Source organism: Moschus berezovskii, chromosome 2 (assembly GCF_049115385.1).
Source record: "Moschus berezovskii isolate FMDL1 chromosome 2, NW_MosBer_1.0, whole genome shotgun sequence".
Taxonomy (NCBI): domain Eukaryota; kingdom Metazoa; phylum Chordata; class Mammalia; order Artiodactyla; family Moschidae; genus Moschus; species Moschus berezovskii.
This window is the reverse complement of record NC_142461.1, coordinates 607,189-717,035: the sequence shown is the minus strand read 5'-3', so window position 1 is coordinate 717,035 and position 109,847 is coordinate 607,189. Positions and strand designations below refer to the sequence as shown.

The 109,847-nt window shown below is 49.3% G+C and overlaps 3 protein-coding genes and 1 long non-coding RNA gene across 12 annotated transcripts in view; 2 read left to right on the top strand and 2 right to left on the bottom strand.

The window, feature by feature from the left end:
* NECAP2 (NECAP endocytosis associated 2) overlaps positions 1-13,556 on the bottom strand; it is a 14,264-nt gene extending 708 nt beyond the window's left edge. The window contains exons 1-8 of one of the 2 annotated variants that reach the window (XM_055397056.2): positions 13,398-13,556; positions 10,908-11,008; positions 8,243-8,347; positions 8,076-8,157; positions 7,019-7,127; positions 4,427-4,604; positions 1,349-1,433; positions 1-541 (exon numbers count right to left, since the gene is read on the bottom strand). The exon at positions 1-541 is cut by the window's left edge and continues 708 nt beyond it. In XM_055397056.2, coding sequence (XP_055253031.1) covers positions 493-541; positions 1,349-1,433; positions 4,427-4,604; positions 7,019-7,127; positions 8,076-8,157; positions 8,243-8,347; positions 10,908-11,008; positions 13,398-13,489 — 801 coding nt within the window. In that variant the 5' untranslated portion in view covers positions 13,490-13,556 and the 3' untranslated portion in view covers positions 1-492. The remainder of the gene's footprint in view (positions 542-1,348; positions 1,434-4,426; positions 4,605-7,018; positions 7,128-8,075; positions 8,158-8,242; positions 8,348-10,907; positions 11,009-13,397) is intronic. The other variant, XM_055397057.2, reaches the window with a different exon arrangement.
* Positions 13,557-23,508: 9,952 nt separating this feature from the next.
* Positions 23,509-64,676, top strand: SPATA21 (spermatogenesis associated 21). The gene is made up of 13 exons (XM_088842856.1): positions 23,509-23,625; positions 25,660-25,808; positions 27,071-27,260; positions 29,745-30,040; positions 30,406-30,454; positions 32,981-33,405; positions 33,787-33,875; positions 39,061-39,198; positions 44,798-44,869; positions 44,980-45,097; positions 62,957-63,132; positions 63,857-64,035; positions 64,626-64,676. Exons 1-13 carry the CDS (start codon positions 23,518-23,520, stop codon positions 64,674-64,676), a joined length of 2,040 nt encoding a protein of 679 aa, XP_088698982.1. The 5' UTR covers positions 23,509-23,517.
* Positions 64,677-65,256: 580 nt separating this feature from the next.
* On the bottom strand, positions 65,257-88,095 carry SZRD1 (SUZ RNA binding domain containing 1). Of its 5 annotated transcripts, none has more exons than XM_088842861.1 (4): positions 88,006-88,095; positions 71,097-71,146; positions 69,257-69,511; positions 65,257-68,306 (listed from the first exon to the last, which is right to left on the bottom strand). In XM_088842861.1, exons 1-4 carry the CDS (start codon positions 88,054-88,056, stop codon positions 68,204-68,206), a joined length of 459 nt encoding a protein of 152 aa, XP_088698987.1. In that variant the 5' UTR covers positions 88,057-88,095; the 3' UTR covers positions 65,257-68,203. The 5 variants fall into 5 exon arrangements, with proteins under 5 accessions (XP_088698987.1, XP_088698988.1, XP_088698984.1 ...); XM_088842862.1 differs by having other exon boundaries at positions 69,257-69,508; XM_088842858.1 differs by lacking the exon at positions 88,006-88,095 and adding an exon at positions 87,713-87,916.
* Positions 88,096-89,468: 1,373 nt separating this feature from the next.
* LOC129537563 (uncharacterized) lies at positions 89,469-106,612 on the top strand. 4 transcript variants are annotated; one of them, XR_016038944.1, is made up of 3 exons: positions 89,469-89,955; positions 91,303-91,371; positions 95,438-106,612. It is a non-coding gene; the product is annotated as an uncharacterized LOC129537563 (long non-coding RNA). The 4 variants fall into 4 exon arrangements; XR_016038943.1 differs by having other exon boundaries at positions 89,471-89,955; positions 91,303-91,409; positions 96,431-106,612; XR_016038941.1 differs by having other exon boundaries at positions 89,471-89,955; positions 91,303-91,409.
* Positions 106,613-109,847: the final 3,235 nt, after the last annotated feature.

Below are 109,847 nucleotides of genomic sequence, written 5' to 3'. Positions count from 1 at the left end.
TGTTCAGGCTGCAGTCTAAAAACATGCTAGAAATCAGGAAGGGATCCCTCCTCTTGAATGGGTACAGCCAACACGCGTGCGGAAAGGTCCCCTCCAGACAGCGATCATGTGACACCTAGGACCTCCCCAAATGGGCTGGTCTGAACCCAGGCAGCACACTCAAGCCCTTCTTTTGCTTTGGGGGCTTGTGTTTAATAAGAGTCATCATGATGGAAGAGTCTCAGAGTCTCTCTCATGTCAAGAGGACAGACGGGGACAGGGATCCAGGAGCTCTTCTTCCATGTTCTAGTTGCAAATTCGAATCCCAGGCAATAGTGTGACATGGGGCCAATGTACAGTCCAATATGCCCAGTCTGTCGAGAAAGCCAGGCAAGGAGGAGAGACTCATGCTCCCAACAGAGGCTAGCCAGGGAGCACCGCATTCTCCTTCCTTCAGCCCCGACGAGGCGGCTCCTTTCCAGAAGTCGTACGAGGAAGAAAGTTGCGTCCAGGTCAGAACTGGACCCAGCCTGCGCCTGGCTGAGTCTGGCTGGAGGTCGCCCTGGAAAGATAGGGAGGGGGCAGATTTCAATGTCTGGAAACACAGAGCACAAGAGATGGAGCTTCTGTCTTGGCAGAAAGAACTCCCAGCCAGCCCCTGAATGTTCCAGAGTGGGGGTCAGCAAACTGCCACCCAGGACTAGACCAAGTCTAGTTCCCTGCCTGTTTATGTAAACAAAGTTTCACTGGCACACAGCACACACACTCGCTTATACACTGTGGCTGTTCTGGGCTACAAGAGTGGTGATGAGGAGCTGGGATAGAGACCAGCTAGCCTGCACAGTTTAAACTGTTGCTTCCTGGTCCTTGAGAGAAATGTGTGCTGACTCCCAACCTATAGCCTGTCCACATAACAATGCTGTGTATTTAGCATCTTTTCACCCTGACCCCTACCTAGTAAAGGCTTGAAATTTTAAGGCAGCAGAAAAGGCAGAGGTCCCATGAGGATGGGCCAACACCAGAACCTTGATGAACTCTTGGCCCAGTGTCCTGGAGTAGCTAGTGGGAAGGAGGAGATTAGAGGTACTGGTGACAAGCCAGAGTACCTGGTGAGGTGGTTTAAAGACCAGAAGGAGCTGCAGAGGGTGGCTCTAGGCCATTCAGCAGCGGAAGGCAGCAAAAAGCCTTCTCAGAGAGTAACGTGCCACCCAGGATGGGCACTCTGGGGCTCCGTCCCCTCACTGGCCTGAAAGCGTCTGAATTGGTGCTTTTGCTCCCGATGTCAGAAGGCAGGCACTGGGGCAATCCCAGGTTTATAGAGTAACAGCCCTGGCCCCAGTCCCAGCACAGAGAACCTGATCCTCCTCACCCTGTGGATTTGGTGAAGTCTCCCCAGATGTCGGCGGTGGCAGTGGTGGCAGGCTTGGGCTGTGGCCAGGACACAGTGGCACCTCCTATAGACGTCCCCAAGTCCAATGGGAAGGGAGAGGAGAGAAGGAGACAGAGGCGTCAGAGACCTCCCCTTCTGGTTGCCTCAGTGACCCGGAAATCAGACTCGTGATTCCAAGGTGCTGAGAAAGACATGCAGAGATGTGCTTTTTGTCAACAAAACACCTACAGCCATTCACATTTCTGCTGTCTTCTGACGAGCCCTTGAGGGGTTCCTGGAGGCAGCGCAGAGGGCCACATGCCAGGCAGAGGGGAGGGTACCGGGGGGGTGGGGGTGGGTCACATGCCATCACTCAATCTGAGGCAGACCTTGCTCCAACCATTCATGCTGGAAATCTGTTTAAAATGTACTACCTCCTGACCTCTTGGATGAAGAATGCTCACCAACACTGCAACGCTGTCTTAACATAAAGTCCTCGGGCCAGTGTCTGGCTCAACTAGCTGAGAAAATTATGTGCCAGACATATGCCAAGTCCTAGAAGCCAAACCGTTAAGGGGCCGGGGAGTCTTCCAGAGGTACCAAGTGGGCATCTGTGTGGGTGCCGTCACTGGGCGGAGGGCATGACAGGGCGGCAGGGCCTGCTTTTCCAGCCCCTCCACCAGTGCTGCCAGCACCCCTCCTGAGGCCCTGTGCCCACCACCTGCCTTCCCAACAGCTACATCTAATGTCTAATGGGCCGGAAAACCACATAAAACTAGGGCCCTCCACAAGTTTAATAGTTCACCAAGTTAAATACTCGATGAACTACAAAACTTGGGCTTCCCTGGTGGCTCAGATGGTAAAGAATATGAGGTCAAGAATCTGCAGGTAAAATCCGCCTGCAATGCGGGAGAGCTGGGTGGGGAAGATCCCCTGGAGGAGGGCATGGCAACCCACTCCAGTATTCTTGCCTGGAGAATCCCATGGACAGAGGAGCCTGGCAGGCTATAGTTCATGGGGTCGCACAGAGTCGGACACGACTGATGCGACTTAGCAGCAGCAGCAGACATTATCTTGTTTGAACCTCACCACAGTCCCTGGGGGAAGACAGGCCAGCCTGTTTGACTTTATGCAGGTTACTTAAGCCTCAGTCTCCATATCTGTAAAATGGAGACAGCAGTGATGAATACTTTTCATAAGACTGACCAGTCTAAAGATCAAACATGTTAATACAAGTGGCAGGCTTCGAACAGGCCAGTCAACAGTGATGATGATGGTAACGATGACAGTGCCGCTCAAACGAGCGCTAATGCTCAGGGAGGGCTTACACTGTTCCAGGCGCCATGCTGTGCACTCTCCGTGGCCTGGCACGTTTGATCCTCACAAAAACCTGCACTGTAGGCATCATTACTACTCCTTTCCTACAGCTAAAAAACCCAAGGAACAAAGCAGCAGGCAAGCCTCTCAATATCAAACAACGGTAAGCCAGACTGTGAACTCAGTCTGGTCTGGGAACATGTAGCCAGTGCTCATAAATGCTGGCTAATCACGACCCCCAGCGGCCTGTCTGGAGCATCACATCACACGGCTTTGGGAGCAGAGGCCTGGGCTGCGCCTGCAGTGCTGTCACACACAGAGCAGGGGCTCCACGCCAGCACTGAGAGTGCATCGGCCACAGACAAAGCGCTGAGACTGCGGCCCTCAGACCTCAGTGAGCCCCCAACAGTGTGACGTGTGCAGGCTCCCGCCCCGGCCCCTGGACGCCAAGCCCAGTGGTCCTCCAGCAGGGACTGGGCAAGCGTACTCCCTGACTGCTGCTCCTGCCGTTCTTGTGCGGTGAGGGATTCCCCACAGGGCTGAGGTTTGAAGCCTCACCTCCAGGTAAGCCCGACCCTTAAAAGGGAAAGAAAGCAGGCTTCTTGTCGGGATCCTCCCCCAGCCCAATATGCTGGTGAGAGAAAGGGGTCTGGTGACAGTCACCCAGCCCAAGGAATGCCAAGAGCATCATACTGGCCGGGCAGGCAGGGTGGGGACACTAAGGGGCCGGGCTGGCCTCCCAGCACCTCTGCAGCTGGCACGAGGCACTCACATCCAGAACCCCAGGTCTCCAGAGGTGCTGCTCACGGCCTGGAGCGAGCGCCAGCACAGCCTCTGGGGGAGCTGCCTCACGGCGTCCAGTACCCAACAGCCTCGCTGAGGAGCCCGCTTCAAACGCAATCTCCAAGTTTACTTCCCACCACCTGCCGTGGAACACTTGTGCGGCCCCCATCTCCAAGTTTACTTCCCACCACCTGCCATGGAACACTCGGGCGGCCCCCATCTCCAAGTTTACTTCCCACCACCTGCCGTGGAACACTCGTGCGGCCTCCATCTCCAAGTTTACTTCCCACCACCTGCCATGGAACACTCGTGCGGCCCCCATCTCCAAGTTTACTTCCCACCACCTGCCGTGGAACACTCGTGCGGCCTCCATCTCCAAGTTTACTTCCCACCACCTGCCGTGGGACACTCATGCGGCCTCCATCTCCCTAACACGCCGACGTTTAAAGATTAAAAGTCTAAGTCCTGTTCATGCTCTTCTTCTGTCTGGAACGCCAGTGCCCCTGCCCAGATCTTTGTCCATCAAGGCCTGGTTCAGTGCCACCGCGCCCATGATGACAGCTCCCGGCTCATGCGCTGGCAGTGAGTCTGGTCCCTGTGCATTTGGCCTCTGTGCTCAGGACTCCTCTCTTCTGTTACGAACAGACTGAGCGTCCTGTAGCCAGAGACCATGTCGCCATCACTCACTCACTCAATGAGCAGCCTCTGAGAGCCAGGAACCCACGCGCTGATGATTTCATAGCCGCGAGTGAGCTGCAGCCCCTGCCCATCAGGGCGGGACAGACACCCTGAAGGAGAAGTGGTGGGAAGAGAGGAAGCCCTTACCCAGTGTGGGCAGGACCAGCTTTGTGGCACCTGCCCTCCAGCTCCTCACGACGGGCACTAGTGTGACCACCGTGGGCGACGGAGGGAAAGCCGCGGGCCGCTGCCGGGGGAAGAGGAGCCCGAGCTGCGGGGCCGTCACCCCCGTACACTGACCTGAGCTGGGGGAAACTGCTGGCTGGACGACAAAGCCCCCTGCAGGCAAATGCTCCCCGGAGAGAGGGGCCAGGGCAGCGTTTTTTGCCCCTGGGGGAGGGGGAAGCAGGCTCAGTCCTCCCATGCTGGTGGGCCGAGTGCGGGGCGTCCCGGCTGCGCCTTCCTTCTTCTTCATGCTCTAAAGAGAGGGGAGGAATGAGCACTGGTCAGTTCTGCTGGACCCCACTGCCATCAGAAAACTTCACAAGGTGACCCCGGGGCCCCAAACATCTGCATCACCAGGACGCTCAGCAGCCATCCACGCAGCACTTTGCCCTTGAAAAGCTGTTTGAAAGAATCTTTAAAGCTGAACATATGACCTGATGCCCCTGCCATTCCACTCCTACATGGATCCAACAGAAATACATACACGCGGGCGCCAAAGACACCATCTGCACACGGACAGCAGCACTCCTGTAACAGCCCCAAACTGGAGACTACCCCAATGCCCACCATCAGGTAACTGGATTCCTTCTCATAATGCAGCCTGCCACCATCACGAGGATGAACCGACTACACTCAACAGTACGGATGTGCTCACACACGCCAGGCTGAGTAAACGAAAGGAGTCATACACAAAGGAGTATGAAGTGTGTGAGTCAGTCAATAACACATTAAACAAAACACCAGGATCGTGCTCACGCTGTCCTGCGGAAGAGACCAGGACAGACTGCTGACAGCCATCCACGTCTGCATCTGGAGGCTAGCTTGTGTGAGCAAACTTGTGTTTTCAACATTTACTTCCTTATTTCCAGCTGCACTTGGTCCTCACGACTGTGTGTGGGCTTCCTCTCAGCGCGATGGATTCTCCTCTTGTGGAGCACGGGCTCTGCAGCACAGGCTCAGCAGTTGGGTGCACAGGCTTAGCTGCTCCACAGAATCTGGGATCTTCCCGGACCAGTGATAGAACCCACATCCCCTGCACTGGCAGGCAGATTCTGAACCACTAGACCACCAGGGAAGCCTGTATATTTGTTTTTAAAAAATTCACTGAGTTCTGCATTTAAAATGCATGTACTTTTCTGTGTGTTATTATACCTCAACAAAACATTTACTAAAGAAAAAGAGAAACGTTAACACCAAGGTGAACCAGAAGCCAGAGCATCTCAAAGATGAAGATGGCACAGTTCCCACCCTGCCAGGAGAGCAGCAGCTTAATCAAACGCTGAGACCAAAGACCAGAGTCAAGTGAACTGAAGCAAAAGGTGCTCAGCCGTGTCTGACTCTTTGCGACCCCTTGGACTATACAGTCCATGGAATTCTCCAGGCCAGAATACTGGAGTGGGTAGCCTCTCCCTTCTCCAGGGAATCTTGGATTGAATCCACGTCTTCCACATTGCAGGCGGATTCTTTACCAGCTGAGCCACCAGGGATGCCAGTGAATACTGGGGTGGGTAGCCTAAGTCCTGCAAGCCCTGGGTATGCGTACAGCTGTGCTAATTATTTCTAGCTCGACGACCCTGTGCAAGACCCTTAAGCTCTCCAAACCTCCATTTCCTGTCCTGTCAAAGGGGAGAATGTTTCATCCGCGTGAGAAGCACCCTAAGAATACTACCTGGCACACAGCTGATGCTCAGTAAATGTTAGTTTCCTCCCAGCAAGACAGAGAGTCACAGCCCAACCAGTCCACAGGACATGACCTGGAGTTTCTCTTTAGAGACAGCTGGCCAACTTCAAGGGTCCCAAGTCATCACCAGCAGGAAGCAGAAGAGAGGAGAAAGAGACAGGAAGTGAAGCGGCAGACTGTTATTTTAGGGTTAAAACTGTCTTCAGAGACAGATTCACTAGGTCCTCAGTTCCCCCAAATCATTCAGCTCCACCCCCACACCCAGGCAGAGGCCACGTCCCGTCAGGACCACGACAAGGGAGCCAGGACACCACTGCCAGCAGAGCTGCCCGTGACCCCCAGTGCCCCCAGCAGAGTGCTGCTGATCTTTTTTTTCAATTTGGCTGTGCCAGGTCTTGGCTGTGGCGCAAGGAATCTTTCAGTTGCAGCATGTGGGATCCAGTTCCCCAACCAGGGACTGGAACCGTGTCCCCTGCATCGGGAACATGGAGTCTTAGCCACTGGGCCACCAGGGACGTCCCCCAAACACAACCTGGGATGAGTGCATGGGCCCCCCGCCAACAGCCAAAACAGAAACATCAGCTGTGGCAGCAAGCAACTGACGCTCCTCAAGAGGTTTTGCACACGCCACTCCCTCTGAACCGCCCTCTGACCTCTCTCTCTTCCCTTGCTCATAGGTCGCTTATTCCAGGAAGGCGTCTCTGGTTCCCCCTAACTATTGGCTGCAGGGCTCCCCACCCCAGGAGTTCACGGCACTGAAGACATCCTGAGGTCACAGAACCTTCCCGCCACATGATCCCATCTCGAGTCCCTCATCTCAGCTCCACTCTGAGCTCTGTGACAGCAGAGCCCTCTTGCTCGCCCCCAGCCCAGTACCTGGCATTGGGCCACTGCTCAATAAACATGTGCTGAACCGTGAGAAGAGTGGTGGCTCTGGGCTGGGCTTGGTGTGGTGGCCAAGGCCGCCAGGCAGGGGCAGTACTTACCGCAATGTTGAGCTTGATGGTCTGGCCCTCCTTGAAACTTAGGTCCAATTTGGGACCTTGATCTGGGTCCTGGGCTTGTTTTGCAAATTCACACTGCTGTTTCACCCACCTGGGGGAGAAGAGGAAGGAGAGGTGAGGAAGGGCGAGCTGCCCTGTGTTCACGCCCTCGCTTCAACCCCACCTGCCATCAGCTCAGGATGAGGCTTTACTGCAGCCTTGGGGAAGAGACTGAGAACAGCTTGAGAATTAGGCTGAATTCAAATCCTGGCTGTGACACGGAAGCAGCTGCACGTTTGTCAGTTTCCTCACCAGCAAAGTGGGAGGACGATTCCCTGTGCCTTAAAGACTATGAAACTTTCATGAGGTCGTGTATACAGAAGATCCTAACACTGGTCTTCAGGAAAGCTGAGAACTGGGTCCTCTCCTCCTCAGCATGTGGTGTGAAGACTAAAACGCCATCCAGGGGCTTAAAAAGTCGACGGTGAGACAGGACAGAAGCCCAGCAAGAGGAAAGCAACAAAAAGGTCCCCCAGCCTCCAAGGAGAAGCGCTCCAGCAGCCACGCGGAGAGGAGAGGAGCTAGAAGCACTCACGTGAGCAGCTGCACACTCCCCACAGCCAGAGATGGAGGCCTCAGATAGCAGGGGAGCAGACTTTCCTGCCCTTTTAACTTCAGAAAGGACCAGAAGGGTGTGTGCTGAGTGGCCTGGGAATCAGAGCACTGCTTACTACAGCATGGAGGAACAGGTCTGGAAAGGCCAGGGGAGCCAGGAAAGGACTCCGGCTGCTCAAGGGCCTGACGGGGGCAGAGATGTGACCCCTCAAAGGCTAGGGCAGCTGACTGGGGGCCAGAGGTGGGCCTCAGGGAAAGGGGGCCGCAAGGCAGAGGTGAGGATGCGCAGAGCGCAGAGGGGACCTGTCTTAAAGGGGAAGTGAGTTCCCCTGAGCCTCTGCCAGCAGACACATCACACACAACCACCGGGGGATCCTAACCTGGGAGATCGTTCTGTCCCAGGAAAGAGGGAGGAGGCATGAGTGTGTCTCCTGGAACCACTCACTTGAAATGGTCCTGCAAGGCAACATTGAAGTCAAAGGCGTCACCTCGGTCCCCGAAGCCAATTCCAATAAACGCCCGTCGCCCTGGGGGACAACACACAATCAATCCTACTTTCCAAAGGCAGAGAAAACCCTTCTTGGAAGAGGAAGCCCCAAGTCCCAAGCTTACCGTTTCCATCTTCGATGCGGATAACGAAGTACCTGCTGGAATCCGTCACGCTCTCCACAGCTGTGCCGGGAAACTGATCAACGGGGGCCTGAGCAAAGAGCTCCCCTGAAAGCAGAAGTGAGGATGAGCCTTGAGTCCCTCACAGCCTATTTCCATCCCATGACTGGGGGCCCTTACCCTGTGAGGCAGATCGACAAACCTGACTCTGGAATTCAAGTCAAACTCATTCTGGCTAAAGGAATGTAACAGGAATATAACCAATGAAAGATTTAAGTCAGAGGTGGCTTACAGGTCAGATTCAGTTCTCAGTTTAATATTTTCAATATAACTGCCAAACACTTCAAAATCAAATTACACGTAAAATAATCCAGATTTCTGGCTTCTCTTAAAACCAAAAGCTCTAGCAACGTTGGGCCTGCACTTCCACATGAGAATGATGGGCTGGAGGCGGTCACCATTCCGTGTCTCACCCATTCACATCCACTGCCTGCATCCTGAGGACCCTGGTTCAGGGAGATCGCACCTTCCACATCAGTCTAGTACCTGAGGCAGGACTTGAGGGACAGGTGAACCAGTGAAGAGCAGGTGTCTGCTCTCTCAGAAGAGCCTGAAACAGGCTGATTTAATCTAATCACAGGCAAAGAGAGTGACTAATTTTAAAAACAGCTCTTCTTTGGAGGAGGAAGTGGCAACCCACTCCAGCATTCCTGCCTGGAAAATTCCATGGACAGAAGAGCCTGGCGGGCTATACAGTCCATGGGGTGGCATGATGGAGGGGGTTAGAGGGAGATGGGTTGGTAGCAATAAACAGGTAGAACTAAAAAGACAACAAAATACAGCTCTTGTAAAATGCATCCCCTTATCAACTACAGCTCTCCAGGGTGTAATGCAACACACACCTTCTGCGAGCATTCACAACTGGTATTGTTTTTGAGTGTATTGATCTCTGTTGATGAGTCAGATACTGACCTGCTGCTGCTGCTAAGTCACTTTAGTCGTGTCCGACTCTGTGTGACCCCATAGATGGAAGCCCACCAGGCTCCCCCATCCCTGGGATTCTCCAGACAAGAACACTGGAGTGGGTTGCCATTTCCTTCTCCAATGTGTGAAAGTGAAAAGTGAAAGTGAAGTAGATACTGACCAGTTTCTACTAAATCCTATGTTTCAGAGGTGACTGTGCGATCAAGGCTGAACCGAATCCAAATCGGTGGGCCAAGTTTATAGCTTCCTGTTAACTCCTCTGCCCTCCCTAGTTTGGTATCTGGGGATCTGGGATTCACCTGGATGCCTTCAGCCTAGAGCAGTGGTTCTCCATCACGGGTGATCTGGCCCTCCCTTATGCCAAGGGACATCTGGCAATGTCTGGTGACACTTGTGATTGCCACAACTTGGGGGTGCTACTGGCATCTAGTAGGTAGAAGTCAGAAATGTTGCTAAGTATCTTAAATATGACTTAGACCACAAAACTCAGCTGGCCCCAAATGTCACTACTGCTGAAGCTGAGACAGCCTGGCCTAGAGTGATTGGAAAGTGAGGGACAAACATGGCCCAGTGGGCAGGACCCCAAGCTGAGAGCGTCCTGGGGTGGCTCCTGCAGGTGTGGCTCAGCTCTGAGCAGTGGCTGGTGCACCAGGTGTGTACCTTAAAGGTGGTTCCCGAGGTCCCCAGAGAACAGGTGTTGCCATTCCCTTGTGACACCATCTGGGACATCCCAGCAAATCTCCCAGCCAGAGTTCTCTGGGCAGACCAGACAGCCGTCCCTTCAAACTCCTCTGCCATCAATGCTCAGTTATGCTTGAAACAAACTGGCGCTTTGGGTCACCTTGCAGTTCACAAAGCATTCAGATATCTACGTGCTCATTTCGTATTCCAACAACCCTGTGAAGCAGGAGCTAACGTGACCCCCATTTCACCAAAAAGGAGGCGTGTGGCTTGTTTAAGGCCCCACAGCTCAGACACAAGTGATGCAGATCTGAGAAGAGGCAGCCAGTTTTGCTCACGGATGTTTGCATTTTATTTGCCCCACAAAGGAAAACCTCTATGGTAGAAAAAGAAGACATTACAGAACGCTGGGGAATCTGACTGAGAAGCCCTGCATCTGATTCCAGCTCTGGGGGGTGGGCTGGGACTGCTCCAGGCCAGGTAGCCCTCCACAGCTCATCCAGAGGCGCTGGTGGCGCAGGACTGCCAGAGTTTTGCCAAGGGTGACAACTGTCAGCTGACTCCAAAACAGCCCAGCTTGGCTTGTCCTCTCACCACAGAAAGAGCTGAGAATGACAATTTCCAGTTGTTTCAGTTAATGGGTGTGGTCAGTCTGGGAAGTTACCATTTAGTCGATAAGCAGAATTCCTGATTAAGAAACCAAGCTCACAGCAGAAGTCAATGTGTGGCTTATCTTGCAGGCAACCTCTAGGGCTTCCTACTCGGGACCCACCTGTACTTCTTTTCTCTCTGGGACACCCAAAAGAACAGATGCTTGACAGGAAATACTTCCTTTTAAACTAAAGGTTGGGGAATGGAGTCAGTGCACAAGTGTACCCGGGCTCTGATCTCCAGGACAGATCCCCCGCTTCCCTGAGTGGCTTGGCCAGGCCCCGGCCACCCCTCCCTTCTCTAAGTGGGAGGCACGGTACCTCAGCCCCATGCAGCCCTCCCTGGCCTTTACCTGAGGTCCTGTCCTCCAACTTGATGTAGGCCACCTGGCCTTTTGCAGTGATCCGCAGCCGGCCACTCCATGATGGCTGGTCCAGCTGCCACTCCGCAGCCCTGAAGGGACAAAAACCGTTGTGCCGCTGCCAGAGGCTCCCGCTCCCCTTCTCCAATGTCGGGGGTGGGGATGGGGCTGGGAAGGGCATGTGGGCTGCACGCTCCATACTGAGGGTTGGCAAACGTCTCAGGAAAAGGACCACAGGGTCTCTGCACACGCCTCACTCTGCAGCTGCAGAGGGAGAGCAGTCATGCTGTGTCACACGTTGGTGCTTCAGGGGCTCTAAGTATTTTCTACTGAGCAGGGCTGCATTTCAGTGAAACTTTACGGACAACCTGATTTTCATATAATTTTCACATTCTGGAAAATTCTTCTTTAAAATGTCCCCCAACCATTTAAAAACGTAAAAACCATTCTTAGCTTCAGTTCAGTTGCTCAGTCGTGTCCGACTCTTTGCGACCCCATGAATCACAGCACGCCGGGCCTCCCTGTCCATCACCAACTCCCAGAGTTCACTCAAACTCATGTCCATCGAGTCGGTGATGCCATCCAGCCATCTCATTCTCTGTCGTCCCCATCTCCTCCCACCCCCAATCCCTCCTAGCATCAGACTCTTTTCCAGTGAGTCAACTCGTCGCATGAGGTGGCCAAAGCCAAACAAAAACACATGGGTCATAGCTGGCCAACCCCAGTTCCAGATTATAGAGACCTTCTCTGAAGTAGAATTCTAGGTTTTTTTCTGTAGAGAAAGCAACTACTAGGGCCCATGGTTTGCTGAAGACACTGCTAGGCTGTGGCCGTCAGCGCAATCATTTGGGACCACTGAGACCATCTTGGAGGAAAAGGAGAAGGGGAGCAAGCGTTAGTAGAAGAGCAAAGGAGAGCAGCAGGACATGTGGGAAAAGTGAATGAGTGTTCAAGAAATCTATTCTCAAAGGTAGCCTGAGAAGAAATAAACCCAGGAAACCACAGACCTATCACAACGGCCTCTTTTGGCCCTTTTAAAGCATTAACTTTACATTTTAGTTCTAAGAAGCATCTCAGTAAACCCCCCAAAAGCAAAAACCTTGGGTGTTTCCAAGAAGCTTTTCTTAGAAGTCCCTAAGCATATGCCAGGTCTTGGAGAGACATCATAACTGTGAATGCAGGTTGTTTTGAAGGCCACATAAATGCAGACTTTCGATTCACAGGTCAGCAGACTCAGTTTCAGTTCCTCTTACTGGAACAAGAGGCTTTTAACTTAAGTTAAGCAGAGTTCTGAGGCTGAAGTGCAGGGGCTGGCAGTTTCCTTTTTGTCAACCTAGCCAGCCTTAACACTTGGTAACCTCAATCTCTGGGGGGCCAGACTAATCCTACTGAAGGGGATGGAGGCAGATGACCATCCCTGGTTTGGTGACCCATCCTGTTTGACCACAGAAAGCAAATGAGTTTTTGTTCTCACTGTTGTTGCTTTTATTTTTTAAACTATGTCATGGATATACTAGGTGTTCAATAAAGTATTTGTTCACTAGAAAATCAGCTACAAGACCATGTTAACACAACTGAAAATTAACAAGAGGCCTGAGACGTTGACACTCCGTCATTCTTGGGGTGCAGGCCAACCCTGTATCTCCAAATAACTTGGACAAACATTGCCTTCAAGACCGCACACCCCCCCCCTCCGCCCCCAATCCCGTGTGGCACAAAATATCCATAGGCTAGGTTATCCGTATGAGACATGATCTTATTTTCTTTTGATATTTTTCCTCGATTGACAATGAAGACAAAATGCAACGGTGACAAAATGCAAACTGTACAAAGATACGATACAAGGAAGTATCCTCCCAACCCCCCTTTCCTCTGGCAGGGCCGTTTCCTGTGTTCACTTCCACACGGTCTGCTTTTACAAACACGCCTATTGGTTCGTCTCCGATGAACATTTCACCAGACAAGAGCGGATGGATGCCTCTCAACAGCCAGAGGCTGTGTTCAGGGCCGAGGTTCGTGCCAAGAAAGCTGGGCAAGGAAGGGCCCCGGGCTTTCAACATCAGCTTAAAGCTTCCCAGGACGGGTCCTCTGGACCGGCTCTGGGCTCCCCTCCTTCCCTCGGGGATTTCTGCCAGTGACAGGGCTCCTCCCCCCAAGTTTTCCAAGGATCCCTTCAAGGCCGTCAGCTAGCGCTGAAAAAAAGGTCCATGACACCACCACTCCCGACCACGTTTAGGGTCCCTAAGCGCTGTGTACCGCTTTCAAGCCCTCCCCGCCGCCGGGACCCCATTCGTCGAACTGAGACAAGAGAAAGTCTGGGTCCCCCTCGCTGCTCCGGCCTCGACCTGGAGAACCGGCAGCATTACCAGCGCCCGCCCCTCGCCCGTCAGCGGGCCGGGCGTCCTCTCCCACAGTGGGCGTGCGGGGGTGGCCGCGGAGGGGCTAGGCCGTGACTGGCCCAGGCGGGCAGCAGGTGCTCACCTGTAACCACGGTTGGTGGCCCGCGGCGGGATGCGGTAGACGTGGACATCCGGCTTCACACAGAGAACCGACTCGTACTCCGCTGCCTCCATCTCGACGCCCCGAGCCCGGCGGACTTCCGGCTCGCTGCCCGCCCGGCGGAAGTCGCGACTCGATGACCCACGTCGGGCTAGAGCGGCAGGTCGCGGGCGTCAGCCGCCTTCGCCGCGCGCGCTCCACCGGAGGCCTCGCCTCGCGACCTGAGGCGGAAGGAGCCGGGAGCCACCCGGCGAGCTGTGGGAAGTTCTCAAAGAGATGGGAACACCAGACCGCCTGACCTGCCTCCTGAGAAATCTGTATGCAGATCAGGAAGCAACAGAACTGGACACGGAACAATGGTCTGATTGCCAATCGGGAGAGGAATAGTCAAGGCTGTATGTATATTGTCACTCTGCTTATTTAACTTATATGCAGAGTTGCTGCTAAGTCACTTCAGTCGTCTCCGACTCTGTGCGACCCCATAGACGGCAGCCCACCAGGCTCCCCCGTCCCTGGGATTCTCCAGGCAAGAACACTGGAGTGGGCTGCCATTGCCTTCTCCAATGCATGAAAGTGAAAGTGAAGTCGCTCAGTCGTGTCTGACCCTCAGCGACCTCATGGACTGCAGCCCTCCAGGCTCCTCCGTCCATGGGCTTCTCCAGCCAAGAGTACTGGAGTGGGTTGCCATTGCCTTCTCCTATACGCAGACTACCTCATGCGAAATGCCGGGCTGGATGAAACACAAGCTGGAATCAAGATTGCCGGGAGAAACATCAATGACCTCAGATACGGGGATGACACCACCCTTACAACAGAAAGCGAAGAAGAACTAAAGAGCCTCTTGAGAAAGTGAAAGAGGAGAGTGAAAAAGTTGACTTAAAACAAACGTTCAGAAAACAAAGATCATGGCCTCCAGTCCCATCACTTCATGGAAAATAGATGGGGAAACAATGAGCTTTATTTTCTTGGGCTCCAAAATCACTGCAGGTAGTGGTCTCAGCCATGAAATTAAAAGATACTTGCTCCTTGGAAGAAAAGCTATGACAAACCTAGACAGCATATTGAAAAACAGAGACATTACTTTGCCAACAAAGGTCCATCTAGTCAAAGCTATGGTTTTTCCAGTAGTCATGTATTGATGAACACTGAAGAATTGATGCTTTTGAACTGTGGTGTTGGAGAAGATGTTTGAGGGTCCCTTGGGCTGCACAGAGATCAAATCAATTAATCCTAAAGGAACTCAATCCTGAATGTTCATAGAAAGGACTGATGCTGAAGTTGAAGCTCCAGTACTTTGGCCTCCTGATTCGAAGAACTGACTCGTTAGAAAAGACCCTGATGCTGGGAAAGACTGAAGGTGGGAGGAGAAGGGGACGACAGGGGATGAGATAGATAGTTGGATGGCATTACCAACTCAATGGACATGAGTTTGAGCAAGCTCTGGGAGTTGTAATGGAAAAGCCTGTCGTGCTGCAGTCCATGGGGTCTCAAAGAGTTGGACATGACTCAGCCACTGAACTGACTGAGGGTTGTCTGAAGGGCTTCTCAGGTGTCACTAGTGGTAAAGAACCAGCCTGCCAGTTCAGGAGACATAAGAGACATGGGTTCTATCCCTATATTGGGAAGATCCCCTGGATGGCAAGCCATTCTTGTCAGGAGAATCCCGTGGACAGAGGAGCCTGGCAGGGTAAAGTCCATTGGGTCAGAAAGAGTTGGACATGACTGAAGTGGCTTAGCATACACTCAGGTTATCTGATGTCTGAAGCTCCAGTACTTTGGCCACCTGATGTGAAGAACCCACTCATTGGAAAAAGACCCTGATGCTGGGAAACACTGATGGTGGGAAAGATTGAAGGCAAAGGGAGAAGAGGGCAGCAGAGGATGATATGGTTAGTTAGCATCATTGATTCAATGGACCTGAATTTGAGCAAACTCCAGGAGATGGTGAAGGACAGGGAAGACTGGTGTGCTGCAATCCATGGGGTCACAAAGAGTCAGACATGACTTAGCGACAACAACAACAACAATGGTTGTCTGGGCGCTTCCCCTTTCATAACATCTCAGGAGCCGCAGAGAAAACTTTAATACACATCACACTGCAATCTATTGTCTGGTTGTGGGTCATCCCTGTTGCCTCGACACTTAGACCTGATGTCCAGTTGGCTGAGATTCAAAGCTGTAGCTGCCTAGACAGCTCTCTCTGATGCCTCTGTCTCTTCCAGCCTTTGCTTCCTTCTGCTCTTCCTGAAGGTCCTGCCATCAGCCGACTCTAAGATGCAACCGAGCCTTTTCCTTCTAGAGAAAGCTTTACCTTTCCCACCAGCTAAATGTGATTTCCCTACTGTGCCACCCTTATCCTAACCCACTGTGTGCCCTGGGCCCCTGTAGTCTAGATTCAACAAAAGGATGTATTAAAAGGAACCAAGTTTACTAATATAAGTACTTTTTAAAGGATCCCAGTCTTAACTTGGATTCCTTAGAATGTTATGGGAGTTACAACGTTTGCGTGCACGCTCAGTTGTGTCCGATTCTTTGTGACCCCATAGACTGTAGCCAGGTTCCTCTGTCCTAGGGATTTTCCAGGCAAGAATACTGGAGTGGGTTGCCATTTCCTCCTCCAGGGGATCTTCCTGACACAGGGATCAAAACCGAGTCTCCCAAGTCTCCTGCACTGCAGGCAGATTCTTTACCACCGTGCCACCCTGAGTCAAATTGTCAAAATCCCTTCTCCTTCTCTACCATTCTCTCTGCTTATTTCTTTTTTTAAAATATTAATTTATTTTTGAGTGTTCTGAGTCTCCATTGCTGCACGGGTTTTTATCTAGTCGCAGTGAGCAGGGGCTACTGTCTAGTTGCGATGTGTACCTTCTCATTGCGGTGGCTTCTCTTGTTACGGAGCACAAGGAGTGGGTTCCAGAGCTCAGGCTCTACATCTCAGGCTCAGTAGTGGTGGCCCGGGGGCTTAGGAGCTCCGAGGCATGAGCAATCTTCCCGGAACCCGCGTCTCCTGCATTGGCAGGTGAATTGTTTACTGCTGAGCCTCCAAGGAAGCCCTACCATTCTCTTCTTCATTACGCAAACGTTTCCGTGCTTATGATGAGCCAGGTCCTCTGTGCGCCACAGCTGATCCCGAACCTCCGATTCGCTGGACGCTCCTAAACTTTCTCCCCTCCTGCTTCCCTCTCTCTCCTTCTGTTCACTCTGTATAAACTCTCTGTTACAGGGTTGATCTTCCTTCTTGAAATATATACAAGGTGGTAAAATATACATAACATAAACTTTACCATTTTAAGTGTACAATTCAGTGAAGTTAAGTACATTCACCACTGTCTATTTCCAGACTTTTTCATCATCCAAAATCCTATACTCATTAAGTGATAACACCCCACTCCCTGCTACCCCCAGCCCCTGGTAATCTTTGTTCTACTGTCTGTATATGAATTTGTCTCTTCCAGGTATCTCATATAAATAGAATCATACAATATTTGTTTTTATTTCACTTATTTCATGTTTTCAAGGTTCATTCATGTCATAGCCTATATCAGAATTTCATTCATTTTAATGACAATGATATTCCACTGTATGGTATAAAAAATTAATAAACAGAAAGTTCGGTTAAATAAGAGTCAAGCGCCCAGGACGGGGAGCTCCCAGGCCCTGCAACGCTAGCCCAAGAGGAGGAAGCAAGACTGTCTTCTTTCCTGGCAAGGACTCAGCCAATGGAAAGCCATGGACTCTGGTTACTCTATCCCTCCTTTCCCCAGCTTCCTTTTCCCCTCAATAAAAGAGTTCTGCTCCCTCGCCCTGAGGGAACGTGCATGCGGTTGGCCTTGTTGCAGACCCTGAGTTGCAGTTCTCTGCTGACCTCATGCAAACCCACTTTTGCTGGAGCAGTTCTGGTAGCGTCATTATTTCAGGTGAGCAACGGAGAGAGTACATGTTGTTTATCCGTCCATCTACTGAGGGACATTTGGGTTGTTTCCACCTTCTGGCTATTGTGCATAATGCCGTCTGATTTATTGGTGAAGAATACCTGTTCAAGTCCTTGTGTTCGGTTCTTTTGGGCATATATCTAGAAGTGGGACTTGCTGGCCCATACAGTAATTCTACGTGTAGCTTTTTAAGCTCTAAACTTTTCCACAGAAGCTGCATTCTACATTTCTACCGGCAAAGGTTCCAATTTTCCACATCCTTGCCAATACTTATTTTTCACTTCCTTTGATATTCACCATCCTGGTGGGTATGAAGTTAACCTCTCTTTATGTGAATTGATTTAACATTTAATTTCAACTTCACCCTGTTTCTGCACAACAAAGAAGAGATTGAGAAATGAGATTTCTTTCTCCTGGTTCTATTTCTTTTCCCTAAAGTCCTGGAGTGACAAAGACAGAAGTGCCCTTAGAAGCTAGAGGGGAGAGATGCTGAGAGGTGAGGGAGGGCACTTCTCACTCTGACAGTCTTATCCCTCACATTCTCATCATTCTATTTCCACGTCCACTCTCCCACTAGACTGCAAACTTCTTGAATGCAGGACCCTGTCCCTGCTACAGACTAAGTGCTCAGGGAATGAAAGTACATGACTCTGTGTGTGTGTGTGTGTGTGGGTATCCAATTGGCTACATCCCAAAGCCAAGGGGTGATTTGGGGATGAGCCACTGTTTCCTTTTTCACAATCTGACTCTTTGCATCAGTATGTGCTGAACAACACCTGGGGAAAATAGGGTGTCCCGGGAATAAGGTACCTAAAGAAACTTCCACCTGGGAGAGCATCTGGGGCTAGCTCTTAAGAGCTAAACTTTCGGACAGCGTCTACCATCAGCACCAAGTTCTATCACTTCATCTCTGGAAGCCAGGCAGTGTGAAGGCGGCCCACAGTGGCCCCATGTGGCTGCCCCAAGTAGGACACCTTCCTCTCAATCTCATAGGGAATGCTTGCTCCACGTAGCCAGGTCTTATAACATATTCAGAGCACTTGCCCTTCAGTTCAGCCTAACAGAGATGGGCACTGAACTACTATAGGCCAGGTGCTGGGTGCTGGAGCCACAGAGATGAAGCCCAGCCAGCTCCTACCTTCATGGAGCTAACAGAGAGGAGAAGACAGAGAAAAAAATGAATCATTTGCATTGCGGAGTGAAAAGTGTTATGATGGAAGAAACTCACAGAGAAGTGTGGGAGCTAAGAAAAGAGGCCTCACCCAGCCTGGGGGCAGTCAGGGAAGGCTCCCTGGAAGAGGTTACCTTGACACAATAATCCTTGTGAGGTAGGCGGGGAGAGGATTGTTATCCTCATTGTGTAGTGGAGCCACTGAAGCAGTGACCAGCCCAGGGAAGCTACACTGTCCTCTGGCTGTTGGGAGGTCAGACTGTCCCTTGCCTTATTCTCAAATCCCAGTCACATGGCTAGACACGCCTGAAAGGCATTTCTAAACGTCTATTGCCAAGAATAAGAGGGCCTACTGGATACTCCGAGGTTAACCCCGTTATTTAACAAAATCAGTTCAACCCAACAGGCTGAGTGCAGGCTCACACAGAGCCCATCTCATACGGGAGGAGGGGACAGCGGTGTACAACCTTGCTGTGTTTCATCCAGCGGCTTTCTGGTAGGTCCAGGGCCAAGGTGGGGGCTTGAGGTGAGCAGTGTTCCTGTGTGACTTCCAGAACTATGATAGGTCGCTTATCTTTACCTGCTGTGTTTTTCTGCCATCATAAACATTTCCAAGATAAATTTCCCCGTTTCTCAGATGTGGAGTGTTAGTCGCTCAGTTGTGTCCGACTCTTTGCGACCCCATGGACAGACCCTGTCAAACCTCCCTGTCCGTGGGATTCTCCAGGCAAGAATACTGGAGTGGGTTGCCGTTCCCTTCTCAAGGGGATCTTCCTGATCTGCAGATCAAAGCTGGGTCTCCTGCATTGCAGGCAGATTGTTTACCATCTGAGCCATGGGGAAACCACTTTAAAAGGGCACTTGGTAACAAGACAGTCTTATAAAAGAATAAAGTTGGTGACCTCATGCTTTCCAATTTCAATACTTAATATGACAGGACAGGAATCAAGACAGTACAGTGCTGGTATAAGGATAGACCATGGAACAATGAAACAGAATGGAAAATTCAGAAATAAACCCTCACATTTACAGTCACTTGATTTTCCCAAAGTGTGCCAAGACAATTTGATAAAGAATAATCTTTTCAAAAAACAGTGCGGGAATGAGTTATCTACATTGCACACGCAAAAGAATGAAATTGGACCCATATCTCACACCATATACAAAAATTAATTCAAAATGGCTCATAGACCTAAATGTGTGAGCTAAACCATACAACTCTTAGAAGAAAACATAGGCAGAAATCTTTGTGATCTTGGATTCATGTTATAATAAAAAGAATCTAATAGATTCTTAGATATGACACTAAGAGCACAGGCAACAAAAGAGAGAAGTAGGTAAGTGAAACTTAAACAAAATTAAGAATGCTTGTTCTTCAAAGGACAACAAAAGTGAAAGCACAATTCACATAATTTGAGGAAAATTTTGCAAATTATATATCTGACAAAGGACTTGCACCTAGATTATATAGAGAGTCCTTACCATTCAATAATAAAAAGACAAATAACCCAATTTATAAATGGACAATGAACCTGAATAGACATTTTCCCAAAGAATAAACACAAATAACCAATAAGCACACAAAAAGGTGACCAACATCACTAGCCATCAGGGAAATGCAAATCAAAACCACAATAAGATACTGCTTTTTACCTGCACCCACTAGAGTGGCCAGAATAAAGCACACGCACAGCAAGTGTTGATGAGGGTGTGGGAGACTGGAGCCCTCATACATCTTACATTTTGGGGGATGTAAGATGATGCGGCATGGCAATTACTCCAGGGGCTAAACACAGAGTTACCACATGACCCAGCAATTCCATTCCTAGGTATGCACCCAAGAGAAATGAAAACATATTTTCACACAAAAAATTGTACACAAATGTTCATGGCAGCATTATTCATAATAGCTAAAAAGGGGAAGGAACTCAAATGTCTGTCAACTAATAAATGTAGACAGATAAAAGGGGAAATTCCTTGGTGGCCTAGGGGTTAGGATTCCCAGCTTTCTTTCACTGCTGCGGCCCAGGTCCAGTCCCTGGTTGGGGAACTAAGACCCTGCAAGCTGCATGACACCACCAAAAAAATGTAGTGTATTGGCCAAAAAAAGGAGTGAACAACTCACAAATCAGATGAACCCTGGAAACATCTGCTAAGCCAACGAAGCCAGTCACTTAGGACCACATTTTATATATATGTTAGTCGCTCAGTCACATCCGACTCCTTGCAACCCCATGGACTACAGCCTGTCAGGCTTCTCTATCAAAGGAAGTCTCCAGGTAAGAATACTGGAGTGGGTTGCCATTCCCTTCTCCATGGGATCCTCCTCACCCAGAGATCGAACCCAGGCCTCCTGCATTGCAGGCAGATTCTTCACCTTCTGAGCCACCATGGAAGGATGATTCTGTTTAAATGAAATGTCCAGAATAGCCAAGACTATAGAGACAGAAAGTAGATTAGTGATTGTCTAGGGCTGGGGGTGTGTTGGGGGGATTGAGGTGATGACTAAGGGGTGTGGACTTTCTTTTGGCGGTGATGAATGATGTTCTAAAATTGGAACGAGGATTGTCCAATTCTGTGAATATACTAAAAGCCATTGAGTTGTACACTTTAAGTGGGTGAGTGGTGCGATGTGTGAATTAAATCTCAATAAAAGTGAGCAAGAAAGTGCCCCTAAAGTGGGGCAGAGTGTACTGGGCACCCCCCGATCCTATCCTCAGATCCATGCTCTCCTGCTGGGGGCGGGGGCTTCCCCTTCTCGTCCAGATTCTCAGGGAAGTTGTAAGCCCCAGATGGGGACAGAGAGGGGGCTGGATTCCCTCTGGAGCCTCTGCCCCCTCGAAACTCAGCCTGTGGAATATAGGGGCCTGAGGATTCTGAGGCTGAGCCTGCGCTTTCTGAGTGGAGACAGTGGACAATGCGGGGTGTGTGTGAGGGTATGGAGGGGGCAAGGTTTCTCCCAGATGGGTCATCTACGTCTGGGGCAGGAAGGCTCAGAGGAAAGGGGACGGCCTAGGGAACCTAAGGGGAGAGAAGGGAGGGACCCCAGGGGAAGGGAGAGGTGCTCGCACGGTGCTGACCCCTCCGTGCCCAGTGAGAGTCCAGGTCCTCGGGGAGACTGGAGCTGCTCCCGTGGTGGGGTCCCCTGGTGCGGGGGTCTTGTTTGCATTGTGCGGATGGTGGAACTGGAGGGGAGACATGGTGGGGAGGAAAGGAGAAGAGAGGGGCATTCAGTTCAGCTGCTGTGAGGGGCACGTCCCCGGAGCCCCTGGTGAGAGCCACTGGGACCCCCAGTGTGCTCCCAAAGCCTGATGATGTGCCAGGCATGGGTACGTCTGGCACACAGTTGATGGCTGTGCGGGTGAGGGAGGGATTGAATTGAGCTTCTTTGGAGGCAAGATGATACGGTGAGATAAGCAGTCTTAGGAGTCACACAGGCCTGGGTTTGAAACCAGTTCCTCTGCAGATTTGCTGTGTAGTATTGGACAAAGCACTGGGCCACCCTGAACCTCAGTTTAAAACAGGGCTGAAGCCGCTGACCTCGAGGATGGAGTGGTTAGAATATCGTTGACAAACATGCCCAGCAAACAGAAGGTTCCTCTGTGGGTGCTGGTGGTCTGTCAGGATTTAAAGTGGGAGAAGCACCGTCAAGATCCTCAAGGTGTCTCTGGGCGGGTAGGATTTACCCCTAGAAATAAGTGAACAGTGAGAAGAGGTTTCCGTGGCATTTCCATAGAAACGGTACTGATGCTGCAGCAAAGGAATTCAAAGGCCAGAGACAGGACTGAGGTGGTTGGAAGCTTGGAGAAGAGGCAGGAGCCTGATGGATGGAATTGGGGGCAGGGGTTGTTGGAGAGACAGAGAAGTCGGAAACGGGCTGGCTTGGGGGGGGGCGGGGGGGCGGGGGGGCGGTGCGGTGGGGGGGAGTCTGTGGGATTAGGAATGCAGGAGATTACCCAGATCAAAAGAGAATGCTTGTGTAGGGGATGGTGGTACAGCCAAACAGGAGGTTGGATGGGAAAGGCAGAAGGGGAGACACGAAAGAAAGCTGTAGAAAAGGATATGTCCAGGGCAGGGAAGGGGAGATTTGGCAAACCCCCTAGTGCCACTGAAGACTTAAGGGCCCCACACAAGTGTTCTCCACTCCTTATTCCTTAGCCCCGGGAGGAACAGATTTTTCCTCTACAGCAGTAGCAGCAACCGTGACACTCTCGGGCTCTCTTTAAAGTGCACATTTAGTATATTAAAGACTCTGAGAAATCCTGAAAAAGGGGTCTATTTCATTAAAAAATATATTTACTTATTTGACTGCCTGGGGTCTTAGTGGGATCCTCACTGTGGCCCATGGACTCTCTAGTTGCAGCAAAAACGGGATCAGTAGTCCTGGTTCGCAGACTTAGCTGCTCTGCAGCACGTGGGATCTTAATTCGCCAGTCAGGGGTCGAACCTGCGTCCCTTGCACTACAAGGTGGATTCCTAACCGCTGGACCACCAGGGAAGTCCCAGTCTCTGTCATTTAACTCAGAACTTCCCAGACACATTTGGCCTCAGAACCTTTTTGTGGTGCCCCTCACGGAGCCAGTATTCTGGAGAACACCTGTTAGGAAATGCTGCTCTAGAGAAAAGTGTGTGGGTTTGGGGACCCAGCAGGCCACGGTTCAGTTCCTGCTCTGTGACCCATCTGGTGTTAGACCTCAGGCAAGTCACTTTGTTTCCCGGAGCCTCCTTTTCTCGTCATTGTGAGGACTGGGGAAACTGTGGGTAAAACATGCGAGGAGATCCCTGGTTGGGCTGTGTGCCCCTCCTGGGCCAGGCCTGGCCCTACTTCTTCCCCTAAGCCAGGCTCTCTCCACTACAGACTCTGCCTCTGCAGAAGAGGCAGTTAGGTAATGTGCTTGGTGGAACTTTGACTGGATTTCTTTTCTGGGAACACAGCGTTTGATGCTCCTCACTTGGTACCCTCATCAGCCCTGGCACGACGGGCAACGGGAACGCCCAGATGTACACGGAGGATAGGATCAAGGTGCCAGGGGCCCAGCCAAGTCTTGGCCTGAGGCCTGCCAGCAACAGGGCTGATGAGGAGCCCACTATATCAGAAGTCAGCCAGGTAGGGACCTGCCTCTCCACCCACAGCAGGCACCTTTCCCTTCTCTTGCCCAGGTTTTCTCTCCAACTGCTTTAATTAAGCCTCTATAACAACTGGCACAAAACTCAGTTCAGATTGGACTAGGCAGGAATGAGAACACATCAGCTGGGTATCTGACAGACCTGCCCATAGGCTTCAGGTATGGCTGGTTAAGGTGCTAGATGAGTGTCTCGGCTCTGCCTGCCTCTGTGGCATTCCTAGGCATCCTCTCCCTGCCAAACGGCAAGAATTGCCCTGGCCGCTCCAGGCTTACATCTTCCCATCGTACTTCCTCCAGTTTAACATCCCAAACAAGAGGAGAGCCCCTTTGCAAGTCTCCGGTATCAGGGTCACTGGCCTGGGTTGTAGTCACATATTTATCCCCGAATCAGTCACCACGGCAGGGCAGAGTGGCCTGGATCTCTTTGTATAATGAAGTCAGCGGGGGTACTCTCGAAAGGAGGCACGAAGTTTCCCATAAAAGAATGTTGGCTTCTGTTACCAAAAGAGATGTTGGCTGGATGAGGAAAACAAGAATTGTTTACTTACTCTACTAAGTAGAAAGCCGTCCATGGCCCTTACCCTCCCCCTCCCCCATAACCTTTATTCCCCTGACAGCGACTCAGAGTTTCCATCTATGATCTCTGCGCCTTCTTTACTGTGTCCCCAAGCTAAAAATGTCACCATAAAAAAGGCAACATTTCTTTGGATTAAGTATAGCCCTCTAGCTGTAGCGTCTGTTATAAATTATGGCTTTTTGTGGGCCCACAAAGAGGGCCTAAATGAGGGGTCTTGGAAGGAGCCTGGGGCAAACATTCAGGGCTTCCGTTACCTGCACATTTGTTTTTCGAAAGAGCACAGTCATGGGGTCTCAGTGCCGCCACTTAACCAGCTGTATGATCTTGGGCTTGGCACTGTAGCCCTTGAGTTTCACGGACTCACGTGTGTCATGCTGAGCATTAACTGGGTTAAGTCCCTGGGGGCACCTGGCCCTGGCCCGGCCCTGCCCCTTGGTAGATGCCCTTAGTGTTGACTCCTAGAGGAATCTTGTGTTATAACAACTACTATCAGTTGATTGAGCCAAGTTGCCTGGAGTTTGTTGACTCAGGTAAAGCTTGGAGCTCCCTCGGAATCGCCGGCTCAAGGCCACCCAACCAGGGAGAGATCAACATCAAAACCCAGCGGAAACTGAGGAAGCCTCCCTTGGACCTTGCCAGGGTCTCTCTTTTTTTGGCTGCGCCTTGCGGCTTTCGGGATCTTAGTTCCCTGAGCAGGGATTGAACCCGTGGCCTTGCCGTGGAAGCTCGGAGTCTTAACCAGTGGACCGCCGGGGAAGTCCCCCTGGGTGCTCCCTCGAGCTCTCCTTGTCAGGATCCCGGTGGTCAAGGTACCGCTTGGGCTCCAGGTTCCTGCAGTGCCCTTGGGGCTAAATGGGTCCCTCCCAGTCTCCTGTCTCCTCCCCGAGTCTTCTCAACGCCTCACTTGTGAGGCGCGGGGTCTCCCCTCCCCTGAGCCGCGGGGTCTCCCCTCTTGAGGGGCGGGGTCTCCCCTGAGGCGCGGGGTCTCCCCTCCTGAGGCGCGGGGTCTCCCCTCTTGAGGCGCGGGGTCTCCCCTCTTGAGGCGCGGGGTCTCCTCTCCCCTGAGGCGCGGGGTCTCCCCTCTTGAGGGGCGGGGTCTCCCGTCTTGAGGCGCGGGGTCTCCCCTCCTGAGGCGCGGGGTCTCCTCTCCCCTGAGCCGCGGGGTCTCCCCTCTTGAGGGGCGGGGTCTCCCCTCTTGAGGCGCGGGTCTCCCCTCCCCTGAGCCGCGGGGTCTCCCCTCCTGAGGCGCGGGGTCTCCGCTGAGGCGCGGGTCTCCCCTCCCCTGAGCCGCGGGGTCTCCCCTCCCCTGAGCCGCGGGGTCTCCCCTCCTGAGGCGCGGGGTCTCCGCTGAGGCGCGGGCTCTCCCCTCCTGAGGCGCGGGCTCTCCCGTCCGGATGGCCCGTTCCTTGAGCCGGGGCCGTGGGCATCTTTGTTCTAGGCTGCGTTTCCAGATGCGGACGCGATGGACAGCGGCCCGCGGCCCTCACCAGCCCTGGGAGCCCCGGAGGCCGGGCCCGGACACAGAGACGCGTCAGAGGGGTTTCCGCAGCTCGGGCCCCAGGAGCAGAGGCTCCCGGCAGGACCAGGGTGAGTGGGGGCTTCCCAGAGAGCAGGTCCAGGAGAGAAGCCCCCTGTGGCTCACCCGGTGGGGAGGAGACCCCGGACTAAGGTGGGTCTGCCCACTCACTGCCCCTGTACTCTTTTTCGTAGCGCGACTCACACTGAATAATTATGTGTGCGGGTCTTTTGTCTGAGCTCCCCACTAGGCCACAAGTTTCTGTGACGTGTCGTGTTCAAGGGGCATTTTCGTGTCTTGTTTAACCTCAAAAATCCCTCAGAGAATACGCATTGCTCCTCTACTACGTACCTTGGACTCTGTTTAAAACACTGCTTTTAACCTCATGTATTTCTAGAAATATACCCTAAGGAAAGAAGTGAAGATTCAGGCAAAGTTTTATGTGCAAAGATTTCTCCTGGCACCTTATTTTAAAGGCTAAAAAAATTTAAAATGTCAGTGCGCGCGCTGTTGTTGTTTAGTCACTCATTCCTGCCTGACCGTTTGTGACCCCATAGACTGTAGCTTGCCAGGCTCCTTCGTCCATGGAATTCTCTAAGCAAGGATACTGGAGTGGTTTGCCATTGCCTTCTCCAGGGAATCTTCCCAACCCAGGGATAGAACCTGCACTGGCAGGTGGATTCTACTGCTGAGCCACCGGGAAGCCCCCAGTATGTGCTAAATGCCCACAATAGGGGGATGGTTAAGCAAATTATGATTATCTATAAAATAGAGAATTTTATGCTTTCATTAAAAAACATGTTTATGAAAGATTTTAGGCATCAGAAAAAATTAGATTATACTGTTAATTGAAAAAAAATTGCAAAATTGTATTTGCAATATAACTGAAAGTATGCAATTATTTGAAGATGATATTTAAGCTAATCCCCATTAAAAATATGTATGTATGTCCTTAAGGAAGAAGCCTGGAGGAAATACTCCATAATGTTAAAGTGAGATCAGATCTACACAGATTCAAATCAAGACCTGTCAACTTTAGCTTAATGATCCAAGGCTCAAGTCTCCCCACCACTATGAATTCCAGTTCTCCTTGATTTTTCTTTTCTTCTAAAAAGCAATAAGTAATAATGAAAATATTAAATCCTAACTCTCTTAAACATTGACATCAAAGTGTTTGTGGTTGGAGGAATTCATGTTAGCCCTTCATTCCTTCTCCCAGGCATTAAGCATGCACCTATGGTGTGCCTAGCCCCGTGTGGGCACCACGAAGATGCACAAGAATATAAAACCCTGCCCCAGTTTCGGAGCTGAAGTGTCCCTTTGTTCTCTCCAGGATGAAGCTGTCATCTTGGGTCCCCCAGGAAGGGCCCAGGGAGCTGCAAGCAGACCGGGATCCACCCATGCCAGGAAGTGAGCTGGGGGTGCCCCCCAACAGGGTCCCTGCAACACAGGAAGGGCTGCAGCAGCAGGTCTCAGGGAAGGAAACTGAGGACCAACAGGGGAGCCAGTGGAACCCAGGGCCGGTGGAGGGTCAGGGCCCTGAAAGCCGCCAGGTAATGTCCACAGAATCCCGGGCAGGAGGGGATGGAATGGCTGACCTGCAGGGGAGGTGAGGGAGCAGGGAACTGTTAGAGGCAGGGAGGAGATGGGGCTTCTGGGTAAAATTGAAAACGGGACATGCTGGGTTTAGCAAAGCCCAATTTTCTTTTCTTATGCGAGAATGTTCTAGCAGCTGTTTCTTAGCTGCTGTCTGTGGGACCCTTTAAGAGGTGGTTAGAGTATGGCACCTTTTCCAAACTTATTTGACTATAAAATATCTTTTAATTTATTTTTTATTTTAAGGTTTAGGGTTTTTTTTTTTAAAAAAAAACAGCTTCATAAGGTACAATTGATACACAGTTGTGCATACTTCAAGTGTACAATTTATTGTTTTGGATACATGTATATACCCAGAAAACCATCACTGCAATCAAGAAAATAAACACATCTGTCATCCCCCCCAAAAAAGTTTTCTCTGCCCCTTTGTCATTGGTTCTCCTATTAATTCCAAGCCCCAGGCAACCACTGATCTGTGTTCTGCAACAGTAAATTTGTATTTCCCAGAATTTTCCATATTGAAGCATAAGTATCCATTCTTTTTGTCTTGCTTCTTTCACTTAGCATGAATATTTTGAGATTCAGCTATGTTATTGTGTAGATCAATACTTTATTCTTTTTGCTGCTGAGTATTATTACATTGTATGGATAGGTCACAATTTCTTGTCCTACTTTATAGCACAGGAAACTATGTTCAATACCTTGTGATAAACCACAATGGAAAAGAATATGAAAAAGTGTGTGTGTGTGTGTGTATAATTGAATCACTTTGCTGTTCTGAGGAAATTAACAAACAAAACTGGATTTCTTCATTCTTTCACCTATTGATGGACAGTTGATTTGTTTCAACTTTTCGACTGTTACAAATAAGACTTATAGAAACATTCATGTCTGTGTGTACAGATACTTTTTTTGGGGCAAATAAATGCCTAGGAGTAGAATGGGTCATATGGTATTTGTATGTTTAATTTATTAAGAAGCTGCCAAACTTTTCTTCAAAGTAGTTGTACCATTTTACATCCCCATCAGCAATGTATGAGAATTCCACTTGTTCCATATCTTCCCCCAAACTTGGTATGGTTTGTTTTTAATTCTAAGCGTTCTATTAAGTGTGTAGTGGAATCTCATGTGGTCTTTATTTTCTTTTCCAAATGACTAAACATGTCAAGCATCTTTTCATGTGTTTATAGGCACATATTATGTATCTTTGGAGAAATGTCTATTCAAATACTTTGTGCATCATTTTAATTGAATAGTCAATTGTCTTTTCCATTCTCTCCATGGTGACTTTCAAAGAACAGAAGTCTTAATTCTGATGAAGTCTAATTGATCATTTTTTTCTTTATGGCTGTGCTTTTGGTGTTATTTCTTAGAAATCTTTACTTAATCTGAAGTCACATAGGATTTTATCCTATGTTTTCTCCAAGAAGTTTTATTATTTTAGGTTTAACACTTAGGTTTATGATCCAGCTTGAGTTAATTTTTGTATGTAGTCTGAGTGTTGGATTTAGGCTCATTTGCATATGGCTGTCCAGTCATCCCAGCACCATTTGTTGGAGACTCTCCTTTCTCTGGAGCTTCTCTGGTGGCTCAGATGGTAAAGAATCTGCCTGCAATGTAGGAGACCTGGATTCAATCCCTGGGCTGGGAAGATCCCCTGGAGAAGGGAAAGGCTTCCCACTCCAGTATTCTGGCCTGGAGAAGTCCATGGATTGTATAGTCCATGGGGACGCAATAAGTCAGACACAACTGAGTGACTTTCACTTTGACTTTCCCCAACCAGGGATTGAGCCCATGCCCCTTGCAGTGGAAGCATGGAGTCTTAACCCCTGGACCACCAGGGAAGTCCCACACATTGTCTTGACTATAGCAACTTATTAAAGTCTTGAAATCAGTTAATGTAAAAATCTCCTTTGTAGGGAGTACCATGAAGGATTCTTGTTCTTTGAAACACCCCTTGGGAAATCCCATTTAAAGAGGACTGTGTCAGAGACTTCCCTGGTGGTCCGGTGGTTAAGACTCTGCACTTCTATTGCAGGGGGTATGGGTTAGATTCCTGGTCTGGGAACTAAGATCTCACATGCCATGCAGTGTGGCAAATAAATAAATAGATAAAATGAAAAGAGGATTTCCTCACTTTCCCCAGGCTCCATCCTACCTGCACAAAGAAGTGTGGATTATGACTTTGGGTAAGCCATGCCTCCTCTGGACCTCAGTTCCCTCATCCCTCAACATGGAGTAATTGACCCCTGCTTAGGGAACCTTCTAGGTGTGCTGGGAGAGCTCAGTAAGGTAATGCTTGCAGTGTTTGGACCAGAGTAACTGTTTGTCAGCTGGTCTCTGGGTGAGTGTTGAGGGCCACCTGAGAGCCAGGATGGGGCTCCCCGTCTTGATGTCTTTGTTCTTGGCAGGACCCAGAAGGTCAGCCCATCCCAGGTCACCTGGCAGCCAATAAGTCAGACACAGTGCAGCCAACAGAGCCTTACTGCACTTTGGACAGCTGTGAACAGCAACTGGAGGACAAGTTCCCCAAGGAGGTGGACACTCCACCCATCGGGCCACAGGGGGCTCTGCCAGAGCCTGGCCCAGGGGGATGTGAGGACAGTTCCCAGGAAGTAGAGACACTAAGGCCTACAGCAACTCTGGAGGAAAAGACAGCTCACATTGCCCCACCACCCACATCACGACCCGACACACCCAAAGCAAGGTAAGTCACCCCACCTCTCCCTGACCCCAACAAGACTGTTCCTCTGCTAGTTCCAGAGGAGGCGACTTCTAGTCCTGACAGCTCCTGATGCGATGTAAGACCTTGGTCAGCCATGCCCCCCAAACACCCGTTTCCCCATCTGTATAATAGCTCTGATACAGAATTCTTTGCCCCATGGGCCTATTCTTCACCGGCCAAGTCCCCACAAGGGACGTGGAAGAATGACGAGCCCCTCTGAGAGCAGAAGCCTAGGGGGTGAAACTGTGGCAGTGGGTCTGAGTGTCCTGGGGCTGAGAGAAGGGCTGTGCAAGGGCCAGCCCTGAGCTGCACCCCCCCCTGCAACCTGGGGGTTCTCCCTTGTTTAGAGACGAGGCTGTGGAGATCCTGCCGGCACTGGGGCCTGCTCGTCCACCTGTAAGTAGAGCCACAGTGGGGAAGGGAACAGGGCGGGGGAGGCCTGGACAGAGAGGAAAGAGGCAGAAACAGGGCAGCATTCAGACTGGGGGAGGTGTGAGTCTGCGCCTGTGTGTTCCCATGGGTGTGCACACGTGTGTGTGTGTTTGCACATGTGCATGTCTGTGCCCACATGTGTGTATCTTGGTTGTGAGTCAAGGCTGCTGTTACACTCTGGAACCCCCGGATTCACCTCAGGCCACGGTGGTTTTTTCCACATTGGCACAGATCTCTGCCATCCAGCTGCTCAGTCACAGCACACAACCCAGAGCTTCCCTGAACGCCTGGGAGACTCCCATCCCCTCCCAGTCATCCCCACCTCCAACAGCTCTCTCACTTCCTAGTTCTTTGATTTGATTGGGCAACCTGTGAACAGTCATCATCTTCCTGGTGGAAAGGCAGGTTGAGATAGAGGAATCAAAAGAGCTTTTAGGAAATATAATTTACAAAAATATTGAACCACAATGTTGTACACTTGAAACTAATATTGTAAATCGACTTTGAAAGTGTTAGTCAGTCTGTTGTGTACGTACGACTCTTTGCAACGTCCTGGACTGTAGGCCGCCAGGCTCTTCTGTCCATGGAATTCTCCAGGGTAGAATCATGGAGTGTGTCGCCATTCCCTTCTTCAGGGGATATTCCTGACCCAGGGATCGAACCTGCTCTCCTGCATTGCAGACAGATTCTAAGCCCAGATTCGATCTAAGCCCAAATAATTTTTTTTTTTTAAAGAGGCTTTCGGTCTGGGGCCCGCGTGACACTAGTGAAGGAGCAGACAGCAAGAACCTGAGGTTCTGCTTTGGTCATGTTCTGGACAAACAGGAATAAATACCAGGAGGATATCTGGAATTAGGAAGGAGAGAGCTGTCAGGATGGGAGATGTAAACATGAGGAAAACGGGGCTAACATCTAGGAGAGTGTACGGAGCAGGAAGGTGTCTGAGGGCAGACCACTGGTCTCCACCACATTCAGAAATGGAGGGACTTCTCTCATGGTCCAGTGGTTAAGATTCTGTGCTTCTCATGCAGGGCACATGGGTTCAGTCGCTGGTCAGGGAAGTGTTCCGCATGCCATGTGGCACGGTCCCCCAAAAGAAAACAAACAAAACCCACAGAAATGGATCAAGAGTGAGGAGGCCTCAGGGAAGGAGGCTGTGGAACTCTCAAGGAGGGAGCCAGCTGGGGGGAGAGTGCGGGTCCAGAGAGGAAAGCGCTCCCGGAGGGGCAGGGTGGGCATGTGTGTCTAGTGCCGCTGAGGGCTCGACTCTGAGGAGAGAGAGCTGATCGCCACCCTGCAGGAGTCTGGCTGGGGAGCAGGGCCGGAAGCCAGACTGGAGATGGGAAGAAAGCAGAGGCAGGAGCAGCCAGTCTTTCAAGGCATTCTGCTCGAAAGGCTGGGCAGAGAATTGGGTGGCACTGAGAGGCTGTGTAGTGTGGGGGGTTTTCCTTCTGGCTGCGCTGGGTCTTTGCCTCTGCGCTGCAGGGTGTGGACTTGGTCTAGGCGCAGAGCACAGGCCCAACGGACACAGAACCACCTGGGCTGTGCAGCTGTGTCCACAGGCTCAGCTGCCCCCCAGCACGTGGGGTCTCAGGTCCCCAGCCAGGAGCTGAACCGGTGTCCCCTGTATTGGAATGCAGATTATTATTATTATTTTTAATGGAAAGCAGATTCCTAACCACTGGATCACCAAGGAAGCCTTGAGAGCTTTTCTTTTAAAGAAGGAAGATAAGAGACTCTCTGGTCCTGTGGTTAAGACGCCATGCTCCTAATGCGGGGGACACAGGTTCAATCCCTGGTCGGGAGCTCAGATCCTGCATGCCACACGGCGCAGCTTAAAACCTTAAAGTAATAATTAAAATTTTTTAAATTAAAAAAGGAAAATGATATAGCATGTTTACATGCTGACGGGAGGCGGAGAGGGCAGCGCTGATACTTCAGGTCGAGCAGGTGTGTGGTAATAGCTCCACCTTTGAACAGGAGAAAGGGCCGGGCTGGAGCCTGCGTGGGACGGCCTGGGTGGAGGCGGGCAGGGTACAGTTCACTCCTCTCTGGGAGAGACGTAGGAGGTGCTGCCTTTGCTGAACACAGTGGATGGGAATCCACTGAGTGCCTGCCAAGTGGGAGTAGGCTGCTGTGCTGATAGGATCAAAGAGGCAGGTGCGGTCCTGCCCTCAGGGAGCGTGCTTTTGGGGAGGACAAGCAGCGAGCTGGACAGGCTGCGCTGACTGCAGAGGAGGAAAGAGACAAGGGTGAACTGGGGAGTTGCTCACTCAAGAGCATGGCTCGGAGAGCTAGGACGGGGCCCAGGTCAGGGGTCGAGGGGGACATGGGGAAGGGGTCTAGAGGATGCTGGAGAGATGTGGGCTCCCCAGGACCTGGAGGAGAAGGACAGGCTGAAGGTGCCCTGGTGAGGGTGGCTGCGAGCAGCTTGCGGGACCGTCCCGCTGGCCGGAGGCCTCCCACATCGCCTGCCCGTCCCGTCCCCAGGAGGTGGTAGACACGGGAGTAAGGGGGCTGGATCCCACGCAGAAGCAGCCTCAGGAGCCCATGGTGGCCACGGACGCCCGGGACCCCAGCAGCGCCCGGCCCGGCTTCATGAGGCGCCTGCTGGAGGTGGAGGAGGAGGAATCCGCGCTTCGGAGGGCCGCCAAGGCCCGCGCCCTGCCAGGCCGGAGGTGCCCCCGGGCCCTGGGTCTCGTGCCCGCCCCCTCCCCCAGCCTGCCTCCGCCCCTGCCTGCGACCCCAGTCCCGGCCTGGGCCCGGGCGCCCGTCCCCAAGCCAGTCCCCGCCCCTGCTGGGACGCCTGGCCCTGCTCCAGGGCCTGCTGCCGTCCTGCCGGTGCCCGCATCGGATCTGGCCTGGAGAAGGACAGAACTTCTGAGCCACAACGGGGAGAGGAGCCTGAAGGCACGGTAGGAGCCACCCCAGAAAGCGTCGGGATCCGAGCCTGGCCCCAGGGCCCCTACATCCCCTCCAGACTTGCATCCCAGCGCTGTGCCTGTCTGCACCTCCTGTGTGTCCCCTCCATGTCCCCTGCCTCTCCTGGCTCTCTATCTCTCACACTGAGCCCCTTCTTCATCGCCGACCCTGCTTCTCTTTCTAACCCATCTAGACGCCCCTCACCTCTGCCTCGCTCCCCCAGGTCACTCGCAGATTCCTGTGACCTCTCAAAGCCTCCCCGGGTCCCTCCTATGACCCCTCTGCCCCAGTGGTCCCCTCGACCCCCAGCTTTCGGGGTCCGGGGCGAGGGTGGGCAGCCGGATGTGCCCTGGGCCCGACTCTGTCCTCTGCAGGCAGGAGCTGGAGGAGCGCAGCCTCCTGAAGCTGTGTCAGACCTGGGAGGAGAGGGCGGAGGAGCACCTCACCATGAAGCAGGAGGACGGTGAGAGCGGGCCTCACCGGGGGGCGAGGGCGGGGACCCCCAGTCCTCGGCTGGCGGGTCTGGGTGGGGTACGGGCCTGCCGATCACGCCGCGGCCCTGTGTCTGTCCCAGCCTGCGCTGGGCTGGCGGCGCGGTGCAGGGCAGAAGGCTGACCCTAGCCCTCTTCCCTCTTCCTGAGTGGTCTCTGAACGAACAGAGCAAGCCCTGCAGAGCACTCTTGTTTTTGGAGGCATTTGTGCCTCCTCCAGCACAAACCCACTCTCTAGGTCCCCTGGAGAGGCCACCAGGGATGGAGGCAAGACCCCAGCGCCCCCTCTTGTGCTAGACCACCCCTCACCCTTTAACAGGACCACTTGCCCTGAACACATTCCTGACCCACATTTGCTCTGCTTGCACATGCACTGGACAGCGCAGCTACTGATACTGGGCTGCTGTCGAGGAAAGAGCAGCGTTCACTGCAGGCGCTGAGCTAGGAGTCCAGGCAGCTTAAAAGGCCCAAATCCCCACCGCTTTCAGGAAAGCTGTTTAAGGACAGAGGGAGGGAGTGGGTCGCAGGGTTCCTCATCAGTTCGTGGCCTTCTTCTGATTGGCTGCTGGTGAGGTCACTGGGCGTCAACATCATCAGTCTTCTCATTCCAATCAGCCTGCCTGTGGTCGCAGTGCCTGTGGGTAACTTCTTCCACTTGGTGGGGAGTCAGCATCTGCAAAGTGGCTCAGAGGACAGGCTCGGGTTACCTGTAGTCCTCGTGCAGCAGTGTTGGTCACTCGGTCGTGTCCAGCTCTTCGTGACCCGTGGACTGTAGCCCGCCAGGCTCCTCTGTCCATGGGATTCTCCAGGCAAGAATACCAGAGTGGGTTGCCATTCCCTTCTCCAGAGGATCTTCCCGACCCAGGAATCGAATCCGGGTCTCCTGCGTTGCAGGCAGATTCTTTACCGTTTGAGCTACGGGGAAGACCCTTTAGTCCTTGAGGAGAGGAGCTCAAGTTCCTTGACCTTATATGTCTAAACTAGTATTATTTAGTCTTGTTGGACTGTTTTCCCTTCCTGCATTTTTTCGCTTCTCTGACTGAATCCATTCTTTGGGACTCGGGAAGGCCTAAGAGTCTACAAACAAGAGGCAGACAGAGGACACAGTGCGGAGGGGTCTGTCCCAGGAAGAGTCCCTTAGGGTCCTGTTACACACAGCTCCCAACTCATCCACCACATCCCACCTCCACCAAGAAAATTAAAAGCCTGAACGCCCACCCTGGGCGAGGCGCCCTTTGGTCCCTAGCACCCTTAGCTTGGGCCCCATGACCTGTGCTGTGAGGATGAGCAATGGCCGCTTCCTCTGGGCTCTGCGAGGGGCCTAAGCCGCTGTGCACGCCGGGAACCGGCCCTGGCCTTGGCGGGGGGCGGGGGGGGGTCACTCTCCTTCCACCCTGCACTCCTCCCCACAGTTGGAGCCCCAGGCAGGGCCAGGGGGCCCCTTCTGCCTTCCCTGAATACACTCTTTGGCTCCCTAGGGCCGGATCCTTGAAGTTCACTCTTTTTTAAAAAATGCTTTCGTTTGGCTGAGTCAGGTCTTTGTTGCAGAGCGCAGGATCTCTTGCGCCCGGTGGGATCCTTTGTTTTGGTGCAGACTGGAGCTGTGCGGCGAGGATTCTGGAATACGTGGGCTTGAGTAGCTGAGTGTGTGCACTTAGCTGTGCCCTGGCATTTGGAATCTTAGCTCCCTGACCAGGGATCACACTCATGCCCCCTGCTTTGCCAGGTGGACTCTTAACCACTGGGCCCCAGGGAAGCCTGTCTCTGCTCTCAGCTTTAAAGCTCTCTACCATTTCTGGTGATGGACAGGGAGGCCTGGCGTGCTGTGATCCATGGGGTCGGACACGCCTGAGTGACTGAACTGAACTGAACTAAACTGAACCCTTTCTGGAGGGCTTTTCTAAGTCCAGCACCCGCTGCCCCACCTCCGTGAGCTGATTTCACGGAAAACATGGCACACTGGCAGAGAGGCCCAGCATCCTCCCAGGACTTTCAGCCCTGCCTGGTGGGGAAAGAGCCTGCCCTGATAGCCCAACCACCCTGCATTTGAGATGATCTTAAATGCGGGCTGTTCTGTTTATCTCCTTCTTCAGCACCGCTGATTCCAACCCTAAGCCCCGCCCTACCTCTTTCCCACATTTCAGTTCTGTGTGTCAGAGACTTACAAGTTCTATGATGTCCCAAGTGCTGAATTAATGCAACCTCTCTGGGAGGGTGTCTTGTTGTTCTGTCCTTCTTGTTGTCATTCAGTCTACAAGTCATGTCCAACTCTGCAACCCCACGTATTGAAGCACGCCAGGCTTCCCTGTCCCATCACTAACTCCTGGAGTTTACTCAAACTCATGTCCATTGAGTCACTGATGCAATCCAAACATCTCATCCTCTGTCACCCCCTTCTCCTCCCGCCTTCAAACTTTCCCAGCATCAGGGTCTTTTCTAATGAGTCAGCTCTTCGCATCAAGTGGCCAAAATATTGGAGCTTCAGCTTCAGCATCAGTCCTTCCAGTGAATATTCAGGGGTGATTTCTTTTAGGATAGACTGGTTTGATCTCCTTGCAGTCCAAGGGACTCTCAAGAGTTTTCTCGAGCACCACAGTTTGAAAGCCTTGATTCTTTGGCGCTCAGCCTTCTTTATGGTTCAACTATCACCTTTGTACAAGAGTTGACTCACTGGAAAAGGGAGGGATTGGGGGAAGGAGGAGAAGGGGATGACAGAGAATGAGATGGCTGGATGGCATCACCGACTCGATGGAGGTGGGTCTGAGTGAACTCCGGGAGTTGGTGATGGACAGGGAGGCCTGGCGTGCTGTGATTCATGGGGTCGCAAAGAGTCGGACACGACTGAGCGACTGAAGTGAACTGGAAAAACCATTGCTGTGACTATTACGGACTTTTGTTGGCAAAGTGACATTTCTGCTTTTTAACATGCTGTATAGGTTTGTCACAGTTTTTCTTCCAAGGAGCAAGCATCTTTTAATTTCATGGCTGCAGTCAATATCTGCAGTGATTTCAGAGCCCAGGAAAAGAAAATCTGCCACTGTTTCCACTTTTCTTCTTCTATTTGCAATGAAATGATGGGACCAGGTGGCATGATCTTAATTTTTTGAATGTTGCGTTTTAAGCCAGCTTTTTCACTCTTTTCTTTCACTCTCATCAAGAGGCTCTTCACTTTCTGCCATTAAAGTGGTGTCATCTGCCTATCTGAGGTTGTTAATATTTCTCCCAGCAATCTTGATTCCAGCTTGTGATTCATCCAGCCCAGCATTTCACATGATGTACCCTGCCTACAAGTTTAATAAATAGGGTGACAGTACACACCTTCACCTTGTAGCAGGAATACCACCAATTCAGGGCACCCCTGCCGTGTGCCAGGCAGTATGCTAAGTCCTTCGCAGCCAGGTTCTCATGTAACTCTTATAACAGCCTTGACATACTCCTTTCCCAAGTTTGAACCAGTCTGTTGTTCCATGTTGAACACTATCTGCCCATCTTACAGATAAGAAATTGGGGGTCATAGAAGTGCCGTGACTTGCCCACTGCAACTATATTAGTTTGCTTGGGCTGACATAAGGAAGTACCATCAACTGGATGGCTTAACAGCTACTTTCCCGTAGTTCTGGAGCCTAGGAGCCGCAGACTGGGCTGTTAGTATGTTGGGTCTCTTCCTCTGCTCTTCTCTGGTTTGGTTTCTCCTGGAGACTCCCTCCCTGCTTGCAGGTGGCTGCCTTCTCCTGCGTCCTGCCTTCCCTCTGTGCATGCTCATCCCTGGTGTCTCTTGCGTGTCCAAATTTCCTCTTCTCTAAAGGACACCACTTAGGTTGGATTAAGGGGCTCATTCTAACACAATCACCTTTTTAAAGGCATTATTTCCAAATACAGTCACATTCTAAGACAAGTGGGGGTGGGCAGTGTGGGTGTCGAGGCTTCAGTGTATGAATGTAGGCAGCGAGCACAATGTAGCGTGTGTAACAGGGACCCTGATTCTCAGCAGATGGTGGAGCCAGTCTCATCAGCAGGCCTGTTGATTCTAACCTGGATTGTGCTGTGAGCTGTGAAACCAGCCCCACCCTTGTTAGGATCAGGACGTAACTTTTCTATCAATTGACGCCACTGTGGGACTTGAGAGAGTCCTGCGACTGAGAAACATCCTTCTGCATCCTCTGCTCTGGTCCAGACAAATGAAGTTATCTTAGAGGCTGTGCTTAGTTGCTCAGTCTTGTCTGACTCTTTGTGACCCCATGGACTGTAGCCCGCCTGGCTCCTCTGTCCATGGGGATCCTCCAAGCAGTGGGTTGGCAAGCCCTCCTCCAGGGATCTTCCCAACCCAGGGATCAAACCCAGGTTTCCCACATTGCCAGTGACTTCTTTACCATCTGAGCCACCAGGGAAGCCCATCTTAGAAGCTATGTCCATCCAGATAAGTAACGGTTACTGCCCAGTCGCTAAGCCATGTCCAACTCTTTGTGACCTCGTGAACTGCAGCCTGCCAGTCTTCCCTGTCCTTCACTATCTCCCAAGGTTTGTTCAGATTCATGTCCATTGAGTTGGTGATGCCATCTAAGCATCTCATCAGCTGCCACCCTCTTCTTTTGCCTTCAGTGTTTCCCGCATCAGGGTCATTTCCAATGAATCGGCTCTTTGCGTCAGGTGGCCCAAGTGTTGAAGCTTCAGCTTAGATGTGTAACTGCAGAGCCCCGAAGCCAAGGCACAGATTCAGAGTCAAAAAGATCTGTCTGGTGCTCTCACCTCTGAGCCAGTTTCCCCATCTGCACAAAGAAATAAGCATTCTACTCTTAAAAGTCTGTTGTAAGAATCACACGAGAGCGTGGCTGTGCAGAACTCGGCATCGTGCTCGGCACACAGCCGCCGTGCCCTCGGTGGGAGTGCCCCTGCTGCCGGTGAAGGCGGTCCCTGCGCCCTTGGCCTGACCTTGTCCTAGAGAGCGAGGTGCCTATGGACCCTGCTCCTCCGCGTTTCACACTTGTGGTTCACTCGTCTCTCCACCCAGCCATGAGACAGAGGAGGCTCGTGTAGGGGTGTGTGGAGCGGATGGGATGAGACAGGGGAGGCTCGCGTAGGGGTGCGTGGAGCGGATGGGATGCATGCTAGAAACAGGAGATGACCACGGCCCGCCCCATCCCCCCCCGCCCGCCCCAGCCTTCCGCAGCTACTTTGAGATCTTCAGCGGTCATGGCGAGGTGGACGCGCAGAGCTTGGAGAATGTCCTGCTTCTCGTGGGCATCTCCCTGACGCCGGCCCAGGTGGGGTTTGCCCTGCGGAGCGCTGACATTGACGGTGAGTGCTGGGGGCTTCGCCCTGCGCCCTGACGGGGTCAGGCTAAGCAGCAGTATGAGGCCTGTGCAGTCTCACGCGGCTCGGTGACAGGGTCCTGAGTTTTGTTCACCGCTTTGCTGTTACGGTCTAGAAATTCTTGATAATTTTTGAACGAGGGGCCCTGTTCTGCATTTCTTCCTTTTTTTTTGGTTGCCCTGTTCTGCATTTCTTTCTTTCTTTTTTTTTTTTGGTTGCACTGGACCCTCATTGCAGCACTCAGACTTTCTCTAGTTGCAGTGCTTCTGGGCTTCTCTTCTTGTGGAGCATGGGCTTATTTCCCCTGCCACATATGGGATCCTTGGTCGCTGACCAGGGATGGAACCTGAGGCTCCTGCATTAGAAGGCAGGTTCTTAACCACTGGACCACCAGGGAAGTGCTGCATTTTCATTTTGCTGTGGGCAAATGCAAACAATACAGCTGGTTCTGGCTCCCAAAGCTCGTAATTCCTGAGGACCTACTCAGTGCCAGGTTCTGGGGACCCAGAGGTGACCAAGACCCAGTTCCTGGCGCTAAGATGCAGGTTTTCTCTGAGGACACCCCTCCAGGACACTGTGTGTGCTTCATCGGATGCTCCTCCGTGACCTGGTCACTCGTTTTACTAGCTGTATGGCCTGGGGCAGGTCACTGAAGTTCATCACGTCTCAGTTTCCCTGCCTGTAAAATGGGGCTTACAGCAGTGACCCGTCTCACTGAGCTGCTGAAAAGATCGAATGAAGTAATCCAGGCAAAGCACCGAGCACAGCCGGTGGCACGGACTGGGTCTAGGAGACACTCACTGCTGGTCGCATCCGTTCTCTAAGTGCGTCTCAGCTGCCTGCGCTGCCCATTCCTGTGCTGGGCGCTGGAATAAAGCGACGTGCAAGACCCACGAGATCTGCCCTCGAGATGCCTGCACAGTCAATGGCACAGAGGGAAGAGTTACCAAAGGCAGCAGTGCTTGAGGTGCCTTGGAGGCAGGGATGAGGCAGGAAGGCGTCCTGGAGGAAGCGATCCTGAGCCAGATGGTGAAAGAGAAAGCAGGAGTTAGGCAGGACAAGAAGGAGGAAGAAGGGCATTCCTGGTGGCAGAAATAACTTATACACAGGGCACTGGGCACAGAGCGAGCAGCACGGGCCCATCGTGTGGGCTGCTGGACTAGATGCAGGGAACACAGCAGCGCGGCGGGGGCTGGGCTCCTGGCCCCTGAGAATCAGCTCTGCTTCCTGCGTCACTGTCTGAGGCTGAGTCCTCACTCAAACTAGGCGTCAGCCTCAGCTTGGCCGGTAGGTGATCCCGGGCACAGCCTGTTTTTGTCTGTGCCCCAACCAGTAATCGGTTCTGTGAAGACCTACAAGACCTTGTAGAACTAACACCCAAGAAAGATGTCCTTTTCATTATAGGGGACCGGAATGCAAAAGTAGGAAGTCAAGAAACACCTGGAGTAACTGGCAAATTTGGCCTTGGAGCACGGAATGAAGCAGGGCAAAGGCTAATAGAGTTTTGCCAAGAGAACACACTGGTCATAGCAAACACCCTCTTCCAACAACACAAGAGAAGACTCTACACATGGACATCACCAGATGGTCAACACCGAAATCAGATTGATTATATTCTTTGCAACCAAAGATGGAGAAGCTGTATACAGTTAGCGAAAACAAGACCAGGAGCTGACTGTGGCTCAGATCATGAACTCCTTATTGCGAAATTCAGACTTAAATTGAAGAAAGTAGGGAAAACCACTAGACCATTCAGATATGACCTCAATCAAATCCCTTATGATTATACAGTGGAAGTGAGAAATAGATTTAAGGGACTAGATCTGATTGATAGAGTGCCTGATGAACTCTGGACGGAGGTTCGTGACATTGTACAGGAGACAGGGACCAAGACCATCCCCATGGAAAAGAAATGCAGAAGAGCGAAATGGCTGTCTGAGAAGGCCTTAGAAATAGCTGTGAAAAGAAGAGAGGCGAAAAGCAAAGGAGAAAAGGAAAGATATAAGCATCTGAATGCAGAGTTCCAAAGAATAGCAAGGAGAGATAAGAAAGCCTTCCTCAGTGATCAATGCAAAGAAATAGAGGAAAACAACAGAATGGGAAAAACAAGAGACCTCTTCAAGAAAATTAGAGATTCCAAGGGAACATTTCATCCAAAGATGGGCTCGATAAAGGACAGAAATGGTATGGACCTAACAGAAGCAGAAGATATTAAGAAGAGGTGGCAGGAATACACAGAAGAACTGTACAAAAAAGATTTTCACGACCAAGATAGTCACGATAACGTGATCACTGACCTAGAGCCAGACATCTTGGAATGTGAAGTCAAGTGGGCCTTAGAAAGCATCACTACGAACAAAGCTAGTGGAGGTGATGGAATTCCAGTTGAGCTATTTCAAGTCTTGAAAGATGATGCTGTGAAAGTGCTGCACTCAGTATGCCAGCAGATTTGGAAAACTCAGCAGTGGCCACAGGACTGGAAGAGGTCAGTCTTCATCCCAATCCCAAAGAAAGGCAATGCCAAAGAATGCTCAAACTACCGCACAATTGCACTCATCTCACACGCTAGTAAAGTCATGCTCAAAATTCTCCAAGCCAGGCTTCAGCAGTATGTAAACCGTGAACTCCCAGATGTTCAAGCAGGTTTTAGAAAAGGCAGAGGCACCAGAGATCAAATTGCCAACATCCGCTGGATCATGGAGAAAGCAAGAGAGTTTCAGAAAAACATCTATTTCTGCTTTATTGACTATGCCAAAGCCTTTGACTGTGTCGATCACAATAAACTGTGGAACATTCTGAAAGAGATGGGAATCCCAGACCACCTGACCTGCCTCTTGAGAAACCTGTATGCAGGTCAGGAAGCAACAGTTAGAACTGTACATGGAACAACAGACTGGTTCCAAATAGGAAAAGGAGTACGTCAAGGCTGTATATTGTCACCTTGCTTATTTAACTTATATGCAGAGTACATCATGAGGAACGCTGGGCTGGAAGAAGCACAAGCTGGAATCAAGATTGCCGGGAGAAATATCAATAATCTCAGATATGCAGATGACACTACCCTTATGGCAGAAAGTGAAGAGGAACTCAAAAGCCTCTTGATGAAAGTGAAAGAGGAGAGTGAAAAGGTTGGCTTGAAGCTCAACATTCAGAAAACAAAGATCATGGCATCTGGTCCCATCACTTCATGGGAAATAGATGGAAAAACAGTGGAAACAGTGTCAGACTTTATTTTTTTGGGCTCCAAAATCACTGCAGATGCTGATTGCAGCCATGAAATTAAAAGACGCTTACTCCTTGGAAGGAAAGTTATGACCAACCTTGATAGTATATTAAAAAGCAGAGACATTACTTTGCCAACCAAGGTCCATCTAGTCAAGACTAGGCAATGGTTTTACCCGTGGTCATGTATGGATGTGAGAGTTGGACTGTGAAGAAAGCTGATCGCCGAAGAATCGATGCTTTTGAACTGCGGTGTTGGAGAAGACTCTTGAGAGTCCCTTATACTGCAAGGAGATCCAACCAGTCCATTCTAAAGGAGATCGATCCTGGGTGTTCATTGGAGGGACTAATGCTAAAGCTGAAACTGCAATACTTTGGCCACCTCATGCGACGAGTTGACTCACTGGAAAAGACTCTGATGCTGGGAAAGGTTGGGGGCAGGAGGAGAAGGGGACGATGGAGAATGAGATGGCAGGATGGCATCACCGACTCTGTGGACATGAGTTTGAGTGAACTCCGGGAGTTGGTGATGGACAGGAAGGCCTGGCGTGCTGTGATTCATGGGGTCGCGGAGAGGCAGACACGACTGAGCGACTGATCTGATCTGATCTGATCAGGCCTCATCTATGACAGGGGGATTAGAGTATTAGTGCCTGCCGCTTCCCCCACCCCCCGCCCCAAGGATGACTTTAAGGATTAGAGACCATTCATTAATTTGTCAAGTAGTTGAGAGAACTGGCATCTGGTCCCATCGCTTCATGGCAAATAGAAGAAGGAAAAGTGGAAAGCAGTGACAGATTTTATTTTCTTGGACTCCAAAATCACTGTGAACTGTGACTGCAGCTATGAAATTAGAAGATGCTTGCTCCTTTAAAAGAAGGAAAGCTATGACAAACCTAGACAGCATATTGAAAAGCAGTGACATCATTTTGCCAACAACGGTCCATCTAGTCAAAGCTATGGTTTTTCCAGTGGTCATGTATGGATGTGAGAGTTGGACCATGAAGAAGACTGGGTGTCAAAGAACTGATGCTTTCAAACTGTGGTGCTGGAGAAGACGCTCGAGAGTCCCTTGGACTACAGTGAGGTCAAACCAGTCCATCCTAAAGAAAATCAACCCTGAATATTCACTGGAGGAACTGATGCTGAAGCTGAAGCTCCAATACTTTGGCCACCTGATGTGAAGAGCTGGCTCATTGAGAAAGACGCTGATGCTGGGAGAGACTGAAGGCAGGAGAAGGGGACGACAGAGGATGAGATGGTTGGATGGCATCACCGACTCAATGGACATCAGTTCAGTTCAGTTGAGTCGCTCAGTCGTGTCCGACTCTCCGCAACCCCATGAATCACAGCACGCCAGGCCTCCCTGTCCATCACCAACTCCCGGAGTTTGAGTAAATTTCAGGATATAGTGAAGGACAAGCGAGACTCTGTGTGCTGCAGTCCATGGGGCTGCAAACAGCTGGACACAACTTAGCGACTGAACAGTAATAGCAAAGTTGAGAGAGCATTTCCCAAGCACCTCTTTGTTTTAAGTCCTGAGGACACAACACAGAATAAAACACTCAGCCTGCCTACCAGAGCTTCCGTGAAACCCCGGGTCTTATGAGTATGTGGTTGAAGTACAAGTATTTTATGAGAGTGGTGAGGACTTGGCACTTCTACTTCTGGGGCTGGAGTTCAATCTGTGGTTGCAGAACTAAGATCCTGCAAGCTGCATTGCATGGCCACAAGAAACAAAAACAAGTAAACAAAGAGTTAGCGTGTGGTGGGGAGAATTCTGAGACGAGAACGCGGCACATACGAAGGCCCAGAGCGGGGGAGGGGCCCCGGTGGGAGCAGGTTAGTGCTGGGCGAGCTTGGTAGCTGGTGAGGCTGCAGACAGCTGACAGGCAGGTCTGGCAGGACTTTGAAGGCCGAAGTGGGAACACCGTGGGTAAAGATACGTGCTCAGGCAAGACTAACACACTGTAATAAGAGTTGCCGACATTTGTTGAGCACGTGTTTGTGTGCATGGCCCTGTTCTAAGCGCACTTCTCTCCCTTGAGGAAGGCGCTATGGTCATCCTCACCCTATTAGACGAGAAAACTAAGGCTTAGTGCAGAGAGACTTTGCCAGGGCCACAGAGACAGTGAGAGACATGAACCCAGACCGCTGCTTCTAGAATCTTCTGGGAGCCTAACCCAGGAGATTTTGATTTTGTTTCATTCTACTTCCCTATGTGTCCCACACTTTCTGCATCGACTATGCATTACTTTATCATCAACTCCAACAAGTAAATGCTAATAGCCGTGCCTGGGTTGCAGTGTCCGTCCTGCTCCGGAAGGCCCCTGCCCACTCTGTATTCTTTTGGCCTCCGCAGGAGATGGTCACGTGAACTTCAAAGATTTCTTGACCGTGATGACAGACACCAGGCGCTTCTTCTGCTCTGTGGGTGAGCAGGGGTGAGCCCAGGGCACTCAGAACGTGGGTGGAGGGCGGGGGCAGGGCTTGGGCATCCCGGGGTGCCAAACGGTAATGGCAGCCACCATCCCATGTCCCCAGAACAGAATACCCTGACGGACATGGCTCCTCCAAACCCCCACACTCTGTTCTTTGAGATCCTGTCCCTGCTGGTGGAGATGCTGGCCTTACCCGAAGGAGCCTTAGAGGAGATCACCAGGTGAGTAGGTCTGGTGGTTGTGGACACAGAAATATCACCTAGCCTTTTGGATAGTTAAGACCCTTAGTTTCAAGCAAAACGCACATAAAACTGGCTTATACAAAAGGGGGATGTATCGGCTCACATCACTGCTCAGTGCTTCAGGAATGGCTGGATCCAGGAGACCAGCTGGTGCCATTCAGGCTTTTATCTCTCCTGCTCATCTCTGCATTGGCTTCAAGCTCAGCTGGGCTTTTCCCATGGTGAGAAGCATGGCACCTGGCAGTCCTTACTCATACCCTCCTTGTTTTGCAACCTCGGCAGCAAGAGGAATACCTTCTTGCAGTACCCACATAGCAGTCCCAGAAAGAAAATGTGACAGAGCCTATCTAGGGCTGGACAACAAGAGATGGAAGCCTCCCACATTTCCAGAGTGGGCTGGTGGGTGGTCCTTCTCGTCAAAGAAAGAGATGGCTGTGTACAAAAAAATGACATGAACACTTCAGGGCTAGAAGCAAAGGGTCTCTCTTGCAGCACACAGAGGCTTGTCTTTATCGTTCAGAAAGTTGGATCATTTTTTCCTACCGCAGACAAGGCCTTTTCCACAGGAGCCAAAAGAGGGGGAATGATTACATGTGTTTCAGCAACACCAACTTAGCAAACCCCAGAGACAAGAGATCTGTCTTCCAGCATCTCTAAATCACTAAACATATACAACCCAGAAGATGGCAAATGTATATAATTTAAGAAGCAATAAAACAAATTCCCATGTATCCATTTCTTCAGTTTAAAAGCAGATGATTTCCAGTCATCTTGAAGCCCCTGAGTGCCCTACCCTACCACAGAGTACTTTCTCTGGTGACAAGAACCAACGCTTATTCATTTGCTTTTTGTTTTACTTTTCCCTATGTCATTCATTGAGAATTTCAAGCGTATGAGAAAGTTAAAAGAATGTTACAGTAAACAGTTAGACGCCCCCACCTAGATTCTGCTGCTGCCACTTTGCTGTTCTTTTACCCCTGTATTCTTCAACCTGTGTTAGCATTTATGCATGTCATAGCAAATTACAGTCATCTCCCTCTAAGTACGTCAGTATTTTGGGCTGGGCAAAAAGTTGTTTGGGTTTTTTATAACATCTTACAGAAAAACTTGAACATGCTTTTTGGCCAACCCAATACATATCATCAGCTAATGATCAATATTTGTATAGAGCTTCCCCACCCCCATCTTTTGAGATTCATATAATGTACATTTGGTGAAATGCCACAGATCTTAAGTGTGTCATTTAGTGAGTCTCAACAAATTCCCACACCCCAGCAACCTGAGTCCCTGTCAAGTTATACAGAATTTTACTATCATTCCAGAAAGGGCCCTCATGACCCTTCCCAGCTGGTCCCTGAAACTACACTTCTTTGAATATTTTTTTCCATCACAGATTGGTTTTCTCTGTCTCACAGCTTCATATAAATGGAAACATAAAGAGTACAGTCTTTAGTGTTCAGCTTCCTTCACTCAGCATAATGCTTCCCCCCCCAAACTTTAATATTTAAAAAAATTTTCCTTATTTATTTGGCTGTGTCAGCTCTTAGTTGCGGCATGTGGGATCTTCTGGCGTGATGTGCTAGCTCAGTAGTTGCAGCACAGCCTGACTAGGCGTGCGTGTGTGCTCAGGTGCTTCAGTTGTGTCCAACTTCCTGTGACCGTATGAACTGTAGCTGCCTGCTCCTCTGTCCCTGGGATTGTCCAGGCAAGAATACTGGAGTGGGTTGCCATGCCCTCCTCCAGGGGATTTTCCCAACCCAGAGATCAAACCCATGTCTCCTGCATTGCAGGTGATTCTTTATACCCACTGAGCAACATGGGAAGCCCATGACTATATCACAATATAAACTATTTGTTCAGCAGATGGACATTAGGTCTATGTCCAGTTTCTAGCCATGGTAGAAGCAGTGTGAATATTTTGTATCTGTCTCCTGGGACACCTGGGCAAGAGTTTCTTCAGAGCTGTAGTTTTGAAAATTTTGATTGAGGGAATCTGTTAGCATTTTTTATATTTGAATTTAAGACTGACAGATCTAAAAAATAAATATCTATTTATTTAACAAAGATAAGTTACATGACATTATACAGGAAACAGGGATCAAGACCATCCCCAAGAAAAAGAAACACAAAAAGGCAAAATGGCTGTCTGAAGAGGCCTTACAAATAGCTGTGAAAAGAAGAGAAGTGAAAAGCAAAGGAGAAAAGGAAAGATATAAGCATCTGAATGCAGAGTTCCAAAGAACAGCAAGGAGAGATAAGAAAGCCTTCCTCAGCGATCAATGCAAAGAAACAGAGGAAAACAATAGGATGGGAAAGACTAGAGATCTCTTCAAGAAAATTAGAGTTACCAAGGGAACATTTCATGCAAAGATGGGCTCGATAAAGGACAGAAATGGTATGGACCTAACAGAAGCAGAAGATATTAAGAAGAGGTGGCAAGAATACATAGAAGAACTGTACAAAAAAGATCTTCATGACCCAAATAATCATGATGGTGTGATCACTCACACTCACCTAGAGCCAGACATCCTGGAATGTGAAGTCAAGTGGGCCTTAGGAAGCATCACTATGAACAAAGCTGGTGGAGGTGATGGAATTCCAGTTGAGCTATTTCAAATCCTAAAAGATGATGCTGTGAAAGTGCTACACTCAATATGCCAGCAAATCTGGAAAACTCAGCAGTGGCCACAGGACTGGAAGAGGTCAGTTTTCATTCCAATCCCAAAGAAAGGCAATGCCAAAGAATGCTCAAACTACCGCACAATTGCACTCATCTCACACACTAGTAAAGTCATGCTCAAAATTCTCCAAGCCAGGCTTCAGCAATACGTGAACCGTGAACTTTCAGATATTCAAGCTGGTTTTAGAAAAGGCAGAGGAACCAGAGATCAAATTGCCAACATCCACTGGATCATAGAAAAACCAAGAGAGTTCCAGAAAACATCTGTTTCTGCTTTATTGACTATGCCACAACCTTTGACTGTATGGATCACAATAAACTGTGGGAAATACTGAAAGAGATGGGAATACCAGACCACCTGACCTGCCTCTTGAGAAACCTGTATGCAGGTCAGGAAGCAACAGTTAGAACTAGACATGGAACAACAGACTGGTTCCAAATCAGAAAAGGAGTGTGTCAAGGCTGTATATTGTCACCCTGCCTATTTAACTTATATGCAGAGTACATCATGAGGAATGCTGGGCTGGAAGAAGCACAAGCTGGAATCAAGATTGCCGGGAGAAATATCAATAACCTCAGATATGCAGATGACACCACCCTTATGGCAGAAAGTGAAGAACTAAAGAGCCTCTTGATGAAAGTGAAAGAGGAGAGTGAAAAAGTTGGCTTAAAGCTCAACATTCAGAAAACTAAGATCACAGCATCTGGTCCCATCACTTCATAGCAAATAGATGGGGGAACAGTGGAAACAGTGGCTGACTTTATTTTCATGGGCTCCAAAATCACTGCAGATGGTGATTGCAGCCATGAAATGAAAGACGCTTACTCCTTGGAAGGAAAGTTATGACCAACCTAGACAGCATATTAAAAAGCAGAGACATTACTTTGTCAGCAAAGGTCCAGATAGTCAAGGCTATGGATTTTCCAGTAGTCATGTGTGGATGTGAGAGTTGGACTATAAAGAAAGCTGATTGCTGAAGAATTGATGCTTTTGAACTGTGGTGTTGGAGAATACTCTTGAGAGTCCCTTGGACAGCAAGGATATCCAACCAGTCCATCCTAAAGGAGATCAGTCCTGGGTGTTCATTGGATGTTGAAGCTGAAACTCCAATTCTTTGTCCACCTGATGAGAAGAGCTGACTCATTAGAAAAGACCCTGATGCTGGGAAAGATTGTAGGCAGGAGGAGAAGGGGACGACAGAGGATGAGATGGTTGGATGGCATCACCAACTCAATGGACATGCGTTTGGGTGAACTTTGGGTGATGGACAGGGAGGCCTGGTGTGCTGCAGTTCATGGGATTGTAAAGAGTCAGACACGACTGAGCGACTGAACTGAACTGAACTGAACCGCATTACATGTTAATAAAAAACATTTTAAATAAAAAAATAACAATACTTTCCAAAACAAACAAAAATGTTAATGAGAAGAATGTCATTGCTTTACAGTATCGAGAATCTCTTCAGTGTCTGGAATTAAAGAAGTTGGCTGGATTTTCATATCTGCTTCTGCATTCAATCTGTTGCAATTTGTTTTTTCAGTTTAAGAATATGAAGAAATCAGGTATCACACAAATATGTAATTGGAAAAAGTATTTTAATAGTCTTTTCATTTAATAGCCACGTATCATGCAGATTTTTGTTTTGTTTTTACTTTTTGGAGCAAGCATTTAATGAGGAACATTTCTTTGAAAACAAAAGAGAAACAGAGGTTAATGGGAACAAATTGTGAACTCAGTTTTTGAGTCCAGAGGGCAGTTAATTTTGAGGACTTTTAAGTGTCAGGCTCAAGGCATCTTTAGATGGAGTGAGTGACTTCCCTGGCGGTCCAGTGGCTGAGACTCTGTGCTCCACTGCAGGGGGCACGAGTTCAATCCCTGGTTGTGGGAACTGGGATCCTGCGAGCCCTGAGGCTCAGCCAAAAAAAAAAGAGGCTGTCTGGTGGCTCTCAGGAATTTTCTGGCTTGCAGTTCAAATGTCTTTGGTGATAGCATCGGGTGTTCTGGTGAACTAACAGCAGCAGGCATACAGGTTTTTTATACATAATCTGTTGGGAGTTTTTCCTTTTGAAGTTTATGTTAAGTTGCTTTATCTTGCAGGGCACTGGGGGAAAGGGCAGTCCTAGTTTTTAGTGATGCCAGTTCAGGAGGGTGGGAGCTTACAGATATGATACACAAAGTGGCAGGAGGCAGTTTATATAGAGGACAGAAGGCTCAAAGTAAGTGAACTGTCCTGCAGCCGACAAAGATGTGACAGCTTTTGTTGAAACATAGAATTTTTCTCTCCACAATCATGCCCATTTTTCAAGGAAAATCAAGGTAAGACTAATTTGTTTGTGAAAACAAGTCTAGTCTCATTAAGCATGGCTAAATTTTTTAAAAATTGATGTACTGTTTTGTTATTGAAGTGTAGTTGATTTACAGTGTTGTGTTAGTTTCAGCAAAGTAGTTCATATATATATATTTTTTATAATTTATATTATATATAATTATTGGGACTATATATCCTCAAATATAATGCATATATATTAGGTGCTGGAGAAGGCAATGGCAACCCACTCCAGTACTCTTGCCTGGAAAATCCCACTGACAGAGCCTGGTAGGCTGCAGTCCATGGGGTCGCTAGGAGTCGGACACGACTGAGCGACTTCACTTTCACGCATTGGAGAAGAAAATGGCAACCCACTCCAGTGTTCTTGCCTGGAGAATCCCAGGGGCGGGGGAGCCTGGTGGGCTGCCGTCTATGGGGTCGCACAGAGTCAGACGTGACTGAAGCAAATTAGCATATTAGGTACTAGGATTGGGCTCTTTTACTGTGGAAGCCCAGGTTCTGTCCATGGTCAGGAAAACATCCTGTATGCTGCACAGCACAGCCAAAATACAAAAGTATATATATATATATATATTTTTTTTTTAAAGAAATCACAGAAGCAAAGAACATTCAGTTCAGTTTAGTTGCTCAATCGTGTCCGACTCTTTGCCACCCCAGGACTGCAGCATGCCAGGCTTCCCTGTCCATCACTAACTCCTGGAACTCACTCAAATTCATGTCCATCAAGTTGGTGATGCCATCCAAACATCTCATCCTCTGTCGTCCACTTCTCCTCCCCGCTTCAATATTTCACAGCCTCAGGGTCTTTTCCCAGAGAAGGCAATGGCAAGCCACTCCAGTACTCTTGCCTAGAAAATCCCATGGACAGAGGAGCCTGGTGGGCTACAGTCCATGGGGTCGCTACTAGTCGGACAAGACTGAGCAACTTCACTTTCACTTTTCACTTTCACACGTTGGAGAAGGAAATGGCAACCCACTCCAGTGTTCTTGCCTGGAGAATCCCAGGGATGGCGGAGCCTAGTGGGCTGCCGTCCACGGGGTCGCACAAAGTCGGACACGACTGAAGTGACTTAGCAGTTAGCAGGGTCTTTTCCAGTGAGTCAGCTCTTCGCATCAGGTGGCCAAAGTAGTGCAGTTTCAGCTTCAGCATCAGTCCTTCCAATGAATATTCAGGGTTGATTTACTTTAGGATTGACTGGTTGGATCTCCTTGCTATCCAAGGGACCCTCAAGAGTCTTCTCCAACACCACAGGTTAAAAGCATCAGTTCTTCGGCGCTCAGCTTTCTTTATAGACCAACTCTCACATCCATACAAGACTACTGGAAAAACCATAACTTTGACTAGATGGACCTTTGTTGGCAAGGTAATGTCTCTGCTTTTTAACATGCTGTCTAGGTTGGTCATATCTTTTCTTCCAAGGAGCAAGTGTCTTTTAATTTCATGGCTACAGTCACCACCTGCAGTGATTTTGGAGCCCATGAAAATAAAGTCTGTCACTGTTTCCATTGTTTTCCCATCTATTTGCCATGAAGTGATGGGACCGGATGCCATGATCTTAGTTTTCTGAATGTTGAGTTTTAAGCCAACTTTTTCACTCTCCTCTTTCACTTTCATCCCGAGGCTCTTTAGTTCTTCACTTTCTGCCATAAGGGTGGTGTCATCTGCATATCTGAGGTTATTGATATTTCTCCAGGCAATCTTGATTCCAGCTTGTGCTTCCTCCAGCTCAGCACTTCTCGTGATGTACTCTGCATATAAGTTTTTTTTTTTTTTTAATTTTTAAATTTTTTTGGCTGCATTGGGTCTTCGTTGGGATGTGCGGGCTTCTCTAGTTGCAACACAAGGGCTCAGCTAGCCTGTAGCACGTGGGATCTTAGTTCCCCAACCAGGGATTGAACTCTTGTCCCTTGCATTGGAAGGTGGATTCTTAACCACTGGACCACCAGAGAAGGCCCTGCATATAAGTTAAATTAGCAGGGTGACAGTATACAGCCTTGACGTACTCCTTTCCTGATTTGGAACCAGTCTGTTGTTCCACATCCAGTTCTAACTTGCTTCTTAACCTGCATACAGGTTTCTCAAGAGGCAGGTCAGGTGGTCTGGTAATGCCATGTCTTTAAGAATTTTGCACAGTTTGTTGTGATCCACAGTCAAAGGCTTTGGCATAGTCTATAAAGCAGAAATATGTTTTTCTGGAACTCTCTTGCTTTTTCAGTGATCCACTGGATGTTGACGATTTGATCTCTGGTTCCTCTGCCTTTTCTAAGACCAGCTTGAGCATCTGGAAGTTCACAGTTCACGTACTGTTGAAGCCTGGCTTGGAGAATTTTGAGCATTACTTTGCTAGCATGTGAGACGAGTGCAGTTGTGCAGTAGTTTGAATATTCTTTGGCATTGCCTTTCTATGTGATTGAAATGAAAAGTGACTTTTCCAGTCCTGTGTCCACTGCTGAGTTTTCCAGATTTGCTGGCATATTGAGTGCAGCACTTTCACAGCATCATCTTTCAGGATTTGAAATAGCTCAACTGGAATTCCATCACCTCCACCAGCTTTGTTCATAGTGATGCTTCCTAAGGCCCACTTGACTTCACATTCCAGGATGTCTGGCTCTAGGTGAGTGATCACAGCATCGTGATTATTTGGGTCATGAAGATCTTTTTTCTACAGTTCTTCTGTGTAGTCTTGCCACCTCTTCTTAATATCTTCTGCTTCTGTTAGGTCCATACTATTTCTGTCCTTTACTGAACCCATCTTTGCATGAAATGTTCCCTTGGTATCTCTAATTTTCTTGAAGAGATCTCTAGTCTTTTCCATCCTATTTTTTTTCTATTTCTTTGCACTGATCACTGAGGAAGACTTTCTTATCATTCCTTGGTATTCTTTGGAACTCTGTGTTCAAATGGGTATATCTCTCCTTTTCTCCCTTGTCTTTAGCTTATCTTCTTTTCTCAGCTATTTGTAAGGCCTTGTCAGACAACTATTTTGCCTTTTTGTGTTTCTTTTTCTTGGGGATGGTCTTGATCACTGCCTTCTGTACAATGTCACGAACCTCCGTCCATAGCTCTTCACGCACTCTGTCAGATCTAATCCCGTGAATCTATTTGTCACTCACACTGTATAATTGTAGGGGATTTGACTTAGGTCATACCTGAATGGTCTAGTGGCAAATGTGCTATGGCAAAGAACATAGGAACATCAACATATCACTCTCTCCCTTCTTTTTTTCTTTAAATTTACTGTCATGGTTGACATACATCAAGCAATGCACTTAAATTGTACATTTTGTTCCTGGGTTGAATTCATACCATTATAATGGTAAACATCTGGTAGAGATAACATATGCTTGTTTGACTAGTCTCAGCTTTATAGAAGTTTTTTTTTTCTTTCCTTAAGCCAATTAAATACAGCTTTCTTACAAGTTAATTTTTAGCAATACCATCTGGAGGAGAAAAACATTACATGCATATTATATATATGTGTGTATATATATATATATATATATATATATATATGGGGTGGCAGAGATGTGACTGAGCGACTGAACAACAATATATACATATGCATATGTAAACATACAGACAGTTCTTAAGGATTTCATTTAAAGCCTTAGTTACTAGGTAGGTACAATAATATGAAGTTTACTAGTCTACAAAAAAAATAGTTGGATCCAAATTATATTTCTGGCAGATGGAACAAGTTAAAGTCAATTGCCCAGAAGGCTAAAGCTTTTTACTAGTATTTGAGGAGAAGTGCTTTAAGACTTTTGGTTCTACATGGCCCTCTTAAGTGCAGGGTAGTTTTGTTCTCTTTCGAATGTCCTGGTCTTTTACAGTGTCTGAAAGTGCCTTGAGACAATAAGGAAGTTTGAGGACTGGTAAGACTGGCTGAGAATTACTCCTAGAGGCACATTTGTGTTTTTTTAAAGAGTTACTTTACAAAACAAGGACAGTTGTTTTTAATTCTCAAAGAATTGGGTTGCCGCTTGAATGATATCAAGAAAGGTGACCTACCCATCCAGTACATTATCTTGGATTTGTTTCTTTATATCAAGGAGAAGACTTTTCCTTTCAATCTCCAGATGGAAATTGCAAGACTCCTGTGTTCTAGATTTAGAGCTGTGTGCCTTTGGAATATTTTAGTAAATCATTCCACAAAGGCTTCAGAATTTTTTTTTTCCTTTTTTCCCCTCTGTGTACAATAGTTTTATTTTAGCTTAGGAAACACAGCCTCTGAATATTAGGCCAACTTCTAACCATATAATCCCTTTAAAAAGATCACTTCAACATCTTATCAGGTTTCAGCTGGTACAAACAGTAAATTTTACTGGCAGTATAGAACTTTTTTTGTTTTTTTTTCTTAAAACCAAAGGCATACCTGTTTCAAGTGACTCAAAGCCAAAACTAATGAGCTTTTTATGACTTAACCACGAATGCAAAAGGCATCGTCAAAGAGGGTCCAAAACATACAGCCCTCCCAAGATTCAGAGTCATCCCCAAGACAGCTAAAAGAAAGTCTTAAGTAACCTCCGCATCTCGTGAACTGTCAATGGTCCCTAGGATACTAGCCATAAACGGAGTGTGACCCACATTTCTGTGAGGACATCTGCGTATTCTCGGGGCTACCAGCCTGACAACTGGCCACCTACAGACACAGACCGACCTGACAACCTGCGTGTCTGGGCAGGCAGACAGCCAAGCCAAGACCTTAGGACAGAAAATGAGAAAAAAGGGAAAGCGATAGCTGTCCCTGGGAGTGTTAGTCGCTCAGTCGTAACTGACTGGTGATGCTACGGACTATAACCCACTAGACTCCTCTGTCCATGGAATTTCCCAGGGAAGAATACTGAAGTGGGTTGTCGTCTCCTTCTCCAGGGGCTCTTCCCAACCCAGGGATGGAACCCACGTCTCCTGCACTGCTGGCAGATTCTTTTTTTTTTAAATGATAGAAATTTATTCTTTAAGAATTCTGATGGCTAGAGATCTGAAATCAAGGTACAGGCAGGGCCATGTTTCTTCTGCCGGCTCTTGGAAAGAATCCTTCCTTGCCTCTCTTCTAGTGGCTCCTTGGCAGTCCTTAGTGTTTCTTGTTGCTGCATCACTGCAGTCTCCACTGGCTTTGCATGGCCTTCTTCTCTTTGTGCCTGCTGGCAGATTCTTTACCGTCTAAGCCATGCCTGCGAGGGAAAGGATCAATGACCAGTGGGTACCCAAAACCAAATTCGCAAGAGTCTCATCCCAAATAACTAATTATTACAACTTTTTTTTCTTGCCGATCTGAATTGGGAAAGGAAGGAACAAGAAGGAATTATTACCTTCCTCTCTTGACCAGTCTTCCCTGGTGGATCAGTGGGTAAAGAGTCCCCCAGCAATGCAGGAGGCCACCTGCAATTGCTGATCCCGGGATCTCATCCTTGAGTCGGGAAGATGCCCTGGAGAAGGAAATGGCAACACGCTCCAGTATTGCCTGGGAAATCCCATGGATAGAGGAGCCTGGCAGGCTGTAGTCCATGGGGTGGCAAGAGTTGGACATGACTTAGTGACTAAGGCAAGCACTTGACCCGGCACTGCAGACAGAGACCCAGCAGGCTGATGTGGTGGGAAATGCTAACTTCGGTAGTCAGGACCCAGGATCTCTCAGGGGCAGCCCTCCTTTCCCCCTACCCCAGAGGAGGGTGTCCCAGACAACGCCAACTCATCCTTGCCGGACGTATGGGAAGTGAAGGTTTCCTCTGTCCTGTTAGGATTTTCAGCTGGGACTGATATAAAACAGGAGAAAAGTATAAAATGTATTCACATGTACAAAAGGAAGAAAAGGCTCACACGAAAAATGAAGACCCAAAGAAGTTACTAGGTGTAAGTGCCCATATACTAGCTTGAACAAAGAGTAGTCACTGTAGAAGAGAAACTAAGCGACGTGGTGCCGATGGTTGTCGCTTAGTCGTGTCCAGCTCTTGTGGCTTGACGGGTGTAGCCCACTAGGCTCCTGTGTGCACCGGGTCTCATGTGGGCTGAGGGAAAACACCGCTTAACCGGACACAGGTCTCTTGGCCTCTGTGCCTCGTCTCTTGTGATAAGGTTTCTTCCTCCTACCATAGAGAAGGCACCTCTCATGTGGCATTTTTATATCCTGCTTTTAGAAAGAAAAAGAAAGGTCAGTGTACCCCTCTTGCAGCTACAGTTTATCAAGTGCCTTTAATTCAAAATAAGCAATATGGGAGTTCCCTGGGGGTCCAGTAGTTAGGACTTGGTGTTTTCACTGTAGTGGCCTGGGTTTGATCCCTCGTTAGGGAACTAAGATCCTTCAAGCCTTGTGACAGAGCCAAAATAAAACAAAAAACACCCACAAAACCAAAATAACCAGTATCCCAAAGTGGCATATTGTGGGGGTGGTATGGTATGAACTCCTTCTAAAGAAAAGAAAATGACCGGTGTAGCCCACAGCTCAAAGGCCCACGTGCTTTTCCTTAAGACAGTCACAGCATGCAGCAGCAGCAGGGCTCCTAAAGGACACTTATAGGGACCTCCCTGGTGGTCCAGTGGCTAAGATGCCTGTTTCCAACGCAAGGGGCCTGGGTTCGATCCCTGGTCAATCCCACATGCTGCAACTAAGACCTGTTGCCACCGAATAAATATTTTTTTTAAAAGAATATTTATAGAGGAACTTCCTGGTGGTGACTGAGGCTCCACACTCCTAACGCAGGAGTCCAGTTCAATCCCTGGTCGGGTAATTAGATCCCGCATGCAGAAACTAAGAGTTCACGTGCTGCACGTGTCGCAACTGAAAAGATCCCAAATGCTGCGGCTAACCGTCCTGCGTGCGTGCGCTGCATCCTCCTTGCGGCCTGATGCACTGCAGCCCGCCAGGCTTCTCTCTCCACGGATTCTCCAGGCAGGAGTACTGGAGTGGGTTGCCATGCCCTCCTCCAGGGGACCTTCCAGACCCAGGGATCAAACCCATGTCTCTCACATCTTCTCACATCTCCTGCAGTGGCAGGCGGGGTCTTTACCACTGGTGCGCTGCAACCAAGACCGCCAGCGCAGCCAAGAAAAAAGAATATTTATGGAATAATAAAGCGTTAAGCACTCAAGAGTCAGGTTTAATACAATTAATAAGTTTCATTTTCACCAAGGGTTCTTCTTTCTTTTTTTACTCTCAGTGTATTTTTAATCAGAAATCATTTCTGTTTCTTTAAAACAAATTATTTATTGATTTGGCTGTGTCAGATCTTAGTTGCACCATGCAGAATCTTCTAGTTACAGCATGTGAGCTCTGGCCTGGCACTGAAGAATACAGTGACTCTGAGATGAGTTTGGTGCCGCTTCCTTGATTTATGCTAAGGTGGTTTTACCCCCCATTGTTTTGTAGCTTCAGTGCAAATGTCAATACAAAACACCAAATATCAAGGGAGTGAGAAGACAGGCCACAGACTGAGAGAAGATATTTTCAAAACATATCCAATAAAACTGTTACCTAAAATTTACACAGCTGGTTTTAAATGAAAAACAGGAAATCAAACAACTTGGTTCAGAAATAGGCAAAAGATTTGAATAGACACCTCACCAAAGAAAACACGCGGATGATCAACAGGCATGAAAAGATGCTCAACACTATGTGTCATCAGGGTTTCAAATTAAAACAACAACGAGGCACTACTGTACACCTGTTACAACGGTGGAAGTTCAAGGCACTGACAATCTTCACGTGCGGGCAAGGACGTGGTCAAAGGAAGGCTTGTTTCATTTCTGGTGGGAATGCAAAATGGTAGTGCCACTTTGGAAGACAGTTTGGTGGTTTCTTACAAAACTAAACAAGCTCTTACATGATCCAGCAATTGTGCTCCTTGGTATTCACCCCAACAAATTGAAAACTTAGTCCACACAAAAACTTGCACACAGATGTGTATAGCAGTTGTATTCATAATTGCCAAAACTTGGGGCCAACCAAGATGTCCTTCAGTAGGTGAACGGACAGATCAGCTGTGCTCCATCTGTACAGTAGAACTTGTTGTTTTTTGGTCGCTAAGTTAGAAGGAGGGTGAAAAAACTGGCTTAAAACTCAGCATTCAGAAAACTAAGATCATGGCATCTGGTCCCATCACTTCATGGCAAATAGATGGAGAAACAATGGAAACGGTGACAGACTTTATTTTCTTGGACTCCAAAATCGCTGCAGATGGTGACTGCAGCCATGAAATTAAAAGACACTTGCTCCTTGGAAGAAAACCTATGATCAACCTAGACAGCAGAGACATCACTTTACCAACAAAGGTCTGTCTAGTCAAAGCTGTTGTTTTTCCAGTAGTCTTGTATGGATGTGAGAGTTTGTCTATAAAGAAAGCTGAGCACTGAAGAATTAACGCTCTTGAACTGTGGTGTTGGAGAAGACTCTTGAGAGTCTCTTGGACTCCTAGGAGATCAAACCAGTCAATCCTAAAGGAAATCAGTCCCGAGTGTTCATTGGAAGGACTGATGCTGAAGCTGAAACTGCAATACTTTGGCCACCTGATGCGAAGAACTGACTCATTAGAAAAGCCCCTGATGCTGGGAAAGATTGAAGGCAGGAGAAGGGGAGGAGAAGATTGAAGGCAGGAGAAGGAGATGCTTGGATAGCATCATTGACTCGATGAACATGAATTTGAGCAAATTCTGGGAGTTGGTGACAGACAGGGAAGCCTGGCATGCTGCAGTTCATGGGGTTGCAAAGAGTCGGACACGACTGAGTGACTGAACTGAACTGAACTGAAGTGAAAAGAACTGATCTGAAAAGGCTATATACTTTATAATTCCAACTACATGACATTCTGGGAAAGACAAGACAATGAAGACAGTAAAAAGATTAGTGGTGACTGGGGTGAGGGGAGATGGGGGAGGCGGAGCACAGACTTTTTAGAGCCGTGTATTTCTGTTTTGTAAGCAAGTTCATTTGCATCATTCTTTTTTAGATTCCACACGTAAGTGATTACTGTTTGGTGTTTGTCTTTCTCTGACTGTACTTCACTGTGATAATCTCTAGGTTCGTCAGTGTTGCTGCAAAAGGCATTATTTCATTCTTTTATGATTAATGCTCCATTTTATCTTCTGATGGACGTTTCGGTTGCTTCCATGTCCCAGCTATTGCAGACAGTGCTGCTGTGAACCCTGGGGTGCATGTATCTTTTTCAATCAGAGTTTTCATCTTGTCCAGATATATGCCCTGGCATGGGATTGCTCAGTCATGTGGTAACTCTGTTTGTCATTCTAAGAACCTCCACACTGTTGTTCATGGTGGCTGTGCCAGTACACATGCCCACCAATAGCATAAGCAGATCCCTTTTCTCTACACCCTCTCCAGACTTTCTCTTTCTTCTTGAATATTTTTGGCCTTTATGTCTATGTGATATGGATGCACTACAATATATTGGTTATTGATTTTTGTCCACTGACTTCCTGTTATGGTGAGAATTTAGCTGTCTGATACAGCTATCCCCTCAGCCCCTCCCCATTCCAATACATTATCATTTTTTTAACTAAATGTTTATGGTTTCTGATATTATGGCTATGCAGTTATTCATAGCTGAGCATTTTTAATACTGATTTAATTTTCTTTCTTGTTTTATTTTCTGAAAGTCAACAGTTGCCTGTTTTAGAAACAATACTTTTTTGGCAGTGCCGGGTCTTCATTGCTGCAAGCAGGCTTTCTCCAGTTGTGGTGAGCGGGGTGAGCAGTGGGGGCAGGAGGCCACTCTTTGCTGCGGTGCGCGGGCCTCATTACAGCGGCCTCTCTGGTTGCAGAGCGCGGGCTCCAGTCGTTGTGGTGCATGGGCTTAGTTGCCCCGTAGCATGTGGCATCTTCCAGACCAGGGATTGAATTGGTCCTTCACATTGTAAGGCATCATTCCCTGGACAACCAGGGAAGCCCTGCCTTGATATTTTTTCCTTTGTGTTCATTGATAATTCTTGCACCCTCCTAAAACTTCTGTTTCTTGGCAGCATTCTCTAAATAACTCCATTCTTCTCAGTTTTGGATTAATTTCCTTTTAGGCCTGTGACAGAGCTGTCATCTTGGGAGTCTGTAGTCATCCTAGAAATTCTTTCTTCCTTCCAATTGGAATTCGGGCTACTGGATCATATGTCTTACCTTTTCTTGGTTTTGCTTACTCTTTCTTGGTTTATTTGCTTACAAGAAATAAATAATGGAAGCATGTTTCACCAGTAGCTTTTGGGGGTTAGAAAGCTAACAACAGGTACGGGAATGCCAACCCTTGATACTTCCGTATTTTAAGTTATAGTGATCTCATCTAAACTGGCTGTCCGCTGTGGGAGTTGCACTGCCATCCTGGGGTCTGTTCACCACCTTCTTTCACGTTTGTCTGTCTTCTATGTTAGTTCTCTGATTTTCTGTATGTATATCTTCCTTTTCTTTTTTGGTTTCTGCCCTCATTTTGGAAGAACATGCCCTCTAGGAGCTTCCTGAGAAAGGATGCATGGGAGGCAAAAGTTTTAAGATTTTATATGTCTACAAAATGCTTATTCTGTACTGAATAATTCAGCTGGGTACAGAATTTTAAATTAGTGTATTGGTTAAGGAATAGACCCCAGTGTACTGTAGTTTAAATAGTATAGTTTATTTCTCTCACACGGATGGTCTGGAGAAAGCAGGCAGGAAGGCAGGGTTGCGCAGGCACCCAGTTTCTTCCCCACTGATAGTCCCACCATTCCCTGGGTCGATCCTAAGCCAATTTACCAAAAGACATCTACATTCAGGCCCGTAAGAAGTGGAAGAGAGAGCAAGCAGTTTCCTTTAAAGTCATGACTGAGAGAGTTGCACACCCCCTGCTCAGTTCCGTGGGCTCCTGTGGGGTGAGGTTGTTTTCTCATCCGTCTGTTTACTCAGGATGTTGCCTTTTCAGGCTCTAGTTTTACACAGGGATCTGGACCCTGTCTCCATGTGAGGGCTCTGGAGTTCATTTCCTGTGTGTGACCCTCATGAAAACCCCCAGCTCCAGGCTGCAGGGACAGGCAGAGGCTCAGCCCTAAGGGCTGTCCATGGCTCTGAGCAGCCCGCATACCCTTCACCGTTGCCTGAAGTCCCAGGTGGGCTGGACCTCCCAGCTTGCTGCCTGTCTCCACCCCCTTCTCCCTCACACACCACCTCACGCCCACTGTTCCCAGAGCTCACCAACTCTTTCCCACGTCCTGGCCTTTCCCAAGCCGCCCGCTCCACCTGACTCTTCCTGACATCCCCTTAGCTTGCTCCCTCCTCCTCCTGCTCAGATGTCACTAGCTTGGAGACTCTCCGACTCTGAACAAGGGACTTCATCACTGTCCCTTACTCAGCTTTTACTTTCTCTCAAAGCACCCGTCACTACTCACGTGAGGACCATGATTTTCATTTGTTCAGGATCTGACTCTGGACTACATAAGGGCCTACGAAGCTGATTCAGAGATACCAGGGAGCCGAATTGAGGGGAGGGGTGTGAACAGAGGAGTCGTCGTCAATACAAGGAGGTGCTATTGGGTCAACCACCCCCAGGATCTTCTGAGGAAGACTATCAGTGGTGGCTCAGAATTCTTAGGGGAAGAGAGAGAAGCCTGTATACCCCAGAGCTGGTTCCTTTCTCAAGGATGCCCCTCACAGCCGTTTAATTCCCCTGCACTTCTGGGTTGCATATGTGTCAGAGAGGTCTGCAGCAAGAAGCAGGAGGTACGATCTGAGGTGAGACCCCGTTAGGCTGTCCCTGTGCAGAGCTGGTTGCTGTGCCCACGGAGAAGTGGTTGCTGTGACAATGGCTGGTAAGAGGTGGGGCTGGGAGATGACACAGGGCCTTAAATAAGCATCTCCTGTGCTGCCCTTCCCCAAGCATGTAGATGAGTGACCAGCGCACAGCAAACACTTAATAAATATTTGAAGGAATGAATTTATGTATGGCGCTGCAGTCTAGTGGGGAAAAGGCAAGTAGTGATGGGTCAGGAATATTAAGTGGGCTGTGATCGCGTAAGTACAGGTTGTCGGGGGTCTATAAGCTGCAGTCCAGCTAGTCTGCTGGAAGAGAGAGGACTTCCTGGAAGAGATGGCCCTTAAGCTGAAATCTGGAAGATGAGCAGGAATTAACTGCATAGCTGGCTCACAAAGCATTTGCACATCTAAGTAGAAATACCAGTGACGGAAACCCGCACATCTAAGTAGAAATACCAGTGACGGAAACCCGCACATCTAAGCAGAAATACCAGTGACGGAAACCCGCACATCTAAGCAGAAATACCAGTGACGGAAACCCGCACATCTAAGTAGAAATACCAGTGACGGAAACCCGCACATCTAAGTAGAAATACCAGTGACGGAAACCCGCACATCTAAGCAGAAATACCAGTGACGGAAACCCGCACATCTAAGTAGAAATACCAGTGACGGAAACCCGCACATCTAAGTAGAAATACCAGTGACGGAAACCCGCACATCTAAGTAGAAATACCAGTGACGGAAACCATGGCGACATTTCCCAAGCTCTTTCCTTGGGCCAATCTTCCGAATGCTTAATGGGTCTTGTTAATCTTTGTTTTAACCCTATAAAAATGTTGACCGATCGATCCACCTGAGAAGTCAGGTGACTTCCAGTGACTGGGCGAGATAACCGTTCCCCCCACTTCACATGGGCTGACTGAGGCTCGGAGCAGGGCAGTAAGTTGCCTACAGTCACAGAAGTGAATGGCAGAGCCGGGATGAACACCCAGAGCTCCTGAGCCCCTGCTCCTGAGCTGGCCAGACAGAACAGGGGCTCAGGAAGAGGGAGGGAGGAGGAGGGGAAGGAGCCGTGGCCGTGCTGAGCTGGGCGGCACTGCCTCCCCAGCTATTACCAGAGGAAGCTGAAGGAAGGCACCTGTAAGGCTCGGGAGATGGACTCAGCCATAGGGCAGCTGCGGCCCCGGAAGAAGCTTCCCTACAACCCCCCGCAGGCAGACACCCTGGAAATCCCTGAACGCAGAGTCCTAAGGGTCCTAAGCCGGCTGAAGCAGCAGAACTACGGTGAGGGCGCCGGGCTCCCCCAGCGGCTCCCCACTTCACCCTGCGCGCCCCCAGCTGGGACTGTGGCATGGCTCCCCACCTTGGGCCCAGCTGGTGCTAACGATCACCCCCCAGCTCTAGCCCCCCACACTCTTTACCCTGAGCCTGAGCCCAGGGAGCATGGTTGGTCCCAAGAGCCTGGACTGGGAGGGCAGAGTGGCTGAGCAATCCCAGCTCATCATTTCTTGAGCACTCTTGGGGTCATTCACTGTGGTAAGCCCTTTGCAGATGTGCTAGAATTTAGTCATCATAATTATGTATTTATTAATATCTACACATTTACGATGAGAAAATTAAAGTTTAAGCAACTTGTGTAAGGCCCCACAGCTAGCATGTATCAGAAAGGGGAGTTTATACGCGGGCCAGACTCCTGCTGTGTGCCAAGTAGGTGGACGAGGAGCTTTCCGAATGTCTAGACATGTGCTCCTTTCTAAGCTATTAGCCCTTACCCTGCGCTCAGCATTCAGCTGAGTGCTTTACATACACCATCCCTTAAATCCTCATCAGCTCTGAGGCGGACGCCACTATCATCTCCAGCTTCTGTAGCAGTTCAGGGAGGTCAAGTGAGTGGCCCAAACCCACCCAGCTTGTTGTGGCAGAGCCGGGCTCTCCTACGGGTCAGCCTGGCTCCCCAGGCTGAGCATGCTCTGAAACACCCCCCTTATGCCTTCCCCACCATTGCCAGCTGCCAACCTGCAGAGCCCGTACGCCCAGGTGCCCTGCATCCCGCTCTGCCCACGGCTGGACAAGAAGACGGTCCGCCGGAAGCAGGGCGGCCACTACACGCTGGAGCAGTGCGCCTCCACTGGCCTGGGCCCCGACATCCACAGCATCCTCTTGCACACTGGCTCTCAGGGAGGCAGGTGGGTACCCCGAGGGCACGGCAGGCCCCAGCGCAGGCCCGTCTGCCGCCTCGTGAGAGGGCCCGGGCCTAATCCAAGGGGCATGCAGCCTTCCAGGAGGCGGATGCAGACACTGCTGTTCCAGGGAGGAGAGAGGGGAAAGGACAGGAGAGGGAAGAAACTAGTCTCTGTGAGCCTATTCCAGTCAGGGTACTTACTTACACCTTTCCGTGCCCAGGGCTCCCTGGCACTACCTGCCTTTCTCACGCACAGGGTTTAACTCTCAAGTTCTTTGCCTGAGTCTCATTCTGCTTTCAGAGTAGTAGGAAACCAGCTCAGCAGCCGGGTGGATGTGAGCTTTGCCTGCAGCGGTCCTCTCTAGGCCTGCTGAGATGAAACCACATGAGCCTTGTAATCGGGCCCCCAGCCCGACTGGGGCGCTGTCCCTGCCCTGGGCAGACGGGGTGGTCACTCCGTCCCACCCTTCTCTCCTGCCTCTGCCCCAGGGAATCAGGGCAGACTGTGCTCACTTCCTCCCACCCTTCCCTCCTGCCTCTCCCACAGGGAACCGGGCAGAGGGTGCTCACTCCGTCCCGCCCTTCTCTCCTCCTCTCCCCCAGGGAACCCGGCCGTCTGACTTCTGTGCCGGCTCGAACCCACTGACTCTGCCTGCATCTGACGGTCATCAGGCAGGGGCTGCTGCTGGATTTTCCTTTTGTGACCTGGTCAGCCAATAAACAAGAACCTCAGCCTCTGTGCCGCCTGGCTCTCAGGCTCCTGAGCCCTGAAGGCAGACTTGCCCTGAAAGCCTGCAGAGGGTGGGGTGTCCTGCTGGAGGGGGCCTGGGTGCAAGTCTTGACCTTCTGTGCTCTGCAAGCACAGGATGGGCCTGTCCTCAGGTGAGTGTCTCCAGGCCCCGGACCAGGAGCCCCACAGGGCAAGAATTCCTCCCCCTTGCTTGAAGGGAATGGGGGATATAAGGGACGTGCCTGGGACAGACCCTGGCGTCTCACACAGGCAGACCCCACGGAAAGGCGGCTGGGCTGGGCGGGGGCCCGTGGGGGCTGAGACCCAGGGGTCTCCTTCCCTGGGAGTTGGTGGGCGTGGTTCCTCGGCCTGAACCCACACGCCACCCCAGTCCTGTCCTCAGAGAGCCCCTCCCTGGGACTGAGCGCTCCCAGTGGTTAAACACGAGCTGCAGCGAGAGGTGAGATCAGAGACTGAAATGAGGACAAGGCTCTGACAAGTTTAAAACATGTATTTAAAATACAATTTATAAAATGCCTCATCTGCCGACTCGGGAGCCCGCGGTGCGGGGTGGGGTGGGCATGCCCGCCGGACTGGCAGAGCAGGAAGGCAGGGGGCAGGCTCCCTACCCGGCCCCCCTGTTCAGAAGCCCCAGGGGACCGTGTGCACCCCGGGGGCTGCAGGGCCGAAAACAGGACCCGGGAGGCTTCCAGAGTCTCTGCCTACCGGGGAGGCCGGGGCAGCCCTGCCGGCCCGTCCCTGAGCAGTGTCCCCAGGCGGGGCGGGCAGGGGATGGCGGGGCGGGGCGGGGCTGAGGGGAGCAGATCGGGTGGGGTGTTGCCGCCTGCCTGCAGGTGGGGAGCACCCTGACTGAGTGGGCGGAGAGGGGGGCTCGCCGGGCCCAGACCCCCAGCTCCTTTGGTTATAGGCTGACGTCAGAGTAGTGGCTCATGGGAAGCGGTTAGCTGGGAGGTCTGAGGCCCGGCTTGGGGGTCAGGGAGGAGCTGGGGAAGGGGACAGAACCACGGAGGCAGAAAGGGGCAGCAGCCTCAGGTTTCTGCCCCCCTCACCCTCCTGGGGTTTTCCAAGCCAAAGCCTGCAGCTTACTTAAAAAAAAAAAAAAGCACTTAAGGAAAGTTACAGACAACTACAAAAAAAAAAACAAACCCACAAACACACACACAAAATCCAAACCATTCTCCCATCTCCCCACCCACCTCCCCCCAACACAAGAGTTTCCTGTTTCATTTCTTTTCAAACTTTTGCCTGTCACCTCTCTGTCTGGGGAGCCAGGGTAGACTGCTGGTGGGTGGGGGCAGGCACGCGGCGGGCAGAGCCCATCTTTGGCCGGAGGGAGGCGGGAGCGGCAGTCCCCACGACCCCCTCGATCCAGACACCTGTCAGCCGGCCTCCTGGGCCCCCGCCAGGAGAGGGGAGTGAGGGCAGCTAGTCCCCACGTGGGGCCCTCAGCTCCTCTGGCCTCCCACCTGCCGACCCCTGTACCTTCTCCAGTTGAAAAGGACAGTCTCATCTTGGGCCAGAAACCACTGTCACGTGAGGGATGGACACTGTCCGTCTCGGACGCGGAAACCTCATCAGGGCCGCGGGGCCGTGGAGCCGGCAGCCTCCCCCCGCCCGCCCCGCAGAGCAGCCGGGCGGCACTCAGCACCCACAGGCTCTCACTGACGCTGCGGCCAGTTCTGTGCACACACCGTGGCTGGGCTTCACTCAGGGCTAAGCTCGTGCTGTGGACTAGCTGCTGACTCGGCTAACAGCCGACCTCCCCTCCCAAGGGGCAGACGCAGCAGGCCAAGGCTTGCTGGGCACCGCTGACATCCCTACGGGACGAGGTGAGGGCAGGCGAACCAGGGGCAGGAGCGAGTCTGTGAGACCTGGCCCGCCACTGTGGCCAGCACAAGCTGCCCCAACCACAGACGTCACAGCACCCGCTCCAAAACGCATCTGCCGAGCAGGCAGGCCGTCTGGCTGGCTGAGGGACGCAAGGCGCAGTGCAACGGGAGAGATCAGAGCCTGAGTGGGGGCCAGAAGGTACGCACACGGCTGCTCTGGGCGGAGCCCTCTAAGCCTCTTCCACCTCAAAAAGCCAAAGCTAGTCTCCAGGCTTTAAGGACAGAGGTGAAACTGCCTTCACTCCAGGCCCTTGCTCTGCAAAAAAGGGGTGGAGGGTAGCCTAGGTGCAGGGGGAACCAGTCTGTCATTACCAACCTTTGCAATGCACAGCTTGTTTTTCCCCAAATGTACTCAGAATGGTTTGCTCCTAAGGTAGTGATTTCATAGGGGAAATGTCCCGGGTACAGTTACCACGCCGATGCCATCGACAGCGATGGCACCCCACAGACAAGTGAGAGTTAGTTCCAAGTCTTGCCAGAGTGGGAAGATCCACCTACGTTCTGACCACACTCAGCAGGAGGCTCAGAGTCCTGGAGTCAGATTCTCTCCTGGCTTTCCTTGTGCTGACAGCAAAACACTGAGCAAGTCTCACAGCCCTTACTCCTCAAGCCTGGGAGTGCAGCCTCACTCCCTGCCTCCTTCTAGAAGCAGTAGGCTTGGCTGGTAGGAAACCACCCTGAGGGGTTTTGGAAGGGGAAGTCTGTTCACTTTCTCCATCTCCCAAAATACTAAAGGTGAGGGGCTGACACCCTCCCCAGGCTCTCTGAGCCTACAGAGCTGGCCCAGTCTGCAGGCAGGGTGCAGAGGCCTCGGGCTGCAGCTGGGGGAGGGCGGTATAGGCATGGGTGCTCATCTGTCCTGGGGGCTGCAGAGCCCGGCCCCATCTGGGCGGCAGTAAGAATACAGAAGCTAAGCTCACCAAAGTCCTATTGGTTAATGTTTCTAGTGAATTTCCCAGAAACACTTTTAAGTAGACTACCAAACTACCCTTTCTCAATTAAAAATTCATTAAACTGCTAAAACCTCTCCCATGCACATTTTTTTTTTTTGCAAATCAAATATTTGTATAAACAAAAATAGGAAGAAAAAAAAAAAAAAGAAAGGATATTTTCCCATGGAACTTGCTTTTAAGTGATGAAGACACGCACTTGAGGGTGGTGGACGGGAGTTCTCATCTGTGTTTTGAAATCCCAAATTAACGAGCATGATAAACTGTTATTGCTGGCACTGGCTTCACCCCAAGTGGCCAAGGGCACTGCCTGACTCTCTACTCGGAGTCCCTGGGGGGCCCCCCAACCCTCCTCTTACCCCCACCCTTTCCCTTTCCATTGACTGGGGACAGCCCTTGTAGACACACCAATCGCAGTGGGAAGGGGGGAAGGGAGGTCACAGTGCATGGGGGTCAAGGTCACAGTGGGCGGAGCAAAGGGGATCACAGTGCAAGTCAGTCGGTCGCTCCCTCTGCTCAAGTCCAGCAGTCTGCCCCGGCAGTGCGGCCCGCGGCGGGCAGCCGCATCCTCGGCAGCCCGCGTTTATCTGCGCTGTTTGAAGCCTTGGGACCCATCGGGACCCAGAGGCTGTCTGATCACATTGTTGGGCTGCCGGCTGTCTTCTGGCTGGGAGATCCGGGTTGGCCTGAAGGAAGAAGACCAGAGGGAGGCCTGAGAAAGAGCGAAGGAGAGGCCCCCAGATCTTAAAGTCAACTCCTGCATCTGGGGCAGAGGCCAATGGCTCCTGGCTGACTGGCCCCGTGAGCCTGCTTCTCTAGCGAGCAGACTAGGCGCAACTGCAAGCTGGGAAGCCCCCGAGAGCAGGTGGGGTGGACTGTCCCTGCTCGCTAGCGCCTGCAGCACTCTGGAGGTGAGGGGGGGGCCCCGGGCCCGTGCTGTCCCGGGGCAGCGACAGTGACCACCGAGAGCACACGTCCCGCAGACCTTCGGGGGCCAGGCTCCCCAGAGGCCGGGCTGAGGCTGCTGACCAAGGCTCAGCAGGGACCCCACCCCGCCCCGCTGCTCCTCTCCAAATCATGGGGCTAATGGCTAACTCGTAGGACTGTGAAGAACTGAAAGAGAACGGACTTCTGCTACTTTGCCAAATGAGGGCTTAGAGGAGAACGGAAGTCCATAAAAATAATGAAGGCACAGAAGTACAGTACAGAGCAGTACTCCAAGCCTCAGAATACCCCCTCCCTCCCGAAGAGGCTTCTCGTAATCAGAAAGAGGCTGTTTTAACAAATACTGCTTTACCGGGAGGTGACAAACTTACATAATGCAACCTCTGGGGCTGCAGAGGCAAAAATGCCATGAATAAAACAGAATTTAGAAAATTCACAAAAACATCAAGAGTGGGCCATATGAGACTCACTTGTCATTTAATTGTATAATAAATGGATGAGGCAAGCGATCATCATCCCGTTTCTCGGACGAGGCGGTGAGGACAGAGGGTTAGGTAGGTCTAAGCTAAGCAGAAGGAAGCGGCAGAGGTGCACTCAAAGCCGGCCAACGTGACTCGAAACTGCGCGTCGGCCCCGCGCGCCGCACCGTCCAGCCCCACTCCTCCCGTGGGGGTGTGCTGGCCGCACTCACCGGTCGAGGATGGGCTTCTCCTGCTCCTCCTCAGGGCTGGCGCTGCCCAGGATCCGCTTCCGGGCCTCCGCGTACTCCGCCTCCCGCTGTGCCAGGGACTTGACCGGGAGGGCCGGCCTGCTGGCGGAGTTGGGGCCGCTGACCACACCGTTGCTGGTGGGCCTCTTGAGGATGCGGATCTGTGGAGGGGGCCCCGTGGGAAGGCTATCGTCCTGAATCACAATGGGCACTTTGGGAGGAGATTTGGATTTCCTGCTGACAAAGAGCAAACACAGCCTCAGAAGCCTGTCCGAGAAAAGGAGGCCCCAGCCGCACCCCCCCCCCGCCCCCCGTCACCATGCCCCCCAGCCAAGCCTATTCATTAGTCTCTGGTCTCTGACCAGACACTGAAATTCTCACTCAAGAAGGGTTTCGCCAAAGAGCAAGCTTGCCTATTAGGCTCACACAGCCCCAGGTCTGTTCCCCAGACCGAACCCCAAGAGAGGGGGGCGGAAACACCAGCTCACTCTGAGACTTCTCTCCTCGTGATCATCAGTCACAACTACCATAGTTTGGCCCCTGCGGCAAAACATCTCTTGTCCGGAATCCATCAGCTTCAGTGAGAAACCCCAGCTTCCCTACGCAGACCAGAATGTACAGGCTGGCAGGTGGGAGGCCCCTAGCTCGGGGGTCGGCAAAACACTCCCTCCCAGTCAAGGCCCCAACATGCGCTCAGACCCGGGCTCCAGGGGGCGCGCCCCACCGCCCTGAGCGGCATCCAGACGGACTGCCCAAACGGCGCGGCCTCCGCTGAGGGGCCTGGGCCCTCCGGACGCTGGCGGCCCCTGCGGAAGATCTCCGGAGCAGAGCCCCTCCCGTTCCTGCAGCAGGGCTCTCTGGTCTGCTGGACGCGGCGGGGCTGCGGTCGGGACGATGGACAGGCGCCTGGCAGCGCTGCAAGGAAAAGCACTGTCCACGGCTGGGGGTGCACGGCGGGCGTGTGCACACAAGGGCGGGGCAGACAACAGGGACAGGGATGAGACAAAAGCCAGCAGAGGCGAGGGTCCAGGCGGGAAGGGCCACGAAGACCCTCCCCGAGTGGCCACTCTGCTCCTCCTCAGAACTGAGCACCCCCAGGGGCCTGCTTTCAGGGCCCTGTTGTCAGGAGGGGTCGGGACGGGGTGGCGGGGGCTGCGGCCACGGGGCCTGGAGCAGGTCTGGGGGGCCAGGGCGCTGTGACCAGTTGCGTAGACAGACAGGGAGCCAGGGAGCCAGCGGGTGGGCAGGGCCCCCCGGCCCCAGGGACAACTAGGCCAGCCCACAGAGGCCCTCTCCTCCTCCTCCTCCCCGCGGGACACTGACGGGTCAGCAGGGCCCAGACAGACCGCTCCAGTCAACCTGCACCTGCTCTGCAAGCCCACTGCCTCTGCTGCCTGAGCGGGGAGGAGCGATCCTGAAAGGTCCTGATAGAACTCCCGAGAGCCTTTTCTTCCCGATCCCCTCATGATGCCCTGAGCCACCAGTGGGGCAGGGCCCAGGGGCCTCGCCTGCCCAACCCCCTTGTGTCACAGAGAAGGAAAGTGGCGTCCAGGAGACAGCGTGCCCCGCACCTCAGTCAGCCTCCGCGCCCAGCCCTGACCTGGCACCACCCCCTCTGCAGACCGCCTCACAGGGGCCCACTAACGCAGCTCGCGGGTGACCGCTCCAGCCTCACTCCCACAGCCGCCGTGTCTGACCCTAAAGGAAGCGCTCGCTGCCCACGAGCCTAACCTGCCACACCTAACGGCCAGCTGGAGACGCCACTGCCTGCCCAGTGCTCATGGCAGAGAGCGTGAGCCCTCAGACCAGACAGCAGCCTTACCTCTCCTTTTGTGTGATCTTCAGTTTTTTTTCCAACCGTCTGTCTATTTCCTAGAGGAAAAAAATGTATATAAAAAGTGGAAAAAAATCTCTCTCAAATAAAAACTTACGTCTTTATTTTCAGAGCTAAGGGCAGCGTCCTCTGGGACCAGGGACGACAGTGTGTCCTTAGAAGTCGTGGGTGCAGCCCTCCCTTCACGAGCCTCTGGGGCGTGGGGCCCTGACTCCCTGAAGGTTCGTCCCCCTCCATGCCCAAGGCTGCGGTGAGAGTTCTAAACCTCATCCTTCAACTGGGGTCTCTGCATGGCCTCCAACCAGTCTCCTGGCTGCCAACCTGTCCTTCAAAGAGCCCCTCACATCAGCTCTCCAAACATGAGCCTGCCTGGGCCACGTCCCCACTGAAGATGCTTCAGCTGTTCGCCGGTCCTGTCCAAGCCCTACGCACGCCTTCAGCTCCTGTTCCTGTCACACCAACCAGAGGAAAATTGAACCGGCCCTCCCCGCAGCCCGGCGTGTGGTGTGGCCTGCCTGCACGCTCCGCTCCCTGGCGGCCTGAGCAGCCGCCTCTCCTCTCTGGAGTCTCCTCTGCTCCCATCAGGTCATTACCTGCTCCTCAGACACACGCTCTCCCTTCATGAGCCTGTGTATCACATAATTTACAATCAATTTTTTTTCTTTTACTTGTATGGACTAGAACTCTGAGACTAGCACCTAGCAAGAGGCCTAGAACAGAAGAGAAGCCGACCATCTGCACAGCCGGATGGGAGTCGGAGCCCTCTGAGCCTCAGCAGCAGGAACTGCAGGCTGCCTCCAGAGCCTGGAGTGCGAGTCTGCACGTGCGGGCAGGGAAGCCGTGCCCAGCACAGCCCAGGCTCCGGGCTCCTCAGCTGTCCCCTCAACCGTGTTCAGGGAGGGCAAGGCCATCCAGCTACTGGAGGGGAGCAACCATATGCAAAATTACATACTGGTTCTCAACATGGGTGACTCTGGTACGTTTGGCCACGTCTGGAGACATTTTTCAGGTGTCATTACTGGAGGGGAGGTGTGCTGGCATCCAGTGGGTAAAATGCCCACCAGGATCCCCCTAAAATCCTATAGTCCACAGAACAGCCTCGCAGCAAAGAATCATCTAGCCCCAAAGGTCAACAGTGACAAGGCTGAGAAGCCCTGGCCTAGTAAGATGGATGGGATTTTCAAAGGCGTCTAGCACTTGCAAAATGTTAAGAATGATGGCCTTAGTGAAAAGTTTTAGAAATATTTTTTTCAAAAACTTCAGAGCCCAGAGCTAGTTTTCACAAATTATGTCCTGAAATATAGTTGATGGCTACAGTTCAAGCTGGTTAACTGTATTGCTCAACTCTTCTACAATCTTACTGATTTGTTTGATCTAAATAGACTAAAGAAAGGATCAATAATTACTCCTTTCAGGACGCTGAAGCTTACCATTGTGAAGTGACAATCTCTACCTTACGATTTACTCTTCACATCAGTGAAGCTGCGCCAGTTTCCTTTTGGCTGATGTCACCTGGAACATGTTTTCCCCTCTTTCACTTCCTTCCATGTCCTTTTGTTTTCTGTGAACAATGTGACGTGAGTCTAATGATATGAAGCTGAATCTAAATGGAATCTGACACTGCCTTGACTGATGTTGGGGTGTGTTTAACATGTTTTGTTTTTATGAAAGACTCAAACTATATTTAGGCAAGCCTAACAAAATGTATCGGAGAAGGCGATGGCACCCGCTCCAGTGCTCTTGCCTGGAAAATCCCAGGGATGGGGGAGCCTGGAGGCTGCAGTCCACGGGGTCGCGAAGAGTGGGACACGACTGAGCGACTTCACTTTCAATTTTCCTTTCATGCATTGGAGAAGGAAATGGCAACCCACTCCAGTGTTCTTGCCTGGAGAATCCCAGGGACGGGGGAGCCTGGTGGGCTGCCGTCTATGGAATCACACATTGTTGGACATGACTGAAGTGACTTAGCAGCAGCAGAGTCGGACACGACTGAAGCGACTAAGCAGCAGCAACAACAAGCTGTATTCTGAGGGCACCCCCAACTCTCTGAAGCGGGTAGGAAGCCACAAGAATGAAACGTCTGGCTCAAGCTTGGAACACAAGCTGGTGCCTGGTGGCTGTCTGGGGACTGAGCAGGAGCGGTGCGTGGAGGGCTAAGAGGGTGAGCTAGGCGCTCTCTGTGAGCACACAGACGCGCACTCAGAGGACATCTGTGCCCACAGCGCACTCGCTAACGCGGTTCTTCCAAACCCAGGATGGTGACAGTTACTGCCGAGTAAACAGCACGTTTCATGTTAGACTAACGCCCACCAACTTTTAAGGGCTTTTCACAAATAACCTGCAGTTTTAAAGTTTGTGTCATTTTGCTACAAGCTGAAGATGAGACTTCCTACTCAAGTTCCTCCATCATAAATGCAAGGTTTTACATCCGCGGGATTTAGATGTCTTCAAACGGGTCAGATCAAATGCTTCCAAAGGCGGGCAAGCACCCAAACTCCCTCTGCAGGGAGCACAGTAGTGAGGGAGGGACTCTAGGGCCCCGGGAGACTGAAGCTGCTGCTTCAGTGTGATGGGAAAGCTCTATATTTTTAAACTTCATTCCGAGAACTCTTGCTTTTACATTGCTGTGAGGACCAAATAAGAGGCAAATGGACCGAATAATGGTTAGCGGGTTTTTAAGAGCACTATGGGAAATCCACGTTTGGTGACTGAACCTGAGCGCGCCCACGCAGGTTTCCTCTCAGGAGGGCGCGGCTCCATTCTTTCTCCGGGGCCCTGCAGGAAGAGAAGCCGCCCCGGCCCAGCAAACAGCCTGGTGGAGGAAAGCCCTTCAGGAGGGCACGCGGACCGCAGCGCCTCAGGGCTGTCAGTGCACCTCCCCAAACACTCCTTTTCCAGTCACACCAACCCTGTGTGACACACGGTGGCTTTTCTCTTTCTGTCAGATGAGGGAAAGGTGCTCAGAGAGGCTACGGAGCCCCCCACCCCCCCCACCCCGGTCACAGCGCAGCACACCGTCCAGGCAGCCCCAGAGCCAAGGCCTTTGGAGGCCCACCCGTGCTGCCACGCCTCACCGCTCAACCCCCTGGGAAGCCAGCAGATCCCGAGCCCGGCTTCCTCCCTCCACCCGGATCCGACTCTGCCCCGCACCCACCACCCCCACCGCCCCGGGCAGGCCGGGTGCCGACCCCAACAGCCCTGGTGGAAGCGGTCCTGGCTGCCTCCGGCTGGCCTGCCGCAGCCCAGCGCGCCCAGGGCCGTCCGCAGGAGGCGGGTGCTCTGCCGGCAGCTGGAGGAGGCCCCGCGTCTCCCGCCGCAGTCTGCCCATCCTCTCCGTGGACAGGTCCTTGCAGTCAATCCGCCCTCCGCCCCGGGCTCTGAGCAGCGGGGCCCAGTGGAAAGTCTCCTACAGGGCACATTACAAGGAGACCGCCGGTCTCCTCCAGAGACGCAACAGCTGAAGGAAGGCCACCGGCTTCTGAAGGCCTGAGGAAGGGCCTGGTGTGGCCCCAACAAGGAATCCAGCTAGCTGAGGGCACCCTCCTCTTCCACAGAGATGCACACACGCCAGACCCAAGGTCAAGGGTCCTGTGTGCGAGGGCCAACCTCCATGGCTACTGAAAGAAACCCATAAGCTCATCAGTGGAACTCGACTCGGAGAGAGGAAGGGTCACTGGGGCACAAAGCAAGTGTGAGGGCATAAGTAATCACAAGCGAGGGGCTAGGAAAGTTCCAGTTCCCATGGCTTCTCCTTCCGGAAAAGCTCTTTATTTTTTGTCAAGTAGCACTGAACAGACTCCAGAAGATGATGCTCCGTGCCTCCTCTCTCTGGGTCAAAATCGTAAGCAAAAGATCTGCTGTTACTAAGCACAGCTGTCAGTTCACCTGTGGAACTACGCCTCTACAAAATGAGGTCCATGCTGCCTGGTCTGCAAGAACAGGCAAGCCAGAACGCAAGCAGCCTAGGGTCGAGGAGTCAGGAAGAACCACTGTGGGCAACAAGGTGCTCCTGGACAGGCTGGTCCTCAGGAGAGACAGAAGGGAGGTCACCGCCACAAGACGGGCGCGATGAGACGTCAGGGTCAGCAAGCTCAACGCGCCCGAGAAAGACGCACAGCTCCACTGGCTGCTGAGGCCCTAAATCTTGCGATGAACGTGCTCGCGTGAAGCTGGGGGTGGACGTACAGGAGCGGAAGGACACACCGGGAACAGTCTCAACTGTGACACAGCCACAACCTCCCAAAAAAACGGAGCGTCAGCGTGTGTGTGCATGGCAGGCAGACCACAGGGACAGCCCCGCTCCGTTACACAGAGGCAGACGAGAGAGGAGAGAACCGCGAGCAGGGAGGAGGTGAGGACAAAGGCAGAGGAGACGGACAGACTCCTCTGGGCCTTGGTGCAAAGTGCGTCAGGGCAGCATCGTCACAGCTGTACTGCGGCAAAAGACAGACTTCACCACTGCACCTAGGAGTGGCAGAGGGTTCACACCAGCCACACTCACCTAGGAGTGGCAGAGGTGTCACACCAGCCACACTCACCTAGGAGTGGCAGAGGGCTCACACCAGCCACACTCACCTAGGAGTGGCAGAGGGAGTCGCACCAGCCACACTCACAGCAGACAAAGTGAACAAACCCAAATCCTGGCCTGTTACCCGGGGGTGTGAGTGCGCGTCTGGTCCTCTCTGGAGGCTGACCTGCTGCCGCCAGCCTCCCAAGGCCGCCCTCAGCCACCCCGGGGTCCGAGGATGGGCCGGGCCAATCCACCACAGCACCCCTCTCTCTGATGACCCAAACCCAGACCCTCCGTTCAGCAGGCAGCTGACACAACTTCCAGGAATGCGAGTGGTGTGTCACTGGATGGAGGTCTAGGAGGCCGTGGCTTTGCCTCAGGAAGCAGCGACCTTTCATCAGCACAATTACTGTCTAAGGGGCTTCGTGAGCACAAAGTGTCTGTCAGCTGCCATTTCAGAAGTTGGTATTTTCTGATTCTCCTCTCAAATTCAAGGCGGAACGACCGATCTTGGGCTCCCTGTGAACCGCTATGCCCCACAGGCTCACGCAGTCTCGTCTAGCTCTCCCAAATTGGGAACCACATATCTGCAAGTAGACCCTGGGGGGAGCTGAAGAGACCGCGTTCCTCTGAGAAACAGAGCCTGACCGGTCGTGATGAAAAGTCAGGAGAAAACGCTATCAAGGAGTGAACAGTGGGCCCACCTTCGAATGAGCTCTGACCCCTGGACTCACACTGCAGCTGGCAGGGTCCACTCCGGGCCGAGCCTCTCTAGGTTTCGGCAGGACGTCAGCGCCCGGCCCCCAGCGAGCAGACCACCTCTGCCAGGGCCTCATGGGGGCAGTCTCCCCAGCAAGGCACCTGTGTCTCCACACCACACACACGGGGGGAGTCTGGCTCTTCCCACGAGGGCCTCAATTTCATTTAGGAATAAAACAAAGATAACTCGCGGCTAGTTGTTGTTCAGTGGCTAAGTTGTATCTGACCCCATGAACTGCAGCACGCCAGTTCACTGTATCCCGGAGCCTGCTCAAACTCATGTCCATAGAGTCGGTGATGCCACCCAACCATCTTGTCCTCTGTCGTCCCCTTCTCCTCCTGCCCTCAATCTTTCCCAGCATCAGGGTCTTTTCCAATGAGTCAACTCTTCACATCTGGTGGCCAAAGGATTGGAACTTCAGCTTCAACATCAGTCCTTCCAGTGAATATTGAAGGTTGATTTCATTTAGGATTACCTGGTTTCATGGGTGGAACCAGCAAAATCTGGTGTAAAGCCAGATAAAAAGGTCTCCATAACTTTTAAAGCACACCCCTGGCTATTTCAAGTCCAGATGTGCAATTCACAGAAGCTTTTCCAAACAACCTTCATACCAACTTTAGTAACTGTGTTTCCTCCCTGCCTTTCTCCTCCGTCACTGGCATGGTAGTGACACGGTCCTGCCCCAGGGGGGCTGGCTGTCTCCAATGCTTCTGCTTAACCCACCCCCCAGCTCACTCCAGGAAGGAGGGCTCCCGCAGTCGCCTCCCCCAGGTCTGACTTTACAGCGGTACTTCAGGATCCCTGTCAGGTTGAATAACAATAATAATAACCCCTGAGCAAACACGACTGGGTAAATCAGATAGAGCAAAAGGCAGAATTCAGAAGTTGAGAGAAAAAGAGCTGTGCGGCGGCGCGAAGCCGTCAGCTGCCTCTTTAACACAGACTCGGGTTGGTCTGTTTGAAGGTTCCATTTCCCATCAGGCATTCCGCCTTCCTGTTACTCCCACAGCAAGGAAAGACATTCCACTTTAATTATGTGGGTCACTGTAGGGCACAGGATAAAGTTCTAAAGCTCCCTCCCTAAGGAAATCTATGCTTTGCTGATATATCTCGAGGCCATTTTCCTTTTGCTTCACTGTGATTAAATAAAAAAAAAAAAAGCTGGAGACAAGCATTTACGGAAAACCTACTATCAAGCAGGAGATGCGCTAGCAGCTGGAGGCTGAGACGAGTAAGGCAGGTCCTGCTGACTGGGAGAGCCTTGCCAGGCAGAGGCTGCTGTGTGAGGTGTACAGACATGGTCGGGAGAGAGAGTGAAGAGGTGAGAAGCCCGGGAGAGCTGCAGGAACTTAAAGGAGAAGAGACGTCGGGGAGAGAGGGACAGAAAAGATGGAGAGGAAAAAGGGACCCCAAAGAAAGACATTTCTTAAACAGAGACATTCAAATCTAGAAAGGCATCTGATAATGGACCCATCTCTGTAACCTTAGATTAGGTTTGGAAAGTCAGCTGAGATTACTTCAGCTGCAGTCAGCAATGGTTCTCATTCGCTGGTATCAATACTACTCAAAAAGCTACTGTGGAAAATTAGTTATAACTCCTAGGGCCAGCAAGATACGAACTGGAAGAAGTCATGGGCACCAGAAAACCACAAAGGGCTCTGGGGTGGTACGCAGTAAAGACCAAACAATTTCTATTTGCTTGAAAGGGACCCCTACTTCCTGCTTTCTTTTCCACGTTCGATAGAGCTTTCCAGGTCCCTCTGCACCTGCCCAGAAAGAGGGACTCCTTTCGGCACACTCTGCGTTAGATCCGGCTGGACCACTCAGGGCACAGTGGCGACTGCCATATGTGGCTGGGATGCACTTGACACGTGGTCGGTCCAAACTAAGACGGGCTTTAAGTGCCAAAGACACAGCCGACTTCACAGGCTTAGTTAAAATAAAAGAGTGAACACAGCTCATTAAATGTATTTTCAATATTGTTTATATGTTGATTTGATACTACTTTGTATATACTGAATTAAAAATATTAATTTCATGTTATTTCTTCACACTTTTCAAATATGGCTTCTAGAAAATTTTACATTGCCTACGTGGCCCGCAGGATACTTCTGTTGGCTAACACAGATTTAGACCTAACCTTAGAATGACAAGTATCCCTCTTGTCCATTTCATCTGTCCGCAACTAGTGACTGAGTGCCTGAAGGACCCAAGAGGCATGGTGCTTAGTGTCCAAAGCCCACTCTGGTGCGCCCTGTCTGTCTCAGCATGAAGCAACTAGCACTCACGTGTGCCCAGGGTCTGGCTCGGGCCTGGCTCTGGGCGAATTCTCTGCCTCGCTTCAGTTCAGCTCTCTGAGCTCTACTGGCCCTGTTGACCCGTTCTCAGAGCTGCCACAGCCTGCACTGCCGCTAAGCTTACCAGTGAATCCCAAACCTTCCTTCCCTCAGCACGGCTCACACTCCTTCCCTGCGGCGCTGTGAAAGCTGAAGTAAGCTTTTATCAATAGAATGGATGAGCCATTCTCTTTACTCAGCCTCCCAGACACTACTCTCCTGAGAGTTCCCTCTCACACTCAAGTGTTTGATTTCTTCTGTAACAAAACAGGCTGTTCTTCCTCTCCCCATCCCGTGAGGTTGGAGAGTTTGCCCCTTCTGTTTCCAAGCTGGCTTATTAAGTGACCTCATTTAGTTCCACAGCTTTAAAATCATTCATATACACAGTCCCACTTGGATTTCAAAAGGTACCTCAGCCTACTGTGTCCAAAAGCAACTCTTGATTTTACCCCGTCGCCCAAACCTGCTCCTCTGACCCCATTTCAGCAAGTCCAGTCTTCCAGGGCCCAGGCCAGACTCTGGACTCACCTCTGAGGCCTCTTCACATCCACTGATATCAGCAGATCTTGGTTCTACTTGCAAAACGTGTGCTGAATTTTCTCAGTACCTCTGCTGCTGTGACCATCCTGGTCTCAATACCAACAGCATCGTGACGAGTCTCTGCGCTTCCATTCTTGCCCCTACAGTTTATTCCCCACAGAGCAGCCAGAATGGTCTTTTCACTCAGGGATAACTGTTTCACTCTTATCACTAGGCAAGGTAGATTTTAAACCTAATTTTACAAATGAGGAAAATCAAGCTGAAAGGTAGTGATGAAACACAAATTTTAAGGCAAAATGAAAATCTAAACAGAAGTTTTGCCTGTCGGGCCTCCCCCCTCCCCTGCGTGCACTGCGCGCCTGTGTATGCGCTAACCAGACCTGCTCAGCGGCAGGCATGCCTGCCCAACCATGGACATCCCCGTTTTCTCCTGGCATCAGGCATGTGACTCCTTTCTCGATCGTGGAAGGGGTCAGAATGAACCAGCACTTGCCTTGGTAGGTACAGACATCTCTGGGGAACTTTATGTATCATGCCAATATATTGATTCCCTTAAACACAGGGACTGGTGCAGAACAAACAGGTCAGACAACTTGGGGAGATTCTGGGCCACACCTAACGGATGTTCTCAGCTTAAATACTTACAACCTTGTTACTTGTATTCTACCTGTTTTATAAGATCATCATTTTTAAACTACCAAATGCGTGACTGACCCTTCAATTAATGATGACGAGGTCACTTGAGACAACTGACCAAAGATATAGTTCCATTAGATTAACGACTGTAATAGTCTAACCCGAGATATGGGAAGAAGCAACCAGAGGGAACCATTTCCTGGACGATAACAGACTAGTAAGTCAGGCAGTCCAGAGGTTTTTGGTTACTGTTAACAGGGCTGAGTCCAGTAGCACATTAAATGGCCTATCAACAAAATCTTCACCTGACCTGGAAATGAGCATTCCAAGCACTCCGGGGCAAATTGGTCATAAAATGCCTCCCACACCTTGGCTGAAATTAAGACTGAAAGCAAAAGGGACTGTTCGGTAAAGAGTGTCACCCACCATCCTGTTCGACAAGAACCAAGCCGTCAGGCACTGCAACCACCGACCTTCCACGCCCCTGGAAAGAAGGCGGGGCGGAGGTCAGGGTGAGGCCCTGTGCTCTGGGGGACGGGCAGAACTGACCCTTAGACAGGTACCTATTCAGGAGGAAATTTTACGGACCCAGCTTCTCACATCTTCCCATCCTTGAGAAAAGCGCTACAACCATAACTAAGGTGCCTGTTCCTCGAGAATGGCAGAAACGGGCTGAGCCGTGTGCCCGGATCACACACACCCCTCATCACGTCACACGTCAACTGCTGCCCCCTCACCTCTCGGAAACTGCTCTCAGAGCTCTCTGAGACTGTCTCTGACTATAGTCTTCAGGTTGGCTAGAATGACATTTCCCTTAGATTATCGATAAATTGTTCACTGACAGTAAGTAGTGACTTGCCCCCAAATCACACCTGGCACTTGAACCCTTAGCCTAGACTCCAGATTTCTCTCCTGCCACACATGGAGACAGTGGGTCACTGACTGCCCAAGGCAACCTAGCCTTTCTTGCTACTTCTTATAACGAAGACAGCAAGGCTTCTCTCCCAAAGGAAATATTAGACCTACAGACTTTGGGGGACAGAGTAAAATCTCTATTACTCCCCCACACCAGGTTTTATTCAAACACCCAAAGGCACCTTCACCAAAGGTTAGTTAGAGTCATGGCGCTCAGCGGGGGCAGGAAACACAGTGCTTCCGGGGCAAGCCAACAGAGCAGGCAGGACTGTGAAGGAGAGGAATCAAGACTCGGGAAAGCCATTCAGAGCCAACATTTAAAATGCAACGTGCGTCCCAAAGCAGTCCACAGGTTAAAGGTCACCCCGGGCCATCAGTGTGAACTCTAGACACAGGGGGCCTGAGAGAGCGGAGCTGCTCTATTTCCCCAAGAGATCTGAGCACGCTATTCACATTCTCTCTCCTCTTGGCCAGATGTTAAAAAGCTATTGCCCACTTATAATCAAGATTTCAAGGCACTCCCTGGTGGTCTAGTGGTTAGGACTTGATGCTTTCACTGCTGAGGGCCTGGGTTCAGTCGCTGGTCGGGGAAACCACAAGCATTGAAGCACAGCTCGAAAAAAGAAAAAAAAAAAAAAAAGATTTCAACCAGCATCTCACAGTCACTGTTCTTAGCATTACAACTAACAGCAGCGTTGACGTTCTGGCTCTTGAGCACTGAGTTCAAGTTTCTCAGATACACAAAATGCATTAGCTCATCATCCAGGCTACAGAAGCAGGTCAATCCCAGGCAAAAGAAATACACAACTGTGAAGGAATCAGCAACTAAACCTTAAAGCATTTAACTAGTTAATTCTCTGCCAAGAAGCAACGGTAAACAAACTGTCTGGGAAGATCCTCAAGTGCAGGTGCAGGGTGCCAGCAGCCTCAGCTGGACCGTCCGTCTGAGTTCCTGTCCCGCACACGACACTGGGCCATGGAGAGAGAGGGGACAGTGAACGCGGGGTGCACTCCGCCTGCCCCGGAAGGCGCCCTCAGGGCGCTACCTAAGGAGCCCTACCAGGAATGGCCAGTGGATGTGGGAGTCCACAGGTTTACAGGCTCTGTTCATTTACCAGCGAGACATGCAACTCAGCAGCAGGAACAGAACGGACGGCTGGAGGGTCACAGATGCTTTTATAATCCAGGAAGGCCAGAGGGCAGGGGCTGGAAATGTGGCCTCCAAGTCTATGAAGAGCAACGCCAGTCCTGACCTTTCCATACTCCAGTCATAACTGTCCCGCAGAGTATCATCTAAGGATCACATCCCTGAAGAATCCCATTTTAACTGCATTGTAACAACATTTACTATTCCTTTTAGAAAGGAAAGACTGTTTCCTGTGTTCATTTTGTAAGGGAAGGAGTTTTGGATGTGGGGAGAGGATGACTTACTGTGAGGGACATTTTTAAATATCTTACCCTCAAGGATAAGATTCTTCATGTACACAGAGTCCGCTGGTAGGATCTGTTGCTACCTTCTGTGGCTGCTGGCTTTAATCTTTATCCTGCATAGAGCTGAGCTGGGTGGTAAGGAGAAGGATGCTTGGTGGAGGCATGCAGAGTTTGGGAACCTCTTGGGAAGAGCAATCTCTATAGCAACCACTTAAGAAAAACCAATTTCATTCTGTATTTTGGCCACAGACTAAGTAGCTAAACTTGATCTCCTAGGAAACCAACAACTCTGCAACTATTGTGACAGGAAAAAAATTTCTATTTCCGTGGAAAGTGTGCAGGAAAGAACCCACTTCGCCTTGTGAAGCCTGCTACCGGATACAGCCTTAAACTGACATGAACTGAGGGGGCCATTGCAGCACAGAGTGGGAAATGGGGAAAAGGGCTGGCTCCAAGGAGACTGGAGTCACCAGATCTAGACAACAGTGTCTCTTCTCTGGAAGGATTTTACCAAAGCTTTAGAAAGACACACTGTTCTGTCCTGCTACAGAAGGAAAAGCGACTTTCCAAACTCCAACCCACAGCAACCACAGAGCATGCTGGGAACAAGACCCCCATGGAGCCCCCAAAGAGCGCTGAGCAGTTACGAGGGAAAAGCTCATTCTTTCTCTGCAATCACAGTGAAAAACATCTTTTTTCCAGAGTCCCAGGCACAGACTGCTCAGCACAATCACGTCTCAACTAGCCAACCGCTTTATAGAAAGCCCCCTCTGAAGACATCAGTCCCGCGAGCTCAGTCTTTCCGTAAGGACCAGAAACAGCTTAGCAATGGCTCCTGTGGCCATGGTCCACCTGGATTTGTGCTCTCTGATACCACAAATCTTCAACGCCTTCTTTACTGTCAGATGGACAGAAGGCGATCGGTACCAGGTGGCCCCCAAATGACCAGTGTTTGCCCCTATCCACACCCAGCGTACGCCCTGCGAAGACAGTGAGTTCAGGCAGCACCGCAGACCCCGAAGCGAGGCAGGCAGCCTGGCTCCAGAGAGAACCGTCTCTTCTCTAAAGAAAGTCAAGCAAACCCAAGCTCTCATCGTTTGAGTTAAGACCTAACTATGGGGACCTTCTTGGTGGCCCAGTTGTGAAGAAGACGCCTTCCCGTGCAGGGGACGTGGGCTCGGTCCCTGGTCAGGGAACTAAGACCCCACATGCTGCGGGGTGACTGAGCCCACACACCACAACCAGAGAAGCCAGTGCGCAGCAGCCACTGAGCCTGCATTCCAGGACAGGAGAAACCCTTGCTCCACAACTAGGAAGAAGCCCTGCACGCCGCAACTAGAGAAAGCACCGGCACGGTCAAAACAACAAGTACAAAACTCACTCCTCTCCTAAAAAAAGACTGAGCCTCCAACACTCTTCTCTGCTTTCAGGACAAAGTCCAAGCTCTCCAGAACCGTGTTGTACAAGGAGGCTCTTCCAGACCGGCCCCTGCATGCCTCCCGGTCCTCATCTCTTTCCAGCCCGCCCTGCCCATGCCCCACCCTCCAGCCAGAAGGAAGTGCTTGTAGCCTCCTAACACTGCACGTTCTTCTCTCATGGCCTCCGTGCCTGAGTGCATCAGTCCTATTCTACTTGTCCTCCCAGACTTACCAGTGCTTAATTCAACTGGGCCTTGTAATCTTACTTTGGGCATCACCTTCCCAACAAGACTGTCTCTGATCCCAGCCCCAGGACCCCATCTATACCTCTTCCAAAGAAAGTGCTGCCTCCTTGTTTCCTCACTGGACTGTGCCTGGGACCTAGCAAGTATTCCAAGCTTACTGACACCTTACTAAGACTCACATACCACATGATATCCCTGAAGGGCTAATGTTCAGATGACTGGCTCAATAAGAGTAGAAAGTAAACATAAATTCTTAGTCTGGAAGACCACTATCCTTGAACTTAAGATACACTTTCTTCCAATTAGCTACATGACTTGCCCTTACAAAAGAGAATAAAAGGCAACTTCTGAGAGGCAAGGAAATGAGAAAGGTTGCCAAAGCTTGATATTAACTACTAGTTCAATTCCATTTATGTACCATCATCCTTCCCCTAGGATTGGGTTAGTTCATCTTTTTTGAGCATCTAAACAAGTGAATATAAAGCTTCAGTCAAATAATCAGAAATCTGAACCCGCGTCCATTAACTAGCTTTTAGAAATGTTTTGATTTTTAAACTTTTTCCCTTCTTCCTTTTCTTTCTCTAACCTCTATCCCATGCTTGCACAGTAATAATTAATCAGTACCAGATGTCTTAAGAATGTAATGTCTTAAAAATGTAACCTCTGATAACATCACTGATGCAGAAGCCTAAGTTGTTTTCAGAACAAGATGACCTTTGCAGGTCCCACATCCAGACCACCAGGTCACAGACCAGTGGGTAGGAGGCACGGACAGCCTGGCTCCTGGAATGATGATTAAGAAAATCACAACAGAATGATTAACTACCAGCTTCCCCTCTCTTTCCCCTTTAGAAACTCCTAACTAGGGGATTCCCTGGCAGTCCAGGGGCTGGGACTCTGCGCTCTCACCATGGAGGGCTGGGGTTCAATCCCTGCTTGGGGAACCAAGACCCCACAAGCCACGAGGCACTGCCAAAACAAAACAAAAAATCCTATCTAAAAAAACCAAGTTGGTGATGGATCTGAAACTTGTCTCCCACTTCCTTCCATCGTGCCTTGCAATCAAGTCCTAATTCTGTTGCAAACACCTTACTTTGCTGCAGCCTGGGAACATGAGCTCTTTTCATATTGAGCAAACTGTTAACCTGATTTGGGGGGAAATATGAAGATTAAAAAATGCACTATCTGTCCTCGAAATGTGCTTGAGATAAGGACACAACTTAAGAGTCTGAATCAACATTAACTCAATTCTACATTTTCATTTCTCCCAAAGGCAGTATATTTTTAAAGAATCACTTCCCTGATGGAATATAAGTCATATTTTTTAAATTGTCTTTTCTTTTCCTTGAGGCTGTAACTCCTTGGGAGAACAGGTAAAGGGACAACCTTATATCAGGTAAGTGTTCACTATCCTAACTAAAAGCAAAGAGCAGTCTATTTACAGAATATCTGAGACGCTTCTCAAAGTCAGTCTTCCCCCAAAGGACACAACAGAACTTGGTACTGACTGTTCTGAAAACAAACCGGAAACAGTGACCTCAGATGTACTGACAAATAAGAAATTCTAGCATGATGGCAAAATTCTTTGTGGTGTCAGAGAACAGGAATCATCAAAAGCCTCTACTTTCAAGGATTAGAACTCTAGATTACATAAAGTTTAAACGCTCATGTTTACAATGAGTCAACCCCCATTTGCTAGCCTCGCCATCCCAGTTTTTCATTTTGGCAAGGGGACGGGTGTGCGTGTGTGTGCGTGTGTAATTTAACTCTCATTACCGTATCGCAGTTGAGAGACAGGGTAACCTGAAGCTAAGACTTTTACATGCTCAGCTGGCTGCATCTGAGAAACACTGTACAGTCAGTTTCCCTATGATACAGACACCATGTCTCATCCCCTCCTTCAAAAGTGCACATTTACAAGACTTCATGAAATTCGCAAAGGGAATCAGATTCAAGGGAGCCTTCAAGGATAAGCCCAAAGCAAATGTATTAAAAACAAAAGTCAACGCCCAACTCCCATCTGTCCATAGATCTCCAGGTGGGAGGCAGCAGAATGTGAGAGAAAGAATCCAGATTCGGAGTCAGACAGGTCACATCCCAGCTTCCAGATTACTATCTATGTGACCTTGAAGCAGACAGGTTTCCCTAAATCTCAGTTTCCTTACTTATTATCCTACGGGCGTCTCAATTAAATAAAAGCTTTGCTTTATAAAGGGACTTGCGTTCTGGCAGTACTGCTGACAATGTCAGTGTGGCAAGGCTAGGCCCCATTTCTGCGCCCGGCACTTACGAAGGGCTGAGTACAAAGAATCCTGGGCGAGCACCAGAAAGATCCAGGTTAGACCTGACACCTCTGCGGTCTGTTCAGCTGGAGAATTGAGAGTGGGTTAGCTTATCTCTAAGCCCTCTACTGGTTCTCAAAAACTAAATCAATCCTCAATTTCTGGACCTTAAATTCATTTTTTGTTCATTTTCTTCTTCAACATGAGAAGCTCATGTACCTTTGAAACAGGTGAGGAAGAACAAAGAAAGGACAAGATTCTCAAGAAACTTATCATTTGAGTCACATTCAAATTGTAGGCCCAGCTCCGTCGCAGGGAGCAGCAGGAGGGGTTCTGAGTGATTCACTCACATTCGTAGGCAGTAAACGCCTCTACCAGAGATTATGAATTCTCCGGCATAAACTCGCTGCTGAGCACGCTGTCTAACACAGAGCAGACACTCCAAACTGCTTGTTGAACGAACAAATACCCGACCGGCTGACACCTGCTGCTCCTCATAAAAATCTTTCCATTGCTCTCCTTACTCAAGTCAAAATTCAAGAAAGATGGTCTAAGAATTTTCCTCAATACTTTCTGAACGAGTTAATTCTTCAAACCCTCAATTACGCGAAGTGAGAAACAAACGCCCTGAGAGGTGCTGAACCACCGCTGGGAAAAACCTCAAGGCCGAAGGCTCAATATTAGGGGCAGTCTGAGGGAGAGGTCCGTTTCTCGGCCTCCTCAAGCGCTGACACGCACCCTCAAAGCTTGGGGGGAGGGGGAACCCAGCTCCTGCCGTTCTACCCCGGCTTCCCTCCTAGCTCAGTCGGGAAAGAATCTGCCTGCAACACAGGAGACCCGGGTTCGATCCCTGGGTCGGGAAGATCCCCTGGAGAAGAAAATGGCAACCCAGTCCAGTGTTCTTGCCTGGAGAATCCCATGGACAGAGGAGCCTGGGGTCGCAAGAGTCGGACAACTGGGCGACTGAGCCACACTCGGCTCTCCACGGCCTATTCCCGATACACAGAGCTCCAGGGGGATGCACAGACACGAACACGCGAGCCCCCAAAGTCCTCCAAACCTTCACCAGGGTAACCACGGAATCACACAGTCTGAAAACGCCACATTAAACACGAACCAAGTCGAACTGGCTGCTCCAGCTTCGGATAAAGTATCTTCGCACAGCTTGCGGAGGCAAACAAAAGCCCCCGAAGCAAAGAGCCGAACGGTCCATCCCGCCTCCCCGCCGGGCCAGCGGCTGCCTCGCGCCCCGCGCCCCGGCTCCCGGCGGCCACTCTTCGAGGTCCTGCCGGGCTCGCGCCCGCGGGAGAGGGGCTGCCGCCGGGGCTCTCGGCGGCTCTGGCGGGGTCCCCGGGACACCGGCCTGCGCCGGGCGCTGCGAGTAAAACTGAAAGAGGAAAAAGGCCCTGACTCGCCCACCGCGGCGGACGGCACAGAGCAGCGGGCGCTTCGGCAGAGTCGAGGGTCCAGACACGACTCCGCGTCCCGCCGCCCCGAGCGCGCACCCGGGCCCACACGGCGCGTCGATCGCCGTCAGAGCACAGAACTTTAAGGTGGTGCTCGGGCGCGGGCCGCGGGTCTGCCCGGCGCGGGCCGGAGGGCGGCGGGGCGAGGAGGCGCGGCGGGCCGCGGTGGACGGAGAAACGGAGCGCGGCCCCTTTAAGAGGCCTTCGCGGCGCTCGGGGGCCGGGGGCCGCTCCTTCATCCCTGGCCCGGCGTGCGGGGCCCTTCCTCAGGGAGAACCATCCCCAGACCCGCTCCCCGGAGGCTTCCCCCACGCCAGGTCCCGCCCGGCCCAGCCCCGGGGCGGCGGCTCCTCCTCACCCCGCTGTCGGCCGCCTCCTCCCAGCTTTCAGCGACCTCCTCATCTTCCATCTTACTCGCCGCTTTCCCTCCTCCCCCACCCGCCGCGCGCCTGCGCCCTGACGCGCGTCTCCGTCGCGGGCGCCTGCACGCAGGGCTGCGCTCAATGAACCCCGCCCCCTGCCAAGGCCGGAAGAGGCTCCGGTCCCAGGCCCGCGAGCCTTGGGGAAGCCATCTTGAAAGGGGGCAGAGAGAGCAGAAGGTTGCCATTTTTCTTAAGGGCGACGTGTACTGAATGGGAGCCCCTGTGAAGTCACCGTCTTGAGTACGGGAAGTGTGTTCTTTGGAACCATCTTTTCTAAGGGCAAGCAATTTACCTTTAAACAAAGATCATGGCATCTGGTCCCATCATTTCATGGGAAATAGATGGAAAAACAGTGGAAACAGTGTCAGACTTTATTTTTGGGGGCTCCAAAATCACTGCAGATGCTGATTGCAGCCATGAAATTAAAAGACGCTTACTCCTTGGAAGGAAAGTTATGACCAACCTAGATAGTATATTAAAAAGCAGAGACATTACTTTGCCAACTAAAGGTCCGTCTGGTCAAGGCTATGGTTTTTCCCGTGGTCATGTATGGATGTGAGAGTTGGACTGTGAAGAAAGCTGATCGCCGAAGAATTGATGCTTTTGAACTGTGGTGTTGGAGAAGACTCTTGAGAGTCCCTTGGACTGTAAGGAGATCCAACCAGTCCATTCTAAAGGAGATCAATCCTGGGTGTTCATTGGAAGGACTGATGCTAAAGCTGAAACTCCAATACTTTGGCCACCTCATGTGACAAGTTGACTCACTGGAAAAGACTCTGATGCTGGGAGGGATTGGGGGCGGGAGGAGACGGGGACGACAGAGAATGAGATGGCTGGATGGCATCACCGACTCTGTGGACATGAGTTTGAGTGAACTCCGGGAGTTGGTGATGGACAGGGAGGACTGACGTGCTGTGATTCATGGGGTCGCGGAGAGTCGGACACGACTGAGCGACTGAACTAAAGTTATAGTTTTCAGAACCTGCAGATTATGTTTTTTCATAATTCTCAAAACATTTTTACACCTCAAAGAATGAAGCAGGAAGTAAAACATTGACCAGTTTAAACCAGTTTTGACTCTTTAAATAGGCTATTTATTAATCAAACCTTGGAGAAGGAAATGGCACTCCACTCCAGTATTCTTGCTTGAAAAATCCCATGGACGGAGGAGCCTGGTAGGCTACAGTCCATGGGATCGCAAAGAGTCGGACACGACTCAGCGACTTCACTTAATCAAACCTTGAGGGTTTATACAGACAGTACTGCGCATGTGCAAGACGGGACTCCGTGTTTCCAGGAAGACCGCGGAACGAAGAATCTTCAGTGGTGGGAACCCAAACAATAGAAGTGGTTGCCATCGGACCCTTAACCGGGTGAACCAAGAAGTCCTTCAGTAAGAAAAATCCGGCTTCCGTCTGCCGCAGTGCCTTGTTAACCATATATGGACTGCTTTGAAAACTAGCCAATCAGCTTGTGCCAAGTTTGAATTTTTCCCTAACTCCTTCAATTTTGCCCCAAACCGCGGCGCGGAGAGACAGATTTCAGCCCAATTTCCTGTCTGGTTGCTGGTCGACCTCGTAACGAAGCTCTTTCTTTTCTCGAAAACAGGTGCCATATTATTGGCTTCTATGCGCCCCAGGCAGTGAGCCCTTGCTCGACAAGAATTTTTGGCGATCGCAAGCGGACTAAGGCCGTGTGGTCGTCTGGCTGACACCCTGAAGCCCCGGGCTGGGTGTAGGTCCTCGCCACCGGCCCTGAGTGGACACCTAGACGCGATTTGTCTAGAGGCTTGGCTGTCGGATTCCTGCTTCCAGCCGCAGAGGCGCTCCAGGCTCCTCCGCGCTCCTTTCACTTTTGGGGAAAGAAACAGCTCCTGCATCTTTTGGGTGAGTAACTCGTAAAAACGCGCTTGTGCCTAAATTGTCTATTAACTGCATCAGGATTTGGGTTAGAGTCCCACTGTAAGGGAGACAGTATAAAAGGTTACAGCGCCTGCGGAGAGCGGAGATTCAGTTCCTGGTCTTGGAACTAAGATCCCAGGAGCCGGCCAAAAAAATGAAAACGCTTACTGCCGCTGAGGTACTCAAAACTTCGGATTAGAGTCCCAGGCCCTTGACTTTCTTTGTCAGTGTCTGATTGTTTCATTTGTTAGGAATTGGCTAGTAGGGTTAAATTGGATGGTCACAGAAAAACTTTATTGAATCTGTATTCTGCCATTTTGCTGTGGTCATCCTGAAGAAAAGAACTCTTCTAAAATGGGGAATGGTAACAGCGTACCTGACGACGCTCCCTTGAAAAGTGTTCTTCAGGGTTGGTCAGGGGTTAGCTCTAAGCCAATGAAAAAGAAGAAAATGCTTTACTTGTGTAACACTGTCTGGCCCAAATATCAGCTGGAGTCAGGGGAAAAATGGCCCCAGAATGGGTCTTTGAATTATAATACTATTTTACAATTAGACTCGTTTTGTAAGAGAGAGAAAAAATGGGAAGAAATCCAGTGTGTGCAGTCATTTATGACTTTATATAAGAGGAGAAATTGGTATAAGGAAGTTAATGAGAACACAATCACAATGGGTCAGAGGGAAGACTCTCAGAAGAAGTCTCTTTTACCTGAGTCAAAGTCAAGTGATGGTCTAGTCCCTTCATCGCTGTTGCAGTCGCCCGACCATCTGCCCCTCCCTCGGCGCCTCCTGCAGTGGCCCGTTCCCCAGCGCCTCCTGCAGTAGCTCGTGCGGGGAGCCGGCCTGAACAAGGCCCCAAATGTCGGCCGTGGGAACGCCTTGTAAGTGCTGTTCCCTGTCCCGCCACCCCTTAAAAGAGTCATAAAACGTTTACCAGGCCTTCTTTGTTCTTCCTTGAGAAAAACAGAGCAAATGACCCTTTGCTTGGTTTCCTGTTTTTTCCACCCAGATTTCTGTAGGTATGTTTTCCTTATCTCTTAAAATAGATTAAGAATGTATTCCCTAATCTTTATAGCCTGCAGACTTGTTTTTCTTATCTCGTGAGCATTAGTCTAAATGCCAAGCTTGCCTTAGAAAGCAAACAAGCCTTTGTAATCTTCTATAGATGTAATAATTAACCTGGTAAATGATTTAAACCACATGGTATTTTTATGTACCCTGTTCCCTGTCTCACTTGGTATATAAACCCTAGCCTTCTTCAATAAAGTCACTGATTTGCTTCACGAGCATTCAGTCCTCTCGATCCCATTCTTTACTCCTTAATTCTTTTCTCAGGCTTCTATGTCGTTGCGGTCCGGACTTGTTGGGACTTGATCGGACTACGTAGTCGCAGCCGCCTGACCCGTGAGTACGAGGGGATCCCAGTAGATAAAATAAAAGAGGTAAAGTTTAATGTTTTTGTAAAGGGCGGAGAGGGTTTCAGTCGAGAGTATAAACAATGGGTCAAGGTAATAGTAGACAACTTTTTGTAGCAATGCTTAAAACCATGCTAAAAGTTAGAGGGATAACTGTCGCTAAAAACAAGTTAGAAAAGTTTCTATCATTTGTGGACGAAGTTTGCCCCTGGTTCCCAGAAGATGGTACTGTTAATACTGAGACCTGGAAAAAGGTGGGGGAACAAATTCAGCAATATTATTCTTTACATGGGGCTGATAAGGTACCTTTGGACGCTTACTCTCTGTGGACCTTAATTCGAGATTGCTTAGATCCTGAACATGAGAGTAAACAATTAGAGGCCGCATTAAAGGCCATTATCAACAGGCCTGCAACTTTGCCCACTGCCCCCGCCTTGGAGCATATTTATGATACACCTGAAAAACCTCTTGCTCCATCCCTTTCTGACTCTGACTCGGAGTCAGAATCTGCCAATGAGGCAGATTTAGAAGAAGCTGCGGCCCATCACTCTGAAGAAAACCCATGGGAAGTATTTGCAGCTGAAAAAGCCATAAATACATCCCCTTTCTCAGAGGTTAGGGAATTGCTTACCGCTATAACTAAACGTCTTGATACCCTCAGTTTTAATTATCCCCCCCAACCTACGTTCCTCTCTGATCCTGCGCTCCCGCAGCCTCCTTCAGTCATAGCAGGATTAGATCCACCATCAACAGGTTTAATTAAGGAACCAGAAACCCCTTTTTTGGTTCCTGCTAACAAAAATCCGGCCCCTATTACCCAGACTCTCTCCCCTTTACAGCTCGCCGTTCAGCAGGCGAGACAGCATGGAGAGACGTTAGAAGGTTTTCCTATTTTATTCCCTGTCCTTGAGGACACTCAACAGAGGAGATATTATGAGCCTCTACCATTGAAACAGATAAAGGAACTAAAACAAGCCTGTGCTCAGTATGGGCCAACTGCCCCTTTTACAATGTCTTTCATTGAGGCCTTAAATAGCCAATACTTGCCGCCCAATGATTGGAAACAAGTTTCTCGAGCCTGTCTCACAGGAAGAGATTATCTTTTTTGGAAATCGGAATTTGGAGAGCAATGTGGGATTTTAGCAGAAAGAAACAGAAGGAATGGGCTACAAATAAGTTTTGAAATGCTTATGGGAGAAGGGGTATATAGGGTCACTAATCAACAATTAAATTACCCCCCTGAGGCGTATCCCCAGATTAATAAAGCAGCGTTAATAGCCTGGAAAAGACTGCCCACATCTAATAAAAAATCAGACGATTTATTAAAAATAAGGCAGGGCCCCGACGAACCCTATCAGGATTTCGTGGCTCGACTGCTAGAATCAGTCTCACGAGTCATAGGAGATGAAGAAGCCAGTATGGTCATAACTCGACAGCTGGCCTATGAAAATGCTAATTCTGCTTGTCAAGCGGCTTTGAGGCCTTACCGGAGAAAAGGGGGAATAGCCGACTACATTCGAATCTGTGCCGATATTGGGCTGTCTTATATGCAAGGCTTAACCATTGCGGCTGCTTTGCAAGGAAAGACTGTAAAAGAAATCTTATACCAACAGGCTACAAAAGGAAAAATCAAGAATAGAGTTAATGGGCTCCCTGGAAGTTGTTTTTCTTGTGGTCAGATGGGACATCGGGCCATACAGTGCCCCCAACAACAAAAGGGGATACTTGACAAGCAAAACGGAGGTCCCAAAATTTGCCCGAGATGTAAAAAGGGACGACATTGGGCTAGAGATTGCAGGTTTAAGACTGATATCAATGAAAAAACTCTGGAGCCTATGTCGAAAAACTGGGTGAGGGGCCAGCCGCAGGCCCCGAAACAATACTATGGGACCCTTCAGAAAAATCACCAGAGAATGATAACAAACCTAGAGTCAAAGACCTCCACAGAGCTACCTCAGGCAGCGCAAGATTGGACCTCTGTTCCTCCTCCTATACAGTATTAACTCCAGAAATGGGCATGCAAGCCTTGCCCACCGGAGTTCATGGGCCACTGCCTCAAAATTCAGTAGGGTTATTAGGAAGAAGCAGCTGGACTTTGAAAGGTTTGCAGATTGCCCCCGGAGTAATTGATTCGGATTTCACAGGAGAAATGAAAATAATGGCCTGTGCCCCCCAAAATATCATCAGTATCCCCTCAGGACAGTGAATAGCTCAATTAATCATACTACCAACTATACCTATTGGCAAAATTAAAACAGCTCAACCTAGAGAGGGTACTTGTTTTGGATCCTCAGATGCATATTGGATTCAAAATATAAAAGAAACGCGTCCTGAACTGGAACTTATTATTAATGGTCATAAATTTATTGGAATTCTAGATACTGGAGCTGATGTCTCAGTGATTTCTTTAGATGACTGGCCAAAAAATTGGGCAAAACAGGTAGCCATATCCACTTTACGAGGAATAGGTCAATCCCATAATCCTAAACAAAGCTCTGAGTTGCTTCTGTGGAAGGATGCTAAGGGCCATAAAGGACATATACAACCCTATATTCTACCCAATATCCTGGTTAATTTATGGAGGCGAGATGTTATGAAACAGATGGGAGTCTATATTTTTGCGCCTAATGACACAGTAGGCCAGATGCTAATAGATCAAGGTTTATTGCCAAAGCAGGGATTGGGAGAAAACGGAGAAGGGAATCCATTGCCTGTTCAGATTAAGTCCTCGCCTCGTCGATCAGGTCTTGGTATTTTTAGGAGACGCCATTGCATCTCCTGCGGCCCATGCGGACGCAATCACTTGGAAAAGTGACGTCCCCGTGTGGGTCAATCAATGGCCTCTTACAAAAGAAAAAATCATGGCCGCTGAACAGTTGGTGCAGGAACAATTGGCACTTGGTCACATTGAGAGCTCTAACTCACCCTGGAACTCTCCTATTTTTGTTATAAAAAAGAAATCTGGAAAATGGAGGCTGTTACAGGATCTCAGAAAAGTTAATGAAACTATGGTTGTTATGGGTCCTCTACAGCCTGGTTTACCTTCCCCCATTGCTATCCCAAAAGGGACATTTAAATTGATTATCGACTTAAAAGATTGTTTTTATACTATTCCCCTAGCACCCCAAGACTGCCCCCGGTTCGCGTTTAGCGTTCCCTCTAATAACTTCCAGCAACCCATGAAGTGTTATCATTGTAAAGTTCTTCCTCAGGGCATGGCTAATAGCCCTACTTTCTGTCAAAAATTTGTTGCTAAAGCTTTGGAACCCACACATTTGAAATATCCCTCACTGTATATGGTTCATTATATGGATGACATCTTTTTAGCCCATGATAATGAAAGTGTTTTATTATCCGCCTTTTCTGGTTTATAAGCAGATTTGCAACATTATGGTCTTCAAATAGCGCCAGAAAAAATTCAGCGTAGCCCTCCATATTCCTATCTGGGATTCCGGCTGGAGGGGAAAACGTTTAAAGCTCAAAAATTAGAACTTCGTAAAGAAAATCTGAAAACACTTAATGATTTTCAAAAATTACTAGGTGACATTAATTGGATTCGACCTTATTTAAAAATTACTACAGGAAAATTGAAACCTTTGTTTGATATCCTTAAACAACCAGCAGATCCGACCTCCCCCAGATCATTAACTGACGAGGGACGCAAAGCATTACAGATAGTAGAAGAGGCTCTAGCCTCTCAAACCAGTTCCCATTGTGATTACACAAAAGAATGGGGATTGTATATCTTTCCTTCCACACACTCCCCTGCTGCTGCTAAGTCACTTCAGTCGTGTCCGACTCTGTGTGACCCCATAGACGGAAGCCCACCGGGCTCCCCCTTCCCTGGGATTCTCCAGGCAAGAACACCGGAGTGGGTTGCCATTTCCCTCTCCAATGTGTGAAAGTGAAAAGTGAAAGTGAAGTCACTCAGTCGTGTCCGACCCTTAGCGACCCCATGGACTGCAGCCCACCAGGCTCCTCCATCCATGGGATTTTCTAGGCAAGAGTACTGGAGTGGCTTGCCATTGCCTTCTCCTATGCTGTTCTTTTCCAAGATTCCCGGATGTATTGGATACATTTGCCTGCCTCCCCCGCCTGAGTACCAACTCCTTACTTCGACTCAGTCAGTTCCCTCATCGCCAAAGGTCGACAAGAGTCTCGGGAACTACTTGGTAGAGACCCTCATTTTATCTGCCTGCCTTATACTAAAGAGCAACAAAACTGGTTATTTCAGTTTAGTGATGCTTAGAATGCTGCCCTGGCTCACTTTGCTGGCCGCCTAGAAAACCATTTCCCAGCTAATAAACTGCTACATTTTGCTAACCAACATAAATTTGTCTTTCCCTCCACTGTTGCTAATCAACCACTTCCAGACGCTGTAACTGTATTTACCGATGGATCTTCAAATGGAAAAGCTGCATATGTTGTCAATGAACAAATTACCTCTTGGTTTACAGGCTGTACTTCCGCGCAAAAAGTAAAACTTTGTGCCCTATTTGCTGTTTTGCAACAATTTCACTCTGAACCTTTGAATGTTTTTTCTGACAGTCACTGTGTCCTTCGGACACTTAATGAAGTAAAAACCGTTCCATTCATACACATTGTTAATTCTGTAATTCAACAGCTCTTTCGAGATACTCAAATCCTTTTACAGCATAAGACTTACAAATGTTTTTTTGGCCACATCAGAGCTCATTCTGGCTTGCCTGGACCCCTGACGTCAGGAAATAAACTGGCTGATTCTGCTACTCATATCTTTTTTTCCCCAAACACAAAAAGCAAAACAGTCCCATCGACTTCATCATCAAAACAGTCATACCCTCAGGTTGCAATTTAAAATCCCCCGAGAGGCAGCCAGACAAATTGTTAAACGCTGTCCTGTCTGTCCTCAGTTTCTTTCTGTCCCTCACTACGGCGTTAACCCCCGGGGCCTTCTACCTAATCACCTCTGGCAAATGGATGTTACGCATGTCCTATCGTTTGGAAAATTAAAGTATGTACATGTTACTGTTGATACTTTTTCTGGTTACATTTTTGCTTCCTTACAGACTGGAGAAGCTGCTCGACATTGTACTGCACACTGCCTTGCGGCTTTTTCTGTTACGGGCACTCCTAAAGTCATAAAAACAGACAATGGACCTGCCTTGCTTCGCAAACGTTTCTTAACTTTTGTTCTCGTTTGTCCATTTCTTTAAAAACAGGTATTCCCTACAATCCTCAAGGACAAGGCATAGTGGAACGCGCCCATCAGACTCTAAAACATCAACTTTTAAAATTAAAAAAGGGGGAATTATACCCCCTGACACCTTATAATTATCTACATCATGCTCTTCTTATCCTTAATTTTTTAAATTTAGATTCAAAAGAAAAAACCGCAACACAACGATTTTGGACGCCCATGACCTACAACAAACCCCTCGTAAAATGAAAAGACCCCATTACTAACCAATGGCATGGCCCCGATCCTGTTTTAATATGGGGACGGGGGCTGCTGCTGCTGCTGCTAAGTCACTTCAGTCGTGTCCGACTCTGTGTGACCCCATAGACGGCAGCCCATCAGGCTCCCCCGTCCCTGGGATTCTCCAGGCAAGAACACGAGTGGGTTGCCATTTCCTTCTCCAATGTATGAAAGTGAAAAGGGAAAGTGAAGTCGCTCAGTCATGTCTGACTCGTAGTGACCCCATGGACTGCAGCCTACCAGGCTCCTCCGTCCGTGGGATTTTCTAGGCAAGAGTACTGGAGTGGCTTGCCATTGCCTTCTCCGGGGGACGGGGGCATGTTTGTATTTTTCCACAGGATGCCAAAGCGCCGCGCTGGCTCCCAGAGAGGTTGGTATACCAGGCTAAAAGATCCCTGACGGCTCAGATGAGGAGGCTACAAATAGGAGAAAAAAGCGTCCTGCCAGCAAATCAACAACTACATAAATTTGTAGAACAAGCAAGGCGTATTGCAGTTGATACAACCCAACCACACGTTTCTCTATCCTATTTGGTGCTTGCACTAGCCTGTGCAGTAATAAATCAAGCATTTCCCCGAGTTAAAATGTTTTTCTATCCTGGGCTCATTCTTATGCTGATTTTCATAACAGCTCCGCCTGCTGGGTTTGTACCGCTATGCCTTTGTCTGTAGTCGATGGGTTTCCTTGGTGGGTATCCCCTATACAGCAAATGCATTTTCTTGCAGTCTGTGATTTTTTAACCCAGTATAAGCAAACTCACAAAAGTCTCAACACTCTAAATGTCTCTGCCCTTCCTGAGTAATCAAAAGGCGAGTTCCTCGCTACAGTTCAACGTTAATGCGAGTTATAAGGCTGTTGAAGATGCATACCGTACTTATTCTAATACCAACAAAAATAAGACTCATACGAGTCGATTTTTTGGAGATTATTATCAGATCTGGGATGAGTACTTTCGGATGACCCCGGAGAAAGGACAGTTATTGAGACGAGCGGACATTTGCTGGGAACAACAAGAACATCAACCCCGTTTTGGGGGAAAAGATTTTGGCAAACATTTGTTAAAGCATGTGGGTATTACCCCTATTTCTATGTGTACTTGGGTGATTAATGTAACCTTTAATTATAATGCTTCCACCCTCTGGCTGGGATCTGATTGAGAAAACAGTATAACATGGGTGGCTCCTAACAAGACAAAATGGATTTGTGGCTCTAATGTTTGGCCCTGGCTTCCCGTTGGTTGGGTGGGTCGCTGTAGCCTTAGATTTATGTTTGCTCCTGGCCAAATCACTCGCTCTCCTATGAAAAACCCCACTAATCTTCCCCTTTTAAAAGCACATTCATCTCGAGCTGTGTTCCACTGGTATGATTATTTAGCAGCAGTATTTGTCCCTTCTATTGGAACAGCAGATATAATGACCCATGTGGACGCTTTAACAAATTTTACTCAGCGGGCGTTACTAGACACAAAAAAGGCTATAAAAGCATTAAATGAAAAACAAAAACAGATGCAAAAGTCTATTCTACAAAACCAAATGGCCCTAGACATTCTTACAGCTGCTCAGAGAAAAACCTGTGCTGTTATAAAAATAGAGTGCTATGTTTATATTCCTGATCTGTCCTCCAATATATCTAATGCTATTGATGACTTGCAACATCAGATCAGATCTATGCAAGAACCCTCGCCCCACTTTTGGGAACAAGTTAAATCCTGGTTCCATAGTGACTGGTGGAAAACCTTACTTATAATATTTGTAATTATACTTTGTCTCCTTTGCTGTGGACCGTTTCCTGCAATGTATTATGAATTCAGTTACTGAAAAAATCATGATGTTTTCACATATTACTAAAAAATGACTGCCTTTTCTCCTGGAATAAAACAAAGAGGCTGGTCTTTTTTCTTTTCTTAATAAAAAAGAAAGGGGGAGATGCGGGGAGCCGGCCTGAACAAGGCCCCAAATGTTGGCCCTGGGAACGCCTTGTAAGTGCTGTTCCCTGTCCCGCCACCCCTTAAAAGAGTCATAAAATGTTTACCAGGCCTTCTTTGTTCTTCCTTGAGAAAAACAGAGCAAATGACCCTTTGCTTGGTTTCCTGTTTTTTCCACCCAGATTTCTGTAGGTATGTTTTCCTTATCTCTTAAAATAGATTAAGAATGTACTCCCTAATCTTTATAGCCTGCAGACTTGTTTTTCTTATCTCGTGAGCATTAGTCTAAATGCCAAGCTTGCCTTAGAAAGCAAACAAGCCTTTGTAATCTTCTATAGATGTAATAATTAACCTGGTAAATGATTTAAACCACATGGTATTTTTATGTACCCTGTTCCTTGTCTCACTTGGTATATAAACCCTAGCCTTCTTCAGTAAAGTCACTGATTTGCTTCACGAGCATTCAGTCCTCTCGATCCCATTCTTTACTCCTTAATTCTTTTCTCAGGCTTCTACGTCGTTGCGGTCTGGACTTGTTCTCTTTGCCGGCAGGCTCCGGCAAGCTCGTCCCCCAGCTCCTCGTCCCCCAGCACCTCCTGCAGCAGCCTCTCTCTCAGTGCCTCTCGAGGTACCCCCGCCCTTGGCGGCTCTGCCGTTGCCACCTCTTGCGCTAGCCCCACCGTCCACACTGCTGGTGGGTCCCTCGACTTCTGAAGCGGGTCTTCCTGCAGGCAGTGTCAAGGTGCCTACCGATCTTCCTCAGGCTGCTGGTCCGGCTCTGCACTTGCCCTTAGCAGATGGTCACGAAGGCACGGTCTCCCTTCTCTGTCCCCATCAGGGTACTCAGTTTGGCCCAGGGAACACTCTGCCTCAGGTAAAGCAACTTCTGTTAAGGCAGGTCCCAGCTGGCTTAGATGATCAAGGACAGTCCAGAGCAAGTGGAGTGATGCATCACGGTTTATCAGTAGTAGATGTATTTAATTATAAAGCTAAAATGCCATCTTATCAGGATGATCCCAGGAAGATGGAGTGTCTCTTTAAAGGCATTTTTGCTGTTTTTCATCCTAACTGGGCTGCCATACAGGTCCTCATGAATATCCTCCTCAGTCCAGAGGAACGCAGCATGGTATTAGAGAAGGCTCGTCAGGAGGCTGAAAGGCTCCATGAGATACACCCAAAGAGTCCACTCAGAACTTCAGCAGAGCAGGCTCTTCCTGGAGCTGAACCAGGATGGGATCCCAGTGATCCAGGAGCTCAAGCAAGGCTGGATCATTATAAAGATTGTTTAATGATTGGACTGCAAAAGGGGGCAAACAACTTCAAGAGGGTCCAGAATGTAAGGCAAGGGCAGGAGGAGGCCCCATACACCTTTCTTGAAAGGCTTCATGAGGCTTTCCGAAAATATACTGATATTGATCCAGAACACCCAAATAACATGGGACTGGTCAATTTAAACTTTATCAGTCAGAGTGCCCCAGATATAAGAATAAAACTAGAGCAACTGGAAGAAGGACCATGGTTGCCAAAGTCTCAGTTGCTTGAGATTGCCCTTGAAGTGTTCAGAGGCCGACTCAAAATCTGAGAAAAGCAGGAGCAATGCATCTTGAGGAAGGCTGCTCTGCTCAGTCGTAACCAGTCAAGATCCAGCAGGACATCTGCAAGAAAGAACAATCGGCCACTGGTAAGACCCCAGGGACCTCCAAAACCCAACCGAAAAGGTCATCCATTTGTTGGGCCACAACAATGTGCCTTTTGGAAACGGGAGTGTCCCAAAAACAGATGGGGCCCCCTCTCCCCCAAGATAGCTTCCATCACTGGTGTATCTGGGGAAGTTGCTCAGAAACCTTTTCTACAGCGGCTAGAATGTCACATAGAGAAAACATCTATAAAGTACAGCTTTATGTGTGAGCCTGAATGTCATAGTCCCTCATCAGGGCAAGAGGTACTAACAAATTTAAATGACCAAGTGGGTTTCTCAGCAGAAAAAGTAGACACCAGAGTACTCCCAGGTCAAAATTTCACCTTCCAAGCTGCACCATTACAATTGGGAGACAAGACTCCATCAGATGTCCCTGAAGAAATTTTACAAAAGATAAGAGCAGACGTTTGGGCTGATGGGACACCAGGAAGAGCCAAGACAGCTGACCCAGTAGTAGTAAAACTCCGTCCAGGTGCCCAGGTTCCAAAGTTAAAGCAGCCTCCTTTGAAAAGGGATGTAAAGGAAGGTATAAAGCCTCTGATAAACACCTTTCTTAAATACCAATTAATTCAACCATGTCAGTCCCCATATAACACTCCTATCCGGCCAGTACAAAAACCTGGGGCTGGAGAGTATCTTTTTGTGCAGAATTTGAGAGCTATCAACCAAATTGTAGAGGATATGCATTCAGTGATGCCAAATCCTTATACTTTGTTTACGAATTTATCTGGAGACTTTTGCTGGTTTACACTTCTGAACTTAGAAGATGCTTTTTATTGCATACCCCTCAGTCCTGAGTCCCAGAAACTGTTTGCATTCCAGTAGGATGATCCAGAGACAAACATAAAGCAGCAGTATTGCTGAACGGTACTTCCACTAGGATTTAAAAATGCCGCCACCATCTTTGTGGAGGCCTTTATGAAGGACTTGAAGGATCTCCAATTAAATGAAGGAATCTTACTCCAGTATGTGGGTAATATGCTAATTGCTAGTAAAACTAAGGAAGCTTCAGACCAAAATACAGTCCTCACTTTAAACTTTTTGGCAGACCGTGGATATAAAGTCTCCAAAGAAAAGGCCCAAATTTCTCAACCAACTGTAAAGTATCTAGGAGTTGGGTTGTCAAAAGGACAGAGAAATCTGTTGCCAGATCGAAGGGAAGCAATAGCTGGGGTGAATGTACCCACCACCAGAAAGCAACTGAAAAGATTCTTAGGAAAGGCTGAGTTTTGTCATATTTGGATTCCTAACTTTGGACTCATAGTCAAACCTCTGTACGAGGCTCTCAAAAGAAGTGTCAAAGAGCCGTTAAACTGGACTGCTGAATGCCTTGAGTCATTCCATACCATCAGGGAGAAAATTTCAGCAGCGCCAGCCCTTGGTTTCCAGGACATTAGAAAGCCATTTGACCTTTTTGTGCATGAAAGACAGGGTGTGAGTCTTGGAGTGCTAACTCAAAATTTAGATACTGTCAGAAGGCCAGTAGCTTACCTTTCCAAACAATTGGATATTGTAAGTCAAGGATGGCCAGTTTGCTTGCGGGCTGTGGCTGCAACCTGTGACCTTTTACAAGAAACTGAAAAGTTGACTGAGGGCAGTCCTACTACTGTGCACTCTCCGCACCGTATGCAACCTTTACTTGAACGAAAGGCAGATATTGGCTTACTTCAAAGAGGCTAAGAAAATGCCAAACCATGCTATTTGACAACCCGAATGTAACATTAAAGGAGGCATCTGCTTTAAACCCAGCCACTCTGCTCCCCAGTGCGACAGAAGAGCCTGTTCACGACTGTGTACAAATAATTGAAGAACAGTATCCTAGACCTGACCTGACTGGTCAGTTTGTAGAAATGGATCTAGAGAGACGTGATGAAAGGGGACTTTATGTTGACTTTTGAGACTTAGATGATGATGAGTAACAAACGGAGAAGGCTGGATATATAATGAACAGGAACTAGTGCTCAGACCGCAGCATTTAGTGGGAAGAACTATACTCAGCTACATCAAGGAACCCATTATAGGAAGGATACAGCCTATCGTCGGCTTCAAAAGTTTACTGTTAGTCCATAAATGCAAGGACCGTTCAAAAGACAGTACAAAACTGCCTGATTTGCACCAGAAATAGCCCTAAAACTGGGCCACCTCCAACAGAACCAGGAGATGATTCGCAAATAGACTTTACTGTTATGCCAAGAGCTGTGGGACATTACAGATATTTGCTGGTATTTGTGGACGCCTTCACAGAATGGGTTGAAGACTTTCCATACCAGAGACAGAGCTTCCTCGGTAAAAAGGCCTTACTGAAAGAAGCTAGCCCTCGCTTTGGGTTGCCTCTTTCAATTCAAAGGGACAGCAGAGGAGATTTCATAGCTGGGGTAACTCAAGGGGTCTCCTGGGCCCTTGGTCTACAATAGAAGTTACATGCTTGATGGAGCCCTCAAAGTATGTCAGGAAGTCAGCTTCACTTGAGATGAGGTCTTAACACTTGCCCTTTTGAGGAGAGTAAGAGTCAAGGCTATGGTTTTTCCCGTGGTCATGTATGGATGTGAGAGTTGGGCTGTGAAGAAAGCTGATCGCCGAAGAATTGATGCTTTTGAACTGTGGGGCTGGAGAAGACTCTTGAGAGTCCCTTGGACTGCAAGGAGATCCAACCAGTCCGTTCTAAAGGAGATCAATCCTGGATGTTCATTGGAAGGACTGATGCTGAAGCTGAAACTGCAATACTTTGGCCACCTCATGCGACGAGTTGACTCACTGGAAAAGACTCTGATGCTGGGAAAGGTTGGGGGCGGGAGGAGAAGGGGACGACGGAGAATGAGATGGCTGGATGGCATCACCGACTCTGTGGACATGAGTCTGAGTGTACTCTGGGAGTTGGTGATGGACAGGGAGGCCTGGCGTGCTGATTCATGGGGTCACTGAGAGTCGGACACGACTGAGCGACTGAACTGAACTGAACTGAAGAGTGGCCCCTAGAAGCAAGGGCCACTTAAGCCCTTATGAACTGTTACATGGGAGACCCTTCCATAAGACTAAGTATTATTGCAGTCTTGAAAGTGATCACATTGTAAAAGGATTAGATAGTATAAAATGTATACAATTTCTTGGTGCTATCTTATCTCTAGTTGATTAATGTTTCCCACAGACATTCCTTTGCAATGCAGAAGCCCAGGAAATTGGGTCCTCCTGAAACTTGGAAAAATTACTTCCTTGGAGATCAACTGCAGCCCAAGTGGATAGACCCTATGAAGTTCTTCTGTTTATACATTCTTCAGTAGAGCTAAACAGAGTTAAACCTTGGGTATACAACTCCTGAATGAAATGGTGCCCATTGCTAACCAGCAGCTCCCTGTCCCCTCTACAGTTCTCTAACAGGGCACTCTCTCTATGGATGGGAGAAAGGAAGAGTAGCAGCCTTTTTAATACTGGTGGGTCCTGGAAACCCATTACTGATTTCTTGACCCCAGATTACACTTGTGAACCCTTAACTGACCTTAAGTTACTTTTCAGATAGAAACAGAACAGCTAAGACCCCACCTGGCCGGGAAGAGAAGATGAGGACATCTTCAAAGTAGACAGCTTCTGCCCAGAAGTCTGGTACAGGCCTATATAAATAAATATTCAATCACTAAAAATGTTTACAATAACATGGTTTCAGTTCAGTTCAGTCACTCAGTCTTGTCCTTCTCTTTGTGACCCCATGAACTGTAGCACGCCAGGCCTCCTTGTCCGTCACCAACTCCTGGAGTTTACCCAAACCCATGTCCATTGAGTTGGTGATGCCATCCAACCATCTCATCCTCTGTTGTCCCCTTCTCTTCCCGCCTTCAATCTTTCCCAGCATCAGGGTCTTTTCAAATGAGTCAGCTCTTTGCATCAGTGGACAAAGGACTGGAATTTCAGCTTCAACATCAATCCTTCCAATGAACACCCAGGACTGATCTCCTTTAGGATGGACTGGTTGGATCTCCTTGCAGTCCAAGGGACTCTCAAGAGTCTTCTCCAACACCACAGTTCAAAAGCATCAATTCTTCAGGGCTCAGCTTCCTTTATAGTCCAACTCTCACATCCAAACATGACCACGGGAAAAACCATAGCCTTAACTAGGCAGACCTTTGTTGGCAAAGTAATGTCTCTGCTTTTTAATGTACGATCTAGGTTGGTCATAACTTTCCTTCCAAGGAGTAAGCGTCTTTTAATTTCCTGGCTGCAGTCACCATCTGCAGTGATTTTGGAGCCCCCAAAAAATAGAGTATGCCACTGTTTCCCCAACTATTTGCCATGAAGTGATGGGACCGGATGCCATGATCTTAGTTTTCTGAACGTTGAGCTTTAAGCCAACTTTTTCACTCTCCTCTTTCACTTTCATCAAGAAGCTCTTTAGTTCTTCTTCACTTTCTTCCATAAGGGTGGTGTTATCTGCATATCTGAGGTTATTGATATTTCTCTAGGCCATCTTGATTCCAGCTTGTGCTTCTTCCAGCCCAGTGTTTCTCATGATGTACTCTGTATATAAGTTAAATAAGCAGGGTGACAGTATACAGCCTTGACGTACACCTTCCCCTATTTGGAACCAGTCTGTTTTTCCATGTCCAGTTCGAACTGTTGCTTCCTGACCTGCATACAGGTTTCTCAAGAGGCAGGTCAGGTGGTCTGGTATTCCCATCTCTTTCAGAATGTTCCACAGTTTATTGTGATCCACACAGTCAAAGGCTTTGGCAGAGTCAATAAAGCAGAAATAGATGTTTTTCTGGAACTCTCTTGCTTTTTCGATGATCCAGCGGATATTGGCAATTTGATCTCTGGTTCCTCTGCCTTTTCTAAAACCAACTTGAACATCTGGAAGTTCACAGTTCACATATTGCTGAAGCCTGGCTTGGAGAATTTTGAGCATTACTTTACTAGTGTGTGAGGTGAGTGCAATTGTGCGGTAGTTTGAGCATTCTTTGGCCTTGCCTTTCTTTGGGATTGGAATGAAAACTGACCTTTTCCAGTCCTGTGGCCACTGGTGAGGTTTCCAGATTTGCTGACATATTGAGTGCAGCACTTTCACAGCATCATCTTTTAGGATTTGAAATAGCTCAACTGGAATTCCATCACCTCCACTAGTTTTGTTCGTAGTGATACTTCCTAAGGCCCACTTGACTTCACATTCCAGGATGTCTGACTCTAGGTGAGTGATCACAGCATTGTGATTATCTGGGTCGTGAAGATCTTCTTTGTACAGTTCTGTGTATTCTTGCCACCTCTTCTTAATATCTTCTGCCTCTGTTAGGTCCACACCATTTCTGTCCTTTATTGTGCCCATCTTTGCATGAGATGTTCCCTTGGAATCTCTAATTTTCTTGAAGAGATCTCTAGTCTTTCCCATTCTATTGTTTTCCTCTATTCTTTGCTTTGATCACTGAGGAAGGCTTCCTTATCTCTCCTTGCTATTCTTTGGAACTCTGCATTCAGATGGGTATATCTTTCCTTTTCTCCTTTGCTTTTTGCTTCTCTTTTCACAGCTATTTTTAAGGCTTCCTCAGATAGCCATTTTGCTGTTTTGCATTTCTTTTTCTTGATTTCATGGACTCCTAAAGAATAAGATCTGTTTTTGGAGGACTGTTAAAATTAGGAGTCATAGCTCTGTGTATCGGTTAATCTTTTTACTCACCAATTTTTTTGGTGAGACGGACTTATTATCTGTCTCGAATATTTTAAAAGGCCTCCCCCACTCACATGATGATTGCCTGAGACTTAAGAATTCAAAACAGGACTTGTGAATGTTTACAGTCAAGTGCAAAAACAATCTCATTCCTCTTATAATAATCTATGCTGCTACTTAGCAAGAGGCAGCTGCGTATGAAAAATGTGATCTTTTTGAGTGAAGAGACTTCATAATATGTAAATGAGATATGAGCGAAACTCTCTAAGGATAATTATGCTTTCGGAATGTCTGTCTGAAATAATCTGTCCAAATTGGGGTAACGTGAATTTCGAAGGGTTGTGCTAAACTTAAGTGATGGAAGTTCACTGAATAGCTAGCTCATTTCCAAATAAAGTAAGATTTTGAAACATTTATTACTGAACATTAGTTTCCTGTTACAGAGAAACTAAAGAAATTTGGGACTGTTAATTAATAAAATAAGCTGGTGCAAAAACTTGAATTTGGCTTTTCTCTCTGTTAAAAGGACACACTTTCTTCAGATGTTGAACTGCATTTGACAATAGATTTAAGTTTATTTGCCTCTTAAATGGTCTGTTCCATATTTGCCTCTGAAATCCTATATTGTTACTCTGGCTGAGTGAACAGCTATTGTTCCACACCTATAATCCCATCTGACTGAGTGCTCTAAACCTTTCTGATATTTGTTGACAAAACTTCCTAAATCATTCTGATGAAACACTTTCGGCTTCTAGCTAACTTTGGGATCTTCAGAGGGCCCCTGCAACATCCCAAAGGGAGATATTACACTAATTGGGTTCAACTTCCATGTTAAATTACATGGGAAGTATTGTCAAGTGAATAATAAGTCCTGGGTATGTTGTATGGTAAATGTTACTAATACAGATATCCTAGAAACAATTTATATGTAAGTTCTGATATATTCAGGTAAAATGTTGCCATAATTCTGATTACTATCTTAAAGTGTTGCCACAGCACTAACCAAGTTTCTTGTGAAAATGCTTCCTCTTCCAGAAGATTTATAAAAAGGACTTTTTTGTTTCTGAACTGGGTAAGAAATTAAAAGATTCTAGTGGGAAACCTGATGACTGTACAAAGGTTAACAAAAGGACCGAATGAGCTGGCAAATATGCTTATAACTTTTATGGTTTCTGAAAAATTACTGGTTTGAATCTGTGTTTTCCAGATCTTAGGAAACCTTCCCCTCAAACTAATTATGACTTAACAGTAATTTGGTAAAATGGTATTTAATAGACAAATTGAAACATTTACCTTTTTTCTCTATCTGATCCCTTCAGAGACCGGAAACTCTTAGGCTTCCAGTAATTTTATCAGATAAATTAGGAAGGCTATCTCACTAACAGGTACAGAAATCTCAGTTTTGGAGATGTTGAGAAAGGGAGGAATTCACTTAGATCTGTTAGGTGAAATCTGTGATAAGCCTTTGGGATGTCTTTCCTAGCCCTGAAAAGTTTTATTTTAAAGTTAAGTTTGAGACTCCATAAAAGTTTCAGCAAAGCAAAACAAAGAAAAGTCTATGGTTATATAAAATAATCAGGTCAAGTTTATTGAGAACAGACCTATTTTGTAAACAAGTCTTAATTTGGTTATATTTGGTAAAAATGAGGGTGATTTTAGGGAGAAAAGGATGTTTCAGTAAGTGTTAAATCCCAGTTTGTTAATGGAAGTCTGTATCTACTAAGACTCCTTTCCTGAATAGATCTTTGCTGTTCAGTTCAGTTCAGTTCAGTTCAGTCGCTCAGTCGTGTCCGACTCTCCGCGACCCCATGAATCACAGCACGCCAGGCCTCCCTGTCCATCACCAACTCCCGGAGCACACTCAAACTCATGTCCACAGAGTCGGTGATGCCATCCAGCCATCTCATTCTCCGTCGTCCCCTTCTCCTCCCGCCCCCAACCTTTCCCAGCATCAGAGTCTTTTCCAGTGAGTCAACTCGTCGCATGAGGTGGCCAAAGTATTGCAGTTTCAGCTTTAGCATCAGTCCCTCCAATGAACATCCAGGATTGATCTCCTTTAGAATGGACTGGTTGGATCTCCTTGCAGTATAAGGGACTCTCAAGAGTCTTCTCCAACACCACAGTTCAAAAGCATCGATTCTTCGGCGATCAGCCTTCTTCACAGTCCAACTCTCACAACCATACATGACCACGGGAAAAACCATTGCCTTGACTAGACGGACCTTGGTTGGCAAAGTAATGTCTCTGCTTTTTAATATACTATCAAGGTTGGTCATAACTTTCCTTCCAAGGAGCAAGCGTCTTTTAATTTCATGGCTGCAATCAGCATCTGCAGTGATTTTGGAGCCCAAAAAAACAAAGTCTGACACTGTTTCCACTGTTTTTCCATCTATTTCCCATGAAGTGATGGGACCAGATGCCATGATCTTTGTTTTCTGAATGTTGAGCTTCAAACCAACCTTTTCACTCTCCTCTTTCACTTTCATCAAGAGGCTTTTGAGTTCCTCTTCACTTTCTGCCATAAGGGTAGTGTCATCTGCATATCTGAGGTTATTGATATTTCTCCCAGCAATCTTGACTCCAGCTTGTGCTTCTTCCAGCCCAGCGTTCCTCATGATGTACTCTGCATATAAGTTAAATAAGCAAGGTGACAATATACAACCTTGACGTACACCTTTTCCTATTTGGAACCAGTCTGTTGTTCCATGTCCAGTTCTAACTGTTGCTTCCTGACCTGCATACAGGTTTCTCAAGAGGCAGGTCAGGTGGTCTGGTATGCCCATCTCTTTCAGAATGTTCCACAGTTTATTGTGATCCACACAGTCAAAGGCTTTGGCATAGTCAATGAAGCAGAAATAGATGTTTTTCTGAAACTCTCTTGCTTTCTCCATGATCCAGCGGATGTTGGCAATTTGATCTCTGGTGCCTCTGCCTTTTCTAAAACCTGCTTGAACATCTGGAAGTTCACGGTTTACATATTGCTGAAGCCTGGCTTGGAGAATTTTGAGCATGACTTTGCTAGCGTGTGAGATGAGGGCAATTGTTCGGTAGTTTGAGCATTCTTTGGCATTGCCTTTCTTTGGGATTGGAATGAAGACTGACCTCTTCCAGTCCTGTGGCCACTGCTGAGTTTTCCAAATCTGCTGGCATATTGAGTGCAGCACTTTCACAGCATCATCTTTCAAGACTTGTAATAGCTCAACTGGAATTCCATCACCTCCACTAGCTTTGTTCGTAGTGATGCTTTCTAAGGCCCACTTGACTTCACATTCCAAGATGTCTGGCTCTAGGTCAGTGATCACGTTATCGTGACTATCTTGGTCGGGAAGATCTTTTTTGTACAGTTCTTCTGTGTATTCTTGCCACCTCTTCTTAATATCTTCTGCTTCTGTTAGGTCCATACCATTTCTGTCCTTTATCGAGCCCATCTTTGCATGAAATGTTCCCTTGGAATCTCTAATTTTCTTGAAGAGGTCTCTTGTTTTTCCTATTCTGTTGTTTTCCTCTATTTCTTTGCATTGATCACTGAGGAAGTCTTTCTTATCTCTCCTTGCTATTCTTTGGAACTCTGCATTCAGATGCTTATATCTTTCCTTTTCTCCTTTGCTTTTCGCTTCTCTTCTTTTCACAGCTATTTGTAAGGCCTCCTCAGACAGCCATTTCGCTCTTTTGCATTTCTTTTCCATGGGGATGGTCTTGTTCCCTGTCTCCTGTACAATGTCACGAACCTCCGTCCA

Bases quoted from the DNA above. Each gene is read 5' to 3' on its own strand.
- SPATA21 (XM_088842856.1), top strand. From the start codon at position 23,518: ATGTACACGGAGGATAGGATCAAGGTGCCAGGGGCCCAGCCAAGTCTT. The intron at 30,041-30,405 runs GTAAGTCACCCC...TCCCTTGTTTAG, and splicing joins CCCGACACACCCAAAGCAAG to AGACGAGGCTGTGGAGATCC. The intron at 33,876-39,060 runs GTGAGAGCGGGC...CGCCCGCCCCAG, and splicing joins CACCATGAAGCAGGAGGACG to CCTTCCGCAGCTACTTTGAG.
- SZRD1 (XM_088842858.1), bottom strand. From the start codon at position 87,886: ATGAAGGAGCGGCCCCCGGCCCCCGAGCGCCGCGAAGGCCTCTTAAAG. The intron at 71,147-87,712 runs GCGATCGACGCG...TTTTTCCTCTAG, and splicing joins TAAAGTTCTGTGCTCTGACG to GAAATAGACAGACGGTTGGA. The intron at 68,307-69,256 runs GTGAGTGCGGCC...TTCTTCCTTCAG, and splicing joins GAGAAGCCCATCCTCGACCG to GCCAACCCGGATCTCCCAGC.